Below are 144,179 nucleotides of genomic sequence, written 5' to 3'. Positions count from 1 at the left end.
TGTGTGTGTGTGTGTGTGTGTGTGTGTAAAAACAACAATTAAAGAAAAATAATCCAGAGGCCATGAATTTGAAAGCAGGCAAAGATGGATACATGGGAGGATTTGGAGGGAGGGAGGGAAAGGAGAAAATGATGTAATTATATTTTAATTTCAAAAAATTTTATAAGCAGAAAGGAGACCAAATGGGAAGAGGAATGGGATCAGATGGGGCACACAGGAAGGTGAATATGATCAAAAGATATTATATAGGCTTATGAAATGCATAATGAAATCATTATTATATATGATCAATAGATGCCAATAAAAAACTTTAAAAGTACAGAAGGAGAGGGAGGGAGGGAGGACAACTTAATACTAAAGATGTTTGCCACTTGAGATGATAACAGTCCCCACAAAAACAACAGCATATTTAACAAAAATTCAGTACCAGTCATGAGAAATCTCTGTTTGAGTTGTTGGTCAGGACTGTCCAATACCAAATACAGGGTATTATTACTGTTGCTCTTGGTTGCCTCTCAGAAGTTGAAGTTGCTGGAGACACTGCACACTTCAGATACAGAAACATTCGACCGGATCTAAACTTAAAGCCTCCTTCCTGTGGTCTAGCTTTCATGGCATCAGAAAATATTACATAAGCTTTCAAGGGAGGGAAATACTCAATAGTCCATCCAGCTATAATATCTATGAACTACAACAATGACCAGCACAGCAAGATATCCCCAAGGGGGAAATAATAGTATGTATTTCTTGGCGTAACCAACAGCTGTCTAGTTGGACTTAAGGCCAACTGAATAGGAGGAAAGTCATGCCAATTTTCTCTCTGGTGTTGTGACAAAAACACTGGCCAAGACAACCTGAGAGGAAAAAAGGTGGAGGTTATGTGACCTACATTTCCATATCATCATTATTTGACCTTCATTTCCATATCATACTTCATCACTGAGGAAACTTAGGACAGGATCCTAGAGGCAGGAACTAAAGCAGAGCCCATGGAAGAGTGCTGTTTACTGACTTACTCCCACTCTTGCTCAGCTACTTTTCTTATACATGCCAGACCCATCTGCCTAGTGATAGCACCCCTCAGAATCCATGTGTGCCCCCTCCATCAGTCAGCAATCAAGAAAAGGCTCCACACAGACTGGCACACAGGCCGATCTCTTGGGGGCTTTTCTTCACTTCAGATTTCATCTTCCTGGGTGTGTAATTTGTGTCACATTGACAAAACTTAACCAACATAACATCTTTCATTAAGGAGCACACATATAAATATGCTCTGACTCCCACACATGTACACAACTACTATATTCGTGATAGTTTCTCCACTGTCATCACTTCAAATATCATCAGAAAGAGGAAGATGTCATCTCCTTTAAAGACCATGATAATTAGTTAAGATCAAGTCCCTTCAGCCCACTATGTAGATTACAAGTTCTCAAGTTAGCTCCTTTCTGAGGTGTATGAAGTTGCATGCCCTCCCCAAAAGAGAAAGCACTCTGAAACAACTGGTATGATATAAAGAGACTGACACCAAGCATCGCAGCTTGATTTCGAAGCATACCACATGGAGTTTTTTCTAAAAATGAAGAGAATTTAGCATTTCCTTGATATTTGGGGCTATAACGCCATAACCATTCCACCTATCCTGTGTGACTTTGAAAAGAGCAGACTGGCTGGGAAACAAGAGATAATTTGCATGTGAAGATAAACAAACAGAAGTCTGCAGTATGCCACCTCCAAAAAAAAAATAGTTAATGTCTTTGCTTAAAAAGGAGGAGGAGGAACCAAAATTTTAAGAGAGGTGCTAATGGGCTAATAATGCAATTATCTTTTTCATCCTTTACTTTCCTAATAAATTTAAATAAACCTGACTTGACCTCAATTTATCACCAATACTTTCTGTGAGACCTCATTGGTTTAAGGTTTTTTCCTGACCCAACTATATCATGGCAACAGCATCAGAGTTTGTCGTTAATTCACATTACAGTCTATAACTCAAAATGCATTCTTCTACCAATATCTATTGCCCTCCACAACCTTTTCCACATCCTTATTCCTTAATTTTGAATCTACTTCCAGCCACACCACACCTTACAGTCATCTCTAGATGCATCTGAAATATACACATTCACACACTCTACTATGGTCATTATCCTCAGGAGCTCCTGATACAGTTGTCTGCATCTATATTTTTGTTATTCAAGTCATCCAAAACAAATAAGTGTAGATGTAACCAACCTTCTTATTAAATAAGAAACACACAGCAATTCAGAGAAGAAAGCCAAGAGGTCAGAGCTAAGAGCCTCACCCTTCCTGCTTCAGCGATCCTCTTCAGCCAAGAGAGCTCTCCGAAAAGGACCTACTTCCTGTGTATATGTCTTTATATAGTCTAGCTGTTCTGCCTTCTCATTGGTTGTAAACCCAAACACGTGACTGCCTCGTCACTGCCTGTATGTACAGCCCTCCAGGTCCTCTATGGTATTGAGATTAAAGGCGTGTCTCCAATGTTGGTTGTATCCTTGAACACACAGAAATCTACCTAGCTCTGTCTACCAAGTGCTAGGATTAAAGGTGTGTGCCACCACCGCCACACTCTTGCTATGGCTCTAATAGCTCTGACCCCCAGGCAACTTTATTTATTAACATACAATTAAAATCACATTTCAGCTGGGCAGTGGTGGCGCACGCCTTTAATCCCAGCACTCGGGAGGCAGAGCCAGGCAGATCTCTGTGAGTTCCAGGCCAGCCTGGGCTACAGAGTGAGTTCCAGGAAAAGGTGCAAAGCTACACAGAGAAACCCTGTCTCGAAAAAAAAAAATCACATTTCAGTACAAGTAAAATACCACCACAAATAAGAATCTGTGCTTAAGATTTATCCTTAATGATATCACCAAATTCTGCAGGAAGAAGAAGAAAAAATATTCATAATATTCAAGGTAACTGATCTTTAATAGAGGTGACAAAACAGTCATTCACATACACAGATGTGTGTGTACATGAACAAACACAAATATGCATATATGTACATATAAATGTGAATACATAATATATATTTCAAAATAGACTTCTTATATAATCAAAATTGGATTTCTTGAACATATATCTCCAAGTATTTTTTCAAAAATATGTGCCCATGAGAGCAAGAAAGACAGTTCAATGGTTAAGAGTACTGGCTACTCTTCAAGAAGACCTAGGTTTAATTCCAAGAACCCATGTGGCTCCTCACAATCATCTATGCCTCCAATTTCAGAGGATCTTGCGCTCTTTTCTGGCTTCCATGAGCACCAAGGATGCAAGCGGTACACGGTCATTCATGCAAAGTATGGATACACATAAAAAATAAATAAATGTGTGTGTATGGGTGTCACCATGGTTATTATTTATAGTCAAGAGATGGGAGATGGAAACAATGATTCTCTATTTCAGACCTTGTTCATATAAAGAATAATTATCTATATTCTTTTTCTTTCCTTGTTTGCAAACAGCTGCAGAAAATTAGAAAGTTCTGGAAAAAACATATTTTAATAGAAATGCTACCTATGAAATTCTCCGTTTTCTAATAAGCCACATACAAATTTGAAAGTCAAATAATTTCAGTAATGTCTTTCATTTCAACTAATATATTATAAATTGTAATTTCTACATGTAGTTGATTGTAAAAAATTCTTAAGCAATATATAATATTGATTTCATATGGAATTTTCAAAATGGCTGTTTCACAGTCCTAGTACATCTCATATAGAACAACTATGGTTCAGATGGTCACCAGTCATATTCAGACTGGTGATGACCATAACAGCATAGTTATAATCAAAGATGGAGGTACGCCATCATGGAAAGAACCTGGGCCTCTGAGTAAACTTGTGAGAGGCCATGGTCATGATGCTTCACTTCACCTATCATATGAGCAAGATCTCATCTTCTAATTTGCAGATCTACTGAGATTTTAAAGCATTTTACTCCAAGTTAGCACAATCTTAAGTAATAAATTTCTATTATATTAATATGAATGTGTGATGGTTTGTTTATCATCATATCAATGGAATCCACCCAAAAGTCTACATGACAGAGAGGGCTATCTAGGATAGAGTATACCTGTGTCTTCCGAGGCATGCCATAGTAACTACAGTTCTAGGCTATCTGACACCCTTTTCTGGCCTCTGAAGGCACCTGCACACACATGGTACATGTAGGCATACACACTTACACATAAATACAAATTACTTTTTTTATAAAGTACCATAGGGTAATGTTTTATCTTATGGAAAGTAGGCTTATGGGAGAGAATGAGCACACATAGACTTTCACAGAACTTAGTTGTAGAACCTAGTCTTGTTTCATGTCCTCTCCATTTTCAGACACCCTGTCATTATGTATTAATAATGAGACTGGAGGTACAGGTGATTGTGAACAGCTGTGTGGGTTCTGGGAATTCATCCTAAGTCCTCTAGAAGAGCATCCAGTGCTCTTAACCATTTTCCTGTCTCTCTTGCCCTCATGGTCATATATTTTAAAAAAAAGATTTTGATCACATAAGCAGTCTATTTTGAAATGTATATTATGCACTCATTGACATTGGAAGTGTCCATGGCTGAGTATAGAAGAACAGTGGTATGATTAAAAAAAAATTTAAAAAAAAAAACCAGCCAGGGGTGGTGGTGGTGCACACCTTTAATCCCAGCACTCAGGAGGCAGAGCTAGGTGGATCTCTGTGAGTTTGAGGTCAGCCTGGGCTACAGAGTGAGTTCCAGGAAAGGTGAAAAGCTATACAGAGAAACCCTGTCTCAAAAAACAAAACAAAACAACAACAACAAAAAAAAACATAACAAGAAAAAAAGCCAGCACTATGAAGGAACTAGGGGAAAAATGTGTTACATGAATACTGGATCCAAAGGAACAAAGAATGCATAAAAGAAGGTGTTAGCTAATAGAAGACAAAGACTGTTTTTGGAATAGAGAACAAATGTGTGCTTGATTTCTAGACTGATGAACTCAAGCAGGGATAGGCACTGGTGGTGTTACGTGGAAGGGATGGAGGTTGTCAAGTAGAACCTCCTGTGCCTGGTTTCTTTAAAATTTATTGTATTTATTTGTATGTAGGTGTGTGCACATAAATGTGCATGAAAGTTCCTGTGGAAGCCTGAAGAGGGTTTCAGATCCTCTGTAGCTGGAATTACAGGCAGCTGTGATCTGTCTTACCTAGGCACTGGGGACAGAACTCAAATCTACTGGAAGGACACAAGTGCTTTCAACCACTGAGCCTTACCTACAACCCCTCCTGGTCCAGTGTTTTTGTTCTGTCTCTTCTGAAAACACACACACACACACACACACACACACACACACACACACACACACACAAACACACACATAGCTGAAGAGTTTTCTCTCCGGGTCCCACCAAACCCCAGGAGTCCGACAGCCCACTTATAAAATAAACACACAGACACTTATATTATTTAAACTGTTTGGCCTAATGGCTCAGGCTTCTCATTATCTAGCTCTTACTCTTATATTTAGCGCATTTCTATTAATCTATACCTTGCCATGTGGCTCATGGCTTACCGGCATCTTCACATGCTGCTTGTCATGGCGGCAGCTGGCAGTGTCTCCTTCCGCCTTCCTGTTCTCTCAATTTTCCTCTCTGTTAGTCACACCTATACTTCCTGCCTGGCCACTGGCCAATCAGTGTTTTATTTATTGACCAATCAGAGCACATACATACCATCCCACAGCACTTCCCCTTTTCTTTTTTTCTTTCTTTTTTTTTTTTTTAAAGGAAGGTTTTAACTTTTACACATCTCCAAAGTCAGCTTGGTATATTTGGGAATTTGGGTGTAGCTTCTCTTACTACTTCCTACTGGAGGGGGGTGCTGTATCTTATGGGGACACAAAGAAAATTTTAGGATTATGGAATAGTCCATGAGGGTGTACCGTCTGAGCCAGTTGCCTTGAATCCGATCTGGATGTTGGATTATCTGGGCCATGGTGTCATTGGAGATCTTTCAGGGGGTCTTGGCTGGTCAAACCTGATGTATCTTAATCTTGAACAAATCCATAGCCTCTGGCTTTCTGTAGAAACAAAAGCAGAGCCTCTTTTCCAAAGCAACATATCCTTATATCCAAATTTTGAAGTCAAGGTACCTTTAAAATATACATTTTGGCATAACTCAACAGCTTTTACAATCAAATGTTTTTCTTCAGTTATGAATATCAAAGAGAACATAATCCAGATTCTCTTTGTGGTAGCCATCTTTACGTGGCTTATTTTTTTTTAATTTTTATTTTGCAATACAATTCAGTTCTACATATCAGCCACAGATTCCCTTGTTCTCCCCCCTCCCCCCCTCACCTTCCCCCCAGCCCGCCCCCCATTCTTATCTCCTCCAGGGCAAAGCCTTCCCCACAGACTGAGATCAACCTGGTGGACTCAGTCCAGGTAGGTCCAGTCCCCTCCTCCCAGGCCAAGCCAAGGGACCCTGCATAGGCCCCAGGTTTCAAACAGCCAACTCATGCAGTGAGCACAGGACCCGGTGCCACTGCCTGGATGCCTCCCAAACAGATCAGGCCAATCAACTGTCTCACCCACTCAGAGGGCCTGATCCAGTTGGTGACCCCTCAGCCATTGGTTCATATTTCATGTGTTTCTGTTTGTTTGGCTATTTGTCTCTGTGCTTTATCCGACCTTGGTCTCAACAATTCTCGCTCATATAAACCCTCCTCATTCTCGTTAATTGGACTCCCAGAGATCCACCTGGGGCCTAGTCATGGATCTCTGCATCCAGATCCCTCAGTAGTTGGATGAGGTTTCTAGCACGACAATTAGGGTGTTTGGCCATCCCATCACCAGAGTAGGTCAGTTCGGACTGTCTCTCGACCATTGCCAGCAGTCTGTTGTGGGGGTATCTTTGTGGATTTCTGTGGGCCTCTCTAGCACTTTGCTTCTTCCTATTCTCATGTGGTCTTCATTTACCATGGTCTCCTATTCCTTGTTCTCCCTCTCTGTTTTTGATCCAGCTGGGATCTCCCACTCACCCAAGCTCTCTTTCCCTCGACCCTCGCCCTTCACTACCCCCACTCATGTCCAGGCTGTTCATGTAGATCTCATTCCATTTCTCTGTCATTGGGCGATCCCTGTGTCTTTCTTGGGGTCCTGTTTTCCAAGTATCCTGCCTGGTGATGTGAGTAGCAGTCCAGTCATCTTTGTTCCACATCTAGTATCCTGTTATGAGTGAGTACATACCATGTTTGTCTTTCTGAGTCTGGGATACCTCACTCAGGATGATTTTTTCTAGATCCATCCATTTGTCTGCAAACCTCATGATGTCATTGTTTTTCTCTGCTGAGTAGTATTCCATTGTGTATATGTACCTTATTTTTTATATTACCTTGAACCTATTGTTTTAAACTGCAGCATTCCAAGACTGAAGAGGCACTGTGGCTGCTGGCTCTGCCCACTTCAGCTTCCCAACATGGCGGTGGTAGGTTTTCCGACAGCTCTGGGAGCCATCAACTCTCAGAAATAGTGGGTCTATGCTTCTATCAAAGCAGCATGTAGCCCAGAAACCTCTTTGTTTTGTACTAGCAAAGGCTAAATCCACCACACAGCTTAATGTGCCACTTGCAGAGGCCTCATTCCTGCCATACTGCAGGTCGAGCACGCACTCCAGGAACCTGCCATAGTAGCTCAAACAGGCAGGCTGCCACTAACTTGAAAGAGACAACTAGGAACTGTTTTTAGCTCCATTTTAGAACCTTTTTACTCAAGTTTTAGGTGGAAATTCTTGCCAACACATAGGAACTGTTTTTAGCTCCATTTTAGAACCTTTTTACTCAAGTTTTAGGTGGAAATTCTTGCCAACACGTTGGGCGCCAAATGTAGATGTAACTAACCATCTTATTAAATAAGAAACACAGAGCCAATGCAAAGATGAAAGCCAAGAGGTCAGAGCTAAGAGCCTTACCCACCTGCTGCAGCTATCGTCTTCAGCCAAGAGACCTCTCCAAAAGAGACCTACTTCCTGTGTCTTTGTCTTTATATAGACTTTCTGTTCTGCTTTCTCATTGGTTGTAAAACCAACCACATGACTGCCTCATCACTGTCTGTTGGCTGTATCCTTGAACACACAGAGATCTACCTAGCTCTGCCTACCAAGTGCTGGGATTAAAGGCGTGCACCACCACTGCCCAGCTTTTGCTATGGCTCTAATAGCTCTGACCCCTGGGCAACTTTATTTATTAACATACAATTAAAATCACATTTCAGTACAAATAAAATACCACCATACACACACACACACACACACACACACACACACACACACACACACACTCAGAGTTCATTCCATAAATTGAATCAGTTTGAAGAACACAGCAGGAAGGTGTATACATATATATGACTGGAATCTCTCTTTAATCTCTTCAGTAGCCAAGTGAGTTGGTAAAGTTAGTAAATTGTGACCTTCTACTAGACTCGTAAGAAACGTTACATCTTCCTCTTTGGGTGAAAGAAGATATCAGTTCCTGGATCACTAGTCACATGATTCATTATAGCCACTGAAATGTAAAGGAATAAGAGACTTAGGAGCCTGTGCCTGATTCACATTTCCTGCTCCTGAAGCAGAGTTCCTAGAAATGAGTGCTAAAGCAAAGTTCAGGCTAAATTTGGCTCTTGAATGGCAATGTTTAAAAGTTCCTTCTTGCTATCTACATTGAATCCTAAGCAGGAGCAATGAAGAAATCTTTACTACTTGAAGCTACTGAGATCTGGGTTTATTTATTATTGCAGGATAAGGAAACACATGCTGATTGATGTAATTACCATTCATTTGTTTCTTATAAAAGGAAGTTGGTGTAGTGATTTTATTTTATTTTGTTATTATTAGAAACAGTTTTTATACAATATTTTCTGACTACAGTTTTTCCTCTCCCCAAACCCTCCCACCACCTCTCCACCCACCCAAATCCATATTCCCTCTTTTTCTGATTAGAAAACAAGTAGGCATCTAACAAAATAAAAATAAAATAAAATGGTTTTATAAAAAACAGAATAAGAAAAAAGAATCCAAAGAAAAATCACAAGAAACACATATAAACACACATTCATTTGCACACACAGAAATCTCATAAAAACACAAACTGGAAACCATAATATAGAAGGAAAAGACTTGTAAGGATTTTTTTTTAATGGTCAGAAAAAGCATTATGACACACACATTAAAAAAAAACAAAAACAAAACAAAAAACAAGAAACCTCCAAAAATATCACTGACTTCATTTTGTATACATGGTTATCTGCTGCTGGTCCTGGAGCCTGTCATTAAGTGTGGTTTGTATTCCCCATGAGATTCCATTGGAGAAAACTTCTCCACAATAATGCGCTATAACCTGGAATTGTGAACCCAATAAACTCAATTGTGAACCCAATAAATTTACCCCCTCTGTTGGTCAGAGTGTTTTCTCACAACAAAAATGAATTGAGGACAATTGGATAAGTTCAGTTTTGTCCTATAAATATAAACTTATATACATTTAGGTATTAAAATACACACTTAAAACAACCTATGACAAGTATTAATAAGTAAAATCTTTTTTTTTCCAAGTCTTTTCCAGTATCGAACAGCTTGAGCCAAAAAGATCTGGTTCGTGTGCTCTGTGTATTTTCCCATGCTGTGTTGGCTTCAGTTTGAGTGCCACTGTGCTGAAGGGCAAGGAGCTCAGTTTCATGAGCTCCATGCCTCAAAGCTAGGCAGTTGTTGGCCATGTGCCCCTTTAGTTTTGCCCTGTCTGGTCATCTTCAGAGCTCAGACTCCAGCACAACCTTTCCACTTTTCATAACAAGCTGGAGCCTAGAATCAGTCAAAACTCTAAGCCAATTTCCTGCCTAAGTTGTAGGACAGCATCTAACCTAGAGCAGCACCAACATGGCTGGGAAGGGAAGCCAGGGTTGGGTCTTGTTTGTTTTATTTTTAAGGCCAAAAGATTCTTAAAATGAAATATTATTCCACACAAGTGATGTATACTGATCAGAGCAGACCAACTATGGAGAAACAAATACCCCAAAATCAGAACCATCATGTCTCTAGCAGACACAATTTCAAAGCCACATTACTAAATAATTCCTAAAGTCTCATCAAAATCAGACAGTGTAATTGACAGTGGGAAGAATTATGTCAGGCATTGTTGTGGCTGCAAAAACTGTTAAGGTACATTATCTACTTCCAATAGCATCTAATAAAAGGCCAAAAAGTGCACATATTTCTGTAGATTGAAGGCACAACAGTTTCACTAACTATAAACTTTCCAAACATATTTTGACCACAAAACAAATTTCATTATTATGTTGATCTGATCACAACACACACTTAAGCTAATACCTGCTTGGATTCTAGTGCCAAGCAAAATGACTACATAGATGCGTTTATTACTATAAAAGCTGTATGTGTCCTCTGTCTGTTTAAATAAGCTTCTAATTATAACAAATAACACACCAGAGATATTTTCCAATTTATTGACATTGTGTGAACCAAAATTATCAAAGAAGATGTGTAATTCAGACCATTAGCTATAGAGTAAGCAAGATTTATCATGGCACTGGGTGACTGGCAGTTGTTCCAATGCACAGAGAGGAAGCTAAAAAGTCCCTTAGGAAAGTTTCAGGAACTGGTGGGTTCAGTCAAAAGCCCTTGATTATGAAACATTTAATAAGTATATTCTGGCTTTCCCTCTCTCTTTAAAATATGTATATACCTTGGAAGTAAAACACATTTGAGTGACACTCATCTGTTTATTAAGATCAATCCACGTGAATCTATTAAATGGGTAACAGAATTTGTTAAGATATAAATTGAGGAAATGCACTCACAATTACAAAACAGAGTAGACAACAGAAGTCGTCCTCTGATCTGACCAGGAGCAAAACCAGCTCTCAGCCAGCTTCTTCTCAGCTCCTTCTCCAGCTCCTTATCAGAGGTCACTACAGCCACAGCAACCATAGCCTCCTTTGGGCTGTATAGCCCAGGGTCATGGGCGGAGCAAATACTACTATATCTGTTGCTCGGGTTTAGGACACACTGTTACATATCTGCTGTATCTCACTCAAATCAGGTAGAGGGGAATACAGAAAAAAGTGTCAGGTCTGAGGGTTATTTTTGGGAAAGTGGCATCAGAGGGTCTGGGGATAGAGGAAGTTGGTAGAAGGGCACCCGGAAACTAAGCATGGTGGTGCGTGCCTGCAATCCCAGTGCTCAGTGAGTGAAGAAAGGAGAGGCAAGAGTTCAAAGTCATCAATGACCTCATTGTAAGTTTGTATCCAGCCTGGGATGAATAAGAACTTGTCTAAAAAAGAATGAAAGGGGGAGTCTGCACTTGCACTCCAAGATGCAAACCTGACAACCTCAGAACCCATGTAAAGGTGGAAGGAGAGAACAAATCCCCAGAGTTACCGTGACTAACACACACACACACACACACACACACACACACACACACACACACACACACCGTGGCACTTCTGTGCATGGGTACACACAATAAATAAGTAAATATTTTTAATTCAAGAGTATTTCAAATGTGACCCCTACTGAGAAATGTTCTCATTTACATTTTTAGTTAAATGACTTAGAAAACACTCCAGATTGAGGAAAAAATGAAAATATATCAAGTTGCCGTGTAAAGTAGAAAGTCAACTAGAAATGGTGACACACTTGTAATACTAGATAGCTCTGTGTAGCTTTGCTCTTTTCCTGGATCTCGCTCTGTAGACCAAGCTGGCCTCGAACTCACAAAGATCTGCCTGCCTCTGCCTCCCAAGTCCTGGAATTAATAGCGTACACCACCATCACCCGGTATAATACCAGATCTTTAAAGAGATGAAGTAGAACTGTGAGTTCCAAGCCAGCCTGTCTGCAGTGAGCTCAGCATTAGCTCACACAGTTTAGTGAGACACAGATTTAAAATAAAATACATTTTAAAAAGCCTTGGCTACAGGCTTTGTTGACTCCCCATGGAGGTCTTACTCTCGCTGAGGAATGGATTGGGTGAGGGTGCCGGAGAAGGGGAAGGAGGGGGAACTGTGGTTGGTATTTAAAATGAAAAGAAAATTAAATTAAAAAAAAAAAAAACCTTTGGGTACAGCATTTTCTTATCATACAAGGCCCTACATCCAAACTTTAACACCAAAATCAAAGCAAAACAACAAAAAACAAACCATAAAAGCCCAATGCTCATACTAGACAATCAATCTAAAGACTAATGAATGTAGTAGATCTTTTGGGAAAAAGAACAAAACAATTTTTAACCAGTGTCTAAGAGCTGGTAAAGACCAAATATGTGCAAAATAATACTATTTTAAAACACATGAAAAAGGGGATTTTTTTTGCAACCAAAACAACAAACTCTTGTTTTTGAAGAAGGGTCTTATTATACAGTCCAGGCTGACCTGGAAGTCCTTGTGTAGACCAGGCTGGCCTCAAACTCACAGAGATCTGCCCACCTCTGCCCCCCAAGCACTGGGATTAAAGGTGTGTGCCAACATATCAGCCCCCTGCAAAAATCTTAAGAGCCTTTTAGGTTAAAGTTCTCCAATGCCATGTTTAAGAGAAAATGAAAGCTGACATATATGTGGAAGTCCTGACCCGAGGGAAGAAGTGTTCAGTTTTTCACAATCATGAAGTGAGCTTCAGAATTTACTATTTTCTTAGAAATAGTATGCCTACTATGCCAACAGCTTTAACATACACTGGACTTCATTAATGTTTTATATTTGTTATTATTATTGTGATTACACAGATTTTTCCCTTCATTGATTAATATGTTGGGAGGTGTTACTTTTGTATATTATTAAATTCAATTTTTAAAAATCTGTTTATAATTTTAATAGATATATTCAAAAAGAATATTAGCCTTTAATTCTCTTTCTTTCTGATGTCTTCATGTAGGACTAGTCTGGATATATGTTTGCCTCTTCAGTTTTATATAAGATTTTGTGTAAAATTGGTATTCAATGTTTTATTTAGTAATAGATTATATTGAAATAGGAGTGTTTTATAATTCTTCTTCAGCAAGCTTTGGTGAACTCATACCAAAGGATTTATCAAGTTTACCAAAAACATCAAATTTGGTAGTGAAGCGTTGGTGGTATTCCTATACTTTTCTTTCAATTGTCTTATGAAGTGAGCAAGGTTACTCTTTTAGAGTCAGCATTGGTAACAAGTATCTTTTGAATTTTTTAGTAACATTTATTTATCACGTGTGTGCACGTGTGTCACAGTGTGCATGCGACAGGCAGAGAGCACTAATTGCAGCAGTCTTTCTTTCCACTGTGCAGAGTCTGGGACTGAACTCAAGTCATAATTTTTTTTTTATTTTGCAATACAATTCAGTTCTACATATCAGCCACGGATTCCCTTGTTCTCCCCCCTCCCATCCCCCTCACCTTCCCCCCAGCCCGCCCCCCATTCCCATCTCCTCCAGGGCAAAGCCTCCCCCGCAGACTGAGATCAACCTGGTAGACTCAGTCCAGGCAGGTCCAGTCCCCTCCTCCCAGGCTGAGCCAAGTGTCCCTGCACAGGCCCCAGGTTTCAAACAGCTGACTCATGCAGTGAGCACAGGACCCGGTGCCACTGCCTGGATGCCTCCCAAACAGATCAGGCCAATCAACTGTCTCACCCATTCAGAGGGCCTGATCCAGTTGGGGACCCCTCAACCATTGGTTCATAGTTCATGTGTTTCCGTTCGTTTGGCTATTTGTCCCTGTGCTTTATCCAACCTTGGTCTCAACAATTCTCGCTCATATAAACCCTCCTCATTCTCGCTAATTGGACTCCCAGTGATCCACCTGGGGCCTAGTCATGGATCTCTGCATCCAGATCCCTCAGTAGTCGGATGAGGTTTCTAGCACGACAATTAGGGTGTTTGGCCATCCCATCACCAGAGTAGGTCAGTTCGGGCTGTCTCTCGACCATTGCCAGCAGTCTGTTGTGGGGGTATCTTTGTGGATTTCTGTGGGCCTCTGTAGCACTTTGCTTCTTCCTATTCTCATGTGGTCTTCATTTACCATGGTCTCCTATTCCTTGTTCTCCCTCTCTGTTGTTGATCCAGCTGGGATCTCTCGCACACCAAGCTCTCTTTCCCTCCACCCTTGCCCTTCATTACCCCCACTCATGTCCAGACTGTTCATGTAGATCTCATTCCATTTCTCTGTCATTGGGTGATCCCCGTGTCTTTCTTGGGGTCCTGTTTTCCAGGTAGCCTCCCTGGTGATGTGAGTAGCAGTCCAGTCATCCTTGTTCCACATCTAGTATCCTGCTCTGAGTGAGTACATACCATGTTTGTCTTTCTGAGTCCGGGTTACCTCACTCAGGATGATTTTTTCTAGATCCATCCATTTGTCTGCAAACCTCATGATGTCACTGTTTTTCTCTGCTGAGTAGTATTCCATTGTGTATATGTACCACATTTTGTTTAGCCATTCTTCAGTTGAAGGGAATCTAGGTTGTTTCCAGGTTCTGGCTATTACAAACAATGCTGATATGAACATAGCTGAACAAGTGCTCTTGTGGTGTGGTTGAGCATTCCTTGGGTATATGCCCAAGAGTGGTATAGCTGGATCTTGGGGGAGATGGACTCCCAATTTTCTAAGAAAGCACCATATTGATTTCCAAAGTGGTTGTACAAGCTTGCATTCCCACCAGCAGTGGAGGAGAGTTCCCCTAGCTCCACATCCTCTCAGCATAAGCTGTCTTCAGTGTTTTTGATCTTAGCCATTCTGACAGGCGTAAGGTGGTATCTCAGAGTTGTTTTGATTTGCATTTCCCTGATGATTAGGGATGTTGAGCAATTCCTTAAATGTCTTTCAGCCATTTGAGTTTCCTCTGTTGAGAATTCTCTGTTTAGTTCTATAGCCCATTTCTTAATTGGACTGTTGGGCATTTTGATGTCTAATTTCTTGAATTCCTTATATATTCTGGATATCAGTCCTCTGTCAGATGTGGGGTTGGTGAAGATCTTTTCCCATTCTGTAGGCTGTCGCTTTGCCTTGTTGACCGTATCCTTTGCTCTACAAAAGCTTCTCGGTTTCAAGAGGTCCCATTGATTGACTGTTTCTCTCAGTGTCTGTGCTACTGGTGTTATATTTAGGAAGTGGTCTCCTATGCCAATGCGTTCAAGACTACTTCCTACTTTCTCTTCTAGCAGGTTCAGAGTAGCTGGATTTATGTTGAGGTCCTTGATCCACTTGGACTTAAGTTTTGTGCACTGTGATAGATATGGATCTATTTGCAGCCTTCTACATGTTGATACCCAGTTTTGGCAGCCCCATTTGTTGAAGATGCTTTCTTTTTTCCATTGTGCACTTTTGGCTCAAGTCATAAATTTTTAGGAACAAGTGACTTTGCTGGCTGAGCCCTCTTGCCAGGCTCATTTTTATTTCTCTATGATCGTTCTAACTACTCTTTTCAATTTTATTGATATTTTTAAAAGCTTTCAGTTTTAATAGTTCATTTCTGTGTTGTATTCCATTAATTTCCAAACAGTTTCTTAGTATTTTCCTTTCTTTGAAATTCCTGTCTTTATGTACTCCTGTTTTTAGTATTCTTGTATTTACTTCTAGTATTTAAAACAATTTTTAACATTAAATATATTTTGATCATACTCTTGCCCTCCTCCAAGTTCTTCCAAATCCTCTCCCCCTCCCTACCCACCCAAGTTTCAGTTTTTTCTCAACAAACAAACAAAAACCCAATACAACAGCAAAACCCCCAAAACCAGGAAAACAAAACACCACCCAAAAAGAAGGCAAAAACAAAACACCAAACTTTATCCAAATAAAAGCCTGCATGCACCACACACACACACACACACACACACACACACACACACACACACACACAAAACTGTGGAGTCCATTGTCTATTGGTCAACTACTCCTGACATGAGACCTGGCCTGAAGTGGTTAATATACCCAGTGTCACTCTGCTGAAGAAAACTGATTTTCCCTCTCCCAGCAGGTGTAAGTGACAGTTCAGTTATTAACCTTTACCCTAGTGGCTAGGTTTTCATTCATTCGTTCGTTTTTAAATAAAATATAATAAGATAAAACAAAAACTATCACATCAATGTTGGACAAGACAAACCAACAGAAGGAAAAGAGCCCAAGTGGAAGCACAAGAATCAGAGACCCACTCATTTGCATACTCAGGCATACCCATAAAAACACTAAACTGGTAGCCATAACGTAAGTGCAGAGGACCTGGTACAGATGCATACAGGCCCTGTGCATGGTTCCTCAGTCTCTGTGAGTTCATGAGCTTTGCTCATGCTGATTTAGAGGACCTTGTTTTCTTGGTGTCCTCCATCCCTTCTGGCTCTTACATGCTTTCTGCCGCCTCTTTCACACGTTTCTCTGAGTTCTGAGGGGGAGGAATTTGAGTAAGAAACCTTGTGTTTCGGTTAAAGTTTCTATTGCTGGGAAAAGACACCATGACCAAGACAATTTTTATAAAGGAAAACACTCAATTGAGGTCGGCTTAGTTTCAGAGGTTAAGTCTATTGTCATCATGGCGAGAAGCATGGCAGCATGCAGGCAGACATGGTGCTGAAGAAGGAGCCGAGAGTTCGACATCAGGATCTGCAGGCAATAGGAAGTGAACTGTCTATCACACTGGGCATAGCTTGAGTATATATGAGACCCCAAAGCCCACCCCCACAGTGATACACTTCTCCCAACAAAGCCACATATACTTCAACAAGACCACTCCTATTCCAGCAAGACCACACCTCCTCATAGTGCCATACTTTCTTTAAGGCCAAGCATTCAAACACTTGATTTCATGGGGGTCATACCTATTCAAACCACCACACCTTGGAATACTGAGCCCTAAATGGGATGTTTTCAGTTTTTTCTTTTTAACATACAATCTAAGGTCACCAATTTAAGCTGCCTACTACTGCCTTTGCTTGCACACTTTCTGGGATGTTGAAATGTCTTCCAAACCCCTGCCAGCAGGAATAGGCTGTATTCTTAAGAAATGCTACATCACCAAAAACTTTGATATTGAAGAAAATAGTTTTGTTTTTTTTTCACGCAGACACTCCTTTTAAAAAATGATCCAGAATAAATTGTGACTTTTTTACTGCCAGATCTAGGGACACACATTCATAATCCCAGAACCTGGGGAATGGAGGCAGAAGGATCTCATGTGGAATCTATCCTGGAGGACATAATGATATCTTGACACAAAGAAGAAATACATCTTATGTAATTGTCGTTACATGTGTTATTTATATGTTTTCTTCATGTGCATCCCCAAGTATAATCAGTTATGCAACTTTTGTCTAGATGGATCTCAAAAACTGGCAATACCTGTAAAATGAACTTTAATAAGAAAGCATCCTGTTGTACATGATTGACACCATTTTCTTCCTTGGTGATTAATGAGATGAGGAACCTTATTATGAAAGGCCTTGTAGATGCCAAGAAATGTAAATCACTGGACCACACTTGCCTTTTGAGTTCTTTTCTCAAAATATTATTAGAAGCATTGACATCTATGAACTTGACGGCCCCTGAACACAATGAATAGGGGAGTGTTTTCTCAAGGTAAAGAATCTAAATGAGGAGTGGGTTGTGTGCCGCAGCTAAAAGGTACAGAAAGGTTAGTGGCTGAGTTAGGGCCTCCCCAAATGTCCTCATTGCTAGAACATTAGTCAGTGGTAAAAATAATTGTTTCACACATATAAAGCTAGTCTACCAAGTTTATTGTTTTTATTCTGTTCTTTCTTGGTGACCTTTAATGCAAGATAAACAGTGTAAACCAGGATACTTAAATATTTGATGAATATTCCTTTGAATTACCATTCACGGTCCTTAATCATAAAATTAAAAAGGAAAGAATGAGAGATTAGAAAACTGTAAACAAACTACCTAACATAGACTGGGGTTGACATGGAGCTGTCTTTTTCCCCATCAAAATAGTCTTCATTTTATTACTGAATAAGCGCCCCCCCCAGTATCTCTTAAGATATTAACTCTGGCATTGAATCAAGAGTTTATCAAAGCAGTGAGAGTAACGAGACCTGAATGCCAGCAGTAAGAAATCATGTCATCCACTGAAAATCTTAAAACAATTATAGTCCTAAAAATTGGGCTGCTTTTTCTTTCATTTAGGTATCAACAACTCTAAGCAATGACTGATGAAACACTCCACACACCACTAGGATGAGCTACCACCACACATCCCTTTCACTTGGTTCTGAACAGCTCATAAAATGAAAGAAAAAGATTAGTGTAAGAAAAGTGGGTTTGCAAAGAATGCTGATAAAGCTTGCCTGTTATTACAGGCGCCCTCTACAGGGCATTAAGTGAGTCCCAGCATGTAAAACTTCAAATATTCACCGAGCTCAGCTTCCTACAGGAGCTTTCCTTAAGATTCCCAGTCCACGCCCAATGCACTGAATAAGAAAAGTAAATATCAAGCATTTGTACAGTCAATAAATAAAATTAAAATTGACGTTCATGCTTTCTTCTTGTTGTTTTCTGTCATGAGCCAAATCCTGAAGTAAAAGCAGATATCACAGAATGACTTGTGCTGCAGGATCGAGGTTTGCCTGAAAACCTGCATGATGAAGCAGAAACAGGTTTTTGAAGCTATATAAATAAAAACAATAACAAAATCATGTCAGGAGTGCTGAAGAATGGAAAGGGAGCCATCTTAGTAGACTTGGTGTGTTCTTTTCTTGTCATTGGGATTGTGTGTACATGCAGTAAGCAGCCAGCACTGGCTTACTGTATTTTGTAGATTCTGAGGGCTAATGGCATAGGGATGTGTGTGGTCCTTATTGTTCTTCAATGTATTTTTTTAATCCACCCCTGTGGAACCATGTGGGTAGACAGGTGTCGGGGTTAAAAATTCATATGGTATGTGATAGGATTTGGGTGAGGAAATGGAGCAGAAGGGATGGACATTTTAACAGCTTGTGGGGTTTTATAAGTGGAAAAGGAAGGGGGGACACCTTTCTCCATTGGAAAAATCCATTGAAATATATAATTTTGCACACTGAGAAACACTGAGAAGTCTATTTACAAAGTGCCATGAGAAATTTTAGAAAAAAGAAATAATACACTGTAGGATTACTAGACTATGCAAAACTAGGAGTTTTCTCCACAGAACTTCCTAGCTAGTGTGAGAACAGGTTGATTGTGTTATTATTCAGTAAACCAATATGGAGCCGTTAAGAGAAAGAAGGGAATAGACTCCTGTTGTAATCCATTTTTAAACAGGCACTGCATCGACACATTTATTCAACAAATAATTATTGTGATTGGGGATGCATGTAAAAAAAAAAATCTAACTATGGACAGCGGAGAATGAAAACCACAGTTTATCAAAATCAGTTCTACTCTCATGTAAGTTGTAAGTGAGAAACACTACAAGGATAAACGGCAATACAGGCTGTATTGGGGTAGGTGTTTCACATGGGGAATCTGTAATCAGAACAGTCATGACAGACAAAGTAGATGCTTTATCCCACTGTACAGAACGAGGAGGCTCGGAGGGGGCTCAAACACTGCAAAGCTGTTCTATAATAAAGTTAATCACTTGAACAATGATTCATTTGAATGTTAGTATATGAATAACTGCCAAGTACGTGTGGGGAAACTGTGGCATCATAATACAAAATAACTAGAAGTTTGAGGTAGATGGGCATGTCATAGATAACAGATGGTAGATGACAGAGGAAAGCTGTTGAATAAAAAGATAGATAGGGAGAGAGAGAGAGAAATGTTAATAGCTATGTAGATATTAGATGGACATTACTTTTTAATGCACATGTCAATTATTTCCAATATTTTGCTATTATAAGCAGTATTGCAATGAATAGCCTCAAATATTATAATTGCTAATTAGTTTGTTTGTTTGGGTGTTGGAGTGCCTCTACAGAATACATCTTCAGAAGCAGTTTCTCTATCACAGGGTTAAGGCAAATTGTATTTTACTTTCCCTGCAGTCATATAGAAGAGTTCCTGTTTACTCACCTCCCTGCTAACAGAATGTGTTCACAAATTTCAGGAATAATGTCTTATTGTAATTTCTTTTTTAGATCATTTGTCTTTTGTGTATAGAGGACTACTAACTTTTGTGAGTTAATTTTGTACCCAGCTACTTTGCTAAAAGTGTTTATCAGCTGTAGGAGTTTTCTAGTGGAATTTTGAGGTCACTTATGTATACTATCATATCATCTGCAAATAAAGAATGTTTGGTTTCTTCCTTTCCGATTTGTATCCTTTTGATCTCCTTCTGTTGTCTTATTGCTCTTGAAGTCTTATTGAAGACTTCAAGTACTGTATTGAATAGATATGGAGAGAGAAGACAACCTTGTCTTGTTCCTGCTTTTAGTGGAATTGATCAGAGTTTCTCTTCATTTAATTTAATGTTGGCTATGAGCTTACTATAAACTGCCTTTATTATGTTTCGGTATGTCCTTTGTATTCCTAATCTCTAAAGGACTTTCATCATGAAGGGGTGTGGATTTTGTCAAAGGCCATTTTTGCATCTAATGAGATGATCACATGGTTTTGTCTTTCAGATTATTTATATAGTAGACTACATTTATTGATTTACATATATTGAACCATCCCTGAATCTCTGGGATGAAGCCTACTTGATCATGGTGGATAATCTTTTTGATGTGTTCTTGGATTTGGGTTTCAAGCACTGTATTGAATATTTTTGTATCTATGCTCTTAAGGGAAATTTATCTGTAATTCTCCTTCTTTGGTGGGTCTTCATGTGGTTTGAGTACCAGGTAACTGTGGCTTCATAAAATTCTCAACTTCATCCTTTATAGTCTGTTGGTAAGACTTACCTCTGAAATTTCTGTTCAAGTTCCTACATTTTTAATTTTCTGATTTCCTTCAGTTTTATTTTTATTTAATTCTATTTCCATTTTCAAATCTTGAACTGTTTTATTCATTTCCTTCCACTGTTTGTGTTTTCATAGATTTCTTTAAGGGATTTATTCATTTCCTCTTTAAGGACCTCTATCATATTCACAAAGGCCATTTTAAGGGCTTTTCCTCATACTTCAGCTATGTTGGAATACTCAGGGCCTGCTGTGGTAGGATTGCTGGGCTCTAGTGGAGACATATTGTCCTGACTGTTATTGATTGTTTTTACACTGGTATCTAGGCATCTGGTTTGGGGAAAATTATAATTATAGGTGCTAGTATCTGGTCTTGTCTTCATTAACTGTGTGTTTTGTTTCTTGGTTTCTGTTGTCCCTTTTGGTTCTTAAGAGAGTATGGTGGCTGTATGTTGCCTGATAGGAAACTTCTGAGATCTTGATAAGTGTTATCACTGAGGGTTCCAGGTAGAATATATGTAATGTCTATTCTTGGTTGTCAACTTGACTATATCTGGAAAGAACTACAGTCCAGAAATGAAAGGCACACCTGTGAGAGATTTTCTGCTTGGTTTGAAGTAGGTGAATCCACTTCTAGTCCAGACCTTTGAGATGGGAAGACATACACCTTTGATCTAGATCTTAAGGCTGGAAGACACAGTCCTTTGATTTGGGAAGACACACCTTTAATCTGAGCCTCACCTTCTGCTAGAAGCCTATATAAGGACATGGAAGAAAGAAGTACTCTGTTTTTGCCTGCTTGTCCTTGCCTTGCTAACACATCCATTCCTTCACTGGCATGGGAACATGCTTCTTCAAGATTCTAGCACATATAGAAGACTAGTTGAGAAATCCGGCCTGTGGAACTAAGCAACTACTAGATTATTGGACATTCCATTCACAGCTAGCCATTGTTTGATTAGCTGGACTGAAGCCTGTAAATCATTCTTATAAATCCCCTTACATAAATGTGTGTATGTGTGTATACATACACATACACACACACACACATATATATATACATATATATGTATATATATATAGAGAGAGAGAGAGAGACAGACAGACAGACAGACAGACAGATTCATTCACAATTTCTGTGACTCTAGAGAACCCTGACTAATGTAATGTATTTCTAGGATTTGGGGGCTGACACCTGGGAATGTGATAGACTAGAAGTGGGTATTGAAGGGGTCCACAGGATAGAGGAAAGCAGGGTGTTCTACCAAGACCTGTTTAGTCCCCTAGGAATGGGAGCAGAGAGTGAGGAGAGGTTGCAGAGGCAGTCTGCTACAGAGCTGGAGATGAGACTGGTGGATTGAACTTGGAGAAATGGGGGGTGAGGCAAGGGTCTGCTGTTAGCCAGCTTGTTTTGCTGACCGAACTGGTCTGTGGGTTTTTAGGGAATGCCTGTTGGAGTTAGGGGCTGGGATAAAGCAATTAGTAGGGGAAGGAAGTTTGGAGAGGTAGATCTGTGTGATTCAGTGGAAATGGGTGTAGGAGAGGCTGCACCATGTGGTCTGCAACAGAGCAGGAAGAAAAAAAAGACTAGGGGATTGGATTTGGAAGAGAAGAGGGAGGGTTAAAGATCTGCAATTAGCCCACTTGCTCCTCTGGCTGGAGTCTCCTTGTTAATTTGAAGTATTTGGTGTAATGTTAACTATCATTACCCTCTGGTATAGTACACCACCAGAATTTTGTGTCCACTAACCAATCTCTTCTCACCCACTCTTCCTACCCTCACTAGAATCTTCTTAGCTGTGTTCTACCTCCTCTATTCACCCAGGCTACCTAGCATAAACTAGATCACCCTGCTTCTCTCACTTAAAATGTGTTTAGTTATAACTACACTGGACATGGAAATGAAGCCCTACACCAAGGTATCCCTTGGCAACCATATGCCATCCTCATCCAAAAATCAGTCCCAAACTTTTAACATGTATTAAATTGCAACGAACATTTCAATTTTTCCACAGACCAAAATGTAAGCTGCATTTCCTGATCAAAATGCAACAAAACCATGAATTAACAACCAAAAACCCTTTTATTTCTTCTCTGTATATAATATCTTCACTTAATTCAAAATCATACCTTGGGCAAAGAGGATATAACAAAAACAATGATTAAAAACAAAGACCTTTTTGCCTAGAGCAAGAAATACAGGACTTCTAGGGGTCAAACTACTGGTGTGTTTTTCAGAAGTTTCATAATCCTGATATACAGCTTCAAGCCAAATAAAACATAAAAAATTAGATATGGGAAGAGAAAACCAGTTTGGGTTAGTAGAAGAGCCTAAGAAATGGGGATATTCCAAAGCACATTGGAATGTGGTAGTTATATTAAAAGAGAATGATGTTCAGCAAAGCCAGGTCAAGGCACCAAGTTCAAATTAGCAAGATTAATCTTTTTGTTTTCTGTTCATGTCCACTTTTTAGACACTGATCGGTGATATTTGTCCATTTTACCCACCAATGCTGGTCATGAAACAGAAGCCTGTGGTATGTGCTGTGTAGAGGATGCACAAGAATATAGAAGGTATGGTAGGGTTTGGGTCACGTTTGTGTTGTGTTTTGCTTTGCTCTCTCCCTCATTTAAAAACTCTCATCTAGAAGCCAGACATTATAGCAGTATACCTGTAATCCCAGAATTTGTGAGCCTGAGACAAGAATTATGAGTTAGATACCAGCCTGGACTACATTATAAACAGAAAGTTTCTTTGTAAAAGACGATTTAAATGAAATTTTTAAATCCAACAATCTGTCAATTTAGTAGACAATAGAGCCCTCTTAACAGAATATTCAGCCTAAGAACAACATGAACATGGGACTAGGAATTCACACAGAGTCTTCACCTTTATATTTATTATTAAGCCTCTTTTAAAGAAATACTGTTCCTGTCTTAGTTAGGGTTTTATTGGTCTGAAGAGACAATAAGACCACAGCAACTCTTATAAAGGAAAACATTTAATTGGGGCTGGCTTAGAGTTCAGAAGTTTAGACCTTTATCATCATGGTGGGAAGCATGATGGTGTACAGGCAGACATGGTGCTGGAGAGGTAGCTGGCAGATCTACATCTGGGATCCACAGGCAGCAGGAAGAGACTGAAACACTGGGCATGGTCTGAACATCTGAGACCTCAATGTCCACCCTGACACACTTCCTCCAACAAGGCCACATCTACTCAAAGCAAAATGACACCTCCAAGTAGTGTTATTCCCTGTGAGCCTATAAGGGTCATTTCCTTTCAAACCACCACAGTTCCTGAACCAGTACTGTAACCTGAGTATAACACTATTTTAGAGTTTGAAGCTAATGGTGCAAATGTTTACAGAATGTACTACATTTGGTTACTAGGGCTGGGAAGATAGTACAGAAGGTGAAGAGGCAACCATGAGATCCCCAGAACACACACAACATGCTAGGCACAGTGGCACATGACCATACTCCTAGTACAGTGAAGTGAACGCAGGAGGAACCCTGGGGCTTACTTAGCCAGTAAAGCCAAATAGGTGAGCTCCAGGCCTATAGCTCACAGGGCATGGATGGCATTTCTGAGGATGACACCTGAGGTTGTCCTCTGCCCTTCTCATACCCGCACATGCTCATATACCCACATGAATATAGGCTTTAAATAGAAGCCTAGGAAGGTGACTCAGTGTCTCACAGAGCTTGCTGTGAAAGCAAGAGAACCCGAGTTTAAATTCCCAGCATCTACATGGAACCTGGATATGGCCGCCCATGACTAGGACCAAAGTGTTGGGGAAGTAGAATCAGACAGATTTGGGAAGTTCACCAAGCAACCTGCCCAAACAAAATAGCCAGCATCAAGTTTAGTGGTAGAACTTGTCTCAGAAATAAATAAGCTGTGGTGGTCCACATCTTTAATCCCAGCACTTGAGAGGCAGAGGTAGGTAGATCTCTGTGAGACTGAGGCCAGCCTCAACTCTATAGACATTAGGCCAGCCAGACTACATAATTAGACTTTGTTTCAAACAAAACAAAATACACAAAAAAAAAGAAAGAAGGTGATAGAAAAAGACACTTAACCTATTCTGGCCTCTGCATTCAAGTATGTATGCACACACACACACACACACAGACACACACACACAGAGACACACACACACATACAGACACACATACACACACACACACACACACACACACACACACACACACACACACACACACTGTATGCCTGAAAGTATTTGTACACACTTGTGTATATATTGTGTTTGTGCATGAATGTGTTTGCATGCGCGCACACACACACACACACACCACTAAAAATTAAAATAAAATGTTTGAAACACAAAGAAACAACCCCTCCAATCACCTCTGAGTAACTTTTGGGAATTCATTTCCTTCCTTTTGATGAAAATCCATCAAAATGTCCCCATGTCTAAAGCTCTAGTGTAATGCTGGTGGTATTTGGAAGCTGACTTGATAGAACACCACAATGTGCCTTTTGTTTTCATTGTAAGATTCTGAAGAGATCTGCAAATGTTCTAACTCTCACCTTTCTTTGTGTGGAGCTGTCAAGGCAGAATCAGCGACTTTAAGTGTCTTAAATTCAGCTCTGCGGACGATTTCTACATTTGCAGACACATACCAGCCACTTGTAGTCATTTGGCTTCAAAGTATGTGCAGACTAACAATGGGAGGAAAGGTTTGCCATGTAATCATTTTTAAGAATATTATTTTAAGCCATATCCACAGAAATGCACGAAGCTTTAAGAAGGAAAAAGAAGAGTGTGTGTCATCAGCTTAGCCATACCAAATAAGACAACTCATACATTAAACATCTCAAAATAGAAAAGAAGACTAATACAGCTTTAGTTCAATCTGTAATTTGTGAGCTATCACAGAGTTTCTGGCTTGGCACCACTCAGGAATGTTCACAGAATGTCATTGTAAAGGTTTGAGAGGACTCTCCAAGGACCAATTAAAGGAAAGGAGAACTGGGAAAGATTATTCGCCACAAAGAAAAAGAAAGAAGAATGACTCAGGGTGGATGTGGTTTCCCAATTTTCTTATTTTGTCTGTGAATAGGAAAACATAAGCCAAATACAAATAAGAGTTATCACCATCTTGTCCAGTTATTTGTTTGTGGTCATTAAAAGAGGTTTTGTGCTCTCCGTCTGGCCACATATTCTCTAAATCGTAGTTGCCTTCCAATCTCAAACACTGAACAGTGTCATCGATTCCATTGCTCTACATCCTGGTGTGTGTGTGTGTGTGTGTGTGTGTGTGTGTGTGTGTGTGTGTGCATCCATATTTACAACTGGTGCTCATTTCATTAACAAGTACTATGTGACTAAAAAAAAAGTAGAAATCAGATTACTCTTTAAATATACAAACAGAAAAAACATACTGGTTCTGTTCAGTATTTCTCATTTAGTTTTACTATCATATATTAATTATATACAATAGTGGGTTTCATTATGACATTTTCATATCTATATATAATATAATTTTGATCACATGAGTGACCACCCTTTATTTCCTCTCTTGTCTCCTTCCCACTCACACTGATCCTTTTCCTTTTCCCAAATAATCCTTCTTCCACTTTCACATTCCCTTCATTTTCATGGGGTGGGGGTGATGGGTGTAACACAATGAGTTTAGTTAGAGTCATTTACAAGCGCATGGATGAGAGGTTATTTACAGGAGCATAGACAAACTTCTCAGTGACTACATCACTGCAGAAAATATCTCATTGCTCCCCTCCCAGCAACCATTAAGTACCTATAAACTCTTGAGTGGGTGGGGGACGCATGAGTCCCTCCCCCTACAGAAACAGAACTTTTCAATGTTTACTATGGAGAGTGTTGTACAATACGGGGGGGGGGGTGCATGTCATGTAGAGGTCAGAGACCAACTTTGTGGACTCAGTTGTCTTCTTCCAACTTGCCATGGATTCCAGGGACCAAGTCAGGGTGTTAGGCTTTCATTCAAATGCTTTAACTTGCTAAGCCACTATTCTTCATCAGCTTAAACTTATTGCCAATCACCAATCTTGGGTTTTATATATTATGTATTTTTAGCTTCTAAACCAATGTATAGAATATATAACAGGCTCTCAAAGGCTGATTCACTAATTAACTGTCGAATTGGGGTAGTTGAATTATGCATTTCTATTGCATCCTTTAAACAAACCCTTCCCCTGCTCCCATATGTATTCTTTCCTCAAACTTAATTAAGATTAGTGGCTTCTGACATTCAAAGAGAAAGCCACTGAATCTGTACATTATCTATAGGGCTTGTTGTCACTCAGTAATTTTATAAGTCTGGACTGTGAATGGAGGAGACTACCAAAGAGGCAACAATATTGGCAGGTGAGTAGGCTCCTTCCCTTCGCTTACATATTTTAATGTTCTCAAAGTTCAGGAGCTCCTCTTTCAGCATTATCCTGTATTTTGCATCATGCTTGGTGATGAAGAACAAAGCTTCGCTAGCCACTCTGAAGCAGGAGTCCAGCGACATTCCAGTGACAAGGGACAGTCAAGATACAACCACCAGGGGGGTTAGTTGGTGGTGTCATCAGAGAATATTGACTAGTGGCATTTGTCAGAATTGAAACGAAGTCATACTTGGCATGATGGCTCTTTCCTGTAATTTCAGGGAAGGCAGAAAGAGGAAGTTGTGAGTCTGAGGCCAGTCTAGGCTTCCTAGAGAAACCCTGACTTGAAGCCAACAACAAAAATGGGGGGAAAATGAAATTACTTTCATTGACCCAAAAGTGACCAGAGCTGAGAGAGCGTGAAGAAGTGGTTCTTATGTTTACTTACTGAACGTCATCTTCTCATCTTGGTTTTTATCGTATTGCTTATAACATTTGCTTCCCACACAGGCATATTTCACCTAAATATGAAGGTATAACCACAAAGAGTGGGGATTTGGCATTGTCCTGGCAGGAAGGAAAATAGTCTAAAGAAACATTGGTATGCATCTCTTTCAGTATCAGACTCTTGAAACAATGGATCCCAAATAGCTGGAATTTTCCAAAAGAATCTTGTGTTAGGAGATGGAAAAGGCTGACATGTGAGACTAGCCAGAAGAGGAGCATGTGTGTGGAAGAAAATGTCACACAGCCCCAACAACTTTTTGGACCACCTTGCAGGAAAGTCTAGAGCCAAAACAAAGATTAGCCAATGCTAAATCAAATAACACCTTGGCCAGGATTCAGCTTTACTAAGGGCTCTTGCCCTCTATTTAAACCCCAATCTCATTTTAGGTCCCTGAGCTTTGACTTGCTGGTTCACTGGACCTCCTCCTTGTTCCCTTTCTTACAGTGGCTACACTGAATGAATATCCTTTGTCTGTTTTAATTTAAGACTAAGATTTTATTCAATGGAAGATCATAGGCAAACTGTGTCACTGCTGTAGAAATCACCAGAATTTTAAAACTGATTTACAGATTTGTATTCAATAAGTCATAACTTGCTCCATGGTAATTACTGTATCTTAATCAATTTTATGGCCACAGGACATAGAATAATCTTAATAATTTAGTAATTAACCTAAATAGCTTATCCAAGCTGGGGAAACACACAAGGAAGAATGCTGGAGGATGCAAGAATATGAAGTAGGAATTCAATTGGCTACAACAAAGCTATAACTGGAAAAAGCCAAGGACATTTCCAGAGGGTAAAGCCAAGGCTTAAGGAGTCTTAGTGATACTGGCTTTTGAATATTAGCCATTTCCTGCTATGAAAATCTCATGTGCTATTGTAGCTTTTCCATTCCTAAGAACAGTATGTTTGATCATTCACTGGGCACAATTTCCCCTATACAATTAAAGTATTTGTATAACTTTCTCCAACTGTGCTAACAACAGACACAGTCAAGATCCCTAATTTCAGGCCTTTCTGTAATTATTTTCATTAGCAACATCTGGCCAGGACCTCCTCCAGATGAAAGTATCTTATCTGAGATACTCCCCAGACTTTCTAAGAACAGACTTAAGCATCTAGACTATCTGTTTGAGAAGTCTTGGTGGATGTGCTAATGAAGCTTAACCTTGCCCTTTCCAAAGTCTTATCTCTAGTTTTAGATCTACCTTTAACAATTAACTCAGAACTAAAGGGATTTTACTTACCAGGTATATCAAGCTGTGACTCAATTTGCCTAGCCACTGAGTGCACTCCCCCGCCCTGCCAGAAAACAGTGGCAGCCAAGATAGCTTGGACAGATAAAGGGCCAAAGGAAAATAAGGAAGCTTTATTTTCACTCGTCACTGATAGACTCCTAACATTTTAACAACTTCTAAGAATACAGTTTGAGACAGAAAATTCCCTTTTTGATCTATTAACCAACGTTAGCCCTCAGTTGATTCATTCCCCATTAGTCACTTCCTTTTTGGGTTGCTAATGATAGCTGACAATTACTGCTCTTTTGTGTAGATCTTATTGCCCCTCCTTTTGACCTTGAGGGAATTCAAGCCTGGTGATCTTGCCTGAGCCAGAGCATTGCTATTGCATGGGTATATAACTGTAAACCTCAGAGACTTAAGAAGAACTGGATTGGAGGACTAGAAGAGAGAACTAGAAGAACAAGATGGAAGATGAGGGAGAGCCGGGTAGGGAAAAACAAGTTGAAGAAGAACAAGAAGAGAAAGAAGGAGATGGGAGAGGAGCTGAGATGGGAAAGAACTAGATGGATGAGAACCTAGATGGGGCAGAACTAGATGAAGGAATTAAGATAGCACTTAGAGGGAACAGCAGAAAATGTAGAGAGAAATCAGGCGAGAGAGGAGCTAAATGAAAGAGCAGAATAGAAGCTGTGTAGAGAGAACTGACTCAGAAAAATAAAGTGAATGAACTATAGAGTTTCGTGTACATAGATGTATATGAGCATCCCTCAGAGTAATTAATCGGCTGCTGTTAGTGTCTCTTCTGGAACTCTTCTGGGAGAAGGCTATCTAGGGGCTGGACCCCAATAGTCTTCGTTGGAAGAAAAATATGTTGACTGTGTAATCATGAACCTGGAGGGGATGCTCAGTACTGCCAGGCAATCATGTTCTATCTCCCTGTTTGCTATTTTTTTTCTACTCAGTGTTCAATCCTAGTTGTGTGTTTCAGATTTTCTCATCAATCCTCAATCCTCCATCAGTTCCTCCTTCATGCTTTCTCATCCAGCTTCTACATGCTTTCCCAGCAGGATGTGATACATCATTCTTGTATTCTGTATGAACTGGCTATGCTCCTGGGGAAGTCAACCCATCCACTTTCACAGTTGATCCCACCCTCTCATGCCAGCACAAGAACAATTTTTCCTGTAGTAATTCCTCTCGATACCTCCTGAATCCTGATGTTCTTCCTCTCTGTCATTTTCATGACTGGGCCAACATCAGACTCTGTCCTTCCTCTTAAAAAGAAAAGTGAGATCTTGATCCTGCACCTCCCTATAACTGCACCTCTGTACTACTCATAATCCAGGACCTTCAGACTTTCTGCCTTCCTACCACATCTGCTCTTGTAAAAGTCACCAATGATCTCCATGACAAAGATGCTGTTTTCATTTTATCCAGTCTTCATACTCAAGGTTATATCAGCGTCATGTGACTTTGTTACTTACTCCTTCCACTCTAACATACCTCCTTCTCTTGTCTTCCATGGTGCCACACCCTGCTGAACCTAGTAACCAATCATACATTCGGTTCTGTATGCAACACCCCCACTTGTAAGTTCGTTTGGCTTCTCAAGTTCTTATCATCCACAACAACAACCGTACATGCCTTTCTCAACCTCTTTTCTAAGCTTTTCCAACATGAATAATTTTAACACCGGAAGTTTAGTTGCTCAAGCCAAGAACTCAGGAGTAATTCTTGATCTTTCTCTGTTTCACATCCCGTGCTACAAAGAAAGAGATGGACCAAGTAGATCTTTAAATTGTATCCAGTTTCCAATCAGTTTTTGCTACTTTCATCCTGACTATTCTGGCCCACATTATCATCAACTGTTGTACACTTATTGCAAAGGCCACCTAACTTCCTTTGTCTCTCCTTGCCTTCTGAAAATTTTCAGAACAGCCAAGATATCTTATTATATCAAATTAGATCAAATTTTTGCAATCTTTTTCATCTTGCTCAGATAAAATACAAGCAAGCAAGCACACACACACACACACACACACACACACACACACACACACACAACCTCAGTTGTCCCAGACCTCTTACATCATCTCTGATCTACTTCATTCTGCTTTAGCATTTCCGTTCCAATCACCATAGCACCTCTGCTGCTCCATGAACATCCCAGGTTTGGTCTTTTCCAGGACTTGGTACTTACTACTCTTCTGCATTCAATCTTCCTCTCCAGGGAGCTTACTCCTTCCTTTAGGTCAGCGGTTCTCAACCTGTGTGTCAAGACCTTTGGGGGTTGCATATCAGACATCCCACATATTAGATGTTTACATTACAATTCATAAGAGTAGCAAAATTACAGTTATGAAGTAGCAACAAAACAATCTTATGGTTGGGGTTCACCACAACATGAGAAATTGTATTAAAGGGTCACAGCATTATGAAAGTTGAGAATCCCTACTTTAGATATTTATTCAGTTTACTCAATTGTCAACCCAACAAGAGCTCTATTCTGCCTACAGGAGGTTTCATTGTCTCCCTCACTAATCTCGCACAGTCTGTATCCCCTTTCTGCTGTATTCTAGAACATATTGAGATTTCAGCTGGCATTTCTTTAAAGAATAAGCTGTTAAAAAAAGAGTGATGGGCTGGAGATGGGACTCAATTAATACATTGCTTGCCTAGACTGCTGGGTTTGATCCCCAGTACCACACAAAATGGACACATTCATAATACCAGCACTCAAGAGGTAAAGGCAGGAGAATCAAAACTATGTATGTTTTATGGAAATGCCATAAAGGTGGAAAGGGCTCAGGAGATGTCTCAGCTTTGGCTTCTAAGAGCATTAGCTGCTCTTCCAGAGGACCTTAATTCAATTCTCAACACCCACATGGTGGCTCAAAGCTGTCTGTAACTGTTGTTTTATGGGTTCTTACACCCTCTTCTGGCTTCTGTGAGAACCAGGGACCCAAATGATGCACAGACATATGCGCAATCAATATGCCTATACACATAAAATAACAAGCTGTTTTATTTGAAAAGAAGATACAAAGTGTCATAAAGGAATCTACTAATTTTGCACTAATCAAAATTTTAATTAAATTAAAGAGGTTTGAGTTTATCCTTGATAACATGAAAGGTGGAGACCAGACCAGGCTACATGAGGTGCTGTGTAAAAGAAAACAAAACATAGGAATGACACTAGAACACTTAAGGATATATCTCAAAGACACAATTTGTTTTCAAAATTTCTAAGTTCCATGAAACAGTTGTCTGAAAGAGTACTCCAAATATTTTCTTCAATTAATATACACAATGTTTATACTTAACATATAGTTATTTCAGAAGCAAATGAAAATCTCTAGCATACTTAAAATTGCTTGAGAACAAAAAATATTACCAGATACAAAATGCCATAAAATTTATGGCCCTTTGTTATTTTGTTGCCTACTCAAACTGGAACTAACTTGCTTTTTCATCCCTAAGACCTAGGAAAGCAAGTCGGTTTTGATCTAATTTGAGTTTGATCCTAAAATGAAGGGATTAAAAAAAACTTGGACAGTATATCAGCACATCTGACAATTACCTAGTAAGCAGAAATTCCATCCTAGCTTATTATTGTATTTTGTGTTTTATATATACACATATGTGTGCATATGTTTGTGAGAGCCCATCAATTAGTGTACATGTAAAGGCCAGAGGTCAAAATGAGCTATCCACCTCTGAAGATCCCCACCTTACTTCTTCGTGTGTGTGTGTGTGTGTGTGTGTGTGTGTGTGTGTGTGTGTGTATTATATGTGGGTGTTTATGAGAACACATCTGTGCACATACTTGTAGAGGCCAGAGATCAACATCAGCTCACTTTCTCGGTAACTCCTCATCGTAGTCTTTGAGACAGATCTCTTACTGAATATGGAGCTCTGATTGGCTAGATTAGATGGCCGTGGTCCCCAGCCTCCAAGAATCCTCCTGTCTCTGCTTCCCAGTCCTGGAATCATAGGCACATGCTACCGCATCTGGATTTTTATGTGGTTCCTGGAGAGCTGAACTCTTGCTTGCACAAGAAACACTTTATCTGGTAAGCCATATGTCTAGCTCCTTTGTATTATTGTTTTATGGAGTAGTTTTCCCTTTTCATTTAATTAAAATACAAAGACATTGTTTCTCTGCTCCCTCTTTTCTCTCCTGCCCTACACATGTCTGACCCCCTCCCAAACTTACGGCCTTCTCTTCTTTAATCATGGTTGTTACATATACATATAAGCAAGTCAACATATAAGTACAACTTGCTGAGTATATTCAGTGTTGCCTGCATGTATGTGTTTCTAGGGCTGACCACTGGGTACTGGATAAGCAGAGGGCTCATCCCTGAAGAAGACTAATTCCTCCTCTCACAACAGTTGTTAATTGACTATAGCTCTTTGTCTCAGAATGAGACCTGATAGATTTCCCCAATGTACAATGGGAGGTCATCTGTTGTTGGAATTGCTTGGGTTTTGTTTAGGCAGCTATGCTGTCGAGATTTTATAGTTGTAGCTTCCCTGTTACAGCTAGAAGGCACCATCTCACAGCAGACTTCTTGGTACTCTAGCTCTTAAAATCTTTCTGTCCCTTCTTCCCTGATGTCCCTTGAGCCTTGAGTTCAGGAATTGTGTTGTGGGTGTATCCACTGAGGCTGGGTACAATTTTCTCTGCGTTTTGACTGGTTGTGGCAGTCTGTAGTAGTAAATGTGAACGTCTCCTTCAACTGTGAAAAAAGCTGCTTTGATGAGGGATACGAATCTACACTTACCTGTGGGTGTAAAGATAAGTATTTAGAATGTTGTTAATATTGGTTTAGGAAAGTGACAGTAGTAGGTCTTCCTCTAAGATCTATGACCTCACTTCCCCATGTGAAACTGTCTAGATTTTTAATGCCTGCCATGATTTTCCTCTTGTTAAATGGTCCTGGAATCTAATTAGAGAGTGGTTGGTTACCACCAAGATGTAAGTGCCACCATTTCACTTTTAGGGACATCTTTGTATTCTAGTCATTGTTGTGGTTCATAAACATCACAGCTGGGTGGGACTGTTGACTGCTCTCCTCCATTGGCAGCTTTGTATATCACCTTCTGGGACAATGAAAGTTATTCATCATGGAGAAGGCTTTTGGGTCAGACTCAGTCCAAATCCTCCAAATCCTGTACTCAAAGTATGTGGTCTCTTCAGCAACAGGGACTTACATTCAACTTCTGGGAGGACACCAAGGGCAATAATAATGGGCTATATTTTGGGGAAGTGTCCTGCCCTTCCCTGACCAACAACTAGAAAAGATTCCTTTTTCCATACATGGTGCTAGGGTTTTTTTGGCAGATAGTCTATGGCTCTCAGAGGGAGCATTGTCACCCCAAGTGGCATGATTCCATTTGTAAAACATTGTTTTATAATTTACCATCTAAACAACTTGCCACACCATAGCCACAGTATTTTTCTAAGTAATTTATAGATGTCTTCCTAATTAGATGTCTTTCTCCCTCAGAAGGATTCAAGTTACTAAGTAAATTAAAACAATCTTTTAAATTAAATTATTGTGTCTTAAGGAAGAATTGCTAACTGGTGCTTTCACACATTGTCTTATCTAATTACTATTGTACATGCCTAATATTTAAAATATGACAAGTCTTAAAAGTGACAGTAATAACCTAAATAAGCACTGAATTTAATTTTTTACAGCTGGGGGAGAGACATAGGTTAGTAGCATCTCGCATGATATTTTGAAAAGGGATTCCCATCATTATTTGTATTGAGGAAAGACATAGCACCACCTTCTGATGGTACCTCAGCCAGGAGGGAAGCATCTGAACATGTGCTGTGGGAATGACAGTGGAGAACTAAAGTTCATCACTGTCTGCACAGATTTAAGAAAGCAAGACTTTTTGTTAAATCTCTGAAATTAGTTCCTAATCCAGAGGGTCCAGATTCTCCTAGTTTTAAGTGAGCTCTTCAAACTGCTCAAAATGGGTACTACTGGTTGAACCTTGGGTGAAACAGAAAGTAATTTGCCAGCTCTGTTTATTTTAATAATTTGCTATTCTCTGGGCATTACGTTATATTACATTACATTCCTTCACAGATGCTGTAAAATCTCTTATTTAGAAGCCCATTTTTAATTTATTCATCAAACACCTACCAGGGATATCTACAGGTAGATGAGTGTCAACTACCGGTAGATGGGTATCATCTACCGGTAGATGGGTATCTACCGGTAGATGATGTGTATCTACAGGTAGATGGGTATCATCTACAGGTAGATGGGTACAGAAGAAAGAAAGAATGTAACACTGATAGTCACAGGTATTATAGAATGTGCCTATAGTCCTTGCACTAAAGAAGATAAATTTGGAGTCCCCTTGGCCCCAGGAGTTTAAATCAAGCCTGGAAAACATAAAGAATTCATATATATATATATATATATATATATATATATATATGAAAATGATAAATTAAAACAAACAAGCCACATAGAACAAAACAAACAAACAGAAATAAAGAGCCAAAGTAAAAGCACAAGAAACACATATAGACTCAAAGACACGCACACACAGAAAACACATAAAAACAAATCATAATATAAGCAAAAGGCCTACAAGGAAAATAAAATGTCCAGATAAAGCATTATGAGACAAAAAAAAAAAAGAAAGAAAAACTTTCAAAATTACCATGGAGTTCATTTTTTGTTGGCCTGTGCTAGCATGGAGCCTGCCAGTAAGACTCCATTGAAGAAAACTAATTTTTCCTTTGCAAGTGGTTATCAGTTAGAGATAGCCGAGCAGAATTTTCAAAGACAGAAAGGATAAGGGATGAGTCTGAGTGAAAAGAAGATGGAAAGAAACCTTAATCAAGATTCAAATTTGCCAACTATGGTATCACAGTCTGTAATTCTATTAGTTTAGAAGCTGAAGTTGGAGAATCATGAGTTTTAAGTCAATCTGAGCTATAAATCAAGTTTCCGTCTCTAAACCCCATGCTTTTAACTTTGAAGTCAACAGTCAACTTTGGCAAATACAAGGGTAGAATCAGAGGGCAGCATCAGACTGTTTATAAGGAGATACAACACAGGCCACCACACAGAGATCAGGAGTGCACACTGTGATGTCAGAGCAAGAGTGTTCTGATCTTCTTCATGCAATCTGTATGAATGTATGGAATTCGGGATCCCCACAATAAGTGAGACCTGTCAGATTTATGACATATCTGGGCTGTTCTCCATGTATTACAATGTTGGTTTAAATGGAATTTTAAAATGCCTATTTTCTCTCAGATTTGGAATCTGGATTTTAGAAAAGATACAAAAGTAGAGGGGAGACTACTTGTAAAGAGGAGAAAAAAGAAATAAATGAAGAAGGGACAAGATGAGATATTGGGATTAAACATGATCCAATTATTTAATATGTATTTATAAAAATGTCACAATGAAACCAATTGATTTCTCTCTCTCTCTCTCTCTCTCTCTCTCTCTCTCTCTCTCTCTCTCTCTCTCTCTCTCTCTCTCTGTGTGTGTGTGTGTGTGTGTGTGTGTGTGTGTGTGTGTGTGTGTGTATGGTGTGTATTAAAAAAAGGTCCTACACAGCTCAGGCTGACTCAAGCTCACTGTGTAACTGAGAATGACCTTGAATTTCTGGTAAACTTCCTCCACCTGCTGAGTGCTGGAATTATAGGCATGCATCATTATGTGTTTTTCTTATTGGTCCTGTTATTACTTATTCAATGAGCATCTTCATTCAGCACTGGTTATATCCTTAAACTAAACTAGCATTCATTAAAGCAAGGGTCTGTGCTATTCAATAAATGTAATCTGCCCTCCAGGACCTTGCCCAAACCTAATGTTTTGCTTCAGCATACCAATGTAGAGTTCATGTACCAACAAGCTGAACAGCAACACATTCTTAGTACCTTCTCATTGAAACATGTCAGGAAGAAAAGCCATGCCTTGATGCAGATAAAAGCACACAAGGATCTTATGTCCAGAGTCAAATGCATTGTGAGGCCCCTTACCAATGATTTTGGTTGCTTTGTAAATGAATTGAAAGTCCTAATTCTGCTTCAGTTTACAAATCTGATAATCCTAGGGCTTGTAAGAAATCAGCTTTAATCCTCTTTTAAATGTTATTCAACAGGTTCTCTCCCATCATGGGAAGCAAATGAATTTTTCTTATCACATCTTCTACTAATTCACTTTCTTTCCACAGGAATTTTCTCAGAAATAATTTAAGACTAGATTCTGAGCATAATTCTAACCTTGAATAACACATGTTTGAAGCACTCTGTCTCTTCAGCCAGCAAATCGCTTCTGAATCATGACTCAAAGGCAGAATTTCTTGTTACTCTACATGAAAATTAAACATGAAAAATATCTGACATGTGGTGTCCATATCTGGGCTGTTCTCCATGTATTACAATGTTGGTTTAAATGGAATTTTAAAATTTAAGCCTTGTCTACCCTGATAAAAACAAAGCCTCTTCTCTGATTATCCAATCACAGTCTATAATTCAAGGAGCTGAAGAATGTAACTAAAGTTTCACACTTGTTTTAAAAGCCAGAGAAGATAGAGGACATTGGGAGAACAAGGCCCTCCAAAGCAACAGAGCAAAGCTCATATGAACTCATAGAGACTGAAGTAGCAGGCACAGGGCCTGCACTAGTCTGCACCAGATCCTCTGCGTGTATACTATGACTTTGAGTTTAGTAATTTTATGAGACTCCTGGCGGGGAAGGAGGAATGGGTCTCTGATTCTTGTGCCTTCTTGCCACGCCAACTCCAGTGTCGTCCGTGTGACATGAACAATTATGTCTATAATAGCGGATGGGAGATACGTGTCCCACGGGACTGAGCTCCCTGGAGGTCCCTGGCAGAGTGCCCGCGTTATGCTTCCTTCTCAAAGAAGATGTACTTCACAGATCATGAGCTCCCTGGGCTATGGGTTCTGTATAACTGCTTTTCTGATAATGTTCTAATTAATCTATGAAGCACAGCCAAAATTAATGAATGCTTGGGTTGTGAACTATGGAGGAAAGGGAAAGCTGGACATGGATCTTAATCAGATATAGCAGAATGAGCTATTTCTTAAAGACCCCAAGCCACTAGATGAACAAAGTACAAAGGTTCAGGCACTTCTAGGGAATGAACACTCACCCACTAGGAATCCTTTAGGAATCTCAACTAAAGTAATTTATGGTAGAAAACGTTATCTCATAGGAGGCAGATGGTGGGCCCCTCTGTTGAGGAAGTTCAGCAAGGGAAACTTAAGGACTACAGCAGAATCCCTTCCCCTTACAGGCAAAAAAGTATAAGAGTCCATATCCCAACAGATAAAAAGGTTTTGTATTAAAAGAGATATATGATAAAAAATAAAAATAAAAAAGACTTAGAGAGGGTCTGCAGCATCCAAATTGGATAAGTGGGCCATGAGAACCAAAAAAGTAAAAATATATAATAAATTAAAAAACTGCTGAGGGCCGGGCGGTGGTGGCACGCCTTTAATCCCAGCACTCGGGAGGCAGAGCCAGGCGGATCTCTGTGAGTTCGAGGCCAGCCTGGACTACCAAGTGAGTTCCAGGAAAGACGCAAAGCTACACAGAGAAACCCTGTCTCGGAAAAAAAAAAAAAACTGCTGAGATAAGATAAAGGACACAGCTACAACCACAAGAAGTCTACACAAGTCTAGGGACTGTACTAAGTTTAAAAAACACAGACTGCTCTTTGGGTCATAAAGCTCTTGTGGGTGAAGGGATATGTCTACTACCAATTAATAATTATGTGCTTGCTGTTTTTTAAAGATGATGTAATTGAATTATTGCCAAGCTCTTGTTGCTCCTTGTATGACTTAATAGTTTTCTTTTCTGTATATAAACTACTGATTTACAGAAGTAAAATTGCAGCAGATTCAAACCACTTCTGAGTGTGTTGCCTGTCTGTCATTCGTCAAATCCTTGCCTTCTTGACTACCCAAGCCCTGGTTCTCCTATGGTCGTGGTACCCCCGATGGGCCAGTCTGTGGTACCTTCTCTTGGACTTTTTCCCTTCTGTTGGTTTGCCTTGTCCAACTTTGTTGTGATGGTCGTTGTTTTGTCTTACTATATTTTACTTTGTTATTTTTTGTTGTTTTATCTCGGAAGCCTGTTCTTTCTTGGTGAGAGACTGAAAGGGAGTGGATCCAGATGGGAGGGGGAGTGGGGAGGAACTGGGAGGAGTAGAGGGAAGGGAAATTATAACCAGGATATGTTATGTGAGAAAAGAACCTATTTTCAATAAAAGCAGGGGGAAATTTTCACACTCATAATAGGAAATTCATAGAATTGTTAGTGCCCCTTTAAGCAAACCAAATATTAATCTTGAATCAAAGTCATGGGCTACTCCAGAATTTGTGGGATAATATGGGGAAAACTATACCTTAATATATTCAAGTTGAAAAATAAATGAAATTTTGCTTGTATATTGATAATTGGGGTCCCTGAGGGGTGAAATTCACAGTGAAATTGATATAAAATTTTGTCTCTCAACAGAATGAAAAATATAATGTGTATGATCTAAAACTCAATGCATATGTTGTTGTTTGAATCCATGATGTAGAGATCTGAAATAAAATTTGGAGGTTCTCTTTAAGTAATTGTGGGCCTTGGGCTCTAATTGTGGTTCCTGCTTTTTCCTTCACCTCACAGAAGTATTAAATTAGTGCATTTGCCCCTTGCACACATTACCTTTCTGGTTTTGAATACATTATCTGACCATTGACAGATCAATATTACATTTAGAGGTGGAGGAACTCATTAGCTGTCACTGAGTTTAAACTCAAGAGCTGTTCTTCTAATCACCACACTTTATAGGCATAAATATAGCTGAGATATTAATGCAAATGGGAGATTAATATGCAATTCCCTGAATTTTAATCTGAGTAATATATTTGGGGAGTTCCACACTTTGAGGAGGGGGCTCGGTGGTTAAGAGCGCATACTGCTCTCTCAGAAGGCCCAAGTTCGATTCCTGGAACCCACGTCAGTTGGTTCACATTCTGTAACTGCAGCTCCAGGGCATTTGACACCCTTGTCTGGTTTCCCCAAACATGTGCATGTACCTATGAACAAACACAGAAACACATAATTAAAAATTAAATGAGTCATTTTTAAGAACAAAAAAGGAATTTCTCACTTTTTTGTAGGTCTCAATAGGAAGAAGAACCTATCTTCCACTGTGGAGAAAAATAAAACACTAGCTTCTGGACTTCACTTCGTGGCAAATTCCTGGGATGGAATTTAAGCATTAAGTCCAAAGATTTCATTTCAGGCGCTGCTAGAACAAAAGCAAAAGTGTTGGGGGACCTGAACAGGACCCTGAATGCTCAGGGTAGCAGCCAGGACAGACGCAATGAAAATTTTTTGTCTGAGTTAATCAAACGTTACTGCACTGGACATTGTTAATCTATATAATGGAGTTTTTTGTGAATTTCTGAATCTGTCAAATGTTAATGGACTAGACATTTTTAGGAAAGAAACTCACTAAAAAGGTGTAAGTATATAAATTTGAAAGACATTGTGAGATAGTTCTGTTAGTAATATAAGTTAGGATAGAAAGTGAATCAGGTACACTTTGGACTTATGAAAATAGGATAGAAAATGGAATTATATTCGCTGAGTTTGTCAAATGCAAATGGACTAGACATTCTTTAAGTATTTATTGCTTGTATATATTGTATATAGTTATTGTACTTATTGGATATAGTTTTTCTTGTATTAGCTTTAAGATTTTTAAATTTTAGACAAAAAAAGGGGAAATGTGGTGCTATTGGGTTCCCCAAAATATTGTGCATCCTGATAACCTTATCTGGGGTCAGAGAACAGAACAGCCACTAGATACAGAGGCTAGAAAATGGTGGCACTCACGTCTTTAATCCTAGCATTCCAGAGGCAGAGATCTACCTGGAAATCTGTGTGTTCAAGGATACAGCCAAGCATGGTGACTCATGCCTTTAATCCCAGAAATCAAGCCTTTAATCCCAGGGAGTCTGAGGAAACAGAATCAGCTGAGGAACTGGCGAGGTGAGGAAGCTGTGGCTTGTTCTGCTTCTCTGATCTTCCAGCGTTTACCCCAATACCTGGCTCCCAGATTTGTTTTTATTAATAAGACTCTTTAAGATTCATGCTACATCATAGCAGCCAGGACAGACATATAGAGATAGGCTTGTGCTCAGCAGAACTTTTCTGAAGAATGATTCAATGTCTGATGTGGCCTTTATGATTTTGGGCCTTTTTAGCAGATTAATCATCCAAGAGAGTGTTTCATATTGTGACTATTCAATAAAACACTCAAAATCTTTTACCAACTCTACTGTCTGCATAATGAGTCCAAATCAGCCTGGGATGCATGTAATAGAGAACTTTGACTAAGCACATCATTGTGAATAACGGAAAATTAGGGATTTGCCAAATATCTGTGTGGCATATACTAGATATGAGATGTGGCCATCTTTGGTGCAACCATATGTATTTCCTCCTAGTCAGAATTACTCTGGTATAACATTGATAATTGGTCACCTAAAGGTAAAATATGTAGCAAATTTCTTCCTGGGTGGCTGATAATTAGCTGGTAGCCCTAACTTCTCATCCACTTCAGTAGTAAGTTTATATTTTATATAAAACTGACACATTTAAAATGTATTTTCTGGAGCTAGAAGTAATATGCGTCTATTTACACATGTAATTTCTTTATCACTCCCATCCCCAGGTGTGCTCTATATACCTTGTTAGTGATGGGCTATAAGCTATAAATACCTAAACTTTATCATCAGTTTCCCATGGGAAAAGAAGCCATGTTTCACCTTTTTGTGCTTTGCTGTCTCAGAAAGATTACCTACAGATTCCATCATTTGGACTCCCTGCCCATTTGCACCTTGACTCACCCATGGATGTCAACGCTGACACAATGTCTTTGATGGCCTTGCCTTGACCACAGCTCCTAATGAGTATGGGTAGTCCTGAAGGGTATGGAAGAGCAAAGTGATGGCAACAACCTTGCATGCTGATTATGCTGTGGTTGTTCTTCCCATCTTCTCTGTCAAAGCTAGTTACTGACCACCATAAGAATGAGAAAGGATATTATCCAAAAGCACATGGTCGCCTTTAAATGAAGAACATAGAAATTCCCACACCAATTCCATTTATCCTCCCTTGGAAAGACATTCCACGACCACAACTAGCTGCCAGTGAGGCTGGAATGAGAGCTCCAGCTGGATAGCCATATGCAGCATCAATATGTAACTATAGGATGAGAGATGATGCACGTAAAGGAGCATCATAAAAGATGTCCTGAGGGTGTTTAAGAGACAATACATAAACAGTGACTTGTCCTAAGTAGCACATAAATATTGGTTTCCTGCCTCTCCATGTCTGTTTTTCTCATAATGCTAGAAAATCCCTGGCATCAAAAGTTATTACACACAGTTCTCCCTACATGACAGAAAACTCCTATATTACTTCCTGAGTCCAATATATGCCACTCAATCACAGAGAACCATCTGTTCCTCTTGCCTTTCACAATTGCTCACTGCCATGTGCAAGGATCAAGACCTAGACCTGTGTGCTATGGTTTATTTCATATGTTCATTGTGTTTAGAACTACTAGAAACAGAGCTTTACATTGACATTACAAGACACATTCTACTAACCTGGCCCTATCTTGACATTGATAATAAAAACAAGTATTTTAGAATAGATTTTATGTTCTGGGTCAAATTTAAGCTTACGAAAAACTGGTGATCAACTATAGAGTTAACACATACCCCTTCCCACACATCCTCTAAACTCATTTTCTCCTGTTACTCTGTTTTTTATAGTATATGGGTATATTTGTTACAATGCATGTATTATCGATAACAGGTTCCTCTGTGTTAGATAGTACTGTAGGTTTTGGTAAACACAAAGACTCTTCAATGTATCAGATAAAATAGTTTCCTTATCCTAAGAATGACCTGACTTCTTCTTATTCATCACACCTTCTTCTCCCAGAATAATACCTAACAACCACTGACATTTTTATATCCCTCAAAAACCTTACACCAAACTCATATAGTTTTGGATATTTTCTTTTGGAATGTCACATCATTAGACTGTTACAGCATATAGCCTTTCAATGCTTGTTTCTCTTAGCAATATGCATTTTTATAGCCAAACATTTCAATTTTCTGTTTATTTGATGCTGTGTTTTCCCATCTTTGAAGCAGGGTCTCATGCATCCTAGACTAGCTTCAGATGAAGACAGCCTTGAGCTTCCAATCTTTTTGTCTCTACCTCCTGAGTGCTGAGATGGAAGGTGTGTGCCACAATTTCAGGTTTCTTGTGGTGCTGATAATTGAACTCAGGGAATTATGCATGCTAGGAAAGTGTGATGTCAGCTGAGCTATATCCTTAGCCCCTATTGTTTATTGATTGATTAATACAAATGACATGTAGTTATGCTGCCCAACATGGTAAAATAGGTATATATTTTAACCTTTATAATGTTTTATTTATTCTTGTGTGTGTGTGTGTGTGTGTGTGTGTGTGTGTGTGTGTGTGTGTGTGAATGCATGGGCTCTTGTCTCTGTGTGTGTGTCTGTATGTATGTCTGTGTTCATGAGTGCTCATGTGTGTCTGCCCATGCTTGGTGCTCAAGTGGAGGTCATGTGGCATCATGCTGAAGTCAGCTCTTTCCCTCTACCACATGGGCTCCAGTGGTCAATCCAGTTGTCAGGTTTGGCAGCAAGCTCCTTTACCTGTTGAGCCACCTGATGGCCCCAATAATCTTTTCATGAACTTTTTGGCCATTTGCATATCTTCTTATGCTAAAAGTGTATCCAAGTCTTTTGCCATTTTTAATTGAGTTATTTATTTTCTTGTTATTATGTTCTGTGAGGGTTTTGTTGTAAAACTGTTATTATGTGAGTGTACAAACAAGTTCTTGAGTGTATTCATGTGTCGGTGTATTGTTTTCAAAGGATAGTCCCTTTTGTGAATGTAAACTTCATGTGGCTGGGCACAGTGACTCATGTTTATTATCCCAGCACTTGATAATTGGAGGCCCATAGGGCTAAAAGTGAAAACCTATTTCATCAAGACATAGACAGATAGAGATAGATATATATATATATATATATATATATATATATATATATAGAGAGAGAGAGAGAGAGAGAGAGAGAGAGAGAGAGAGAGAGAGAGATCATATATATGGATATTGCAAAATTTCTGGTTGCAAGAACATTACAGGTTGCAGGCCAGGTGGGTAACTGGTTAAGATTCTGTGTCAAAATAAAAAGTCAAAGCAGGTCTAGGGAATATAGCTTGTTGTTAGAGAACCTGAGTAGCATATGCAAGGCCCAGTCCTACAGAAAATAAAAAAAATATTTCATTTCTATAGGACTGTAAATATTTAAATGTTAATATTCACACCTAAACATTTTAACTATTTTTGCCTTCTCAGAAATAGCCCCCCTTTTGCTTTCTTGTCATATATGTGTGTTTGAACCTAGATTCTTCAAATGAGAGAAAACATGCCGCATTTTATCTTTATTACTACTCCAGTTGCCCAGTATTTCTTATTACACCTCTCTTTTATACCCCTCTCTGCCCCTCATACTCCCCTTTCTACTCTGATGTGTGTGTGTGTGTGTGTGTGTGTGTGTGTGTGTGTGTGTGTACCGATTCCACGTGTAAGAGACAGCATGTAATATTTCACTTCCTGAATTTGACTTATTTCATGTAACAAAATGATTTCCTATATGTGTAGAAATCACTTAAGCTCTGTAAAACTCCAGTTTCTCACATTTGGGAAGCCAAGGCGGGTGACCTTCTGTGAGTTTGAGTCCAACCTGCTCTACATAGTGAATTCCAGGCTAACCAAAGCTACATAATGAGATTCTACCATTTATTTATTATTATTTTGAAAATTATGGATATTTTATTTATGCATATTGTAAATGCTTCATTTTAAAACATCCATTTCAACAAACTAACAGTAATCAGAAAAAAAAGAGTTGAATAGCAACTTGTAGAACAAGGGTACCATAAACAAGAGAAAAATGAAATTTCCTGCATATGTTTCAAATCCACTATTTTTTGGAAGGGTACTGAGGGAAGTGGCTGGTTACATTTGTTTTCTTGATTTTTTTTTAATAAAATATATTCTGATCCCACTATTTCCCCTCCCCTAACTCCTTCCAGGTCCCTCTTCAGCTGCCCACCCACCCAACTCCACACCTTTTCCTCTCTCTGGAAACTAAAATATACAAATAAAGACGAAATAAGACAAAAATGCTCAAACAACGCAAAATGAGACAAAAAAAAAACCCTATAAATATAGCATTGAGTTCATTTTGTGTCCCTGGGCACGGGGACTACCCTGAAGTGTGTGGTTAATATAACCAGAGTCTTAGTTAGGGTTACCATTGCTGTAATGAAACAAAACACCATGGCCAAAGTGCAAGTTGGGGAGGAAAGGGTTTATTTGGCTTACACTTCCATATTGCTGTTCATCATCTAAGGGAATCAAGACAGGAACTCAAGCAAGGCAGGAACCTGGAGGCAAGAGCTGATGCAGAGGCCATGGGCGGGGGATGGGGGGGAGGCGTGTTGGGCGTGTTCTGCTTACTGGCTTGTTTCCCATGGCTTGCTTGACCTGCTTTCTTATGGAACTCAGAAGCAGCAGCCCAGGAGTGGAACAAAACCCAATGGGCTGGGCCCTCCTCCATCAATAACTAATTAAGAAAATGGCTTAGAGCCATTTCTCAGCTAAGGTTCCCTCCTTTCAGATAACTCTGGCTTGTGTGTTGACTTGACATAATGTTAGTGGGCACACCAAGTGAGACTCCACTGGAGAAAACTAATTTTTCCTTTGTTAGGGAATATCATTGCTGATAACTTCTTGATTAAAAGCAAGAGCCCATGTTGTGCTGGGACCCTGTCTGGCTTGAACCTGTGCAGATCTTGTGCATGGTACCACAGTCTCTGTGAGTTCGTATGTTCTTTAGTCCTGTTCTCTCTGGAGTCACCCTGTTTCCTTGGAGTCATCTATCACCTCTCGTTCTTACAATCATTCCAGATCCTCTTCCAGATAGTTTCCTGAACCCTGGGGAGAGGGTTTTGATGAGGACATATCAATTAGGAAGTATCTACCTCCAAAAAAAAAAAACCTGCTAATGTTACCATCACCCATAAAAAAGAAGTTTTTAAATTCTTAGAAGTCATTCAATATCCTTTTTATAGCATTGTATACTTAAAAAGAATCAAGGTCACTCTCAATTTATGACTAATGAGTACTCTCACACACTCTTGGAATTGACTGAAGTGTTTTGAACACAGGCTTCATCTGATGTATCATTTTATTTTTAGGCAGAAAGATGAGAGGAGAGAGAGAGAGAGAGAGAGAGAGAGAGAGAGAGAGAAAGAGAGAGAGAGAGAGAGAGAGAGAAAACCACATATTTTAATAGCTAATATTAAGATTTAAACATTATTAAGCAAGGCTATATATAAAATATAGTATATAGTATTATGTGTGTGTTATATTCTTTAATGTAAATTCCTCTTTTAAAGTTTACAAATGTGTTTAAAATGTAACAGTCAGAATATATTAGCAAAAATGTGTTTCGTAGCAGTAGCTTTCTCAAAATAATTGTTAAAAATACAAATTAGATGTAAATGCCATGTAATTTTCCTAGAGTATAGATTGTACTAAATAGACTTGTAGATTTATTTGCCCTAAACCTCCCTGCTTACAACCACTAGTGCATTAGAAATGACACTTGTGAACAAGCTGTATCCTCACTTGAGTGTCTGAGCTTCATGGATCACATATTTGATTACAATTATTCAAGAGATATCCACTCAACTTCTTCCTGATCGTGTCTAATTTCTCATGTCTGTAGTATGCTAGACAATTACCCTAAAATGTACTCAATTTATTGTTCACTGGCAAGAATATTATCTTCATATTGGGAAGCCTTTAAATTGTAGATAGAGTTGGCCTTAAATGATCTGATACAAACAATATCCCCCAACTTGACTCCAGCCTCACGCTTTCAGTTTGATATGCTTTGACCCATACTTCTGGCCTAATGTAACTCTCTTATCTGGTTCCATCCAAGCCATCCCGTGGGAGGCTCAGGTTTATGCTTTGAATGTATCATTTCTTTCTTTAGTACAGAGAAAACATGAGAAGTTTCAGGGGGTAAAAGGGGGTGTATATATATATATATATATATATATATATATATATATATATATATATATATATATATATATATGACAAAGTGATTGACATGTTCTGGTAGAAAAGTAGGAGAAAAAAGTTATCTGTGGCAAACCAGTTAGATGTCGAAAATGTGAATAAATTATTATGATTCATAACTTTGATTTTTAATGTCACAGATCAGTCCCTAGGCTATGACCACAGTTTTAGTATGTCCCTTTTAACTATGTCCCAGAAAAATACAACCTATGCCATTGTGCACTTCACTCCAGGAAGTCATATTTTGTTACCATAGTTTGCCTTTCTTTATACTTTGATTTTACATTTTTAACTGGTATCTTACATGTGAACTCTGTCTCCTCAGTTAAAATGCTCAGTTCCCTTCAAATATTGCCAATAACGCTCCAATATTTTTAACATTTACTTTTATTTGCGAGTGCTTGTGTGTGTGTGTGTGTGTGTGTGTGTGTGTGTGTGTGTGTGTGTGTGTGTAACCTGTATGTAGGTGCCAGTGGGAGCCACAAGAGGCTTTCAATCACCTAGAGCTGAAGATCCAGGTAGCTGTGAGTCACTGGACATGGAAGTTAGGAACGAAATTCAGGTCCTCTAGAAGATTGACAAATGCTGACCACTGAGCCATCTCTCTAGCCCCTATACACTAGCACTTTATCTGCTACATAATATCTTTCTCAGTCTCTAAAGCAGTATTTGATACAAGTTCAGTGATCACTTAGTTGTTTTAATCTCATTTAACTTAAATTATAGAGAACCAACATGCTTTGTTTATATCTAAAGAATAGTAAAATTCACTAGTATCGAGTACTGGGATAAATTTAATTTTGAATAAGCAGTATTTTGGGGGTAAAACAGCAGATCATTTGTAATAAATCAACTCATCACCTGATTGAATATTAAAAAATGTAATAATATTTATGTTTTGACAAATAACAATTTCACAATAACAAAGAGAAAAGAAGCTTGATAGGAATAAAAATAGCAGATATATTCTGTATTTTTTAGATAAATTGAGTAATTCCTGAAGTAATTCTCATGATTTCAGCTGTTTCTTGTCTAAAAATTTCACACTACTCATCTCTGCAAAGAAGTAAACTAAAATCAATGACTTGAGGAATACAGTATTTAACTTAGATAAAGTTCACTAAACAGAGAACGAAACCTTCAGGCATGGACAATGCCATGTTAGAATCATAGGAAGTCCGAGCAGGACAAAATTTAGAAATACCCAGTGTAGCAATCCAATGTGGCACTAGATGTCGGAGACAAGGAGCATTTCTGAGAGTTGCAATGGATATAAAATTAGCGACTAAACCAGCAATGGACTTAAAATTACAAGGGCGTTTCCCATTGCCCCTTTCCTCACAGTGTGAAAATACCCACCCACCCGCCAGAAGTAATGGTATGGACTTGCTCATTTGTAAACATTGTTATCTTAAATTCTCACAACCCTTTTCTGTTTCAAAGGACTTTGAAGAGCTGTGAAGATGCTAGTGGGTAAGAGCACTGCCTACTCAACCATGAGAACCATGAAGACCTAAGTTCAAAGCCCTAACACCCATAAAAAGGTTGGGTGTGGCCAGACACACCTAGAAGTCCAGCACTGGGTGATGCTGGGGGAGCAGTATGGAGACTTGCTGGCTACCACTCTAGCTCCCAACTCAGTGAGATATCTCATGTTAAGGAAATAAGGCAAACTGATAGATAAAGACACCCAATATTCTCCTCTGATTTCCACATGTAAGTGCATGCACCAACCTACATACCTCTTACACATAAGCCAAACACATGCAACGCACACACACACACACACACACACACACACACACACACACATACTCACAGACATACACATACATAACACTACAATGAGTGCTTGAAATAGTCTCTTTATTAGTTTTTCCACCATCTGAACAATGAGTCAGTGTGGTAGTGGTTGTTAGCCAGCCTGGTTGATGGAGGAAATCTAAGTGCACATGTTACACCATGAGTCATGCAAAGGAGAAGCCTAGAGAGGAAGGAACTCCGTATTTGTACAAGCTACTCCTCATCGTAGGATAAAGTGTAGGCAATTGAGTTTCTATTTCCTAAAAATACCAACCTACTAGAAATGGCATGACCTTTTATTATAAAAAAATATATTCGTAATATATTTGCTGACTGCAATTTCATGATGTTCTGGCCAAAGGAGGTAAGAATTGATGCCAGAATCCTTCATTGATCTATGATGTATCCAAAGTATGTAATCAATAAATGAGTTGAGAAAATCCAGCAGACTCCTTTCACAAGATAAATACTCTTGAAGCATATTTTAATGAACACACCCACTTTTTAAAGATAATGTTGAGAACCCGATCACTCTTTGCAAAAGACTGTCCACCGAATTCTAAACATCATACACAAAACTAATACTAACCAAAAAGTGAACTAAATAGTGAACGAAAAAGTAAATTCTCAAGGCCAGATGCAGATTGATAATACAAATATCATGCTCTAGTAATTCACTAGAGAGAGAAATGCTTGCACTGGGAGCTGGGGTGTGCAGGGTGTGGCTCCTAACTAGACTGAGCATCACTTTACAAAGGAACCTCTTCAGAAGAAAATAAGAATGAGTGTGCAATTAAGTCCTTTGAAGGATTCTCACTGTTGCTGTATCGACAGCGTTTGAATGTAATATGTAGGACACCATATCTATCTGAAGTGCAAAGCTCTCTTTTCAAAAAAAAGCATTTTCCTTATTACCTTAGGATCAAATAATAAATAATAATAATAAATGCAGTTTGAGGAGGAAAAAGCCACCCTTCCATTTATTCTCTTTTTGTGTTTCACCTTAAAAGAAGCTTTGATAGTTTGATACATCAGTCGGCATCCAGCTTATTTCAGTGCTGGTGTGCTGGCCTCCTCCCTCTGGACACTTGGGATATTAATATTATCCTCTGTAACAATCAGCAGACGAAATGAAGCATTTACACAAATACTGCAAATTAGATTAAACTGCAGTTCTGATGTAACCCTGTGACATACAGTTTCTGGCGCATTAAGCCAAATGTACAAGCATTTAATGACTAATCCTTTTAGGTATTTTAATGCCCACATGAAGATTTATTGAGGAGGAAGGGGAAGCATATGCGGTTTTCCGTTAGAGCCTGCCTGCGGGCGGAGGATTGAACAGATTGGCTTTTTTTTTTTTTTTTTAATTAATATTTCAGTTCTTTGTGTTTTGGCGGGCAGGTTGCACGTGGCACGTGCACGGACAGCTCCTTTCTCTTAGGCTGAGCGCAGAGGGGTAGCCAACTCTGAGGGCACTAGCAGACCCTGGAGACAAGAGGGGAGAGGTGGAGGGGGTGGGAGAGTGAGATCAGGTGTTGCACCTCCCCCTCTTTCTTTTACCGCACACAGCCATAGGCTTACGTCCTCTAGAAATTAACCTACTGATCGATATTGGTAGAATTAGTCATACTAGCAGCCTCCTCAGTTCAGCCACAAAAGGGGAGGAGAAAGCTTGTCAGGCCCTCCTCCCTCCCTTGGGCTTACTACAAACAACTTTTCTGAGGCTCGGAGGAGACCTTTGAAGATGAGAGAGGCAAGTTCGCCTGCATTTTAGGAATCTTCCTGCAGATGGGAAGGTTTTAACTAGTGAAATCTCCGGGATCACACTTTGTTTTTAGCATCATGAAACCTTGGTGAATACAGTAATACCATCACTACCACCACCTGTGTGTGAGTGTGTGTGTGTGTGTGTGTGTGTATGTGTAAGAGAGATGGAGACTGAAAAAGACAGAGGGAAATATATATTATAATTATACATATTGTATAATATATAATAATATGATTATATAGTATATATAATCACATGTAAAATTTGTGGTCTCATTACGCAATCTAAAATATCAGACATTCTTGAAAGCTTTCCTGATATACTGCTTCCAATGAATGTCTGAACTTTATTTTAAAGTTGCTCTTTATAGTATTGGAGAAGAGTTTAAGGAGTTACGGGTAACGATACATCACCTTTAATTAGCTGGACATGTTGAGTTGTCATCCTAGAGGCCTGGAGAGACAGATGGCTTTGCTGTTAAAAGCCCATGCTGCTCTTGAAGAGGGTCCTCGTTTAGTTCCCCTCATCTCAGCACTCAGGTAGCTCACAACCACCTGTAACCCCAGCTCCAGGGCAGCTAGTGCTTTCTTTTAGCCAGAGCAAACACCTGCACTCACATAGCATGGGCGTGTCTGTGCTCATGCACACACACGCACACACACACACACACACACACACACACACACACACACACACACACAAATTTAGAAAACAAGGAATCAACGTTTTAGTGCTGTCATACAAATACTGATTAAAATATATGGATCATTTTAATGAAGCAAAAGTACTTTTGTCCTCTGAGTTCAGACCTCTTCAATAAAATGCCTTTCACATATATCAAATGTGTCCCCACATTTGTGTTTAATTAGACCTAACCAGGATCTTCTCGTTTATTATTTTTAAGTTTCTCATTTCAAGGGTTTGAGTGTTTCACCTGCATGTATGTCTATGTGCCACTAGTGTGTCTGGTGCTTGTGGAGGCCAAAGAGGGCATCAGACCCCCTGGGACTATATTGCAGGTGGTAGTGAGCTGACATGTAAGTGTTGGAGATTGAAACTGGATTCTCTGTAAAAGCAGCCAGAGGTCTTAAGTGCTGAGCCATCTCTCCAGCCTCAGAATTTTATTAGTTTTAACTGTGTGTGAGCACATATATGCATGCATATGTGTGTGGAAAGGAGGTGGGGTATGTGCATGTGAATGCAAGTATCCTTGGGGGCCAGAAGCACCAGCTCTCCTAAAGCTAAAGTTACAAGTGATTGTGAGCTGCCATGTAGGTGCTGGGAATTGCATCCTGGTCCTCTGAAGAAGAGCCAGTTCTCTGAACTGCTGAGCCATCTCTCCAGGCCCATGATGCATTTCCATCTTACTGTCAGATGTCCCTCCTGTTATTTCTTTTCAGATGCCCTCTTCTAGGAAGAGGAGTGGACTGTCCAGTTAAGCAGAGCCATGTGATTACAGAAGGCCCTCCCACCACCTCCATCTTGAAGTAAGACAGCATGAAGATTTCTCTAACACTCTACCTTAACAAGTAGAGGATCGCTATCTTCCAAGGTCTGAACACACAATGGTTCAAGTGCTACAGATAAACTTTCATTCTGAGAAGCCATGGAGATTTGGGATTTGTTTGTAATCCATAATGTGTGGCCTCTAATATGGTTTTAAAAGATCTCTTAATAGAAAAATCAATGAAATGTGAATGGTCAGAACTATCAGGGATTGGTTGTCAGGGGAGCTTTATAAAGCAATGCCATTCAGTAGAAATGAAATGCAAAGGACAAGCAGAATTTAAATTATCTACTGTTCATACCTAAAAAGGAAGAATATGAAAGCAAGATAATTTCTCATTGTATATTCTATTATCGACACCTCCAAATATTATCAGCATAATCACGATAGAAATTTTGAAGTATTTTTCATATTCTTTTGTACTAAAATCTGGAAATCAAGTATGTATTGCAGAAGGCCCTCCCACTTATAATACATCCTGGTTTCAAGTAATTTTATTTCAAACGCCAACACTTTCCAGCCAAAAACAAAACAAAAAACAAACACATGCCTAGAGTTGAAATTTTGGGATTTGTATCTTGTTGTATTAAGAGATGTTATACCTTCTTGGAAATCAAGATCCACCTCAGTGAGAGTATTAGTAAGAACTGTTCCAGCTGGGCATGGTGGTGAATGCCTTTAATCCTAGCACTTGGGAAGTAGGGGCAAGTAGTTCTCTGTGAGTTCAAGGCCAGTCTGGTCTACCTAGATAGTTCCAGGCTAGCCAGGGATATATAGTGAGACTTTGTCTTAAAAGGGTATAAGCCGGGTAGTGGTGGTGCATGCCTTTAGTCCCAGTACTTAGGAGGCAGAGGCAGGTATATCTCTGTGAGTTCAAGGCCAGCCTGGTCTACTAAGTGAGTTCCAGTACAGGCAAAGCTACACAGAGAAATCCTAACTCCAAAAAATAAGCAAACAAACAACAAAAACCACCCCCCCAAAAAAAAAAAACAACAGGGTGTTTCTATGATTTGGGGTTTCATTGAGTGATCTGGGGAAAGACACTAGGCAGGAAGGATTCACACTGTGCTGAGTGGTCACAGAGAATTGGAGAGGTGTGGTTGGAGATCTCAAGAACCTTTAAAGAGATAGACTGGGGTGAGACTAAAGCTGTAATATCAACTTCTCCTATTAGCAGGGGAGGAATATGGCAGATTTTGTGGCTCACCAACATTCATATCTTGTCTATGTTCAGATGTAATTAGAGTAAATTGTTTACACACTGAGTGGGCTGGCCTAATACCGAGATTCTGTAACCATGTTCAACAGGAGAACACTACAGTATGAGTGTGAGTACCAGACAAGAGTGTAGCCATACAGAGGCCTTGTTGACATTACCTGGCTAACCCTTTGACATCAGGGTCTAGTCTTGTTATTGTTTTTCTCAAGGAGAAAAGAGTTTGCTGGGATTGTCGTAACAGAATACCACCGATGAGATGAGTTGACAGAAACTGGCTGTAATTCCAAGATCAGGATACCAGCAGTTTGGTTTCTCCGGGTACTTCTCTCCTTGGCTTGTCAGTAGCCATCCTGTCATGGTGGCCTAACATGTGCTTTTCTCTAGTACCACTTCCACGTTGTATGAGTAGAGGAGAACCCACTCCGACCACCTCAAATTACCTTAACTGCCCCTTTCAAGGCCCTATCTCTAAGCAGGTTCACATTGGAAATTAGAGCTTCAGTGCATGAATGTACAGCAATTGGCATCAATGCACTGTTGTATATAATCTAATATTGTTCCTCTATTTACACAGTATGGAGAAACTCTTCAGTAGAATCAAGTTTGTATAGGTTTCAATACCAGTGAACAAGCTCTGAGTGTCTTCAGTTTTTAATGTTGCAATCTTCTTTCTCCATAGTATACTGCCTTCATGGGGGAAAAAATGCTGGTATTAGGTATGAAACAGTTCTTCATTAGGTTGAGACATTCCTTATATCTAGGCAATTGTTCAGAATAGACTTTTGTGGGCTGGAGAGTTGGCTCAGTTGGGTACATACTTGTCATCCCAGTGTGAGGGCCTGAGTACGGATCTCATGTAAAGCTAGACAGAGTCGCTCATGTTTGTAACCTCACTACTTCTACTACAGGATAGGAGGTGGAAAAGAAAAACCCCTGAAAGCTCATGGACCCGTAGTCTGGTGTATGCAGTGGGGAACAAAAAAAGAGACCTTGTCTCAAAGAGAAGGTTAGAGAGGTAAGGATCTGTTCTCTGACTGCCACATTCCCACCATGGTGCACCTGTGCACAAACTCACATATACATACACATAAATTATACACACACACGGAGGGCAAGAGAGGGAGGGGGAGGGAGGGAGAGAGAGAGAGAAATTATTAAAGTAAGAATAGGGGCTTACCAGAGAAGCTAAGTAGCAAGGAAGATCCTAAGAGGGACACACGGATCTCCCTGAGAAGAGGAAATAGATGAGATATCCTGGGTAAACTGGAGGTGGCAAGGGGTGGGGAATGAGGAGTAGAGAGGAGGGGAGGGAGTGTGGAAACATGAGGGAACAGGATGATGGTCCAGTTGGAGGTGGGGTGTAAGGGGGGGTAATAAAAGAGATACCTTGATAGACCTGTTACCCGCGAAACTCCCAGGAAACCACAAGGATGACCCCAGCTAAGACTCCTAGCAATAGTGGAGAGGATGCCTGAACTGGTCTTCCCCTGTAATCAGATTGGTGACTACCCTAATTCTCATTATAGAGCCTTTATCCAGTACCTGATGGAAACAGATGCAGAGATCCACAGTCAAGCACTGGGCCAAGCTCTGGGAATCCAACCGAAGAGAGGGAAGAGGAATTATATGGGCAAGGGGACCTCAAGATCATAATGGGGAAACCCACAGAGACAGGTGACCTGAGCTTGTGGGAGCTCATGGACTCTGGATGGACAGCTAGGAAGCCAGCATGGGACCAACCTAGGATCTGCATCTGGGTGACAGTTGTGTAACTTGGTCTTTTGTGAGGCCCCTAGCAGTGGGAACAGGATCTGTCCCTGGTTCATAAGCTGGCTCTTTGAAACCTATTCCCTATGGTGGGGTGCCTTGTTCAGCCTTGATGCAGGGAGGAGGAGCTTAGTCCTACCACAACTTGATATGCCATGTTTTGTTGATTCCCAAGTGAGACCTTACCCCATCTGAATGGAGACTGAGGAGGAGGCTGAGCCAGGGGGGGAGTAGAAGGAAGGTGGGGGGAGGGAACAGGAGAAGAGGAGGGAGGAGAAACTGTGGTTGGTATGTAAAATAAAATAAAGATAAAAAGACAAAAAAAGAATAGGAGCTTAAGAGACTGCTCAGCAATTAAGATCACTAGCTGCTCTTCAAGAGGACCTGGGTTCAATTCCCAACAACCACACAGAAGCTCATAACAACTCCAATCCCAGGACATCTGAGAACCTCATCTGACCTCCACATATACCAGACATACACATGAAGCACAGATACACATGCAGGCGAAACACCTATACACAAAATAATAATAGAATCAGTCATTTTTTAAAAAGTAAAAAGAATAGATTTTTTGTTGTTATGTTTTTAAAACATTGTCTCATGTAACCCTGGCTAGTCTTGAACTTCTGATCCTCCTGCCTCCATGTTCCAAGTACAGAGATTATACCACACCCACCTAAGAATAGATATTGTAGTGGTGTAAGACACTTAACTGTCACTCAAAACCTTCAAATTGCACCATCCCACCCTAACAGCCTCTCCTCTGTGTTAAACATTCCATAGTTGGAGAAATAACATAAGCTTTCTGTGCTGATATCAGAATAAGGCAGTAGACTTATAGATCTGTAGAACTGTGAGTGGGTGTAATGTCTTCCAGAAAATGTTTTAAGGTCATCTTTCCTCTTCTGATTTTTGAAAAGCAGAGAATGACTGGTCCAACTTGAGGCCCAGGAGCACACACGTGACACTGCCTCGATGGCCAGGAACCCGAAGCAAGACAGTCCAGAGATGCAGGATAGAACCAAACATGACGGGCAAAAAAAAAAAAAAAGTCAATGATTTTCTACTATACTCATAAATTGGCACCTAGCCCAGCTGTCATTAGAGGGGCATCATCCAGCAACCAATGGGAGCAGATGCAGAGACCCACAGCCAAACAGTAGGAGGAGCCAGTGGAACCCCCAGGAGAGGGAGTAGAAGGATTGTAGGAGCCAAAGAGTTCCAGGACACCATGAGAACACAGCAGCCCACAGGAACAGAGTCAACTGCACAGGGCTCATAGCATCTCACAGAAACTGAAACCACAAAGGTGGACCCTGTGTGGGTCTGAACCAGGTCCTCTGCAGATACCTTATGATTGTGTAGCTTGGTGTTCTTGTGAGACTCCCAACAATGGGAGGGAGGGTGTCTCTGATTCTTTTGCCTGCACTTGGGAACCTTTTTCTTCTACTGGGATGCCACATCCAGCCATGATATGAAGGTTTGTGCCCAGTCTTACTGTATATTCTTAGACCGTGTTCAATGGATATGCCTGGGAGGCCTGATTTTTTTTTTTTAAAGGAAACAGAGGAGGAACTGATCTGGGGACAAGAGAGGTGGGGGAAGGGACAGGGAAGAGTGGGGGAGGGGAAATTGCTGTTGGGATGCAATGTATGAGAGAAGAATAAAAGTAAATATATAAGAAAGAAAGAAAAGCATGGAGAATTGGAGTGAACACCTCATTTCTGAGACTGAGTCATTTCAGGCTATCTTTTTTTCACTCAGGAGACCAAGGAGCATATCCCAAGGTAGATAATGTCTACATCTCAATGTTTTTAAATTTGCTGCTAACGGGACCTGAGTTTCATTCAACCTTGCCATCTCAAAGGACAGGACAGTAATGCAGCTCTAGCATTGCACAAGGCCTCCCCTGCTGATATTACCAGAGTCCAGGAAGTCATAACAGAGCTTTCTCCTCTACTCCACATTTACATGTGTCAGGGATGAGCAGGTGTGTTTGCTTAGCTTTGTCACCACAGAAGTCTTAGCATGCAGATTGGAGCACACCCAGAGAGACTGTTTCCCACCTATTTAACTAGGGAAAGGACCTGCTCTCTCTAACTGCTTGCATATGAATATATGTGAAGTAGGTAGTGTTCAATCATACAAAGAGCCTTCCACTGTATTATTTATCAGAATGTCAGTGTTCATTATAGGTATTTCTAATATATTGTACATATTTAATTCATCACAGTCTATACGTGTTGCCAGTATCTTGCAGTAGGGAAAAGTTCCAAAGATAGATTTAGTTTCTAATTTCTCAGAAAAGGAGGTCTCAAGAGGTGATTTTTTTTTAACATGTGAAGGCAAAAAAGCTCATCTGTACAGTCCGTTTGCTGGGCTTCCTAAAGTAGGCTTTCCACGGATGGTCCACCTGAGCCAGGCAAGTGTCTAGGATGTGCTGGATGGATGCATATATTACAGGAATCTCCAGAGTATATTCTCCTCTGCTTTTCTCCTCCAGTAATTTCTCTAGGGCTCTATATCCAAAGACAAGGAGAGAATGATGTGTGGGTGGTTAATAGTGAAAAAGAAAACACATCCAGAGAGGTCAGCACAAGGGGAGAAGTAGCAATAGATTATTTCCGGGTTTGTAATTCCAATCACTGTAGAGAACATTAACAGACAAGGCATGTGGAGGAGCACTGTTGGTCCCTTCAAGCCATATATAATAAAAGAATGTAGAAAGGTGAGGCTGGAGAGATGGCTCAGTGGTTAAGAACACTGACTGCTCTTTCGAAGGACCCGGGTTCAATTCCCAGCACCCACATGACATCTCACACCTGTTTGTAACTCCAGTTCTAGGATCTCATACCCCCACACAGACATACATGCAGGCAATACCATACATTCAGGCAAACTACCAATGCACATTTAAAAAATTGAAAATATAGGAAGGTGCTGCTATAAAGGCATTACCTTCTGAGTTTAGACTCTTCCTACGAAATCCTCTTATGTGAAATATCTACTATAGAGGCAGACATATCACAACTAAGTGTTGTAGAAGGTGGATTATGACTAAAAAGTGACCCAACCCAATGATGTCAACCACTAGAGAGACTATCTACCAGAATGATAATGAGTTACAGCAACAAAACATACCAAGTGATTATAATGGATGTGGATCTGATGCTAGTCCTTGCCCATTCTAAGCAAGGGTTCTGTCGTTAAGCTACACCCCTAACCTCCAGCTCCCAAATAATGTTAAGGCACTATACAAATGGAAAAAAAAATGTTTCATATAGAATGTTGTCCCCATCCCCACTTAATATAGCCTGGCTATTAGGCAAGAACAGAGTGATTAAATGGTGTGTCTAAAGTCACAAAGCTCATCTGTGTCAAAGTCAGAGAGCACTTCACCCTCTTTCATTTGCACAAACAGAATTTCTCAAGAGAGAGAAATCCATCCCCAGACTGTTTAATTATCATAGAAACGACAACCAGAACTGACTTCAGGGAAAGAGACATGGTCAGATATGCCTATTAGAATAGGAAATACTTTTAAATAAAATGTCCTACTTGACAAGATATGTAAGAAAGTAAAATCTGTGCAGATTTCTAGACAGTATATATGAGTATTAAAGGTAGGAAAAAGATAGCAAGAAACAAAGAAATAAGGTAAACATGGATGGGCCAGGAGTTTCAAAACAAAACTATTCAAGGGTAAGTAAAAGACAAACGTGAGGTCTAAACAGCATGCACAGAGCACAGAGATCCGGCAAGATTATATAATGAAGTCAAGAGAGTGTAAAGGCAGGCACTAACACAGCCAAGTTGAAGTATAAAAGGGCGATTGCACCAGAGATTAAGATAAATAAAATAATAAGGCATTGTTCCAGTACATAAGGAAGAAAAGGTCAATGGAAAAATAAACAGGGCCTCTGAGAGGCTACTGGAGTAATTGACAGAAGAAGCAGGCAAAGCTCTTTAAGGAAAAAAGGAGTAACTGGAGGCCTTGGCTGCCTCAAAGCTCCCCAAGGCTACTAGAAGGGAGAAGAGGCAAGGACTTGCAATCCGCAACTAGACAGATCCACAGGGGTTTGTTGCAAGGTAGGAAAGGATCTGTGTGGTAGGATGACCAGAACATGAAGTACTGGAGACAGAGAAGTGCCTCTCTCCCCACCCCATTGTCTCTGAGACAGTGCCCAGGACATCAAGGCAGAAGCAAAAGGGGAATCTTCAGAGATTAGCAGAGGGGCTGTCAGAAGCAGAGGTGAATCTCAGGGGGACAGAACAGTGCCCTGCAGGGTATGTGTGGATGTGGACGCTGGAAGTGAAAGAGAAGCCCAGGGTAAGTGTGAAATAAGAACAGGAAGAGGAGAGAAAGAGAGAGACAGAGACAAAGAGACAGAGACAGGGGAAGGAAGGAGGGAGAGAGGGAGGGAAGGAGATAGAGGGGGAGGGAGGGGAATGTGAATAGGGAACCGAGGAGAGGGTGTTTTAAAATATTAGGACAAGAATGTTAAATAAGGTGGGGGGAGAGGGAAAATAGTAATTTGCCATAAAAGAAGTCATGCCAAGGGTAAGGAGGACTGAGCTCTCCACTCTGTAAATCCTGCTTAAGGCTGAGCAGCTGCAGATGGCACAGTTCTAACTCGGAATCGAACTTGACTGTGTGACCTTCTATCTGGATAAAGTGTGAAATTCATCTGAGATCCTGCACAGTGCTCTCTAGTGATACAAAGTTCCTACAACTAGGATGTCTCTTCAATAGCTTCCTTAGCAATCTCCCTTCCCTCCCCCTAAAAAAACAACATTCATTCAAGTCCGAAGTCATTCTCATATTCCACATTGATCTAATGCCCATACAGGCAACACACACACACACACACACACACACACACACACACGCACAGGCACACACATACACAGACAGGCACCACACACACACACAGAGAGACACACAGAGATCACACACACACACACACATAGGCACGCACAGACACACACATACACACACATAGAGACTATACACACATAGGTACACACAGGCACACACACATACACACACACACACATAGGCACACACAGACACACAGAGACCACACACACACATAGGCACACACAGACACACAGAAGTACACACAAAAACACACATACACACAGGCACACACAGACACACAGAGACCACACACACACACACACACACACACACACACACACACACACACACACAGGCATGGTTTCCCCCACACAATGACATTGAGGATGTTGAGCCTTCCTTCTACTACTAAGAATATTCTCAAGTTTCCCAACAACTGGAAGAGAATTGCTTACAGTTATTTTTGTTTGTTTGTTCTGTTTTGTTTTGTTTTCCTTCCATCTTGGAAGTAAAAAAGTTATTTCACATAGACTCAAACTTGGCAACTGGACCCTGGCCTCTGTGGGTCTAGGATCTCCTCCTGCAGCCTTTCTAACTGAAACCCCAATTACTAGGCTCTCCCAGAACCCACCCTTGGCACCATGAAAAGAAGGTACTAGAGACCCTCCCAGACACTGCTGACCACGGGAGACTCAGGCCAGAAGCCCTGGAAGACCTATGGAAGCCTCTGACTCCTGCTAGTGAACCATCCAGGGTGAGGGACCACACTGGAAGCCCTATACCCAAAAGCTAAAGGTCGGAGCCAGTCGGAAAGCTGAGGGCTGGCTTTGCCTCAGAATCCACAGGACTTCCAGCCCAAGGCTTCACAATGGCTTGTCCCTTGCTGCAAAGGAAACATAAATAGCACTTGGAGAGTTTTCTTATAAACTCTTGGAATGGAATGGAGAAAAAAAAAGTACGAAAGAAAAAATTTTAACTTTGGAAAAGTTTAGGTACAGGGAGGGGGTCAGTCTCTGGAGATGAAACTACATTTAAGTTCAAAGTCCTGAGTAGCCTGAACGGTTATGCGAATCTTTTTAGCTCTTACTTTGGGGGGCTTGCCTAGCTGAAGGGGTGGAAGGTAGAGGCATGGTTTTGTTAGCAACCTCTTGTCCTTTCTACCTACCTAGGCTTGTTGTGGGGACAAAACAAGATAATGCTTGTAAAATGCTGGCAGCTGGTCTTGCCACGAGATAAGCTCTCAATAAAATTTAGCAGTACTGTCAGTTTTTTGTTATTCCTTCGTCTACACAAAGGTGATTTCAAAAAAATTACAGCAACTTATCTATTTGCGTGGTGAAGACACTTGTCCTTGGGATCAAATGAGAAAATACATGGTTTGTTTTTTGTTTTTGTTTTTGTTTTCAGGCTAGCATAAACTTTTTAAAGCACTTGGTAAACGAAGGTGATATCGTCAACCATAAGGCTGTCAAACGGACTTTCAAACTCTCTTAAAAGAACAGGGTAGAGGGCAACCTCTTTTGGAAGGCAGGCGTTTCTTGGCCCAAAGGAGTAAATTTCTCTGGGACAAAAAAAAAAAGCATTGAGCGGAAAGAAGCGGTTGCCAGCCTAAATGAGGACAGCCAGGCGGGAGGCCTGCGGGGCATCGCGCCCTGGGGGACCGCACCCTGCTGCCTGCAGTGCGCGCTCAGGACTAGCTGGGCAGGCCAGACAGCTCCGGAGAGGCACTGGGAGGGATGCCGACTCCGCGCCCAGTCTGAGCTCCAGCCCTGGCTAGGCAGCTGTTCCCGAAGAGCCAGAAGTCACTCAGACGAGGGCCTTAGCTCGGAGTTTCACTGTTATCAAAGAGAAGACTTCAGATGAAAGAGTCCTCCTGTTTCATTTTCGACTAATACGTTCGAAAGGCTTTTTTAATTGCTTGCAAATGCATTTTCTCTGTACGATTATGGAATCCGTGTTGCCTGTCGGCTGTAAGGCTGAGGCAGAATACAGATCCATGCTAAGCTTTTGACTAACAGCTCGCAGAGCGGGGGTAGGGTCGGACAGGAGGGAGGAAAAAAAAGAGAGAGAGAGAGAGAAGGAAAGGGAAATTTTAAAAATCAGTGACAGCCCTTAAACCGAAATGACTCGAGAGTCTGACAGAAATGTCAATTTCCCCTACGTATTCTGCAGTCATCTCTTCAAAAATGGCCTGCCTTTTCTCCTTTGCAACTGGGAAACATTTTTATGTAAAGTGGCCACTGGGTTGCTGAAGGTGAAGTGGTGAGGTACAGGAGAGGAAAGAGGAGCTAGGGACTTACAAAAAAGACCCAGAAAAAGAAGCATGCAACTCATTGGAAAAGGGAGGGGGAATGGGGAGGGGCCCGAAGAGATAGGGGTCCATGTAAATGAGTCAAGAGATGGGGTCCCTGTAAAAGAGTCAAGAGATGGGGTCCCTGTAAATGAGTCAAGAGATGGGGGTCCATGTAAAAGAGTCAAGAGAAAGAGAGGTCCATCTAAACGAGTCATTTTAAAGCACTTTCAGAACTGTCTGGAGCACTTCTCTCTCCACCGATCCTGTGGAGGAAAAGTGAATCCACCAGGGGTTTCAAACACTGGATGGGAAAGTCCACCAGACTTGTCTGTTCAGCCCCTGAAGGAATGCTCTGCTCACCAGCCCCCTGCAGCTGTGGTGAGGGAAGGGGGGGGGGAGGCTCCATTACAAGCCCATGGACCAAGAGAGGTTCCAGGTCGTTAAAACCCTGAGTGATTGAAAGGGCCCCTGACAGGGAGAGTAATGATAAGAATGTCTTACAGAGCCAAAGCTCCAGTTAGAAACCTATTCAGGAAGAGTTCCTCAAAGGGCTGGGAATCCTAGAAGAGGTAGAGGGGTCCGTATGGGCAGGCACAGTAAGAGCAAGCCCAAGGTAGGACATTGAGGTCTTTCAGCAGCTCTGTTCTCTAAAAGTATCATTGTATATTCCTCGTAAATAAGGCTTCACAGAGGTGAAGGGTAACGGGAGAATCTACAGATTTCAGACAAATATTTCTTGGTAGTAGTTGTGTAATGGACATCTTCACTCTGCTGTTTTCTGTGAAAAGCAGCATTGACCCTATGGGGTGGTCAGTGTTCTACTGTTGTTCTGAACAAGAATAATTTAAGAGCCGGGGGCTTTATGACAATGGAAAATGTCTCTTATTTGCAAGTTCATGCTTGGGTTGTGGAGCTGCACGCACCAGTGCAGCAGAGCACACTAAATTCCATTCTTAGAAAATGTGCACAGATACTTGCTTAAGGCATAACATTAATGGATCAATCTTCTCTCTACTTTCCTCAAAAAAAAAATAAAAAAAAATGAAGGAAGAGAGAAAGGGAAGAAGAAAGAGGGAGAGAGGGCAGGCACATGGAGAATGGAAGATACATTTGTTAATTCGTGTTGGTAAATGTATCTGTGGGGCGGGGGGAGTGGCTAGAAATTGCCCAACTAGAAGCAAATGCTGTAGCTCAATGCTAGACAATATACCTAGTATAAAGCTTGACTTTGATTTCAAGAAACAAACACACACACAGGATAAATTATATTAAATAGTTGCAATCATTACTTTATTTAATACAACACAAGCAAATTGGTAAGCAGAAGCCCCAAGTAGAAGGAAAAATAAAGGAGAAAAAGGAGGAGGAGAAAAAGGAGGAGGAAGAGGAAGACGAGGAAGAAAACTGAAGAAATACTTATTAAAGTTAGGGATAAGGGCTGAGACGGCTGTCTGCTAATTGTTTGCCAATCTCAAACTTACAGTACATACAGATCCTTTCAGTGAAAATGCTTCAGAATGGATCCAAACTAAAGCAAACTGCATGGTAGTCACCTAGAAACTCAGGAAGAGGAACTTCAACTTTCTAAACCATTCTTCCAGCTCTGAATCCTAATCAAGGCAATGGTGATATGCAAAGGGCTTTCTTAGAGAATTACTAGAAGAATTTTTGTAGGATAGTCCCTTCTGTGATTTAGAAATAGAAGGAGGAAGAAAGGCATGACTATTAAAGAGAACTCTTCTGCCACAGAGGTGCCAGGTAGCAAGGCTGCCTCATGCTCATGTGGGCACTGGCCTGGCCTCTGGCTGAGATTGGGATGCACACCACCAGTTTTCCCTTAGAAGGGGCCCCAGGCAGCCTGTCACCATGAATCCAGCATGCTGTGGCCAGTTAATTCAATTACAACACCCCCTAGAGAATGTGTAGCCAATCACTCTTCAAGAAAGGAGGAAAACCGAAAAAGAGGAATTAACTTTGCTGAAAAGCCCAGTCTTTGGGTCAAGCAAGATGTCACTTATTAATTGCTCAAGACTATTAATTGGATGACAGGGGGACAGGAGGGGGAGATGTCTAACAGAAACAAATCCAGAGGCTGCACCTCACACACACAAGGCATCAAACACACCTGCCTCGATGAATTTATTTATAAAAGGGGCACACTGAGCAACCCCAGAGCAGATGGGAGGGAATACTGACCAATTTGTGCATATGGCACAGATGATTTCCCCAACTATCCTTGGAGAGTGAAAGAGCTTTTTTGTGTATTTAAAAGTTGATATAGGTGGGAGGGAGCAGTTGACCAACAGAAGTTTCCCTTTGTCTAAGATGCTGATGTAAGGAATGGGATGTGGGGGAAGGATGAAGATGTTCCAATCGAGCCTGACAAGGTAGATCCTGTAACAAAAAGGTGTAGACTTTATCCTTCCTGCTCCATCACCCTTAAGTCTACTTAAGTGCTTCTCTCACTCTGTGATCTTCAGTTTCCTCCAAGCCTATGAGTGTTCTGCAACTAACTTAAGGAAACCCTCCATACCCTTTGTCTGGGTGCTTAAAAGTCATTAGGGAAAGTGGGGTAGGAATTGAGAAAGCAATGGAGAGATACCTCAGTCAACACCTCAGTCAAGCACTCAGACAGAAGAGGCAGCTGGAAGGCACCCTACGGTAGAGTCTAAGCTTCATTACCAATAGCATCCTAAGACTCCTTTTTAAGGGAGGTGCTGTTTATGGCTGTGTTTGGAAGCAGGAATGAATATGTGGGCCCCAGGGGCTCCACAGCAAAGCTGAGTAGGTAGCCATACTGTCCTGAGTCTCATGGTTGTCCTGGAAGAGAAAGTTGTGCATCCTCTCTCCTTGGACCTAAGCTAAAAGGGAAAGTCCCTTCACCTTAACTGAAGACATTCCTGATACTGAGGAGGGTCAGGGAAAGATGAATTTTGCTTTTCTAAGAGGTTCTATCCTTTCCTATTTGAGTGCAGACTACTTATGAAGCTAACATTGGGTACCAGAAAACGTGTCTCACCATTCACAAGAGAGCTAGCAGGTCCCCTATATTCTTCTGGTGGGGATGGGGTTGAACTTTCTCAGGGACAAGATTTCTGAGAAGAGATTATAGAATCAGTCCTCAGGTCCCATGGACTACCACGTATGATCATATTATTTAGATCCACTTTGGGTGAGCTGTGAGTGCTGGGCTCAGACATAGAGAACAAAGACTCTAGTGCAAGCATTTGGGGGTGCAGTCTCTAAGGACCAACAGTGCTCTTCTCTCCCCTCCTACTTAAAGATCATGTCCTATATTCTTCCTTTTCATCTTCATTGACCTCACTTGAAAAGCCTTCTGACTTTGTTAGACAGCAATGTGGAATTGGGCGGGGGGGGGGGGGGGGGGGGGTGTAAGTCCACCTTGACATGGAGAGCAAATATTGGCTGCTGATCCTGTGAGGAAGTAAGGCATCTCCGATCTCTATTTCCGACAATGCATTTCAATTCTTGTCATGTGCCTTTGTCCATTTGTATAGAGCCAAAAGCTCTGAGTGACAGCCCCAGTTACCCTGCATGAGCATATCCTAATAAACCCTCCCAAACCCCCAACCAAAAAAAAAAAAAAAAGCCACATGTCTGCTTGCCTGCGGCTTGTTATTAAGACACCTTCTCAGTTTAAACACTTAAAAGCTAACCAAATGAAATAGCAATTAAGACTGAATTACCCTGTCTATCTCTGAGATGAACCAGTGGGGCCAGCCAGCCAGCCAGGTTTTTTTTTTCCTCTTGCATAGGCAAGTTTGCTGATAAGACCTTGCAAAGCCTCCATATTTTGAGTTTGTAGCCATCACACACACACACACACACACACACACACACACACACACACACACTTCAAAATACTAGATAATTCAGTGGAGCAGTCTAAATTTTGAATGAAGTAAAACTCCAAAACTGTTTGAAAGTTGAGAAATCCACCAAGAAAAGAAAAGATGTGTATATTGTCTCCTTCCAGCCCTCTCTTGGTAAAATGTAACTTCTAAGTATCCGGGAGTTATTTGGAGGTAATGGTGTTCAAGTACCTGTTTCCACTATTAAATGGTTCATACTCCACATCTTCAAAAAACAGAAAGAAAAAAAAAACAAAAAGCAAAAAGCATTGTTTACAAGAGGAAGGAGGAAAACACAAAAAAGGAAGGAAAATAGGCTGGATTGGGAGTGAAAGACGTTCACTTAAGTGTGCAATCTCCTCACACGTCTTTATTCTCTTGGATTTTTCCAGCTGTCCCACTTCCTTGCGACAGAAACTTAGGACTGTCCATCATGGTTATTTATCTTAAAAACTGCTGAAAAAATGTTAGCCACCACCTGGTGTTGCCTTTCAAAAGGGAGAAAGAACCCAAATTCAATGTAAACATGAGAAAAACAGTATTGGTTTTACTTGGAAGAAGGCAGACACCCCAAATGGGCAAGACTGAGTCTAATGTCTGTAGGAAAAAATCAGCTTTCAGCATCCAGGGAGTAGAACCAATAGGAACAAGTGCTCAGTCATGTAAAAGAAAGGTTTAATTAATATATATTTCTGTCTGTAACATGCACATATTGGGGGTAGATTTCCATCTTCACAATAAAAATGTGTAAATGCTCTCAGCAGAGATGAGTCCCCACCTCAGTCTGTATAGAAAAGCACGATAAAGGTTGGGGAAAATGGATAAAAATGTTGAAAAAAGCTCCAGTTCCTTATTAGGCGAAGATACAATATTTATTCCTTGTCTCATGGGATAATCTCCTCTGCCTATTGTCCTCCCCGTTCTCAGTGCTGATGCTTAATTTTCAAAACTTCTATATTACCAAGGGACCTACGACATCAGCCAAAGAAATTCTCAGCAAGTACAAAATCTGTTCCAGGGAGCTGCTTTTGTGCAGAGGGAAAATTTTGTTCCTACAGGTTTTTAAGTGGGTACGAGGCAAGGAGCCATCCGATCCGGGCAAAACCATTACAATTTAGATCTGTATCTACAGAGCATTTTTTTTCCTTTAAAAAAAATTGGAAAATACAAGAAGTTTTGGATTTTTTTCCTGATTCTTTTTTTGGAGGGGGAAATTGCACCGTAAGCTTTTGGAGAAACCCAACATGTCAACTACCTTTCCCGGACTAGTCCACGATGCGGAGGTATTATTACTTTTTTTTGTGAGCGCGCGCGCGTGTGTGTGAGTGTGTGTGAGTGTGTGGCGGCGGTGGTGGCGGGCGGTGGTGGCAGCTTCCCCTGCCTCTAATCTATATTGGACCGTTACGTTTAATTATAATCTGGCTTTCGGGAGAAGTTAAGGAAGGGAAGGGGAGAAAAGTTCGTTATGACATCTGTCGCCAGGGAGGGCAACTCTCCACGTTAAGCACCATTTGCGGTAATGAGGGAGAAGCATAATCCTAACAATAAGGGGGGGATGAGGAGAAAGCTAGAGGCACAGAAAAGATCCTCCGAAAAGCAAAGAAAAGGGACTGATGGGGGGTGGTAGGTGGACATGGGGGATGGGGAAGAACGTACCCCTTTTTCAAGGGGCTTATTGGAGGAACGGGATACAGGCGGCTACAGAAGTGAGCAAGTTGAACAATTTGCACAGACTGGGATTTTTAATATATATATATAACAATTATATATGTGGACGACGATATTTTTGAGTAGCCCCGGCTGAGCATCTCGGCTTGGCCAGGCGGCGTTGCGGTGCGAGGGTTTGCTGGAGCGGCGAAGTGCATCGTCGCTTCTCTGCCTGTGGACGCTCCCGCTCCCCGCAGCCCCCGGTCACCTGCAAACCTGACTCGGACGCCTAGCTCCGAGCACAAGTTGGGAAGGGAAGGGCGTGTGAGTGTGAGTGTGTGTGCGTGTGTGTGTGTGTGTGTGTGTGTGTGTGTGTGTGTCCGTCTGTCTGCCTGACTGTTTGTCTGTGTGTGACTGGGTATGCGTGTGTGATATCGCCCCCACCTATATAGGGTGGGGGATTCCCCCCACCCCACTCTCTCCACTGTGAAGACGAGGCCGCCCACCCCCAGTTCAACTGTTCTGGAAGTCTGCTTGGCGAAGGCGCTCACTGAGCCCGGGCTGCTCTCCCGAGCCCAGCGTGCTTGCTCTCTTTCTCCTAGGAGAGAGGCAGGGAAAGCTCCCGACTCTGGGAGAGTGGATCCTTGGTTGCAAAATGACAAACCTCAAGTTTTTCTGCTCTCCCCTTTCCCCCTCTTCCTTCCAGATACGTCACGACGGATCAAACAGCTACCGTTTGATGCAGCTTGGCTGTCTGGAGTCTGTAGCCAATTCCACGGTTGCCTATTCCTCCTCCTCTCCTCTAACTTACTCCACCACCGGCACCGAGTTTGCGTCCCCCTACTTCTCCACTAACCACCAGTACACCCCGCTTCACCACCAGTCGTTCCATTACGAGTTCCAGCACAGCCACCCGGCGGTCACTCCCGACGCCTACTCTCTGAACTCGCTCCACCACTCACAACAGTACTACCAGCAGATTCACCACGGGGAGCCCACCGACTTTATTAACCTGCACAATGCGCGGGCGCTCAAGTCCTCCTGCCTGGACGAGCAGAGGCGGGAGCTGGGCTGCCTCGATGCCTACCGCCGCCACGACCTGTCCCTCATGAGCCATGGCTCTCAGTATGGAATGCACCCAGATCAAAGACTCCTGCCAGGGCCCAGCCTGGGGCTGGCCGCCGCGGGAGCCGACGACTTGCAGGTAAATAAGCATGCAGCGGATTTGTCCGCGCCCTCCCCTCGCCCTCCCCCTCCCGCTCTCCGTTAATGCTCTGGCTGTAAGGCGCTCTCTCTCTCTCTCTCTCTCTCTCTCTCTCTCTCTCTCTCTCTCTCTCTCTCTCTCTCTCTCTCTCTCTCTCACACACACACACACACACACACACACACACACACACACACACGACTTAGGGGAAGTCATCAAATTACAGGAAGACGGTGCCCACTCCGTTCCTCTCATTGGATCAATAGCTGCAGCCGCTACCTGGGGCCAGTCATCAGAAGTCTTTTTTGAATCTACATTTCTGACCCTGAGAGAAAACGTGCGTGAGGTCGGTGGAGCTAGGTTTGAATCTAGCGGTCTCAGAGCAAGACGCGCTAAAAGCTGACGACCAGTTCATTCTATCCTCAGTTTCCATAATGTACAGGCTCTACTCTCATATTTCTAGCTTTGGCCTAAACAGAGCCTGTAGGGGAATCTCGGGATGAGTGGAGAGAGAGAGGTTGTTCTCAGGAAATTGTTGGAACGAGCTTGAGCAAAAGTTTCACAAACGTATCAGATTGCTGTGTTAAGTAAGGAACCACAAATGAAAGCCTCAGAACTCAGCCCCAATAAAATAATCTTCGCCAGGGTATAGCTGTATGATACGCTCTGCCTGAGCATACCCAAGCTGGCAGCCCGGCAGGAAGCTTTCGTCTTTATTCTTTCTCCTCAGGTCACTCCATATTACGTAAGATGCAATTCGTTATCCTGTCAGAAATGAGGGCATAAAGGAAGTAAGACAAATAGAGGGGGGGGGGGAAAAACGGGAAGGGAAAAGGAAGGAATGGGGAAGGGAGGAAGAAAGGGAAAGAGAAAGGAAATGTATTCAGACACTGCAGAAGCCACCACTTAATCAAGTCTCCTACTTTCTTAACACGTTTTCCACATTCACTGCCAACAAAAGAATTAATGAAGTGATGCCATTGTCTTAGATTTCAAATCGATAAAATCCACCAAGGTCTAGAGTAGGCACCCGGAAGAGTCCCACTTGAACTTTCTTTAAGTGGAAAGCACATCTTCCTTTTTTAGTCTGCACAAAGCTTGCCATCCCCGCACTCTCCTGAAGACTGGGAAGATATTTCCAGGAGCACAACTTGGAGACAGAAGAGATCTCTTGTTGCGCACAGAATATCTTTCCCCCTCTTCAACCCCTGAGCACGAGATTAATTTTAAAGTAAAGTGAAAGCCCTTACAGTTCCCACAAAGAGTCATAACCACATGATTCATGCACAAGAAAAAAGGTTTCACTCCTTAAAGCTTGACTTGCTACACTTACATTCACAAAATAATTTTATACGCTTAGGGCATTTTTTTACATTTTTCACAAGGATCCCCTTATGTCTCAGGAGGGGGAAAAATCTGCCATTCAATGCTTAGCTCAACTAAAACCTATTTACTCCTTTTAATAGCCACGTCTGCTGCTGATTTTTTTGTATCTGTACAAATTTTTTTTCTGTGCTAGGCACAAAGCTGGGCATTTTTCAAAAGAGAGGATTAGAACATTTGCAAGCACCAGACAAAGACAGAATCCTGTGCAAAAGGACACCGTAGTTTATCCAATTTTCGACTTAGTGCCATTCAACTGGTCATTTATGCAATGTCATCTGACCAAACAGCATGTTTTACTTATGGGGGGGGGAGTATGTTAAGTGAAGAGACCAAGATCTGTTTCTTCTAAGAAAATAAACATCCTAACAGTGCGCCAGAGAGTGAGAGGGGAAATTGTTCTGCTTCCTTGGAGAGCTTGGGTGTCCTTTACCTTTTACACTTCAGATATCTTCAAATCTTTATTTCAGCCTATCTCTTATACAGTTATTCTTCATTTTCTTTTTGTTATTTGTGTTGAAATAATATTAATCATACTGAGGAAGGAAACACTTGAAGATACTAGATGAAAGAGTATGGTGTGCGATACATACATGCATGTACGGTCATGAAGACTTCTGTATGTAAGTGCATGTATTATAATGTGTATGAAGACTAGGACAAGTTTATAAATATATAAAGCTATTCTACTCTTCTGGATGTACTTAGTAGAATGAAAAAAAAAAAAAGAAAGAACCATAGCTACATTTAAAACAAGAAATGAAGAAGTATGTGGGGAAAACCCGTCTCTCTCCTTTTATTTCTTCCTTTTTAAAACAGTCATCAGCATATGCCTCATTTCAAATGCAACAAATGTAAATATACTTTTCCCTGCACAGAATTTTAAGTGAAAGTCCAATGGTTTAGAGGGCGGTCTAAGTCTGCCTAACAGATGCAAACGGTCTTGTGGCTTCAGTTCCATCTTTGAGTCCCCTAAAAAGATTTGCTATGGCCAACAAAGGAAACTGTCACACCTTTTCCCATCACCGCTTTAATTTATGCTCAGTCTCCAAGTTTTTTTTTTCATATTGATTTGATAATCACTTTAAGGCAGAACATTTAAAATAAGAAAGAGCTGGTGAGTAGGTTGAAAAGGGGGGTCTTACAGGCCTGCCTCAATATGGTGAAAATGGTGAGGCAAAAGGGAGCCTGGGCTGTAAAGGTTGTTTTGTAAAGTGGGTTTTTATTATGCACCGACTCTCTCCGCATTTACTTAACTCTTCACGGGCTGTTGGGTAGGTTAACACCCTTCAAGGCCTCTTTCATGTCCAATACCTCGTTTGTTTGTGAAGGAAAATGAGCTTTTAACACGTTTTGATTCAGAAGGGGGGGATAAGACAGACACAGAGAGAAATTTTTATTTTTTTTAATAACAAATCAGCAAATCCTTTCTAGTTTTCCAGTTCAAACAATCACTCAGCACCTTAGGAGCTTGAAGATCTGTAGAGAGTGAACCTGAAGGTGTCTCCTCCATAGGGCCCATTTTGGATAGAATTATTTGGTGCTCCTGCTTTGGGGGAAACCAAATCCTTAGAAGATATTCTGATTCCTCCATGTGAAATATTTCCTCTGAACCTCCAAAGAAACTCACAATTCCAGACTTGACACTCAAGCTATAATTTTCTTCACCCAGAAAGTGGTGAACATGCGCTGCCTGTGTGCATCCTATGTTCCTTGTCGGGACTCAAAGGACTTCTCATTCTTTTGGGCCCAAATGAAAAATCTCTTAAGACCTCTGAAGTGTAATATTGGGGAGTGATGTAAAATGGGTACCTTGAGATGGATAGAAATTTTATATTGTAGTTTCTCTTAAAATAGTTTCCTTAAAATTTTGTTTGGTCCATGATGCCTTCAGTGGTTGCCTGAGCCGGAGGTCAGAGATAGGTTAGTCTGAAATATTTCACCCACATGGTCATGCCTATCATATTTGAATGCTTCTCTTTCCTTTTCTTTTACGAAGGGTTCCGTGGAAGCCCAGTGTGGGATTGTTCTCAACGGCCAAGGGGGAGTGATAAGAAGAGGTGAGTAGGAACACCTTGACCTCAGACATTCCTCTCTAATCTCTTTCTTTGTTTTGAAGTCCTGGGAAGGGCTTGTAAACATCAGGTTCTTTGTCTGCTGATTAAGAAACAAACAAACAAAGAAGGGTTATGTGAGTCAGTTATTCCAGATCCATAACAGGCATATCTACATTTAAAAGACTCCTTTCTTTCACTGACTCAGCTTCAGGGCTGAGTGAGCCTCAAGACTTACGCTAGGAGCTACCTATTGCTCCTCACAGAATGGCGACAGACTCGAACTTAGGGAGAAAATTACCAGGATTTAAAACAAAAGTTTTCACACTTCTTTCCCTTCACCAATTCCACATCCTGGAGCAATTGTGGTTTCTTTTAGACCTAATGTGCCAGCCACAGCCTGGGTGTTTGGGGTGATGGTGTTAGCCATGGGCCTTGAGGGATTCTGTGAAAGGCTACATCACTGAGGCTTTCCAGGAGGCTAATGAGTCACCAATATTGTAGCTGCCTTATTTTTTTTTTGAAGCGTCCAGAAGATTTCTTTCTTTAAGAGAGGGTGGGAGGAGGAGGTAGTGTTAAGTGTACTGGATAAAGCTTTCTTGTTCCCATCTGTTGAGGAAAACATCTGAATCCAGAGTTACCCATGGCATTGGAAAGGGGGGTGAGAAGAGAGCCCTTGCATTCAGCCAAGGCACTGAAGGGGGCTGTATCTCAGATGTTCCATTTTGACAAAAGGTTTTGAACTATGACATTCACAGGGCCTCAAGGCAGTGCAGATTTTGCTGGCTCCCCTGCTTAACTGTACCCCGAGCCTCTGAAGTTTATTTTCCTAGCATGCCCAGTAACCCGAGGAGCACATGAGGCAAGAGAGACCAGCTGTTATCCCAACTTCATACGAATTAATAAGATGGGGCCTATTCACCAAGACTAATTCCTGCTTCAGGGCCACAGTTGTCTCTAGTAACCAAACCACTAAACCGATATTACCAGATAGCTGTCCCTTAGTCCCTCTCCATGTCTCTCAAAGTTAGTTGCTTGTTTTATAAGAATAGTGTACTCTTCTAAAGCAATGGAATATTTTGTGTTTAAGTGCAGATCTCATGACCCAGCATCCACTATAAACATCAGAAGAGGAAACAAAGAATGCTTATCTTTGGGACCTTGGCTGTTCCAAAAAAACCGTGTGCTTGGAATTTATGTAGAATTTTAAAGAATTCCTCAAGTGCGTTGTTGCACACTTTTGAGACTTCAAAAAAAATTTTTAAGAGTATGGATATCACTCTTCATAGTTATTTAAAAGGAACAATATTAAGCTTTCCAGCCAGGCCTGTATTCAGCCATATTGGAATAACATAAAACAGAGACAAGTTTCTGAATATTAAATTTATCTGTTCATAACTGTTGGACAATTAAAATATACACAGTGAAAGGGAGGCTCAGTAAGTTCTGCTGATTGGTGTCTGTTGGGAAAGAAACACACTAAAGGTGAGGCCGAGCGCTCAGGGCGCACAGACACCGTGGTGCTGAAGGACAGCGCCACTAATTAGGGAAGGGCGAGCAGAGCTTTGCGCTGCTGCGGTTCGCGCATTCTGCTTCGTACTTGTTAAAGTACCTCCCCCAACGCTTGACTATCACATCCAAATGATTGTAGCATAACTGACAAGATGAATTCCAGGCTGAGCGCTGGGACTGTAGATGCCGTGGAATCAATAAAGTTTCCTGGGAGAGTTAGTAACACCTCCCTTTTTTCTGGCCATCCAAGAGGAGCTAAGCTTTGAGGTGTCTAAAGGAGCGAAGTGCGCTCTTAGCTTATCACAACTACAGAAGCGAAGCTCCATGGGTGATGTTTTCTTGTTTTTGTACAACTCAGTACCTATTTGTTTCACCTTCTAAAATCCTCCTCTTAGTCTGTTATTTTAAACCAAACATTGATTGTGGAGGAGAAAAGTGCAATTCCCACGGGAAGGAACCTGGGCAACAACAAAATCTGAAGTCCCCACCTCTGAGTAATTCAGACCCCAGCATCTGACCACTTTTTCCCATTCCCACATGTCTTACAGGAGAGGAACAATCTCGGCTCCGGAGAGGAGGGTGTGTGTGTGTGTGTGTGTGTGTGTGTGTGTGTGTGTGTGTGTGTTGGTTGGTTGGATGGATGACTCTGTAGCTCTATCAGTATTCACAATTTCCAAGTGGATAGTAAGAACTTTACTGTTTTGTCAGCCCTGTCAAGGCCCCTTATGTCAAAATACCTAGGACACCCCTTCTCTTCATTGGCATTGTGCGTTGTGCACACCTCAGAACTCCTAATATCGGATAACACAGGTCATCAAAAATAGAACATCTAATCCTTAAGTCATCTACTCCCTTCCCATCCTTCCTGTGGTGACAATGTCTATGCTCCACAGGCTGATCTCCCCTAAAGTCTTTATGCTTCCCCGTTTTCTCTCACAAATCTCTGTGGCCGGAAGGCAGATCTGCACTGCCCCTGCGGCCCTGTGAATGCCATAGTTCTTGAGTATATTTACATTCCTGATATTATCAAGCATTTACAATACTAGAAAAAAAATACGTTTCACTTTGCCAGACACTCTCTCCCAAGGTCTGCCTTGAGGAAAGATGCCTGCCTGGTTGTGGTACCTGAGGTGGATAGAGAGAAACTGGCCTGGTTTGCAGAGGGTGGACGGATAGGAGGTCATCATTCACTAAATATGTAATAAAGACCAAAATGTCTTTTCTCAGACTCACTTTGTTAAGTGTCAGTTACATTTTTTCTCTTGTAAACGAAAGTCTGATAGCCAAAAGATAACGTGGACAGACCAGGGAGGTAGCAGCGAGGTAATTACCACCTAGATAAAATATTTGCGGCCGCCTCGGAGGCCCAGCTCCCTGCGCGCTCACTCCCGGTTAATGGTGTGCGCGATTTCGCCCGCAGCTCCGCCGCTCCGACCATCAGAACCAATAATCTTTACTTTACCCTGCTCTCGCGTATCGATAGCTTCTTTCGCCCCGGGCGTTGGCTTTGATATGTTAATATTTCTGAGTAACAAATTCTGCAGAGATCATATTAATGTTGTTCGTACAGAGTGGAGCTTTGCCTTCGTTGAATATTCAGACAGTGGGGTTTCAAAAGGCATCTCTTGAAGGAATGGGGCTTCTATTTACAGGAGTCGCCTATGTTTTCAATCATTAAAAAAAAAAGAAAAAGAAAGAAAGAAAAAGAAAAGAAAGCCCACTCTTTTTTTTTCCTGGTGACTCTTCTGAGGCACCCTCATGGCCCCTCCCTTTTGTTAGACACCCAAGCCTTTCATTTCTCTCTGAGTATTTAATAATAAAATGTTGATGAGGACCACGACGGTGACGAAGCTAATCATGAATGGACTCAGAATGGAATCACGATATGGGGTTCACTTGGATAAAGGGGCTCTGGCCTTCACACACGCGTTGAAGATGAGAAGACTCCGATTTCCTGTATGTGGGTGGAAAGGGACTCTTTGGCCCTGATCTCTTTTGTGAAATCGGGATGGCAAACTAAAAAAAAAAAAAAAAAAAAAAAAAAAAAAAAGGAGGTGGGGGGGGGATGAAAAAAGTGTAGAGGGGCAGCGCCCTTGTTTCGCTTTGTGATCATCTTGCCTTGCAGCCCCAGGCTAATTTCCGAAGCTTAAATACCGCTGTAGCCTCTGGGCCACGCGGAGAGGGAACCCACCGGCCACTTGCAGGCAGGAGCACTTTCCCGATTGCCCTTGGCTACACAAAATACAAACTACTTTGAATCAAAACATTTGGGGGGAATTAATATGACTTGAACTCTGCACGTTTTAAGGGAGCTGGAGTGTGTCGGATCGCTGAGGTGACTGGCTCGCCAAGGCTGAGGCGTTTATACCTCCGTGCAAACATTGTCCGATCTGATTTAATTCTTCTTCAAAATACGTCTTTCTGCAAAGGCAGCCTTAGCTTCAACTGCCCTGTCTACCAATAATGGGTAGGATAGAACTGACACTTTTTGTTTTCTGTCGCCTTCACAGCGACTGGCCTGCTCCTCCTCGGGAGGACAGGCGCCTTGCTTTGGTTTTTTTCAGGCCTCTCCTGGGCCTTGATTGGACCTTGGAATCTCAGCCTTAGCTCCTAGCAGCTTCTAAAAGGGGCAAAACAGATATGCCGGTAGCTTAATCTCTCTTCCTTTGTCAGAATCTCATCGGTGAGCGGCTACCCTGAATCTCTTGTAGTTAAGCTGGCTCGAACTCATCTCTTTGGTTCTTCAGCCTTTGTGAATGAAAATAGAGCAGGTGACCCACTGGAAACTTCGCCCGTGTTCTCTTAATGCTAAAATGAACGTACTTGAGATTTGAAATTCTATCTCTTTTCCCTGACCTCTGAAACGCACACACCAAAGCATAGTTTGTTGGACAGTTATTTTTCACGAGGAAGGAAGTGCTTTGCTTCTTTTTTTTTCCCCCGCCCTCCCTTGCTCTGGAAAATCACCCGGTCCAAAGTATGTTTTGCTTTGGGAACTCACAATTAATCCTTGAGCACACACTGGGACACACAACCAGGCAGCGGCTGTCTATCCGGTACCCAGTTCCTTTTCTTTTGTTCTGCTGGGACGAGGTGCGGGCTACGGGAGGAAGCAGCCGCTTGCAACCTGATGTAGCGACGACACCTGTAATAGCGCATCCCTCCATCTGAACAGCACAATCCGCTGCTGACGCACCATCAAAGGCCTACGCGATGGCAACTACATCCCCACCTCTTTGCTGTTTGATTACAATTAATATCTGCTGCCATAGGGGGAGGGGGGAATCCCACGGGCGAGGATAGAGAGTTGATAAAGGGAGAAAGGCTAGAGGGGGAAACAGCCCAGAAGATCCTACCCCACCTGTCGGACAAGAGCACCTCGCGGAAATGAAGCTGCAAAACAAACAGGGATAGGAAACTCTTGTCACCGCTTACACATTTTTAATGTATCAAAAAAAAAAAGCGATCACTGGAGATGAAGAAGGGGAGGAAAAAAATCCCTACCGTTTGTATTTCTTTCATTTGAATTGTAAACATCTGTTTGGCTGTAAGGCGAACAGAACATTTATTTCGCTCCTAAGATTTGGTCTAATTATGTCAACACCAACGTTCGGGAGAGTGGGGCGGTGCTGAGGTGGGGCGGCTTGTTGGGCTGTGCACTGGGGCCTATTGAGCAGAAGCAGGCTAGGAAGTATGGATCGCACCTGCAGAGGCGCCAGGGGGCCTCTTGGCACAACTGGGTGTGCTCTTAGGGGTGGGTGGGGCGCGGAGACTCAGCACTGTTGCTCAGATGCTGCTCCTTGGAGACAACCACTTCTGTTTGCTCTGGGGTGAGAGGAGACTTTTAGCGCTTGGCTTCCCATTAGGTTGAAGTGCAAACAATGGGTAAATGAGTATCCAGCTTCACAGAGCTTATCCTGTGATGTGGTAGCCTCTCAGCACAGTTAGTGTTGGGTACCATTCATTACTCAGGCTGCTGAGTATGCATCTGTCCACTTCCTGGAACACGTCCTCAGCTATAGGGGGAATAGGTATGAACACCTTCAGTTTTCAAGTAGATTGATTAAGAAAGAATTGTTCTCCAAGCTAGTGTGCAAGTTCCAACTCATCACCAGTGTTTTTTTCCACCACTCATGGTCTGAAGGCAGAAGGACAGATTCCCCAGGCTAACCAAGAGAAGTGCAGATCCCTCTTCAGGCCCTTCAGGATCTATCAGGGTATGAAGGGCAGTCTAAACTTGTGTTATTCTGTGCCAGGTATAGTGATAACTACAGAATTTGGCTAACTTCTTCCTGTTATTTTGGCAGAATTAGGACTTTTTTTTTAAGGCATGTCCTAGACAAGTGATCTGGAGTAGACAATTCTTAACTTCTTACATAGCTACTCATTAGAATTTATAGATTCTTCGCAAAATTTGCAAGCACTGACTTCTGTAGAAATATTGCTTCTCCGTGTACCATGAATGGAGGAGGGGCGAACACCCCAGAAGTTCTGCATAACCTATTTGACTCTGGCATCCCCAACTGGCATGTTGAGCAGAAAATGAGAACCACCCAACATCTGCAAGGGCTGAGGGGCCTCAGAGGCACCGTGAGGACCTTGAGTGGGGAACACAGAATGACTACTGTTAATAGCTTGGTGAGGTCTGATTCTGATTGTCTTCTGGGTTTTCATCATCACTGTTGATAGTCTCCATTCCCTTACCTAGGTTCTACCATGTCACTACCTTCATTACAAATGCAAAACCCTGGCTATCATGTCTTTGTTTTGTTTTTGGTTTTTTCTCTGCCCTCCTGAAAAGTAACCCACTGGGAAGCAAGCTATCAGGTTCCCCAAGTTGATGTAAACTCTACAAGTTGCCCAATCTTTAGCCAGAATAAGAGAGTTCCCCCAAGGCTGCAACGATGCCACGTATCAAAGCAACAGAAATTCCCTTTAAAGATTCCGTGACATAAAAAATAAAAGAGTCTAGAGTTGATGGATAATCCTGAATACAAAATAAATCCTTGAGGCAATTTGTGTGTGCATAAAGCATATTCTTAATATGCAGCCTGTGTAACTTACCTAACACATGCCTACTTTAGCATAAGCCAGAAGCCAACATGGATGGAGGAGCAGAAACACTCAGGGCCTCCAGAGTTCACAGATGGCTAGGTAGCCTACCCAGAGGATGCCCAGAGAGCAGCCAGCCTACTTTCAACTAAGCCAAAAAGTGACAGATTTTTGAATGTAGGAAAACTAGACTTAACTTCTTTTTCAAAGACTGTAACCAACATTTTCTTGCTAAATTGAGTTTCTAACCCACAGATTACTAAGGACAGGAGAAGTCTAAAATTCCTAGCAGACAGAAGAAAGGGGAAAAAAACTCACGTAAAATGCTCAGACACTTAAGAGTAATTCTTTTTCTTTAGTAAAATACTGACTGGTATACGAGGAGAGATGTTAAATGTTAAGATATATGTCTGCTTCTGGTTCATAGTGACTGTAGGTAGAGACCTCCTTTCAGGAGAAGAGTGGATAGATATTGTATACACACATGTTTTTTTTATTGATTTTTGATATTTTCCTCACACTGACCGAAATCCCCAAGCAATCGGGTCATGACTCTGACTGTCTGACCATAAAATCTAGATTCACTGAAGCAATCTTGACTTTCAGTTCATTTCAACTTTTGAGAAGTCAATTTCCTTTATTTTCAAGTGCACTCTGTACCTATAGGTACACAGTGTAAGAATGAATGAAAGTGAGTGAGTGGATAGCCACGGCCCTAAGAATCTGTGAAATTTTCCTAACGTTGTTGCTATTACTATTACTTTTGAAATTCTGTAGAAACTCAAAGTGGGGAAGAATTAGTAAATTTGTGTGTTTCCAGCTGCTGAAGAAGATAGTTTACAGTTTTTACACATTTGACTCCAAGAAAAGGATTTTAGTTTAACAGTTGACAGACCTACTGACTTCTCAGACTTTAAAACCTTGGTCTTGTTTCCAGAAAATGGCATGAGGAATTTTTTTTGGAATACACAACAGATTTTGCCATGATGCCTTAACATTCTCTCCTCCCTCCCTTTTGTATGGTGGAAACATTGGGCCATATAAACTAGCTCAGAATTATTAAGGGATCATTAGCAATTTTAAAGCTAACTTGGGAAGGAGGTTACTTACAGGAGCATAGGCAACTTCTCAGTGGGTACACCACTGAAGGAATGATACTGTGTCCCTCAGCAACCAAGAGAAATAGGGGTAATTGTAAAACAGCTAGGAAAAATTCCAAGCATCATAGGGTTGGAAATCATTTTAATATTCTTACTTCCAGGTAGGGGTTATTTTACATATGTTCATGTCCTCCCAGGTTCTTTAGGTGACATGCCCAGGGAACACCCCTGAGTCTAAAGAACAGAGGTTCCTTGCTGTAACTGTTCTGATGATAGGGGCTACTTGGGGGCAAGGGATAAATTCTAGTCCAGTACTTCTCAAACTTTAATGAGTATGAGCAGCATGTGACTTCCTTCAAAACGTAGATTCTGAAGGAGGACCGAATGGGGTCTAAGATCCCACACTCCCGACTAGCTTCTCCCTGGAAAGCCAAAGCAGATGACCCTCTTAGTAAATGGATTTGGGGCGACAATCTTCCGCATTTTTCATTTTCTAATCTCTTTCCCTCCCTTCCTTTCCCTCATAATTCCCTTTTCTGGAAAAGTGACTTAAGCTTACCTACAACTAAAGCAAGAAAATGAATGCTCAGAAAAAAACAGCTGTGAAGGACAAAAGAGAGGGGTCGGTCGCTCAACTGTCAAGAGCACTTGCTGCTCTTGCAGAGGATCTGGGTTCATTTCCCAGCACCCACATCAGGCAGCTCACTACTACCTGTGACTCCAGTTCCAGGGCATCTGACACCCTAGCCTGCCCACCCACCGACTCACACTTTGTATGAAATAAAAAAAAAGAAGGGAAGAAAGAAAGAAAGAAAGAAAGAAAGAAAGAAAGAAAGAAAGAAAGAAAGAAAGAAAGAGAAAACAGAGTTTTGAACTCAAATTTGGCAATGGTCTTGGGGCATATAAAGGTAGCCTTACATCCCAGCTTCATATGCCTATCATTTTAGCAGGGTGGGCTTTGTCTGGAGATTTTTGAAGCAAGTTAGCAATTGAGTACCAAGGAACTATGACCAGTGATGCTCACACTTGAGTATCCAAGTTGATTTTAGCCAGAGAGAGCTGTTTGAGGTTAGAGAATTGAGTGGGCTGCTTCTGCAGGAGTCTGAGGCTCAAGAGGCTCTGTAGAACTTGAAGACAACCCATCACCAAAAAACTCCACCATGGTTAAATTGTTTGGTGATGTTCTGAATGGTTACCATTGCCCTACACCCTAACGGTAATGGTGAAGCAACCATCATAATGATAATAGTAGTCATATTGAATGCAGGTAACTAGCTAACACTGGGTCTTACACTGTGTGTGCCTACATGTGCTGACAGTACAGACTGAAGATTTGACTGTATTGTCACCGGCATAGAGATTTCTGGTGATGGGCAGGTGATTTTTAGTGTCTATGGGGATTGGTGCCTTTAGCTGATGGATGGATGAGGGAAGGAAGACGGTAACTTTGCGAACATTCTAGAAAAGAAAAGCATGCATCAAAAGTTTCCATCCATTCTGTACATGTGTACAGTCACATGTAACTGTGAAACAATAACAACTGCTTTTCTGAGGTTAACTGTTGGATGTGGGGGCATTAATGTACTGCTGTGTTTCTTGATGCAATAATGTCAAAATGAACACTGTAGAGGCAGACTATGTTGTAGAAGGTGCTAATTTTGCCTAGGATTACAATGGTACACACAGATTCATTTTCTATGTGATATGCAAAATCCTAATTAGTTCTTGGAAGTCTATCTTTTGAGTAGTCTGACATAATGTAAATGGAAGGGAGACACAGCTGTTGCCATGTATCTCTTGATACTACCTGTCTCTCACAGAGCTCTATTCTTTCACTATTACTAACTTGTACATTTTTCACTTCCAAGGTGGCACCTGTGTGGTCAACCCCACAGACTTGTTTTGCTCAGTTCCTGGTCGTTTGTCCCTTCTCAGTTCTACTTCCAAATACAAGGTGACCATTGCTGAGGTAAAGAGGCGTCTCTCGCCACCTGAGTGCCTCAATGCTTCGCTCCTGGGAGGCATTCTGAGGAGGTAAGATGAAGCTGTTTAAACACCTTGCTTCGGGTAACTGAACTGATACCACTCTCTCACTCTCGAGCCTTCTGTATTTTTATCCTCCATCCACTGTGGCATCATCCCCATGAGATCAAGTTGTCTCACAATTTCTTCCAAGTGTTAACTAATCAAACTGAATTGTCATTTGCTTCTGCACAGAGCAAAATCCAAGAATGGTGGCCGCTGCCTAAGAGAGAAACTGGATAGGCTTGGCCTAAACCTGCCAGCTGGAAGACGGAAAGCAGCCAATGTTACCCTCCTCACTTCCTTAGTCGAAGGTATGACTTTCATGTTCTCGGAGAAATAACGAAACATTAAACATATGGTCTCAGTGGTACTCCAAGCCTTGGTTAATTGTACTGCCTTACTGCAGTTTTGTTAAGGGTGATCACTAACAATGATAGGAAAACTTCCTAATTAATTTTGACAAGGATTAACTTTGCCTTAACAGAAAGTATAGCTAATGTGTGGGTTGTCAATTGACTTACTATGCTTGGCAATCATAGGGAAGGTGGAAGAAGGCAATGGAAGATGTGTGATACTTCATCAAGTATTCCTCATATAACAGCAGCAAGGCCATGGTCTTCTCACTGCCATATTAGCTTAGAGTTTGAATGAATCTAGTTTAATCCATTGTAACTCAGTAGGATAAACAACCTTGTGAGTTTCATAACTTACTGGGCCCAAAAGCACATTGCATTAAACATTGTGGACATTTTGACAGGGTCTCACTATGTAACTCTAACAGGCCTATGACTTACAGAGATCTGTCTGCCTCTTTTCTCAAATGCTGGGATTAAAGGTGTAGGCCACCATACCCACAAGCTTGTAGACATTCTTTTTTTTTTAATTGTAAATGATTGGCCAATAGCTCAGGCTTGTTACTAGCTAACTCTTACACTTAAACTAACCCCCAATTCCTATCTATGTTTAGCCATGTGGCTTGGTACCTTTTCTCAGTATGGCATTCTTATCTTGCTTCCTGTGCATCTGCCAGCAACTCTGACTCTGCCCTTCCTCTTCCCAGAATTCTCCTGGACTTGTAGACATTTTTAAAACATATTTAAGTTCATGCTTCTGTGAAGGGGTAAACTGAGTCAGGGAGAAATTGATGTTAAGAAGTAGTATATAGAGAGAGGTGGAAATGTACTGCCAAGTACTTTTTCTCACTCATATTTTTCCTTTGTTTCTTCTGAAAGGACTAAACTGCACGTTTTCATACAATCCTTTTCTAAGGAGCAGCTTCACTGAGTAACAGGTTTTATGGGATTTTGAATGCCAGAGGAAAGCTCTTTAAAAATCCATAATACCATTTTAAATATAAATGGTGGATGGCTTTCCTTCTTTGCCAAGTGCTTTAAGAACACACTTGTGAGACTTGTGTTGCATCAGTTAGCTTGTGTATATGATGCTATGGAGAGTGAGAAGCATAAGTTATCACATTGACCTTTCTCATATTATAAATGTGTGGCATGTATTTGAATAACATTAAGAATTTCTATGATCTTAGCCAGACACAGGTCACATGATAGTAACCTAGCTTGGGAGAGTGGCAGAAGGCTAGCCTGGGCTACATAGTAAATTCCAGAATGCCTTCGGCTACTGAAAGAAATGCAGTTAACAACAACAAGCCAAACAAAGTGAAACAAAACCGTGAAGGACCAATTCCTACCTTTTTCCTCAGGGTACTCTTAAGGAGTGAGGGATAAGAGATTTAGATAGAAGGATAGAGGGGAGACAAACAGAAACACAGGATAGCCTCGGGAGGGCCTGGATCCTTATCCACCAGCCCCTTCTGTCTCTTCTAAAGGGCTTTTTAAAGGAATGCCAGGGGGCAGGGCAGAAGACCTCCTTTGCTAGATCAAAGCATACCGCACATCCAAGTGCAGACCCTTCCCAACACCTGGTAACCATGCATGCAAGTGGTCAAGCAATCATCTTATGCAGCTCTGCTGCATGAAGCAAGCTCAGATCTCACTGGGAAACCTTTGAAGGCCTTCACAACAAACAAACAAACAAACAAACAAACAAACAAAAAACCTGAGAGGAAAATATTTTGACCGTATTCTCAACGTTTGTCTTGAGAAAAAAAAAAAAGCTTTGTTAATTCTGCTATCAATAGTTGTCTGCTTTTGTTTGATTTGTTGGTTTTGGTTTTGGTTTGGCTTGGTATTTTAAGACAAGGTCTCACTGTATTGGAAAGATTAGTCCAAAACTCACATCAATCTTCCTGCCTCAACCTCCTGAGCAATAGGATTATAGGCAACTATCAGTAAGCCCAGCTTCATAACAGTTATCTTTGCTTCCTGCCCCAACAGAAGCAACAACAACAACCACAACAATAAGACCTTTGGCAGCAAACACTTAAATTTAATCAAAGTTACTCTTAGAGGTTGGTCATTGCCAACCATAAGTCTGAACTCCAAAGTGACCAAATTCCAGACTTTTTGAATTCTAACATGATACTAAAAAGTTTGGCATTTTGAATTATTTTGTGTTTAGAATTTCATGTTGGAGATATTCAAGTAGTAGTTTTGTGCAAGTATTTTAAAATCTGAAAAGGAACTTCTGAAATACAAAACACTGTGAACCTGAGCATTATGGGTAAAGGATAATTGGCCTGTACTATGTTCTGAATCTTACTTTGTCTTTGTTGCTGCTGGGAACTGATCTGTGATAGAGACATCTTATTTATTATCCACATATATGTACTGGTGAGGGCAGAGCAAGGTTACAAGAATGTGACTAATTATTGACTAAAAAGGAGATAGCTCCCTGCTCATTTTAAGTAAAAACATTTTTTTAGTTATTGTATTTTTAAAGAGGAAAACAAGTAGCTGTAATACCAGAGATTTGAGATGCACATAAATGGTAGACTATGAGTAATTCATGCACCTCCCAGAAATTCTAAAGCTATTTTATAACTATCTAAAAACTGCCTACTAGCTTTCTTTTTTAATTTTAAGATTTTTTTTAATTACTGTGTACAACTGTCTTTCCTGAGTGTATATTTATGTACCATGTGTGTGCTTGGTACCTGGTGAGATTTTAAAAGGGCATTGGATCCTCTGGGACTGGAGTTACAGACAGTTGTGAGTCACCGTTGTGAGTCCTAAGAATCAAGCCTGAGTTCTCTGGAAGAACAGCCAATTCTCTTAACTGTTGATCCATCTCTTCAGCACCACCCCACCCACCCCCCTTCGTCAGCTTTCTTTTCAACCTACAATCTTGTGGAAAAGATTATGCTGTTTCTTCACTATTGCTTATTCACTTCTTTCCTTTATCTCCTGGATTTTCTACAATATCTGTGCACAAATCTTAATGACCAGGAACTAACCACTTGGGTTCTTTAAATATCTCTTAAGACAATGTTTGAGGCCAGGCGGTGGTGGTGCATGCCTTTAATCCCAGCATTCTGGAGTCAGAGGCAGGTGGATCTCTGTGAGTTCAAGACCAGCCTGCTCTACAAAATGAGTTCCAGGAAAGGCACAAAGCTACACAGAGAAACCCTGTCTTGAAAAACCAAACAAACAAACAAACAAACAAAGATAACGCTTGAAACTCTCATAACCAACAACCAAGATGAAATTAGTAGTTCTTCAAACACCTATGTGACCTAGTACATGAGTGTGGGTCAGTCATCCTTCATAGTTTGATATAACATTTGACCACAAAAGAGACAAGATCTTGTTCCCATTTCACCCATCCGTTTCTATCTATGTAGATTTAAATACACAACTAAGGATTAAGCACATCTTCTAACATCCCTTGAGCTTGTTGTCTTCATTTCTCCTTCTTATTCATACTGCTATAAATTTTCTCTTGTCCATCTCAGTATCTAGAGCAAAAGAGAGATGTCAGCCTCTAGATTATATAATGGTCTAAAGTTACTTAATCTAGTGGCTTTAGCTTCCTGAAGAGACACTGAAAATAATTTCAGTCTTCTTTCTCTAGAAAACCTTCAAAGCACTCAGCCATGGTACTTCTGTTGTCATTTTGGCATTTTCGCTCTGTGTTTATTAGTTATGGGCTGTTGACTTCAGAAGCTTTGCCCCCTGCAGCTCACCCTAGAACAGCAGAGTTAGTTGTTCAAGACTGTAGACGGTGTCAGTGATTTAGTTGCTGCTGTCCGTCACCTTTTTTCTTACCTGCTGTTTCCTGCAGTCATTTGCGTTTAGAGTGGGAGGGAAGTTCTGTTCACCAGAGCGGAATGCTTTATGCATCAGTCTTGCTGCTTTTGGGAACCTTGGGTAGCACTGTCAGGCGACCTCCAGGGTCCCAAAATACCACTCGTTGTTTGGTATAAACGCCTAGACTAGCAGTTTTGAGAGAGGCCAAGTTCTCATATTTACCTTTCCCTCTCCTTCCTTCTCCTCATCTTTCTAATCTGCCACTTAGCTACTTATCTCAACAGTGTGGAGCAACAGCAAAGGAAATGTTTAATTTCCAAAGACTGTATACAACTTCCCTTCAGTCTCTGTTAGTTGGAATCACCTATTACAGTTGCCGTCTTCTTCAGCTTCAAATATGTAAATTTCCAGACCAGTCTGTGTTTCCTACCTCATGGGAACTAGTGTACCACCTGCCAAATCTGTTAATCCTTAGGGCTCTCTCCTTGACCTTCTAAGAATAATATCATTTTTAAAACTGGTATTGAACTTGGAATGGTTGGTTAGCCTGTCTCTGCTCCATTTTCCTCGTTTATAAACAAAGATCATAGTATCAACGATAACTAGGGGAAGGCTAGTTGTTACTCCTGATATTCCCCTCTCCTTTCTTCTGTAACAACACAATGGCAGCTTGCTTTTTCCTGGCCACAGTCAGACACATTCCTCAGTAGTAGTCTTTCTTCCTATTACAGTCTTCCCAGGGACCAAGAACCCAGAGTTCTTTTTTGTCTGTAATTGCACATGTCTGTAGGTCCCAGGAATCTTGTTCATACAGTCCGAAGAAAGTAAGGGACTGGAGCCCATCATCACACCCCTTCTGCTATTATCTACATGAAAATCCATCACTTGGTCGAACGTGAGTGTAGGGTGAGCTCAAGCTGTGCTACAAAATGTTGTCTCTCTCACTCTGAGCAGAGACTTGTCTGCAGTAACTTAACGATATATGAAGAAAAGAGCAGAGTGACCAAGGGTTGGGAACATGGCTCAGCAGGTAGAGATGCCCGCCACCAAGACTCATGACCTGACTTGCAGAGGTATACTGTGGCACATGCAATCACCCTCCCTCAGAAAGTAAAAAAATTTAAATGTAATAATTTTTTTTTACTAAAAACATATTCTCAAAAGGATAATGTTTTGATAATCTAACACCCTATATACACAACACCACATTATATGGCTTTTGCATAATTAATGACATTAACATCAATTAAATATTTGGTGGCACAGAAGCACCTTAAAGTTGATTGATTATTACACTCTAGTTTTCTTTCATCTAAGCCTCAAAAAGAGTTAAGAATGTAGCTTCTGGGGACGAATAGTCTCTTTGAACTCATGTCTACCTATCGCTTACTACAGGGAGGCACATCAGTTACTGTGAGTGTCCTTATCTATGAAACAACATCTTATTCCTGAGGTTGGGATGAAAATTCAGCACAATACGGGCAAACCCCTGAGCATGATAAGCAGCCCAAAGGCAGTGCTCAGTATGTCTTAGTAATCACTATTCTCAAACAAGAAAACTAAATCGAGAAGATTAATGGTTCTGTATAGGATTATACAGTTGGAGACCACAGGGAGAAGAGTCCGGTTCTTCAGCTTCGCAAACTCTAAGTCTGTTTTCCATTTTGATTTGTTTTTGTTTCATGGTGAGCAGCCACAAACTTGATTCTCAACTTGAATGAAAGAATCGAGGCTGCAGGCTGTTCCTACCTTGCTGAGTGCCCCTGCCATCCCTGTGAACTCTAAGCAGGCATTTCCACCTCTCTTATACCCATGACCAACTATAAGGTTGTAAAATCTGTCTGTATAAGCCTTCTGCCACTTAATTCCCCAAAGTTGTTTCAATCTGTAGTAATCAATAGCATTATTAAAAAGTTACTGACAAAGTTTACAAAGCCCTTCCACTCAAAACACAATAGGCTCTCATCTTTAAAATAAGTGAAAAAGTGTGTGTGTGTGTGTGTGTGTGTGTGTGTGTGTGTGTGTGTATGCAGAGTTCAGAGAACAACCCCATGTTGGTCCTCACTTTCCATCTTGTTTGTGTTCTGGTTGAGGAACTCCCAGATATTCTCCTGTCCCCACTTCCCACCTTGCTGTAGGAGGGCAGGGATAGCAGCAAAGTGCTGCACTATCTGCCTTTATTTTCATGCTGGATAGCCAAAGTCAGGCCTTTCCTCTTGGACAGCAATCCTTGTACCAGCTAAGGCATTGCACCAACCTAGTAGAAGTAATCTTGTCATTGATATTTAGTCTACTGTGTCTCTGATCCTGAGCCTATCCGACTGCATTTCCGATAATACAGGAAACGTAACTGACACATCAGAAAATGCTTTCCCCTAGGGAAGAGAGCTCACAAGTGGAGTTTCTAAGTGTTGTAGTCTATGATTTATTTTTTTTTTTTTACCTTAGAAAGAACTATTGTCCACTCCTTGTGACTTTAGGAAAGGAAACCAAACCAAAGACCCTTAGAATCTTTATTCCTGTGTATTAACGATACCATTTGTTCAATCCACGCTCCATCCTGATCATGTATCTAGGGAGTTCAGGAGTTGCCTTCACACAGGCATGAGTGACAGGGGCTTATTTTGATAAACAAGACTAAAAGGCTAACCTGGAATGATCATGGCATGTGCGTACGTCTAAATGGGTCATCGCCCTTCAAACAGCTCCTTCACAGGCCTTTCAGACAGCACATCCTCATTAGTCATATCCTGTGATGAAGGTGGTCACCCGCATTCTAAAACCGCGCATGATGTGAAAAGCAAGGCTGTGATAGCTGTGACTGGCGTTCCCTTTGGTTATACAACCACCAGGAAGAACAGCAAGTGGGGGACCCGAGTTTTCCCTTTTGCACATAGAGAGTCTGAAACTGCCATGTCTTTGGGGGCATAGTTTTGCATTTCAAAGCTAATGGTGGAATTGACCTCAATATATCTAATTATAACAGAACTTATGGTAGTCACTCATTCTAAGGCCTCTTCTGGCTTTTTTTTTTTCACGCCAATGAGAATTACAGATAAATTTCCTCCTAGCAAAAAAAGAGTTCCTAAGAAGGAGATTCTGCTTTGATAACTGGTAATTAAGTAACAATTAAATATCATTATGTAATATCTCAGGACTTTTTTTTTTTTTCAGAAGTCAGTAATTGGTCTCAGCGAACCTGTCTGTCTTGTAGGATACCATGGACACAGGGGTACCACTTAGAGATAGATTATCATCTTAAACTGTCTTCTTCTTCTAATTTCTCTTTCTTACTCCTCTTCTTTTTACCACTTTATCCATTTTGTAGGGAGGGAAGGTACTTGTTTATAAAGGCAGAAAAAACGGGATGCTACACAATTTCATCTCTGCTTCAAAACATGCTCCAGGGGTCCGTGTACTCCTCTTCCTACTCAAAGAGAATGCCAGTGTATGTGTGAGGCTGTTGGCCTTAGTCTTTGGCCCATTGGCCATTGCTCTCTCTTGTAAATAGCCAGGTTGACTGAAGAATACACATCTTTACACTGATTTCTAGTTTCTTTCTTTACTCTTTTTAAAATTTTGCTTTTCAGAGACTGTGGCTCAGCTGATGTGCTGTTCGAAGATTTAATTTCAGATTTTTTTTTCTATTTTTTAACATTTCTTGGAATTCATAGGCCTTTAATCAAATCATAAATTATATAAAAATAACAAAGTCTTGTTTAATACACAAAAAATTCTTGAGTTCAGAATGAAATCTTTCTAAGAACAGGGTAGAAAATGATTTTGCTCCTTTATGAATATATTTTTAAAAAGACAACACATGAAAATGATATAAGGTCCAAATGTTATGAAGGGATATACACTCTGTTTCCAAGATAGCTGGTTACTTTCCCAGAAGAAAGGCAACACAGCTTGTCCCTCTGCTTCATCCCCAGGATATATGTATGTATGTGTTTAATTTCATTTTTGAAGAAATTATAGTATTCTATGAGATGATTTTGTACATGATGATTTTGTAGTTTGTCTTAAAGCTCATTCTTTTTATAATATGTATGAGTTGTTGGTTCTTTTTTTTTTTTTTTTTTCTTTTGAGACAAGGTTTCTCTGTGTGGCTTTAGTGCCTGTCCTGGATCTCACTCTGTAGACCAGGCTGGCCTCGAACTCACAGAGATCCCCCTGGCTCTGCCTCCCGAGTGCTGGGATTAAAGGCGTGCACCACCACCACCCGGCCAGAGATGTTGGTTCTTTTAAACACTGATGACATTACATTGAGCAAACATATTATAATTTATTTTTAGTTATTTCTTTTATTTTTTTGAGTTTATAATATATTTGCATCATTTCATCCTCCCCTTCAATCCCTCCAAACCCACCCATATACTCCTTCTTGCTCCCTTTCAAATCCATGGCATCTTTTTTCATTAATTGTTTTAACATGCAAGTGACAGTATACAGATTAAGCCAGTTGTACTTACGTATTATTGAGGAATACACACACACACACACACACACACACACACACACACACACACATTGCAATTGAATGAGTCTTCTACTTAATATCTCTAAAGAATTTTCAGCTTTTGGCCATTTAAATAGTGCTACAATGAACAGCCTCCTATTTATAGATATATTTACACAGACAACCAAGAACATCTCTGGTAAATTCTTAGGAACAGTGTTTCAGACTCAAAGGATAGTGTATTTGCAATTTTGATAGACTATAGGCAGATTATTCTCAGTCACTGTTATAAATGTATAGTTTTATCACAATTTGAGAAAGACATTTGCATGGTAGAGCTTAACTGCACTTTTACATAATTGATTTGCTCTAGGGTTTTTAATGTTTGCTAATTTGATGGATTGCAGAAAATCTCTCTTAAAATCTAGATTCAACCCGGGCGGTGGTGGCGCACCCCTTTAATCCCAGCACTCGGGAGGCAGAGCCAGGCGGATCTCTGTGAGTTCGAGGCCAGCCTGGGCTACCAAGTGAGTTCCAGGAAAAGGCGCAAAGCTACACAGAGAAACCCTGTCTCGAAAAAAAAAAATCTAGATTCAACACATACTTAGACATTTATTGGCTTTACTTTCTGTACACTGACTTTGTGTTTATAGAGTAACACTTTGGCATTTTTTTTTTTAAGATTTATTTATTATATATAGAGTGTTCTGCTTGCATGTATGCCTGCATGCCAGAAGAGGGCACCAGATCTCATTATAGATGGTTGTGAGCCACCATGTGGTTGCTGGGAATTGAACTCTGGACCTCTGGAAGAGCAGCCTGTGCTCTTAACCTCTGAGCCATCTCTCCAGCCCCACTTTGGCATTTTTAAATTATAGCAAAGCTGATCATTGCAAACCTCCTTACCCCCCAGATTTCATTTGTTTACTGTTACAGGGATTTTTTGCTTGTTTAGATTTTTCATTAAAATTTATTGTCTCATAATTTCAGACATATATGTTTATAATGTTCTTTAATCATAACTCCTATCTCATTATTCTCTCTTATTCCTTTCTTCTTCTCAACATTTTCAGGCATTTGGCTTGCCTGTTGATGGATATCATATTTCTCATGGAGTTTTTGAAATTTCAGTTTTGATTTTAGTACCTTAAAAGGGGCTCTTCAGTTTCAAAATCACAAAAGAATCACACAAGTTTTTCAATTACTGTGTGGTTTAACAATTTGTACTTCAATCTTTGATCCATCTGGAATTTGTTTTATTGTTGGATATATGGTATAGATCCAACTTTCTTCCTTTCCAGATGGCAACCCAGTTGTCCTAACACCTTTTATTGATAATCCATCATTTCCCTACTAACTTGAAAAACAAGCTACATCTCACTACATTCCTCAATTTGAGTGTACTTTTTGAGTAGAATAATGTCTTTGTTTCCTTAATCATGCTATTTTTGTTCTTATTACCACATTTCCTTTCTTGTTTCTAGAACTTAAATCAGCGAAATATGTCAGTCTTGTAAGAACATACAGCTAGACAGAACTCACACAACTTACCAGTAACTCAGTGGCTCCTGCCTTCCCTGATGTAACTCATGGAATCCTTCTAGGGGGGGATTATGTGTAGTCCATGTGCATAATGCTTTCTCCTCCTCTTAGGGGAGAGATTTTCAACCACAGCTGAATAGAACGACTTTAGGAGCTTTTGAAAAAAGCTCATGCCCTAATACCAGAGATTAACTGATATTGGTAAAATCCAGTGGATTTTTTTTTAAGCAAAAACATGAACTAGAAGTATAACAAGGGTTCAGAAATTATGTCTTTAAGTGTAGCTTGTTTTCTTAAACAGTTCCACTGACATAATGATAGGCTCCTGTGTACATGAGTTTCAGTATAAAGTTAGTCTTTCTTGCAAGTTTCTTTTGTTTGGTTTTTGTGCTATATTTGTTGGAGTGCCTCACAAGACTGTTAAGATTAACCAATAAAATATTTGAGTGACTGGTTGTCACAGATCAGGTATTCTGATGATTGTAGGGCATTGAAGGAAGTACAGAACTATTGCTTTGGGAAATACAATGTGGATATTTTAAAATAATCATTTACCTAGGGAAACTGGCAGATTATGAGACATGTAGCTAGGTCAAAGATGCAATGAGCTGGTGCTGTAGACTGCATCCCTAAGCTTGAACACATAGCAGAAATGTTAACTTTGTGCTTCAGCTCTAGGATTTAATTATAATTTCATATTATAAGAAAATTTATCTCCAGCCCTTGCAGTGCAAACCCATGATCACAGCTACTCAAGAGACTGAGGCAGGAGTATTACAAATTTAGGACTTGTCTTGGCTACAAAATGAATTCAAGGATAGCTTGAGCAAATTAGTGAGACCCTATCTCAAAAAAGGAAAAGCAGAAAGGGCTAGGGACAGAAAAGATAGATGGCTCAGTGTTAGAATACTTTCCTAGAGTGTCCAAGGTCTTAGGTTGAATCTCCAATACTGCAGAAGAGAGAGGGGGGAGGGAAAGAGAGAGGAGTTTATTAATGTAATATCTATGTTTAAAACTTGTCAGTGCTAATAAGTACTCTTTGAAATAGCCTCCTCTTTCCCCATACATAAAAATAAGATTGAAATCATAGCTATGTGAGCAGTATTTAAAATATATGAGTCATTGTCTTTATTAGATGCTGCAATAGTAGATTAATTCTAATTTTGTGATAATATTTTTACAGTGAAATGGGTAAGGGTTGTTTAAGGAATTACATAGTTAAATAGTCATTTTCCGCAGACTGGTGTTGAAAATTTAGTTATAGAAAGTACATTTTTCCTAAAATACAATTATTTTAAAGAAAAATCCCTAACAGCAATACACAAGTTGGAAAACTCAGGTGTATTTATTTCTAGTGTAAAAGTAAATCCGGGCTCTGGAGAGATGGATGTACAATTAAGAGAACATACTCCTTTTCTAGAAGACAAGAGCTCAGTTCCCAGCACCCACATCAAACATCTCAAAGCTGCCTGTAACTCCTAGCTGCAGGAAATCGCATGCCTCCTGGCCTCCTGTCACTCATAAACACACGGCATACATTCACAAAGACACACACACACATACAAATGAATGAAAAAAATCTTTAAAAATAATAAATCCCGATCTCTTCCTTTTGAAACCCCAATCTCAATACAACAGTCAACTGGCTTTTCATCAGAAAACACTTTGCCATTAACTTTCCACTTAAATTTTTTTTTTTTAATATTTTCTCCCAGAATTTTACTTTTGCTTTGGTGTAGGCAAAACTGAATCCCCAGATATCTGGCAAGCAAGTTGCATGCTGGAGTTCATCCCATGTTTTGGGATCCATTTGTCCCCGCTTTTTAAGAGCATCATTTGCTAAGCCGTCACCTAAAACACTAAATCATCTCTCTGTGGTCTCCCATTTTACAGATGGGGACGGGTTATCAATTGGCACATACACCCTAAAGCCTTTGCAGGCATTGAGCTCACCAGTGTGGATATCTCAATGGAGACATTCTTAATATGAAACAAAATGAATCTAGTTTTCAAAGCTAGGATGTTGATGCTTATGCTTAAAGGGTAGATGCCCAAGTGGCACAATAAATTGAAATAAACAGAATGTTTAAACCTGCTCAGAACTACAACATCTTACCTCATCCTTTAGAGAAGGAAGGTGTCAGTGACCATGTATGAGACAGGGAGGGAAAATGTTCTTGATCCTTCCTAGGAGGCTCTTTCCACCACAGGTAACTGTATTGCTCAGAGTCAGAGAAACTCACATATCTTTTTTTGCACAAACCAATCAAAACTAACAGAGGCCTATCCATACATTTTTATGACCCTAGAATTTGCTTTTCTTAAGCCTGTTGACACTAAAGCATCTGCTCTAAAGAACTCCACTTTGTATGTTTCATTGTTTTAAAATACTGTGTGTTTTCATTGACGGATCCATCATCCATTCATTTTTAGACTTTCACACACAGAGCTCTTGGGCTGTGATACCCACTTTTTAACTACATATCAGAATGTCTTCACGTGCCACTTCTTTGATGTAGCATCACTGTACATCCTGTAGCAATGTTACACTGCAAGCCGCAGAAAGCAGTAAACAGAACCGAGAGAAGGAAGGATCTGGCTGTCAGCGCAAATGTAAATAGCAGCTGTTCTCCTCAAACTGTTTTTAAAGCTACCCCACGGTGAGAGCTTTGATTAAAAGAGGACAAACCATCAAGAACCAGGCTTTAGCACAAACTCAAGGGGCCTGATGCATTCTCCTGTTTGTACTGTTTATCTATGTTAGTGATTCTCAACTTGTGGGTCACGACCCTTTGGGGGCGAGCAACCTTTTCGCACGAGTTGCCTGAGACCATCAGAAAACACAGATATTTATATTATGATTCATAACAGTAGTGAAATTATAGTTATGAGGCAACAATGAAAATTATTCTATGGTTGTGAGGTCACCACAACATGAGGAACTGTACTGGAGGGTTTCTGCTTAGGAAGATTGAGAACCACTGATCTATGTAATAGTCTCTGCTAAAATGTTACTTAAATAGCTAGATGAGTGTGAATGATGGATTGTGCAGCTACACTGATATATGCAGCTTGGCTTGCTATATAAAGCTGGAAGGTAGCATGGTCCACCCTGTCATTGTGCCGGTTTGAAATGACCTTTACCTCTTTCTTAAGAACTGCACGTTTATCCTCTGGTCAGGTGCAATAACATTCATTATTTGATGGGTCCAACTTTTTATCAAGTGTGAAATTTCACAATATTCATTTTTGTCATTTCTCTAGTAAAAGTGAGCACTCTGCATGACATGCTATGTCCTTTAAAAGAATCTTTATTTCATTTCTTCAAAATATGCATGTATCTTCTTCCTGAATCAGTTAAGGTGATAAACTGTTAATAATAAACTTTTTTTTTTCCGAGTCAGAGTTTTCCTATGTAGTTTTGGTGCCTGTCCTGGATCTTGCTCTGTAGACCAGGCTGGCCTTGAACTCACAGAGATCCTCCTGGCTCTGCCTTCTGAGTGCTGGGGTTAAAGGCATGTGCCACCACTGCCCGGCAATAATCAGTACTTTTTAAATGCTGCTTGTTCATTATAGCATTACTCAAAACAAGGGCCCCCATCAAATCGTGAGTATATAGAGATGCTTTTTTTTTTTTTTTTTTTTTTGGTTTTTCAAGACAGGGTTTCTCTGTGTAGCTTTGCGCCTTTCCTGGGACTCGCTTGGTCGCCCAGGCTGGCCTCGAACTCACAGAGATCCGCCTGGCTCTGCCTCCCGAGTGCTGGGATTAAAGGCGTGCGCCACCACCGCCTGGCACATGCCTGTTTTAAATGGAGAGAAACTTGATCTTTCCATTGATTGGTGGTGGTGTGGGGGGCATGCCTTAGTCAGCGAATTCACAAAGTGCTGTCTGTGCTAATAGGCTTGTTTCATTGAGACCTTTTCCCCCACTGAGTTAGGCTCTCTGTAAATCTGAGAATAGGTAATCTCATATTGTGAGAAGGAGAAAAATGTTTGCAATATGCATGATTAGACGAGAAAATCACTGGTAATATTAGCATCTATCAATAATAAACAAAATGTAAATATACTTGCTTCAACGAAGCTCCCTTTTTTTACATTGATTGATAATTACTCACTTTGAAAATTCCAAGTAGGTTCCCAACTACATTTTCCAGATACAGCAGGTTGTTCTTTTCTGAATGTTCTTTTTCTGAAATAGACTAAAAGGAACCCTCCAAAGAACAACAACAACAAAAAGTCTTTCTTTTTATTATTTTAGTTTTAATTGTGTGTAGCTATGTGTAGGGATGGGCATATGAGTACAGGTGTCTAAGGAGACAAAAAGAAGGTCTAGAATCTCCTAGAGCTGGGATTACAGGCAGTTGTGAACCACCCCATGTGAGCACTGGGAAGCACACTTGCATCCTCTGTGAGAGCAGTGTGCACACTCAACTGCTCAGCTGCTTCGCGAGTGCTTCCCCAGTTCATATTTAGCCAGTAGACACAAAGCAAATAAATGAGGGTAAAGGTGTATCCTACTAGTGCACATGCTTGCCTAGCATGTGCACAACCCCAACTTGGTGATACTCTTCCTGCCTCTCCCTCTCACCCAACATATAGGCACATCACACCAACATATCATGATTAAAGTGTCCCGAGTCTTGTTTCTTTTATTTAGCACACTTTAGGGGAAAAGTTTGAAAAGCCTAAATATAAAACCTCAGGTAGTGATACACAAACTGATATTTTGGAGAGATGCATGAAATGTATTATTTCCTCTGAAAATAACATGGATAAAGGTGTAGTATAATGAATAGCCAAGTGATAGAGCACACTTAATATATGAAGAATGGGCATGTGGGTTTTTATTGTAAAATTCTTTCAGCTTTAATCTGTGTTTTCAAAAAGTATGTCTGAGAAAAAAATTAGAATTTTTTAGTTATAAGAAAGGTTAAGAACAATTTTTTTTATGGGAACCTCTTCCTAAATATTAGTTTCTCAGTGTTCTGTGATTCTCAACTGCCTTTCCATTTTTTTAGAGCTGTTAACTTTGTGAATATAAATTTCCCAAACTGAGAGGCTTATTTTTAATAGAAAAACCACATTTTACTAATTGATGTCACCTAGCCTGTATATATATTCTTATCTATAAATGCCTCTCCCTCATAATCTACCATGTGAACTGTCTTTATGCACTCGTGGAGTTCACTCATCAACTAGTCTGTTGTCCTGTGAGCACACAGCAAGTTCAAGTCTGTAACTGCTTAGAGTGTTACAATGGACAGGTATTAAACAAGGGTCACATGGTATTGTCATCAAGCCTGATATTTTTTTCACTTCTCCGTGGAAAAGTTTGATTAACTACATGGGTATTGGGTCACCCCCGCCCCACGATTATCACCTTCTCTGAACCTCTGTAAAACACTTTAATAATCATTTGATATTTGTAATATCACATCTCCTATCCTTATAACACCAATGCACATGGATAGGCTATATATAGTGCTTATAATGATGCAATGAAAATCATAAACTGCTATTGTAGTGTTCAATTCCTTCTTATTGCTATGGTTGCTAGTGTTGCCATGACTGTCTCAATGTGTGTGTGTGTGTGTGTGTGTGTGTGTGTGTGTGTGTGTGCGCGCGCGCGCGCGCGCGCGCGCGTATGTGTGTATGCACGTGTGCACACACGTGTGAATAAATGCTAGATAGAGGTCAGAGGACAATCTTGTAAAATCTGTTCCTCCCTCGACCTTTATGACCTTTATGTTGGCTCCAGGGATTGATCTCAGGGTTTATGTGGCAAGAATTTTATCCACTGCGTCATCTTGCCACCCTCCCCATCCCTGGTTTTTAGCCCTGCTGGCCCCAAACTTTCTGTGTAGCTGTTTGGTTTTGTGCTGAGCTGGCAATCAAACCCAGGGCCACATACCCACTAGGGATGAATTCTATCAAATGAACTACATCCCCAGCCCAGAGACAGCAGTATTTTGAGCCTCACTTTGTCTCCCCTATTACACCTGATTAAGACTACCTTGAACATGGGCTGGAAAAATGGCTCAGTGGTTAAGAGCACTGGTTATTCTTCCAGAGGATCCAGGCTCAATTCTCAGCACCCACATGGCAGTTCACAACTGTCTCTTAACTCCAGTCCTAGGGAATTTGATACATCACACAGACATACATGCAGGCCAAACACTAATGCACATTAAAAAACAAAAAAGATTGCCTTGAATAAAGTTGGCCCTTAGTCCATATGTTGTAAAGTTTGATTTTATGTTTGTGTGTGGGCATGCACTTGCTCACATGGGCAGGAGTGTTGCTGGGGATCAAACCTCGTGCCTTGTGCATGGTAGGCAAGCAGTTTACAGTTTACCACTAAACAATTCTCACTCTGAGAGTTGGATTTTTAAATAAAGCTTACCTGTCAGGTAAGATTTTTGCTTAACTGATTTTTAAAAACACTGGCCATTACACCCCAGACTGTTCTCCTCCAGTAATTACTACTTTCTTGGTAAGATACTCTTACCCCACTTCTTAAAGTTTTACTTGCACTCAAGATTTTGTGGACAGACAGAACCTGTTTATGATTTTGCTATGTTTTACACTGTCTAAAACACTATAATGTTTCAGAGCTTTCCGGAAGGCCTGACATTGATAGTACTATACACAAAATAAACTGTCTCTAACATTGTAGTGGGCAACTGATATAACTATTTCATTTTGTCAAGTGTATCAATTTTTTAGGTCTTTTGAGCCCATTGCTGGATACTGTCATCGGTGTCATGGAAAAGCCATCAGAATGGCTCCCCTATAGATTATAGACATTGTGCTGAGCAGCAACAAAAAGTTATATCCAAGAAGCTTTTCCCTTGGTGCTTGTCGAGAAGAATCTTGGAAGTCATTCTTCTGTAATGTCAAGAGACATTCAAAGGAAAGAGTCAAAACTCCCGAGTCACCGGGTTTATTCTCTTTCTTCTCAGTTTTCCACGGTTTTGCCTAGAAAGTTCTCTGTTCCTTTGTTTCCATCAGTTTCCTTACAGATGACATTCCCTCCCATTTTTTTTTTCGTGCGTTGCTCAAATTGGATAGAAACAAAATGATGCATCTGAACACAGCCTTGTGTGAGAGTTGGGGAAAATCCACAGCATTGCTGGTCTAAGGTAGGATATCGGTGAGACACTGACCTGTGCTTTCTGCCAACAGGTGAGGCTTTGCACTTGGCTCGGGATTTTGGCTACACATGTGAAACAGAGTTTCCAGCCAAGGCAGTAGGAGAACATCTCGCCAGACAACATATGGAACAGAAAGAACAGACAGCGCGAAAAAAGATGATCTTAGCGACCAAGTAAGTGCGGTGGAGACACCTCTCTGGACCTTCATCCCCAGTTTTCCTGTTTTCCTTGATTGAAGACAGTTTAGAAGTCTCTAAAAACAGGGGCTCACACTCCAGCATCTAAATAGATTGATCAGGACTCTCTACCATTTGTACCAAGGCATCAAGGGTCACGTGATTAGACATGGGACTATCAAGGAAATTCTCACTAGAATATGCAGAAATTAGGCCAACTATATGGCTCAACAGCTAAAGGTACTCACCACCCAGGCTGATAAACCTGAGTTCAATCCCAAGGTCTCCCATTATGGAAAGAAAGAAAGAACAGACTCCTACAAGTTACCATCTGACTTCCACTTGTGTGTCATGGCATGTGTGTGCACAAATACACACACAGAGAGGGAGAAAGTGTGTGTGTGTGCGCGCGTGTAAGATATAATAAAAGTTTTAAATATACGTGAACTACAATATTCTCTTGGTGAGATATCCAATCACTGGTTTTCATGTGCAGATTGATCTATATGATTCTTTGCTACTTTGATAAATAATAGATTGCATTGTATTTAAGTATATTTTATAAAATACACAGTTGCAGAAAAATAATATTGGTTAAGTACAGGTAACCTCCTAAACCCTCTGTGTTTTTAGTGTTTGATAATTAACCAGATATTTTGGCATAATTTAGATAATTGTTTAGGCAGAAAGATAGAAACTAGACACATTTTGAACCAAACATGATTCTTGTTTATCTGGTTGATAGAAAACACAGGAAAGTCTCATCACTAACTTACAAATAAATATGCTTCACATTTGATGTATGTTAAGCAAAGTCAGAACAGCTAGTGATCTTAACTGAATGCAGTTACTTTAATAGCAGTCATCAGTAGAAATACCAAACTTTAAATCGAGAAATCAGCTAAAATTTTTTACTTCCTTAAGGACAATGACGTAAGTGATAAAGTTAGAATGTTGTGAGTCACTGAAGATCATCTTTGTTACATAATTCATAATTTGACATTTTGTTTTGAGACAAAGGAGTCTTTCATATCTAAGCTTCAGAAACAAAAATTTAAATAAGAATCAAAGTAGTCAGAATAATAATTCTGTAACTGTCCTATGGAGAGGGTGGTAATAATTACCACTGAATCCTGCAGGATTGTCATCTGTATTTAAGTACGTAAGCTGTCCTAGGTCAGCAAGTTAAGGGACAAGACTAAAAAATCCACCCGGGAGCCCTGATGCTGCTTCTGCTAGAGCGTGGTGTCCTGTGCTGAATCACCTGCCAAGAGCTCAAGCTCTCCAAGCTTTCGTTTTCCTTATTTACTCACCAATTGATTATAACTTGCAGTGTTGCTTGGATAAGAATGAGGTTGACTTGTAAAACTGTAAATTGGCTTATTCAATGATCCAAATAATCATCAGTGTTTAGCTGCTTAAAATTTATTTTAATCTGAGAGAAAACTAAGACTTGATATGAAGTCAGTCTAATCTCTGTGAGAAAAAAAAAAAAGACTGTAATGATGGACTACCGCACAAGAATTCATATCATTTATCAAAAAAATTCAGGTATGAGGCTATATTTATGTTTTTAGCCAGAAATCTAAAACAAATGTAACAATGCTTCCCTCTTATGTAACATAGAACCTTGGAGATGGTAGCACCACAAAATAGCATCAGATAAATAAGTAAAGTTGCAATCAACTATTAAAACCCAACTACCCAGTTTCACTTCAGAGAGAGGGGTTTCATAATACTGCAAAAAGCAAATTCTCAACAATACACTTGGCAAAAATTTACAGTCTCACTCTCCATAGAAAAAGGTCACAAGTGACTCCTTGCCAACATCAATAAAATTTAGCCATCAAAAGAAGCAAATTGTACTTTACAATATTCTACCACTTTAAATTTTTGTTGTCTTTACTTTAGTGTGCGTGTGTGCGTGCGTGCGTGCGTGCGTGCGTGTGTGTGTGTGTGTGTGTGTGTGTGTGTGTGTGTGCATGCTAGGGCATGCAAGTGGACGTGGGAAGACACCTGCAGGGAGCTGGTTCTCATCCTCCTCCGTGTGGATCCAGAAAATAAAACTGAATTCTCGGTCTCAGTGGCAAGCAACTTTACCTGCTGGAACACCTAGCCTGCCCTCTTATCACTGTTTTTTATAAATATTTGTTGGTGGAACAAATTGTTTCAGAGCAGAGCTCTTACTGCCTTCACATTCATTTGAGGTGATTTGACCTTTCTGTGCTTGCTCAGGACGACAATCAAGGCCAAACCCCTGTGAAAACAGACAGACATGCAAAACAACTGTACCATCCCTTGAATATCAGGTGTTCTTACCATACATGAAGAATGCTTTCCAAGAAATACCTTCATACTTATTGACTTCATTCTATAGCTGCTATGTTAATTCACTGTATTAGATATTTTTAAAAACCTATTTTCTGGCCTGGGATGATGGCTCAGTGGATAAAAATCGCTTGTCCCACAAGCATCAGGACTTGAATTTAAATTCCCAGAAGTCACATAAAGCCAGAATATGATAGCATGGGCCTGTAGTCCCAGGCTCCTATAGTGAGACAGGAGACAGAGACAGGATAATCCCAGGAGGATCATGGGCCAGCTGGTCTGCTGTGTGCAGGGCAAAACAACAGAGGTACTTTTGTAAAAAGTAAAAGGTGAAATTTGACATTGGGGGTTGTTTCTGACCTCAACCCATGTACCATGGCATGTGCACACCCTTACTCACATGCTAAAATGCACGCACACACAACACAGAAAAAAAAGATTTTAAAATAGTATTTTCTTAAATGTTACATTTCTTTACAACTATGCCATTTGGATTTATGCATTGCAAGGGCTTAACTGTTAGTCATGATACACAGAAACATTTCTGATTAAACAAAGGCTAAAATTCCTAGTCATATAACACAAGAAGAGCAGTAAAAAATTCTCTGCAAAATGCCAGCTGAAACTGGTGGGCTTATTTTGGAGCAAGAGATCATCTACTTCAAACATCGAGACAGGAAAGTGATCAAAAAGTACATTTTATTGCAATATTGAGGAAAAGAATTTTTCAGAGGTTGACTTGAATTATAGCTTTGAATAATGTAAGCCTATAACTTTGGTTAAATTTGTTTATAGATGTGATGTACTAAAAAACAAATTGTACTATTTTAAAAGATGATAACTAATTATAGTTCTCTTGTATGCATTTTTTTCTATCCTGAGATTAACGTGTAAGGATTCACTTTAAGAATGAACGTGGATTCAGTGGCTGGGAGCAGCTGTTCGCTGGAACTGTTTTTATGGTCATCCTGTGGTCCTCAGAAACTGCTGACTGAAACATCCTTCTGGTCTCCTTTAAAGGGGGGACACAGTTTGATAGATAATGTCACACAAAACTAAATGTCCGTTTCAGGAGTTCCATCTCAGTCTTGCGCTTTTTGTTGTAGACAAATTTGTAAAGAATTCCAAGACCTCCTGAGCCAAGACAGATCACCCCTGGGCTCCTCCAGACCCACACCCATTCTAGACCTGGACATCCAGAGGCACTTAACCCATTTCAGGTAAGACGGGCTCTCCCATGTGTTCAGATTCTAAGTGGCTAAGCCACACCCACGGGCTTCTGTACTGCCATTGCAGTTCCGGTTAGAGATACACGCATTTGTTAAAACAGAGACTGCTTCACTGTTAGGAATGCTGTAGCAAGACACTTTAGACTGGATGATATACGGATTATATAAATGTATAGTTTAGATTCTGGGGCTTGGAAGGCTGAGAGCGAGGTGTTGGCAGATTCAGTATGTCTCTCTCTCTTCAGACCCTTTAACAGCTGTACTGTGGGATGAAACGGGCCAACAATCATCCAGGAGACTCTTCTTAAGGGCGGGAATCCAATCTTCCATGACTTAATTATCTGCCAGGGCTGCTCATCTTAGTATGGTAATGGGGTTTAGTTTCAGTGTATGAATTTGAGGAGAGAGAGAGACACACACAGATATTCAGGCCACAGCAGTAACACCCTGAATTAGAAAAAAAAAAGGTAATTGAAGCATTTTAGAACAGAATGTTTAATATCTTTTTGTATTTATCAAGAAACTATGGCTTCATGAAAGTGAATATTAGTAGATCAAGGCATCCTAAGAAGTTTTGGACCAGGATTCTGCAATCTTTTAAACAGTTACTTAATGTTGTTAGGGTAAATTGTGTTAAATGAACTTAACTGTGTTAAATGTGACTGAACTTAACTAAATATCATTGACTGAATTTTTAGGAGTATATTAATAATTTGTATACTCTTCCAAAGTATAGATGGTTCTTAAACATGGGATCCTTAAATGCATTATTAAAGTCATATTTTAAGTTTCAATTTCTGAGATACTTTGGAAATAAATAGAATAATTTTCCGGTAAATTTACTCTCTAGATGTAGTAAGAGAAAGAAAATGGTCACTGCAGGTTTTTTTCCATTTCAAAACTTTAGAATTATAATGCTATACAATATTTCTCATTCATACAAAGTATTTCATCTTTGAGTTATCATTTGATGAAAAATATAAGCAATGTTAATGAAAGATTAATTTACAAGCTGGGATGGTGGGCATGTAATCCCAGTACTTGGGAGGCTGAGGCAGCAAGTATTAAGAGTTCAAATTCATGGGCTACTAAAGAGACACTGTTTCAAAAATGAACAAACAAAAAGTAATAATCATTAGGATTAAAAATGTTTTTAATACCTGCTTAAGTTATTTTCTGAAGGCTGAGAACAATTTATTAGACTTTAAAAAGAAAACCCCAGGGCAGTCAACCTGTGAATCCTTAAAAAATATTTTTTATTCCTTTTACCTTTTTTATTGAAAATAGATTTTTCTTATAATATATCCTGAATATGGTTTTCTCTCCCCAAACTCCTTACAGATCCTCCCCACTTCTCTACCTATTCAAATGCACATCCTTTCTCTCTGATTAGAGCACAAACAGGCATATAATAATAGTAACAATAAATAAATAAATAAAAATGGAATAGGACAAAACAAAGAAACAATAAAACTTCTTAAGATTATAAGGCTTTGAAGATGATACACAAATATCTATATAATAGGGGCTTAAATAATTTTGCCTGCAAAAACGGAGCATTTTTTAAATATAGTATTTTATCTTAATATGTCACAAGTCTACTCAAGATTCAACCAACATATTTTTCTAGATTCTACTTAGGATTTATTTTTCAAACTTGCACCTGACATAGAATACATTTCTCAGAATTTCATCTGCCTCTCAGTGGACATAGTATGGACAAGTGTAATAAAACTAGGAGAAAATAAAATGTCTAGATATTTCAGAGCACAAGTTTTTCGAATCAAGAGTCATTTTCAAACCCACGTCTCTGTAGGTGTGAACTGAGTTGCATGGGGTAACTTTCAAACCTTTGTTTGGGTCCTTACAGAACCTCTGCACTATCTGCAGTAATGAGACAAGGAATACAAATTTACCACTTAGTAAACGGCTTATTGCTTGCTTCCACCAACGATGCCAGTTTAAAAGGAATTGATACCCTCAGAATTATCTTCATCATTTTGTTTATGCACACATGAAAGGGATTTGGAACTTTTACAGCTAGCTGTTAGATTCAGAAGTTAATAGTTTTTTTTATGTAAATTCAAATCGGAGTCTGAAGAAGTTTGCAAAGTTACAAATTTACAAGGATTTTACTGTTAAGAAACAGAGAGTCGAGACCTTACACCGTAAAGATGAGGAGCTTATTTCCCATTAGGCATGCTGATGTCTTCATCGACAGCAAACTCACTCTTCTGGCCCAGAGCATCATGGGCTTTAACTTGAATATCAGCTTCTGCAAGGAACAAATAGGCAGGAGAGGTGCATATTCAGCACAGGCATGACCTGCTTGCTAACTTGTTGATGCTTTTGCAAGCTATAAACTTAAATGCCACTGAATTGTGTGTGTGTGTGTGTACGCGCATGTGTGCACATGTTATATGTGCAAGGAGGCATCAGAGGAGGCTGTCTAGACTCCTGCTTTATCACACTGTGCATCATTCTCTTGAGACTGGGTCTCATACTGAACCTAAAGCCTACTCCTTTGGGGCTAGACTGTCTGCCTAGCAAGCCAAAGCAAAGCTCCTGTCTCTGTTCCCCACAGTGCTGGTGAGTATAGGCCCTGGCCCAGATGCTCTTTCTTCTACAGTAATCAAGTAGTCGTTGCCTGTGAGCCATCTCCCCAGACCACAAAATTCTTTCGCAAAAACTCTCATTTATGAAAGAACAAATGAGCAGCTCTCCTCTGGGCTTTACATGCTCTTATTTACCTTCCTACTTCTACTATGGTAACAGGGTAGTGTTTGCCAGGGAACTAAAGAACTAAATATCCAGGCAGTAATTGCAGCCCACTCCTTTAATCCCAACTCTTCAGAGGCAGAGGCAGGCAGATCTCTGAGTTTGAGGCCAGTCTGGTCTGCAGAGCTAGTTCTAGGACAGTCAATGCTACACAGAAAAGCCTGTCTCAAAAAAAACTAAATAGGGTAACTGGCTGTTTCTACTCTCTGCAAAAATAAAGTTATAGCTGAACTACAAAACTCACAAAATATGTGGCCATAGATTCTCAATCACAATTTGAAACATAGAACTATATATTTAGTCCAGGCGGCTGTGGCGCCGTGCCTTTGATCTCGGCACTTGGGAGGCAGAGACAGGTGGATCTCTGTGAGTTCGAGGCCAGCCTGGTCTGCAGAGTGAGTTCCAGGACAGACAGAGATACACAGAGAAACCCTGTCTCAAAAAAAATAAAATAAACCAAAACTAACAAACCAAAAAAATCAACTATGTGTTTGAATGTTCTAACTCCATACTTAATTACAATAAATGTGCACCAAAAGTTTTAAGAATAATTAATAAATATAGCAAGTAATAGTGATTTTACAATAGTAGCATCTCTGAAATTTTGATATATTGAGAAATTTATATATTGAGGATTTTGAATATCTCAGTTGTGATTTCTTGTTGATTTTGCTTTTTAAACACTTACCAGTATTTTCGTTTTTTTTTTTTTTCTCAAATTCCAGATTGTTAATTTGTATAAAGCTCACTGGCTTCTTAGGATTCTGAAAGTCACTGGGATTAAACGTTATTTTATACCAAATTTCCTAAACTCTATCTCTTCTAAGTTGTACTAAAAACATAAAATTTACCATCCTCTCCTTTTTCAGTCAATTCCGGCTCTAGAGTTAAAGGTATTTACATTGTTGTGTGAACAAGCTTCTAGAATTTGTGTGTCACAGAACTGATACATTATATCCATTTAACAACTCCGCATTTGCCTGGATTTCTGGCCCCTGGGATGCACTCTTCTTTCCGTGGCTCTGATCGCACCTAAACAGATTGTACCAAGAGGTGTCTTTTGTAACTAGTTATTTAATCAGGCACAACTCACCTCAGGTACATCAGTGCTGCTAAATATGCCATCACTGCCTTCCCTTTAAGACCATGAAATACTGCAGTGTTGAGTGTAAAGCCCGTATCTGTTATATGCTTACCTACTGAGGGAAATGTGGGGAACAATGTTTCACAAAGTTTTGCATTTCTCAACATCCTCCCTAATGCATCCTGTTGACTTAAAAAAAAAATAGTAACCACCAGCTTTCACTGCACATTTGATTTGCATCTTCTTAATGACCAATGAGTTCAATCATCTTCTCGTAAGTTTGTTAGCTATTTGTCACAGACTTGTATTCCATAGTCTCGGGTTCCTCATTGGATTATTAGATTCTGTGCTGAGCTGTAGTACTTCATTGTTTATTTTTACATTAACCTTTTCAATGATATATTAGACACACAACGTGCAAATTCTTATCTTCCTAAGGTCGCTTTTTCACTGGGTTGAATGTGGGTCTTTGAAGCAAATTTTTTTTAATTTTGGTGTAGATTGATTTGTGTATTATTACAATGGTTTCTGTGCTTCTGTGGTACATCAGAGAATACTCGCTAAAGCCAGTGTCTTGAAACTTCCTCCTATGCGCTCCTCTAAGAGTTTTATAGTTTTAGCTCTTGTATTTAGGTCTTTGATCTATTTTGTGTTAATTTCTATAAATAACTTAGAGTGTGCAGCTTCATTCTTTCCCATGTCAAAGTTACATCATTTTAAACACGGCTGTCATTTTCCGCTAAAATCCAGATTGAAGGCTCCTGATAAAGCTTCAGTGGAATTTAAATGTACTCACTGTTTCATTTTGCATGTGTTTTTAAAGGCAACAATAATATATTTTAACAAGAGGTTAGTAAATGTAGGCTCATTGATCAGTCTTGAAAAGACTACATGGTCTATAAACATGGTCCTTAAACTTGGCCTCATAGCAAAATTACCACTGAATCTCCTTTAAAAACCTCAAGGATTAGAATCAGTATGTCAAAAAATGGGACTCTTGGATTTATGTTATTTTCAAATTCTGACAGTAAGGTTTGAGAAACATAGTCCTCAGATGTTCCTAGGCTTTCAGCAATTTTTTCATACTTTGAAAGAAATATGATTGTGATGCATTTTTAAATTTTTTTTGGCTGGGCAGTGGTGGCACACACCTTTAATCCCAGCACTCAGGAGGCAGAGCCAGGCAGGTCTCTGTAAGTTCGAGGCCAGCCTGGTCTACAGAGCGAGATCGAGGACAGGCACCAAAACTACACAGAGAAACCGTGTCTCAAGGAACAAACAAACAAACAAAAGTTTTGTGTGTTGTATTTTATTTATTATGCATGTGTGTGCACATGCTACAGCGTGCAGAGAGGTCAGAGGACAGGTTGCAGCAGTCAGTTCTTTCCTTCTACCATTGACTCCTCAGAATGGAAATCAGGCTTAGCAGCAGACGCTTTACCTGCTTAACCATCTTTCTGGCCCATGAATTCACTTTTCAAAAGAGACAGTAAAAATGGCGGTGTGGATGTGTGTCTTGGAGAACAGTATCTTTAAACAGTTCTTCATATATGATTCTGCTAACAGTCTGGGTAAAACTGCATTAGACAAGTGTGTCTCTTTCGTTGCTTTTTGCTGAGAGCGGTAACTGTGACGGAAACAGGCTCAAGAGGAAAACACTGCAGCCTGCACTGCAGTGAACGCAGGCAATCTGCCGAGTCTGATTTTCTGCTAGTTTTGCTGAGTACTGGCTAGGAAAGGAGCGAAGAGAGAGCATGATTGGATAGGCATAGAGGATTCTGTGATTAGGAACATTCACCTGCGTTACCATTTTGTGTAATCAAAGTCTTCGTAGAGCAGGGCATTGATACCTTATTGGATTATCGACTCGGTATCTCGAGAGCTCTGGCTTGCTCTCGGCAGACTGAATGTATCTAGACAAAGATGGGGAGTGATCTGGCCCTGTTAAGTACAGAAACTATCTCTAGTTTTCACGGCAGATGACATATTGTGCTCTGGAAAACTGTGACAATAACAGTGACCGCTCTTAGGACTCACAGCCTTTGGAGACACTTGTTTCCATCAAAATGACAGGAGGCAGATTTATTTTTTATTTATCACTTCCTAAGTACCACCAGCAGTGAGAATTGTCATAGAGAACACAGCAGACACCACAACATCTTCCGGAAAGGGAAGCGATTTGATTGAAATCTGCGGACTACTCCCATGGACTACCTGTCTCCAGACCTGGTGATGTCAATTAGTGTAAGATGGGATAAGGCTTCCAGGAGAGGGCACACCCTCAAGTCAAAACCACAGCCCTAATTTTCTGAACTCGTGGCCAAAGAAATTGTAACACTGTCTCCATTCTTTGTGTCTCATATTCTTATAACCTCCTTGAATAAGAGGTCACAGGAGCACATGTGTTCATATAAATAAGAAGTTAGAACACCATTAATGATCAACTCAGAGAGGACAGCCTGTCAGAAAAATGAGGAAGATTCTTCCTCAGCAACGACCTTGGAAAACCTAAATGTTAGTTGTCTCTTTTGTTTCACTGTGCCAATGGATAATAGTGTGAGGATGAAGGATCAGCACATTCTTCAGGAACTTCTAAATTAATGGAAAACAATATTATTTCATACAAAGCTGGATGTGGTGGCTCTAGTCTATAACCCCAGCACTTGAGAGGCAGAAACAGAAGGGCTGGTATGTGTTCAAGGTCAGCCTAGGCTATATAGTGAGTACCAGGGCTATATAGCAAGACACTGTCTCAAAAAGGAAATCAATCAAAAAAACAACAACAACAAAAAAAAAAAAACATATAAAGAAAAGAATGGACACAGTATTGATAATTACATGAGGCAAAAAAAGGCTTTTATCATTCTATGTGTTGTATCTAACCCATATCAAATGTTATGATGATTATATTTCACTTGGGTCTTGGCTATGTCTTGCAAGAGTTCACCCCCCCAGGGTCACAGGCCACGGAAGGAAGTGATAGGCCTACTTAATTCTCCAGTATAAGTCAAAACGTCTGCTGACAGCTTCCTGTCTTCAGAAATGGACTTTCGCAACACTGTGGTTACTCTTCAGAACTAAGAAACATATAGACGTGCTTGCTGGTGATCATGTTTCTCGGTTGGGTCTCTGTGTTGGGAGGCCCCTTGCATTTCTTTCTGACTCTTCACCATTCAGATCTTTTCCCCGGCTTTGCTGTCAAGCTGTCACCCATGGCAGGTTTGAAAACTCTAACGACAGCCTGCTCTTGTATGTCTAACAAGTCTATTAGAAACGTCTTCCTCCCATTGATAGCATTCTCTCTCTAACAGCTGTCTCCTGGAGGGCTTCACACAGTCAGTTTCCAGTTTCCTGTTTCCAGTTTGCAGAGGCAGCCAGCTCTCATGTCCCCAGCTTCCCCTCCTCCTGGTATTCACTCTCCATTTCCTTTGGTGTTCCGTGTAAGACAGGCATCCCAGGCAACAGCACTGGGATGTTCTAAGGGCTCTGTCCTGGTCAATATATCCAGAGAACAGTTCCATGCTACTGTAAGCATATTTACTCCCGTCCTGGGAGCCTTAACTGTGCACATTTTATTGTTGCTGTTTTCCTGCTTTCTTGGGATTGGACAGTGACTGGGAACAAATAGTTTACTCCCTCTTGCAAAAGAATTATTCATCTTTAGTAAGAGAAATGGAGATGTTGATTAAATTTTCAATCTAAGACCAAAACATCATAAAGTATACAGCTAATTTTAGCAGACAAGAGACAAAATTCTCAAGTCTTCTTCAAAGAGTTTTTGGGCCTTCGTGGGGGCTCAGTGAGGAAGAGGACTTGCCCCCAAGCCTAAAGAACTGAGTTCCATTGTCAGAACCACATGGTGGAGGGGAATTGACTTCACAAAGTTGTCTTCTGATGTCCACATATGTGCTGTGGCACGTGCACTCAAGCACATATGTGCAGAAAAAAGAAATATTTACTTAGTTGTGTGGGGAAAATGTTCTTCTAGCCCATGCAATTATTTTTTAAAGAGTACAAGGAATCATCAGTCTGAATTGTGAAGAAAAAAAAATCCTGTTTCCCAAATAAACTTCTATATAAGATTGACATTTAATCTTAACTTAAACTCCTAAAATGAGGGCCACATCCAAATGCAAAGAGAAACAGGCCTGTAAGGACAGAGGTCTGCACTTGTGTTACAATTAAAAGGAATTTTACTAGCAAAAATGTAAGTTTAAAGATAAACCAGGCAAAGCGTCCGTTTATTAATCACATAAGAATTGTCATGATGTCCTTTTTAAATTAACATACGTTAAATAAATTATTTACATTTTCTTAAAATGCAGTAGGAAATTAAGAGGCTGAGATGGTCACAGAAGTGTGGCCTAACAGTGGCAGAGGGACATTCATCTCCTAACCTGATAGACTACCAGGAAAGTTATAGACATACTTGTCCAAACTGGGTTTTTAGAGTGCCTGTCTTATAGGAAGGCCCTTGAAAGTGTTTCTTGACTGTTTTGACTGAAGAGCATTGGACTGTTGTACCTGTATTTAGTTATTGCAATACACAATGACCTATCATTGGCTCCCTGACTTTTCCGGAGCTGAAGTGTTGCTTAGCTCCATGTTTATAAAACTCGATCACATAAAGGTTTTACAGCTCACTCTACCTACCAACTTCCCCTGGAACTCGAGTTCTGCAGTTGTTCTTGGGTAAATGCTGGAGACATTGATGCAGATATAGCATAGAGTGTACTTTAGCCCTGGGGAGATATGCTTAATTCCCCAGCTGCATTTACGTTGCTTGGGAATAGTTCTTTAAATACTGATCCTTTGGATCTCATCCCAAACCAATTAAGTTGGGATCTCTAGGGTAAGATCCACAAAATGAAATAAGCTGGCTAGGTAATTTTTTTTATGTGTGCTTGTGGTTGAAGTGGGGCGGGAAGAAATCATGGAATTATTGTGAGTGTTGCCAAAGCCACTGTAATGAGCAGCTTTGGGTGGTTCTCTACCACCAGCCACCTGGGACCCAAATACCTTCATTATGCACCTGAATGAAATTCTATTTAAAAAGCACTCGACGCTGTAAGATAAGATACTGTATGGAGAGAATAAGTATGATCAGCTGGTTTCCCCCTTTCTTTTATTTCCTTGTTTAGACTATAAAAAATAGATATATCTCTAATTATAGCAAAAGTAAGCCCCTAACTCTTTCCCCAGGGCAAGTGTTTCTCTCCCTAGCCTGTGTTTAAATGTTAATTTTGGGAGATAAACAATACCTCTCCTACATTGTTCTAAATAAACGTATGTTTGGCAGAGAAGACCCAGAACCCTTTGCAGGTGTCTTCTGGGGTCTATTCCCAAGAGACTGCCCTTGTTGTTCCCATGATTGTAAGAATGTACTTTTCTAGCAGATATCACCTGATACCGTAATGGGAAGGGCACGCACAGAGCCTCAGACTATATTTCAGTCTTGGTCTTCAGTGAGTAAGTAGGGGGAGGATGCAATGAGAAGCTGGTCTTCCCTTGGGGTCTTAGGGCTTTGCTTTTCCCAGAAGCAAAAGTGTAGGAATGAGGTCAACACAAGGAGCCCCTGCATGCAGCACTAAGAATCAAAAGATCCATGAGAAGCAAACACTCAAGAATGATGCAAGATGAAGTAACAGCACGGTAGTAGTAACAACCCACACTTTACTTCAACCTTCTCATACACCCAAAGAAGTGGGGGGGAGGGGGGACAGAAATGTGCATTCAAACAGTTTCTACCTAGAAATTCGGAGGTGAGGGTAGAGCTCACAGTAAACTATTTTCTTGGCATTTGCAATGTCTTGGGTTCAAAGCCCAAAGTAGCCAAAAAAAAAAAAAAAGTTAAAATTTTACAAATGAAATTATTTTCATTCTATCTAAATGATGATTGCTTTTTTTTCTCCTCTTGGTTCATACTTCTGGTGTGTAGCCTAACAGACTTGATTGTTTTCAGCAATTTTTTTTAACAATTTATTTATTTATTACATACACAGTGTTCTGCCTGCATGTACGTCTGCACACCAGAAGAGGGCACCAGATCTCATTATAGATGGTTGTGAGCCATCATGTGGTTGCTGGGAATTGAACTCAGGACTTCTGGAAGAACAGCCAGTGCTCTTAACCACTGAGCCATCTTTCCAGCCCGTTTTCAGCAATTTTTTATAGCCTGAAAAAAAAAAAAACTATAAAAACCCATTTGTGGTTGGTAGCCACAACTTTGTGGCCCAGTCTCCAGAAGAAAATAGTAAAGTAACTTTTGCTTTATTTTTAGTAAATACTAAATCAGTGTTTGCTTGGTGCATGTGAATTTCTAGGTACCAGACACAATTCTTTTCAAGATAGAAAGGGACTCAGAAGAGATCCCAGGGATGCTTAGACAAATCCAGGCACAGATAAAGCATTTCCAGAGGGCAGTCTGGCCAATGTAGAAACAGCATGGTAACATTTATCTAGCACAGACTGGCAGAATGCAAACCATGCTTTGGTTTTTCTGATAGATGTCCACTCTAGATTTGTGCTAAACACTGATGATTCCAATATTTCTTAAATAAGCATGGGTAACGCTTTGAGCATAAGTTAAATATAAGTGCTTAACCAAGAATTACACAATGTCTTAGTCATTTTTCTGTTGCTGTGATAACATACCAAGACCAAAATCAGTTTAGGGTTTATTTGGCTTACAGTTTACAGTCCACCATGAGGGAAAGCCAAGGCAAGAACTCAAGGCAGGGACCCAAAGGCAGGAACTATCAGGGACCATGGAGGAATGCTGTTTGTAACTCACTGTCCATGGCTTGCTCAGCCTGCTTTCTTACAGCACCCAGGACCTCCTGTCAAGTAGCACCACCCACAGTAGGCTATTTCCTCCCACATCAACAATCAATCAAGAAAATGCCCTGAAGACTTGCCTACAGGCAATCTGGTGGAGGCATTTTCTCAATTGAAGTTCTTCCCAGATAACTCCAATTTGTGCCAAGTTCACAAAAAAAAAAAAACCTAATCAATACACAAAGTTTGCAGAAAATCTGAACAAACTGTTATTATATAGCAGTTTCTTGCTAGATCTTCAGAATTGATGCTGAATACTTTATAAATGTAGACAGGGTCTGCCATAAAATGGGTTGTAACCACTGTTAGCAAAGCCATAACATTGTCTCGAATTCTTCTGTTCCACACAAAGGTCTACCTTTTCTTTTGTTTCTGAGTCTCAATTCTTCACTATTAGAAACTGCTGAGCTTCTGTTCTGACTCTTTTACCTGCTCTTGAGATCCTTTTCTGCCTACTGGGTTGCCTCATCCAGCATTAATAAGAGGGTTTGGGCTTAGACTTATTGTAACTTGTTATGCCCTTTTCAGTTTATATCTGGGAGGCCTGCTCTTTTTTTTTTTTTTTAAGAGAAAAGGAGGAGTAGATCTGAGGGGAGAGGAGAGGTGGAAGGTAGGACTGGAAAGGGTGGAGGGAAGGAGGGGAAACTGCAGGTGTGATATAATGTACGAGATGATAAAAGAAATGCCAGAGGTGATAGACTACACCTTTTCATCCCAGCAATCAGGAGACAGACAGAGGCAGGTGGATCTCTGAACTAGTGGCCAGCCTGGTCTACAGAGTGAGTTCCAGGACAGCCAGAACTACACAGTGAGACCCTGTCTCTAATTAATTAATTAATTAATTAATTAAAAAAAGAAAAATAAATGAATAAATAAATAAGAAAAAGAAACTGTTGAGCCTAGCATGGTGACACATGCCTGAATTCCAGAATTTAGTAGGTGGGGACAGGAAAATCCAGAGTTCAAGGTCAGCTTTGGTTATATAGTGAACCTGAAGCCACTCTGGGCTATTTAAGACTCAGTATCAAAAACTTAACACAACAACGGATGATTACAATGTTTCAGTATACTTACCCTCAAAATGTTAAGGTCCCTGCTGGTGCTGGCTTTGAATCTCTACACTTGGGAGGCAGAGGCAGGAAGAGCTTTGTGAGTTCAAGGCCAGCCAGGGATAAGTAGTAAAACCTGTCTGAAAAAATAAATAACTAAATAAAAAATTTTACGGGTTATATCATTAGAACTTATCCGGGTTGCTGCGCGGTGGTGGTGCATGCCTTTAATCCCAGCACTTCGGAGGCAGAGGCAGGCGGATCTCTCTGAGTTCAAGGCTAGCCTGGTCTACAAAGTGAGTTCCAGGATAGGCAGGACTGTTACACAGAGAAACCCTGTTTCAAAAAAAAAACTTAACTGGGTCAATCCCAGTCATCAAGAAGATGATGGCATGTAAGTAACTGTTTGATTGATGATCAAATTGTTGGTTGGTTAGTTGATTGATTGATTGATTACTGTGCTGGACAGCAAACCCAGGGCCACCCACAAAAATTCTACCACTAATCTACACCCTCTACACCCCCAACTCCAAGTGCAAATTTGTATATAAAATACAAAATGTCACATATCCATGACACACATGTGCAATCCTACCCATACTCACACACAGAATCACACTATCTCTAGAAAACATCACTTTACTCTTTAGTGTCCTTCTAATCTCTGAAATGTGGAAACCTGGGTAGGGCTTAATTAACCATTAAGGGAAAGTGGAAAATGGAGCTTTACCTGTGAATCCGGCAACATCCCCACTTTCTTTAGTTGAGTCAATAGGAAGTCAGTGGTTAGGCTGTAGAATGATGCTCTAGAGAGTGTTAGTTGGAAAATCTAGCAAAAAAAGTTTTTAAAACCATGACTAAAATTAAGAGGATGACTGTTAAATATGTTACCTTTTCCCTAAAGTCAGGTGCCATAAACTACAACTGTTTGTGTTTCTCACCAGGGGAATACATCCTTCTGAGCTGGTTGGCAGAGCTTTCCTCCTAAGCATTGGGAAATTAGTAAATAGGAAAATGAAACCAAATGACCTGGATCCCATTAGACAGGAAATGAATTAGAATGTGGTTCCAGGTAGAGGTTGCTTCCCATCCCACCAAACAAACAAACAAAAATCTTATTGCTTTTTTTTTTGGTCATGCTGGGATTGACCCAGAGCCTTGTATATACTAGCAAGTGCTCTATGGCTGTTTAAACCTCAACTTTGAATTCTTGATTTTGGGTTTAAATTTCCTGATATTTTAAGACTTTCCTTGTATGAACTGCTCTTGAGTCAAACCTCTCCCTTCCTCCTTCATCTCTCCTAAATTTCATAAAATTGACTTTTGCCTACCAGTTAGACCGTCTACCACATTAAGACATTTCAAGACTTTAATTCTGTTATCCCATATAGGAACTCTCTTCTCTATTTTAATACCAGCTGCTAAGTTAAAACTCCAGCATTCTTTTTGATCTCCTTACTAATTAATAGGTCAGGCAGAGTAGGGCCTGAGGAATCTCACTGCACTTCACTAAGGCTTGGTCAAGGCTGCCAAGGACACTCAAATCCATTCTTGAGGTGTCACCACACAACTAGCTATCAATGTACTCCATTTTGCTGTCATTCTGATTACTTTTCTACCCAATTTTGGACTGGGCATTTTGAGAGAGTTTTGTCCCAGGCGTTGTGAAAATCACCCCGTAAATTGCATCAACACTGCTCTTGTTACAGTTTTTAAAAGCAATACAGCACGTTGCAATCCCACCACCATCACTGAACCCAGGACAGACACACTTCAGCTGCCATGTCTCCATCGGAAGCCCTCAGGTTCCTGGCAGTGCTGATAAGAAACTAGGTCTCTCAAATGTTGACTTTTGGATATTTTTGAATGTATTTTTACAATAAAGTGGCAGTCTTACAGAAAAGTAAGTTGAGTAGAATGCAATGGGGAAAAGTGGCAAACGCACACAATAGAATGGTTTGCAATCATGAAAAATAACCAACTGGGAAATCTTAACAGCATAGATGAGTCTCAGAGTGGTTAGGCTGGTGAACACAGTCACAGGGGCCCATGGATGATTTGGTTTACATGGAATTCAGAGGAAAAGCAAAAACTATAGCTAGAAAAATTAGAGCACGACTTTGTCAGAACTGAATGATGAGAAGTGAGAAAATGGATCTGAGAAATCCTTGTTAGTAGTGGGAGTAGTTACACAAATGTTTGTCAAACACACCCAACCACAAAAAGCAAGTACTACTATATAAAATCAAACTAGATAAGCTCATCCACTTAAAGAAATAATTATTATAATAATTAATGAAGACTTTTAAGGGCCTGCCTTAAAGCCTTCTTTTCAGGGTTCTAAAAAAGATGCTACAGCAAGTGAGGAAAAACTAAGTATCTGAGGGTGAAGGAATGAATTTGCTTATATCATACTTCATTGCATGTCTCTTTATTCTCCTGCTTCTCTAAATCTACAGCTTCTTTTCAGCTCTCATTCTTAGCCCCTCTCTTGCCTAACTATCCATATATTTCTAACAGGAGACTCCTTGCAATCTTGAGAAAAGTTTCAAAACCCTCAAGGTCATAGCACATTCCTAGAACGGACGGTAAGGAGCAGAGCCATTACCGTGGTAACACAAGGTTCCAAGGTCTCAGGACCAGAAGGGTGAAGTGAGACGTAGCTTTTTATCAGCAGACTTGGCAAGCAAAGAATTAGCAGGCTTTTCTTAGGGTATTTTGTGTTAGTAACCTTGGTAAGACACCTTCGACTCTGACCTTATGCATAACTGTAAAGTTTTAAACTTATGATCCATTTACAAAGGCCTTTAGTCTAGCTTGAGTTTGCTCTGAAGTAAAAATGAGCTAAATGCATGCAGTTTGTGTCAGACTGAGGAGTGACTGTTATTTTTGTTAGTCTGAGTAAAAGGAACAAAGCAGGCTTTAAGTGTTTACGGTCTCGTGAGACAATAGATGTAGCTATGAAGCATCTCCTAGTATGTTTTCTATATATCAAAATTATACAGCTAAATGAAAGGTCATCTTCCTGACCACCCACAGATATATGACTGAGATATAATCATGAGATTACATATACACATTTTATGAAAATGTATGGTGATGGCGAGATATCATAGCTGTTATTGCACAAGAAATTACAGATGAAAGCAACAGTATTCAGAGTCAGTGGCCTGCAAGCTTTGCTCGACAGGTTAGCCCATCAGAGAACATTCCATTGGTGGGTTCACATTTGAATTATGAGTTGCTATAAACTGTAATTGCATTCTGGCCCCGCAATAGCTGGTGACAATGACCTCTGACAAATGAGGCTAGAGAAGACGGCTTAGTGGTTAAGAGCCCTAGCTGCTTTTCCAGAGGACATAGATTAGATTCCCATCACCCACATGGCACTTCACAACCATCTGTGACTCCACTTCCAGGGGATCTAACACTCTGTCCTGGTCTCTGTTAGCACCAACCCTGAAAGTGATGCACAGGCATACATACACTCATGCACATAAAAACAAAATTAAAACTTAAAATACATTATTATAGGAATGTCTGCTGGGCATGGTGGCACGTGCCTTTAATCCCAGGACTTGGGCAGCAAAAAGCAGGCAAATCTCTGTGAGTTCAAGACCAGCCTGGTCTACAGAGTGAGTTCCAGGACAACCATTGCTACACAGAGAAACCCTGCCTCAAAAGAACAAGAACAAAAACAAAACAAAAGAAAGGAAGGAAGGAAGGGAGGGGAGAGGGAGGGAAGGAGGGAGGGAGGGAGGGAGGGAAGAAGGAAGGAAGGAAGGAAGAACGTACATTCCAGGACAGGTAGGGCTGTTACACAGAGAAACACTGTCTGGAAAAACAAACGAACAAAAACCAAGAGAGAGAGACAGACAGAGAGAGACAGAGACAGAGGGAGAGAGATATACATAACATGTTTCAGAAAATGTAGGTTATTAAGTTACATGTAATAAGTTCTACAACAAATTCCTATAATAATAATTTTCATCTTGTTTTTTGAGACAAAGTCTCACTGTGTAGCACTAGCTGGACTGAAACTCTCTATATAGACCAGGCTGGCCTTGAATTCACAGAGATCCACCCGCCTCTGCCTACTGAGTACTAGGATTAAAGATGTGTGCCACCACCACCTGGCTACCTGCAATTCTTTGTCCAGATAAGACCTTACTAGCTTAACACTAAGCTTCCTCCCATTAATTGTGCTATCGCCACTTTTAAAGATTAAGCTCTTTGAAAAGAAATTAAAGTATCTTAATGACTATTTAGTCTGTCAACTGCTTACATTACCTGCCCCACCCCACCCCAGCACTGTATCTGCTTCTGTACTGTTTTTCATCCTTGTTCTCAGAACATAGTTTTAAACCGGCTCTTATTACTCTAGAGACCAGAGACTCCCAAATGAAGCCAGGGAGCATTTAACCTTCTGTTAATTAAAGTGTTCATACCCAAGGGCCAAAGAGATGGCTCCGCAGTTAAGAGCTCACACTGCTTTTGCTGAAGGCTGGAGTTCAGCTCCCAGCACCCATGTTGGGTGGCTTACAACCTCCTGAAACATCAGGTCTAGGGGGAGCCGGTACCTGTGGCTTCTGCAGGATAATGGAGGTGCAGTCACATCTCCTTGAGGTTTTAGTCTGCTATCTTGATAATTAATTATAGTTTTTAAAATTTGTTAAAATCTTGTGTGTGTGTGTGTGTGTGTGTGTGTGTGTGTGTGTGTGTGTATGTACATGTGGCTATGTGCACATGTGTGCAGGTACACATAGAAGCCAGAAAAATACATTGGATTCCCCGGAGATGATATCACTGGAGGTTACATGCTACTTGATGTGGATGCTAGGATCCCCTCTCACATCCTCCAAAGAGCAACAAGGGCTGTTAACCATCGAGGCTATGCCTACATCCACATTAAAGGAGTTAGTCATCTTCTCACAAACCTGTTGGCCATTGTCCTGTTATCTTTGGGGAAATGTCTGTTTAGATCCTTTGCCTATTGTAATAAGATTTCTTGAATGTCATGACTGAGGTGTAGGGATTCCTTACATAGGGGTATTAACATCATATTGCATCCATGATTTGGTAATAGTTTCTACCATGATATGAGCTACATTTTCATTTGCTGTTTCCTTGGCTGTGCCAAAGGCTTTTAGTTTGCTGTAGCTCCACCTGTTTTCTTTTGCTTTGGTTGTCTGTGCTTCTGGTGTCATAGTCAAAAAAATCATCACCACGATCTTAGTCTATCTAGAACTGAAATTCAGCCTAAAGCATTTCTTTGTCTTTTACTTTTTCTGTATAGTTTACACTGTGTGTCATTGTGAAGGAGATTGGACTCATTTTATTCTGAAGTGAGTAGAATCAACAGGATAATATGATGGTGTCAGTATCCCTTTCAATTTTTTAAAAATTATATATATATATATAATTTATATTTTATATATATAATTTCATGAGAAATTTTAAAGTGATATTGTATCACTTTAATTTTCTAGATATATAAATGTTGTTGGAAACCTCTAGGAAAGTGACTGTACCTTGCAGCTGGTGTTGTCTCACGCAGTGGGTATGCATTTTTTTGATGCACAGATAATGTTGATTAAGGTAGCAATAAAATTTACACACTGGTTTCTATGTTGTAAAGTGACAGTTAAGTATATTGCTTCTGTTGAAGAGTGTGCAGTTGACCTTGGATATTTCCATGAAGTGGAGTGTTTCAGCTTGCATCAACTTCTTCAACTTCATGATTGTGAAAAAGAAACCCCTACTGTGAATACTCTTAAAGTGAAGCTTAAAGTTGGGAAAAACAAAGGTGTTCTAATCAGACCACTGTTCTCTTGTTCAAATAATTTCCTCAACCATTAAGAGTCTAAGACTAGAGTCAATGTGAAGTGGTTTGTTGTTGTGTTTGTTTGTTTGTTTGAGACAGGGTTTCTCTGTGTAGCCTTGACTGTCCTGGAACTATTCTGTAGACCAGGCTGGCCTTGAACTCAGAGATCTGCCTCCCTCTGCATTCCAAGTGCTGGGATTGAAGGTGTGCACCACCTGGCTTTCAATATGAAGATTCTGAAAATGTGATTCTCAATGGAGGGAAAAGATGACATCACGAACTATTAATGCCAGCTGCATGCTCTGGACACAGAAAGCTGATCCCACAAGAAAGCCTCCTGGGCTAAGAGATATCTTTTAACCTGGTGACAGTTCTTTTTAGAACACAAGCTATATATTATAGCATGCATTCATATCTATGTAGTCTGTATTTGATTTGTGTCTGTGGGAAACAGTAATTTACTGTGTAACTCTGGCTTCCTTATACATTTAATCCTCCTGCTTCAGTCTCTCAAGTCCTTGGATTACAAGCATATGAAGACTAATAGCACAATGCACAGAGCAACATTATTTCAGAAAAAAAAAATGAGCTACAGTCACTGCCAGGAAAGGGGTTTGAGCCTGGAGAGATGTCTTAGATATCCAGAGCACTTATTGCTCTTGCAGAGTACCGGGGTTCAGTTCCCAGGACTCACATGGTTGCTGGGGGACTGTCTGGAACTCCAGTTCCAAGAGATCCAATGCCCTCTTCTGGCCTCTGTGGGTACTGCAAGCACATGGTGCACAGACATAGATGCATATGTACAATGAAAACATTATAAATAAATTTCTCAAAGGAAAGGAGTCAAAAATGCCTTCAGGCTGAGAAGAACAAAATACAGAATGCCCGGTTTCTCAGGCAAATCATTTAGTTACATCCTCTAGGACTTGGTTCACCTATAAACTAAAAATAATTGTGCCTACTCACTGATGTTACAGGTAGGATATGCGAGGAGACACAGACAGCGAGCTAAGAATGGGGCCACTATCATGTTAAAGGTTCAAGTACTGGCTGTTAAGTTTACCATTTACCTGTAGTGAAGCCAAACATTATAACCCAGCTCTAATAAATGAAGTGTGGTTATATTTTATTATCTAAAGGATCTCTTTGCTGAGTGCCACCATAATAGATTCACGTATAACTTCACACAACTCCATTTAGCATCCATACTTCCTGTCCTGTTCTATCTCATATCACACGACTTTCCTGCAGCTGTCTCATTGTAGAAATTGAATTAAATAAGCTTGCCTGGTTTTCAACCTAAGAGAATGTTGCAAAAACATACATACTTGATTGACATATAGTGGTATGTTATAATACGAATTTTGTTGCAAACAATAGCTTGAAGTCTTTAGTATTCTTATTTACTAAATTATCAGTGACCAAAGTATCGCTTTTCTTTTCAACATATATTAATGTTAGCTAAAGTCAGGGTAAATTTTGTAAGTTATCCCAAAGACATTGGAAATCTCTAGAACAGCATGAAGGACATGCAAAAATTTTACTCTTATCAATGAGTATATCACAGTTGTTAACCTCTATAAAGGGCACTATGGCACTGTAACGGGGACACTATATCCAGAGCATCACCCTCACCATTTTCATGGATTGATGTCATGCACATACAATATGACCAGTCCTATTAGCATTTTCACTATGGTGTGTCAGTAGGCTAACTTAGAGTCCTTGTTTGCATTGTTTAACAACTGATTTTTTTTAAATCTTTTTTTTTAAAAGATTTATTTATTACATATACAGTGTTCTGCCTGCATGTATCCCTGCAGGCCAGATGAGGGCACCAGACGTCATTACAGATGGTTGTGAGCCACCATGTGGTTGCTGGGAATTGAACTTGGGACCTCTGGAAGAGCAGTCAGTGCTCTTAACCCCTGAGCCATCTCTCCAGCCCCAACAACTCATTTTTTGATGATAAAGATTATATATCTTAAGAGTGGTAATTAGCAGCAGGTAACATACTAAGATGAGAGCATCTAATAAAAAACTATTGTCATTGTAACTTTAACAACCTATATTTGTACACTGTTAGTAGCTTTACTTATTGGATATAGAATACATATACATATATACACAATACTGTATTATATGTTATAGTATATGCCTAACATGTGCCCAGTATGCATCCTTTATTATTATAAGATGCAAGCTTTGGAAAGAAAACTTACAGTATCACGTTAGGACAATTTGACACAAATGAACAATATGGATGGTTTTCTTCACAAGAGGGCTAATGTACAGCTATGTATTTGTTCAATGAGAGATACCTTTTATAATTGGAAGTGATATTTATGCCGAGCTTGAAACAACATTTCCCACATGAACTTACTAGTTTCTCTTAGTTATCTTCCAAGACAAAAAGAGCAGCCTATATACGATAGAACTTTATTTCTCGATATCTCGGAGTCTAGATATAAATAGAGTCTTTCTACCTCCTTCTGTCTCTGTCACCAACGTGGTATCCTTACCTGTATAATGTACAGATCCTTTGCAAAGAAATGGAGGCTACTCAGTTCTATATAAGCAATGAGAAGTACCTCTGTCTAATTGATATTCTGCTGTGGACAGATTGGTCTTTTCTCCAAAGCAGGGAAGAAGAAGCTACAATACAATCCACAGGTGGATGGTTATGTGCCTAGAAAGGCGCTATTGCCATGAAAGGAAGGAATGAAGTCAGAGGAACCAGCTATCAGGTGCACTCAGTCAACTCTGATTGTTTTACGAGTCATTTTAGTTATACAAAACGGCACATAGTTTACTGTAACAATGTTATAGATGCATATGACATGTGTTAATTGCATCCACTCCTTACTACCTGACCTTCCAATCCTCTTCCTTGTCTCTAAGAGTTACTCTCAATATTCTGAATTATCTTCCTCAAGTGTGACCTATGCCTACACATGCATGCATGACATTCTCTGGGAAGCAAGCTGATCCTTGCTTATAGAGAGACACATGTTCTACCTACTTCCTAATAAGATAAAGAAACAAGTTATATGTTACTCAGACTTGCTGATAATTTGTACACATAAAGTTTGTCAACAATGAGCCTTTGTCTCAATAGATCATAAGCTTCTTATTGATCTTATTGGCCAAAAGGGATTAACTGAATTGTATTGTTTTCCATAATAAGCAGAAACATCACAGAATGCAGTAAGTGTTCAATGGAATGTTTTGAATTAAATAAAGGAATTTTTGTATTCCAAGTTATTCACCTTTTTTTCCTACTTCTTCTCATTTCCAGTTTGATCACTCACGGTTTTGGGACACCAGCAATATGTGCAGCTCTAAGCACTTTCCAAACGGTCCTCAGTGAGATGCTTAACTACTTGGAAAAACACACTACTCACAAAAATGGTGGTACGGCAGACTCCGGCCAAGGACATGCCAACTCGGAGAAAGCCCCGCTGCGGAAAGCTTCAGAAGCTGCTGTGAAAGAGGGCAAAACAGAAAAGACAGACTAGCTACATCGAACAGAATCTATTTCCAGAGAGTCCTGCTGCTCATATTTTTTTCTAATATATATATCCTTGAGGGTAACTAATTTTCAGTGGACCAAATCTTTACCCTCCCCGAGGCTTCCATAAAATAAAATCAAAATGGAAATGAAAAAAAAAATGAAACAAAAAGGACAAATCTAGAAAATGGAAAAAAAAAGGAAAACAGCAGTGTAACTGTGTGATGAAATTGTTACTTTTTAATTTTATGTTATGATAAAACTCCTTTTGTGCACGTAGTATATTGTTCTGAATTATATACACCACAGTTTTCCAGCACGTCTGGACTTTGGAGGGGAAGCACATGCTTTTTCACATGTAACTGATGCACTTTCTTAGCCAGCTACGTAGTTAGGGCTCAGAGAGCATGACCAGACTGGAGTCTGCTACCAATGACTGCAGCCCCAGTCATCCTTGACTTAACCCCCTGTCACTCAAGAGTGCCTCTTCCCATTAAATAGGCCAATCTGAAATTCATCCACTAGTACATGTTTGGGGAACTGACAAGGGCAGTCACGAACTTTTGTTCTGTGAACTGGCAACGGTTCTAAATATTGGTCACCCCAGATAACTGAATTATCCGTGCCTTGGTGGTGTTTAAAAATTCCAGAAACTGTCTCCCTTCTATCTACCATTCCCTTTCTCTTAGGCCCCCTCCCCCATTTCTAAGAAGATATTCACAAGACTTATATGACACTGGAAGGATGAGAGATGAACTCTTCCATGCCAACCTCACAGTTCAAAGAAACACTGAGTTTAGTACATGGGATATAAGGATACAGGAGAGGGAAGCTTTGCCACTATTGTGAACTCCGTGGAATGCAACATTGTTTTGCCTGAAAATTATGAGAATAGGAACAGGAGTATTTCTGAGAAGTCCTGCCTGTAAGACATGGGGCCCCTTCAAAGGACTGCTGGTAATGACTGTGTGGTTGAAGCGAGAGCCATGTTTTTTCTGCTTCTGTGCTACATCTACCTGTTCCATATGTTCTAAACCTTTAGAGGCACAAAAGCATCCAGGCTATGTTCAATAAAGAAAACAGAATAATCAGAGAGAAGACTTTTACGTTTAAACCTTTATGTTTACTTGTTTTCATAGCTTGTTCTTATAGCTTCCTTGTCTTTTAGTTAAGACACTACAAACAAGAAGTTCCTGACTGCAAAGACCAGGGCTAATTGAAAGAATGTTTGGTCCACATAAACCTGTATATGTCAAGAAAGTCGATTGCCACCATGTTGTACTAGCCTTTCTACTGTTAACAATTAAACTTCTATATAGGCAAATAAAAACATAGATCATATGTAATAAAGGAATTATTTTCATGTGTGGATACTCAACACTTAGTTTAGCATGAAAATATTACCCTCATTAACATATTTCAATTATTTTAAAAAAATCTCTGCCATATTGTAACTTCATGGAGAATATTAACTAGCATTATTGCTAATGAGAGGAAATATCTGGAATTTTCATGTATCAATCAAAGAAACTATTTTTAGCTGACAATAATTCTTAAAACAATTATCTTGAATCTTGTACAGGAAAAAACCATAACCATTGAAAACATGAAGTTTTTTTATTAAATTTATTCGACAGGAGACATGCTGAGGAATTCCATAACACTGGGATTTTATAGTAATACAGTAGAAGAACTTAAAATAAAAAATTGTAAAAGTAAAAAATTATGATTTCACGTGTTCAGTTCCATTTTTCAAATTTTACCACTACTCATGGCTTTAATTCCTATATCAAATAAGAATAAAACAAAGCCAACACTCTTCCACAGTTCCAAATTTCATGAGAAAATGAATGATATCATGTTACAGGTTTCCCATATTGTAAAATACACACACAAAACCAAGATGATAAATATTTGAGTTTAGTAAGTGGTAGGAAAGTTACATCTAGATAATGTGGACTACTATTTCCTCAATGAAATTTCCACATTAATTGTTCTTTATTCCATTTATTATTAAAAATACACTTGTATTTAACATGGCATTTTGAGATGCATACTACTAGGTACTTGATGTAGTTATACACTATGTCAAATGCTAACCAATAATCAGATGGAACACTAGATCTGGCTTATGTTACCAGTCTACTTCTTCACCCTTAGTTGTAACTAGTTTGGGTTCTAAACACCTCAGTGGGGGGTGTTATTACTTATTAGCCTTGAAACAAAATGTAACTATAACTACAGTGCTTATTACTTACCAGGATTGTGGGTGTTCTAAGAGCCTTAATGGACAGCACCCCTCATTTCGCTTAACCAGCCATTAGAACATAAATGAGTTGATGGACTGGTCCTGTTTAGAATCATCATTTATTATCATATTCTAATATACATTGTTAATACCAGCTTTTGCCTTGTATATAATAGGTATTCAACACTTTTTAAATAAATGAATAAATGAATGTGTGTTTGTTCTTTGTCCAAAATGGGCCAAAGGACCTTCTAATTTTTGATGTTTCCTTTCTATGCTCAATGTTTCAGTTGAGCTTGTTTCCTTCCCTCATGGTAATTTGTGGCTAAATTTTATTTGGATAAGGAAAACTTTTCATGATATCCCATTAGTTGCAGAGAGATACGTCTAATATGGAACTCTATGGAAACCTAGTTAGATATCAAAATTTCAATAAAAATCAAGTTAGAATATTTTCATAGTTTATAATGAAGACAGCTAACAAAAATATGGTTTTCCATGTTATAAGTAATATATAAGCCTATCCAGATTAACCATTACTCAGACAAAAACAATTGTACAAATCTATTACACTTACTAAAATAGTAAGAATTTAACATTTAAACTTGTTGGGGTAAGTTAAGTTTCTATAGAAAGACATGCTTGCTTTACAAAATGCCACAGCCATAGCTCTTCCATTAGATTTACCATTGGACTTAGTTTGGTGGCTCTGAAAAAGAAATAAACAAAAACTCTGAGTTACTCTCTTCTTTCTCTGCCATGTAAAGATGCTGATCTGTCCACTCCCTGCCTTCTTTGTAGATTTCTTATCACTGGGAGTAATTTCTCCTTGATCTTGCAGGTTCTCTGCTCACTGTTTCTTGTGGGATGTGTAACAGGTAAGGCTGAGTTTGACAGTGGGACACTGTAAGCATCCTCATCTATCGGTGACAGTGATAAGAATTTCACCCTTGGCCACCTGGCGCTTCTAAGATAAATATGTCAATAAATTATTCTAACTAATAATGAGTGGAAAAATAGAATCCATGTTCTCATATTCTCTTTCCTTTGTGCTTCTTTGTAAGCCTGTTAGATGAGTGAAATTTTGTAAACTGGGTCATATAATGAGTGTGCTATCTTCTTACCAAAGGCAAGCCAACACATGAGAGGCACCAAGGCCAAATGGCTGACAGTACCATTCTGGGGCCAAGCTACCTGGAATCAAACAATGATTCTTTGCTTCATATTGTGTGATCTTGGACAAACTGTTGGACCTTTCTGTGCCTTCAAATCTTCCCCTCTGTGAAATGAAGATAATAACAGTCATCTACTCCCAGAATTACTATCATAACTGCTTATCTCCAAACAAGAAAAGATTAGTGCCATATGAGTCTTCAATACTTAAAATTCGGACAATGGATTTTTACCTAGAGATTAGTTTCTTGTCAATCTACAAAGCCTCTTCTATGCCAAATTATTTCCTAAAGACTGGAGATACAGAGAGAAATAGAACTTTATATCAATGTGTATGACTGATACCAGTCTTTGAAATGTGGGAACTGCCATAGCACAAACAAATACAGAATACCATAGTACAAAGCTGACTAACATCTAGAAAAAAGAAACCGGAGCCATGGAGCAAAATCAAAGAAGAGGGTGGTGATCAGGAAAGGGGAAAGGTGAAAATAAGGACAATGCTGGTTGTGGGAGAGCTTAAACACTAAAACACTTACAGGAAGGATGCTGTGCAAATGCCAGCAGATTCACTTTCTATTTCTGGTTATCCCTACCTGCTTCCTCTGTTTGGCAGTGATAAAGATGTTGGCCACACTATCTCAGGAAAGAAGTGTGACTCAAACACAAAGAATGCCAGCAACAAGAGGTAAATTTCTATACGGGTTTTTAGTTTCAAACCTAAAGCACCTTCCCACCTTAGAGGGCTGAGATACGGTTCAATGTTAGGGCACTTGCCTACCATCTCAGAAGCACCAAGTTAAATCCCTAGAACCCCAAACAATAATACAATCTTAGGCTCTTAGGAACTTATAGTTAAAAGATTTATCCAAATGAACAGTTATACTGTGCAGACACAGAAACACACACAAACACACACACACACACACACACACACACACACACACACACACACACGACCAGAAAACAGCCTAGTATTTTGGGAAAGAGGGGAGCGGAAATTTTAAACAGCTTAGATATTATTGAATCTCTGATATGGTGCCACATACTAGAAGTGAGTTTGGATTTTGCAGCTCATGACAAAGGACACTTCTTACTAACAGAGGAAAGGTCAAGGTGCACAAAACAAAAACAAAATCCCTGCATGAAGTAGAGTGAAAGCACAGCCTCTAATGGTGTGATTCTAGATTAGTGGTTCTTACAGAGCTGCATAGATCCCTCCAAATATTCTCAAAATGATGCAGACAGACTAGGATGCCAGTGGGTTCAGGACAAAGCAGAGAAACTGCATCTGTTGTGTCAAGTTCAGCAGGAAGCAACCTAGACAGCTGGGAAAGATGCAGAGTCCACACAGATTGGACACAGAACACACAGGTATGAGTCCAACACATGATAGAAATGCAGAAAACCCTTTGGGAGATCAGAATGAGGGACATGAATAAAGGGGGATAAGCAGGTGTTACAAGGATGAAAGAAAAAATGAGATGCCAACATTAGCAATTATTTATTAGCTACTATACCCAATGATAGGAGAATAGGAGAGTATACATAATGTTAGTGAAATCTGGGGACTTCAAGAAAAGAGCCCTCTTACCTGTGGTCTTTGCATGAACCTCTGAAATCTATCTTAGGTCTTATGAAGAAGATATTTCTGAAGAAGTAGAGTATCCTACTATTGGGTATGTAAAAGGCTAGAGGCTCAAGACCTAAACTTTCTTTTCTGCTGGAGTGATGCTAGCTATAATTGGTGACCTGCTGGATCATATTTCCCCTTTCTTGTTCTTCCTAATTCTAAGCATTGTTTCCCATTGATAGAAGCCTACTGGAATCTTGATAATTTTCAGCTTCATATAGAAACTTAAAAAGACAAAAAAAAAAGTATAGCTAAAGCAATCAAGAATAATGAAAGAACTGCTAGAGGTATCACCAAGCCCACTTAAATTGTACTACAAAGCTATAATAACAAAAACAGCATGGTATTGGAATGAAAACAGACATACTGATCAATAGAATCAAGTTGAAGATCCATATATAAAATCACATGCCTATGGGCACTTGATTTTTTAGAAAGTAGCCAGAAATACATGCTGGAGAGTAGACACCATCTTTCACAGATGGTGCTGATCAAACTAGATGGCTGCATGCAGAAGAATCTAAATAGATCCATACTTACCACCCTGAACAAAATTCAACTCCAAATGGATCAAAGACCTCAACATAAAGCCAGATACACTGAACCTGATAGAAGAGGAAGTGGGGAATAGCATCGAACACATTGGCACAGAAGGCTTTCTGAACAGAACACCTTTAGCACAGGCACTAAGGTCAACAGTTAACAAACAGGACATCATGAAACATAAAAGCTTCTGCACAGCAAAGGACACTATTACTTAGACAAAGTGGCAATCCATAGAATGGGAAAAGATTTTTACTAACTACACAGCCAATAAGAGCTAATATCCAAAATATATAAAGAATTTTAAAAAAACTATATATCAAGAAAACAAATAACCCAGTTAAAAAAATGGAGTACAGACCTAAAGAGATACTTCTCAGAAGAGGAAACATTTAAAGAAATGTTCAAAATCCTTAGTCATCAGGGAAATGTGAATCAAAACTCCTTTGAGATTTCATCTTAAACCCGTCAGAATAGTCAAGATCAATAAAACAAATGATAGTTCATACTAGCAAAAATGTGCTGTAAGGGAAACACTCATCCATTATTGGAGTGTAGACTTAGACAGTCACTATGGAAATCAGTGTAATATTTCCTCAAGAAGATGGGAATCAATTTACCTCAAGGTCCAGCTCTACCACTCTTGGACATATACCCAAAAGATGCATAATCCTGCCACAGAGACACTTGTTTAGCCATATTCATTGCTGCTCTGCTCACATAGCCAGAAACTGGAAACAACCTAGATGTCTGTCAACAGATGAATGGATAAGAAAAGCATAGTACAGGGATGGAGAGATGGCTCAGCAGTTAAGACCACTGGCTGCTCTTCCAGAGGTCCTGAGTTCAATTCCCAGCAACCACATGGTGGCTCACAACCATCTATAGTGGGATCTGATGCTGTCTTCTAGCATAAAGTCATACATGCAGATAGAGCATTCATAGTTAAAAATAAATAAATCTTTAAGAAAAAAGTGGTAGGTACATTTACACAATGCAATATTACCAGTTGAAAATTTAGAAAAATTAAATCATAGGTAATTGATGCAACCAAAAAAACTTTCCTGAGTGAAGTAACACAGTCCCAGAAAGACACATATAGTATGTATTCATTTATATGTGGGTATTAACTATTAAGTCAATGATAACCAAGCTACAACCCTTAGAATCACAAACATTAGGTGTAGTGTAAGGGACTAGGTGATCAAGATCTATAAAATGGAAATAGAATATTTAGTTGTGAATGTATGGGTGGGGACTGGATGGGAAGATCAACTGGAAAAGGAGACAGAAGAGGGGGGCAAGTGAGGGAACATGGAGAGAGACAGCTAAACTGAAGGGCCATTTGAGGGATGGTATGGAAACCTAATACAGTAGAAGCTTTCTAAAGTATATACAGATATGAAGGCGATCTAAATGAAATTGCTAAATAATGGGTGAGAGAGAGTCCCAGCTGGACATTTCTTGTCACCAAATGAAGCTTCCAAGTGGGTTACATCTAATTGAATTGTTGACAAAAGGAGTCCATGGGTATCCCCACACAACCATGGCTGTTGCCAAAGATAACAGGTTGCTCTCCATGAACTGACAGCAAGGCCCCATTGCAGAAGGCAAAACTAACATAACTTATTGAACATGGAGAAGTAGAGCTGATGCCTACCCAGAGCTTATAATCCTACATGCTACTGTCTTTGGTATGGGAAGGTAACTCTGCAGCTACCAAAAGACTGTGGGAGTAACTGCCTAATATCTGATTTGACCTAAGGTCCATTCCAGGAGATGAAACCCATACCTGACACTGCTGGAGTGACCATGAACCTGAGACTAGATAGCCCAGAAACCTAGGGGGGAAACCTAATACTATGGTTCAAGCAATGAATTGACTCCTAACAGCATTCTGCCATACTTGTAGATCAGTGCCTTTGCTCAGCCATCATCAGAGAAGCTTCCTCCTGCAGCAGATGGGAACCAACACAGATACTCACAGCCTGACAATATGCAGAGAGTGAAAGATATCACAAAACTCAGCACTAAATAGGATATGTCCATCAAGTCCCTTCCCTCAGGGCTCAGAGAACCCTGTGGAAGAGAAGGTGAAAAGAGTGTAAGAGCCAGAGGCGGTGGAGGACATCAATTAAACAAAGCCCTCCCAGTCAGCATGATCAAAAATCACAGGAATTCACAGAGACTGAGGCAGCATGTCCAGGGCCTGCATGGGTTCTGCACCAGATGGTGTCCTAACCCAGAAGCTATCTCAAATTGATAACTATGAGCAAATGATAATTTAGTCTTCTCTAAGGGAGTCTCACTGGGGAAACAAACTACTCTCAAGTGTGAGTTGTATACCCAGCAACAGATGACCAACAGAAAATGAACTCAGTGGCATCCTTGGAGATTCTTTGTCTCATAACGTCTTGTTGGGGCTTTTTAAAAACTATTATTTATCTTAATTTTCATTTTAATTTTATTTATACATATAGTTCTCTCTTTTTACCCTACAGGTCCTCTGAATATATATTATGACTTTCACCTTAGTGCTTTTATGGGATTCCTGAATGTGCAAATGAGTGGGTCTCCGTATCTATATCTGCTTCTGTGACTTTCTTGGGGTCTTTTTCCTGTTTGTTTGTTTGTTTGTTTGTTTGTTTTACCTTATTCCAATGTCTCAGTTTTTGTTCTATCTTGTTTTGTTTTATTATTATCTCTTAGAAGCCTGTTTTATTCTAAGGAGAGTCAGAAAAAGGGTAGATCCAAATGAGAAGAGAAGTGGGGAGGACCTGGAAGGAGTAGAGAAAAGGGAACCATAATCAGGATATATTATGTGAGAAAAAATATGCTTTTTGTTTGTTCGTTTTGTTTTTGGTTTTTCAAGAGACAGGGTTTCTCTATATAATAGCTCTGGCTATCCTGGAGCTTGCTTTGTAGACTAGGCTGGCCCCAAATTCACAGAGATCTGTTTGTCTCTGCCTCCTGAGTGCTGGAATTAAAGGCCTGAGCTGCGATTTTCAATAAAAGGAAAACACTAAAAAAAAAAAACTTGAAAAAAGGAGCCCTTTGGAGAATTATTATGGCATAATACATGCTGATTTACAGCCTTAGCAACATAGGGTATAGAGGGATGGGTATCTCAAGAAGCTAGTAACAACAGAGAGAGACCCTGTCCAGGTGAGCCCACACGTCTGAAGGCTATATAAGCCCTTCCCACCCACCCCTGGAACATAAATGCCACCTGTGATGGATGCACTTGATTGTTAAGGTGATAGGATCTAGAACTAAGAAAGACATGTCTTGGTGGGTCTGTGTGGGTATTTGGCAGTATTAACTGACAGAAAGATACCCTTCCTCACAGTGGGTGGCGCCTTCTAACAGGTGGCCCAGATACCAAGCAATCCAAGAAATAAATCTCTGCTGCTTGCTGCTTGCCTGCCTTCACTTCTTGCTGATAAGTTTATCTATGTGGTTATCATTGCTGCTGCTGCTGCTGCTGCTGCTGCTGCTGCTGATGATGATGATGCTTCGGCTGCTGCTGCCACCGCCATCAGAATTCAGCTTCTTTGACCTTCCAGTGTGCACTAAAGTACAATGATTTTGCAGAAATATACCAAATATTTTACTTAGCATTCATTCACACATGCACATAATGTTTTTTGATCCGACAGTTCCTCTTCTCTCCTCTGCCCTGGCCCCATGTATTCTATTTTCCTTTAACACCCTTTGTGTCCATTGGGTGCTGTCTGTGTACGCAATGGTGTCAGATCATATACTGAGGCACGGTAAACCATGACCAAATTTCTGCCCATCTCAAAACACAGACAAAAATGGGGGGGGGGGCTGGAGAGATGGCAGGGAGGTTAAGAGAACTTGCTGCTCTTGCAAAAGACCTGGGTTCTATTCCCAGAACTTATGTTGGGCAGTTCTCAACCACCTGTATCTCTGCTTCAGAATTTCTGATGTCCTCTTCTGTCCTCCTTGGGAATGCATGGGAATGCATACACATGAGCTCATACATGTGCAAGAGCACAGGAGTGCACATGAGTACTCACACACAAGTAAATGAAAGTGAAATACCTCTCTCTCTCTCTCTCTCTCTCTCTCTCTCTCTCTCTCTCTCTCTCTCTCTCTCTCTCTCTCTGTTTTTTGGGTTTTTTTTGAGACAGAGTCTCACCATCATCTCTGGCTGTCCTGGAATTCACTATGTAGGCCAAGCTGGCCTCGAACCCACAGAGATCTGCCTCCCAAGTACTACAATTCAAGAAGTGTGCACCTGGAAAAATAAATCTTTTTTTAAAAAAGCAAAAAAATATAAATTAAATCATAGAAAATACGTTGACGTTTTTATATATCCAAACTGGCAGACAGCTACCCATACCGACCCTCGTTTGCACAACAGCAGGTCCAAAAATATTAGTTCACTTCGGGGAACTTGAAATAACTCAGTTTCTTCACTGAAAAGGCAGAACTAAACTTTTTAAATAAATATGCACACCTGAGCTATCGCCAGCTGGGTTCTGAGTTTTCAAATATACTCCTCTTTAATACTTTTTGTTGTTATTTTCTTCTTTGTGTTTCGAGACGGGGTTTCTCTGTGTAGCTCTGGCTGTCCTGGAACTCACTCTGTGGGCCACGCTGGCCTCAAACTCAAGAAATTCACCTGCCTCTGTCTCCCTGCTGGGATTAAAGTCGTGCACCATCACCGCCCGGCACTACTGCATAGCCTCAATTACATCTTTCTTATGAAGAGCCATTTGGAAAAGGGTACTGGGCATGACATAAACATATGTTTAATCTTTCAAGTTCAGTGTTATTGCTGAATCCTCAATTCTTTTTCATCTCACCACAGGCTCATCTCCCCTAAGCGATACTATCTATTACCATAATTCAATGATGTCATTTTATGTTAAAAAACTGATACGCTTCTACTATTATCTATTTTTGTCTTTGCACTGGGTATGTCCCATATCACAGTTTGAAAATTCTTTCTCCAGAGAATTCCACGAAAGTGTCACACAGGTCATGTGGTCTCTGTCTCACCTACTGCTGCACAACGTGAAAGAAGTTGTATGCAATGTGTGAACAAATGGCCACAAATAGGTTCTGCTGTATATATTCCTGGGGAGACCTGAGCAAGTGCCTGTGCACCCTACATAAGACACTGACTACAGTACACAGAGACAATTGCATCCCTGTTCAGCTTAGTGACCCAGTTAGTTGATGGGAGTGACTTACAGAAGCATGGGTGAGAGGTTACTTACAGCAACACGTATGACTCAAAGGTGGCTGCATCATGGAAAAGCTTCCCCTAGCATGGACGTTAACTGGTGAAATATACATCCCTGGGGTAGCCTGTATATGTATGTGCAGGCAACTTGGCTGAGTAGAAACTCACCCCTCCCAGACAATTGCTGCTGCTGCTGCTTCTATAACTTGAGGACAGGCCTTGCAGATTTTGGAAGCTGCAGCAGCTTTCGGCCCCTTGAGAGTCTCTCTCCTTGGTTCACAACAGAAAGTTTCAATTCTGATAAGATAGCTACTCAATAGGTTCTAAGGAATTGTCACCTACAAAATAAGCAGTGGGCTGGACTGATTCTGGGAGCTGTAATTTCACAACTCCTGACTTAGATGAAACCTCTGGCACTTGATATCAACAGGATTAAGTTCTCTTGATGGGGATGGCAAAAATGTTATTTGTCCCTTGTAGGCTGCACTAATAAAAAAATAGCCATGCATTTTTCTTCACGTTCTGTTCTGTTCATCATGAAGTGACTGCTACTCCAATCTCAGGACAAGGATTCTCAACCATGACACTACATAGTCTTCCTCACCTTCCAGCTTCTTATTTTCACCCAGTCAACTTGGAAATCAGGAATCCAGTACAGCTACCTTCATTGTGTATTACGTCATGCTGTGTTGCAATTTTGGTGACATATTTCAGCATCAAGTTAGTGCTACACTTGTTTTTTGTTTTTGTTTTGTTTGTTTGTTTGTTTGTTTTTGGCTTTTCAAGACAGGATTTCTCTGTATAGCCTTGATTGTCCTGGAACCTGATCTGCAGCCCAGACTGGCCTCGAACTCACAGAGACCTGCCTGCCTCTTCCACTCCAGTCCTGGGATTAAAGGGATGTGCCACCACTGCCTCGTAAGTATTACACATCTTTGTAGGTCACAAGTCCAGCCCAACGTTGATTGGAGGATCAGGTGAGGTGATGCACATCTTTAATCCCAGAACTCTGGAGGTAGAGGCAGGCAGAGCTCTGTGGGTTTGAGTCTAGCCTGGTCTACATAGCAAGTTCCAGGCTAGTCAGGGATACATGGTGAGGCCCTGTTGGGATGGGGAGAAAGATAGAAGGAAGGAAGGAAGGAAGGAAGGAAGGAAGGAAGGAAGGAAGGAAGGAAGGAAGGAAGGAAGGAAGAAGGAAGGAAGAAAGGAGGAGACAGAGGGAGAGAGAGAGAGAGAGAGAGAGAGAGAGAGAGAGAGAGAGAGAGAGAGAGAGAGCAGAAGAGAGAAGGAAAATGGACTGGATTCTCTGCTTATATGTTTGTAAGGCAACTAATTATCAGATAGTCTTACTGCTTTCTGGAAGTTCTCAGGAAAATCGGCTTCCAACTCATGGCAAAACTTACCTCCCTGGAGCTGTAAGACTTAGGGTGCCCATGTCCCTGCTGGCTGCCATTAGGCATCAGCAGAAGCTCCCAGATGCTAACTCAGGTCTTAGTTCACTTGGATAATTTCACCTTCAAGGTGAGAAGCAGTTCACTGAACGGAGACATAGCTCTGCTTTCAAAGGGATCATATTATTAGTCTGAACCCACCTTGATGATCTCCCTTCCAATCCACAGGAAATCAGCTCACTAGAAGCACTAACTGCATCTGTAAAATTCTCTTACTATGCAATGTAGCATAATTATGAGTGTAATACCATGTTACAGTCTCATTCCTAGGGAATCGGATGGGAAATCTTAATAATTCATCTTTAGAAGTATGCCTACAATAGACACCCTCTTTGTCTCCCTACACATGCTGATCTTCATCCTCTACCTTCTCATACTACCATTTAATCTCTGTCATGTCATTCAGCAAAGGGTTTTTTTTGTCATAATTAGGCTAACTATCTGTTCTTTCAGATAATTTCCAGTTCTACAGTAGCAAAATGAAAATATAATATTTATATTATTGTGTTTTTACATACATCAAATGAAATATTCTAAGTAAGATAATAGTATCATTTAATAGGTAGTAAGGGTCCCAGATGGTGCTAGCTCTTAACGTGTAGCAAAGTATTGGAACTGTTAATATTAAATAGGGTTTTTTTTTAGTGTGGGTGTTTGGGTTTTGTTTTGTTTGTTTGTTTTTCAGACAGGGTCTTTCTATGAATATCTTTAGTTTTTGAAGAGGAAATCTAATGTGACTTGCCCATCACTGCTTTCTCAGCATCTGCCCAGTGAGCATCAAATGCTTTTACCATCTGAGCCATCTCTCCAGCCCAATAATGACTTCATTGAATCTTGCCACTTTGAAAGAAAATCCTCTTGCCATTATCAAAATGGAGACAGATTAAATTTATTTATTTAATCAACAAATTTTTATTGACAACTCAGTGTACCCTGGTCATTATGCTACATATAGTGTTAATGTTCTGAACATATTTAGCACTAAAACATTGCATTTTCAATCTTTTATTTCATGTCTTGTTTCTTTAAAACTCAAGTGAATTTTATATTCTAAGCCTAAGGGTTCATGCTCACTAGCTATTGATACATCTGTTTTTCTTCTAGGTTTTGGACCTTGGACTCTTACTCCTCCCGACTCCATCTCTCAGACTAGAAATATTTTATTTTATGCATTTACTTATTTATTTGTACCCCCAGATGTTTAAAAATTCAGACAAATTTCAAGAACTTATAAAAGAACAAAATATCAACAGAATGGCTAAGATCAAAAACACAAGTGACAGCTAATGCTGGAGAGGATATGGAGCAAGGTGAACACTCCTCTATTGCTGGTGGGAGTGCATACTTGTACAGCCACTTTGGAGTCAGTGTGTTGGTTTCTCAAAAAACTGGGAATCGATCTACCTCAACACTCAGCTATACCAATCTTCAGCATATACCCAAAGGATGCTCAATCATACCACAAGGACACTTGCTCAGCTATGTTCAGGGCAGCCTTATTTGTAATAACCAGAACCTGGAAACAACCTAGATGTTGCTCAACTGAGGAATTAATTTAAAAAATGTGGTTCATTTACGCAATGGAGTATTATTCAGCTGTTAAAAACTATGACATCAGGAAATTTGTGGGCAAATGGATGGAACTAGAAGAAAAAATCATCCTAAGTGAGGTAACCCAGACTGAGAAAGACATTGTATGTACTCACTCACAAGTGGATATTAGCTGTAAAATAAAGGATAACTATGCTGCAATCCACAGACCCAAAGAGACTAGGTAACAAGGAGTGTTCACAGTGCAGGGAGGGGATGCTTGGATCTTCCTGGGAAGAGGAAATAAAAGAGATTTTGTGAGTGGACTGTGGGTGGGTGGGGATGGGAACATGAGTGATCAGGTTGTGGGAGGCAGGTACTGAAAGAGCCTGCTGGAAAGGGGGGATATTTGGGGGTCAGATAAAAACCTTGCACAAGGAAATCTCCCAGGAATCTACAAGAAAAACCTCAGCTAAGACTTCTAGCAATAGTGGATACATAGCCTGAACTGGTCATCTTCCATGATCAGACACGACTTCAAGTGGAGAGAGTAGAACATCACCCAGTCACTTACCCTTCTACCTACAGTCTGTTTTGTCTATGGGATATGCTGGAGTAGGGGTGGCCTAGAGATTGAGGGAGGGAAACTGTGGTCAGGATGTAAAACAAACAAACAAATAAAAAAGTAAATAGAACAAAATATCATAAACTAGAAATAGCTGAAAAAGACAAAGGCCAGTGGATGGTAAACCACAAAATGAAAGCATATACGAATAAACGAAGAATAGGAGGTGTGTTTGTTATAGGTGACCCTGCTACAAATATGACTCTGAATTTACTAACAGCCACTGCAAAATAGAAATTTTGAGAATTTAATTTGATTTGCTCTATTTGCGTCTAAGAATAATCCAAAACAATTGGCTCAAAAATGTAGCTATTTCTTACATATCTGCCCTTGGGCCTAACATCCTTTCATCAGATTAACATTTCTCAGCCACAATGACGCTGACACCTGGAAATGATAATTCTGCTATGTGGGGCTATGGAGTTCACGACACACCAGATGACCATAGCACTCCTCCAGCTATGGCAACCCAATGTGCAATTGCCCGTGTCCAGTGGAAAACAACCTATTGTCCCTGTAACTCTGTGCCTTGAAGTCCATCAACAAAGAGGCTGTCTCTTGGGGCTGGAGAGAGGGTTCAGCAGTTAAGACTACTGGCTTCTCTTCCTAGATTGCTCAGGTTCAATTCCCAGCAACTACATGGTAGTCCACACCAGTTCATATATCCACTTCCAGGGGGTCAATGAGCACTGAACACCCATGGCATACAGATATAGATGAAGATAAAACATCCGTAAACATAAAATTTAAAAAGAAGATATCTGAGACAAATGACATCATATCAAAGCAGTTTAGTTAAAAAACAAAACAAAACAAAACAAAACAAACAAACAAAAAAACCACTTTCTGTAAGAATAATATGGTTCTTCTCTGCTGGCCTGGCCCACTCCACAGTTAGAGCAAGTAACTGAAGCCCACCAGTCAGGACTTTAAGAACACTATTCTCCGCTCAGCTAAACATGGGATGAATATTGGGTTACAGGCAAGTTGCTATTTTATGTTGCTTTTTTTTTTTTTATTGCAGTGACTTTGCTGTGTGTTTTCTCATTAAAATGGACTTAGTCACAAGAACGACTTAAATCAAGACTGGCCTCAAACTGAACAGTCTTCCCTGCTTCTTCTAAATTCTGCTGCTCTGTTGACATCATCCATAGCAATGCTCACTCTTTTAAACTGTCTGCTTCGTTGTCCTGAAGCTAGTGTGAAAAGCAATAGATTTCACGGTGGCATTTTCAGATACTTCGTTCTTATTGGTCCTTCCCCAACCCCCTGCTGGTTCCCATCCTTGTGATACCATCTTCCCTTTAGCTCTCTCTGAAATTGTTGTTGTTGTTACGTTTTAGTGATTCTCTATTTCTTTTTTAAAAAAACTTTTTTATTGATTCTTTGTGGATTTCACATCATACATCCTAATCCCATTCATCTCCCCATCCTTTCTCATCTGCCCTCTGCTCTTGAAACCTCCCCACAACAAAATAAAATTTAAAAGAAAAACAAAAAACAAAAACATCTCAATATGGAAGCTGTGATGTGACACAGTGAATCACACAGTATACCCTTTAGTCCATACATTTTTACTTGTAAGTGTTCACTGGTTGGTTCGAGGCCTCTAGCTTCTGCTACACTCCTGATACTGGACTCTCACTGGGACTCCTCTTGAATACCCTGTCATTCTCTTGTGTCATGGAGATCCTGAATCTGCAGGTCCAGCCCCTTCACATGCTCCAGCGGTTCATAGATAATGTGGATGTTGGGGTGGGCCAATTCCTAGGCCTGGTTCTGAGCCTGGGTGGTAGCTGGGCTGGTCAGCTGGCGTCACCCCCAGGGCAAGCTCTCTAGTTCACCCAAGCAGCAGGCAGAAAGGAGAGGAGTCAGCTCTCCTGCTCTCGGCCCTCAGAGCTGGCTCACCTGCGTCCCTGCCAACATGGTCAGCTCTAGTGTGTTGCCCAGGCAAGGCGCGGGGCTCAGGGTCTGCTCTCCCATGTGCTGCAGCTGGTGAGGGACAGGACCAGCTCATCCACTATTGTGACCCCTGGGCCAGCTCTCCTGCCTGCTGCAGAAAGTGACTCTATCTATACGATGATGGAACATGGACTAGAATGTTAATAAATATTAACCAAGTAACAAAGTTGTTGGGCAGCATTGTAATTATTTTTCCTTTAATATTTGTTTGTTTTGTTGGTTTTGGTCTTTTTTCTTTGCTCGTTTTGATTTTTGTTTTTGTTGTTTTTTGTTTGTTTGTTTGTTTTTTGTTTGTTTGTTTGTTTGACACAAAGTCTCACTCACTATTCAGCCTTGGCTGACCTGGAACTCACTATGTATACCAAGCTAGCCTTGAACTCACGAAGATCTGCTTGCCTCTGCCTTTGAAGTGCTGAGATTAAAGGTGTGTGTCACCAGGCCCAGCAATGTAATTCTTTATAGTGGTTCTTCATTCACTTTTGAGTTCTAGCAGAATGAAAAGTGATACGAACAGGAACCTGTCTTTCCCAGTTTTACAGTTCATGGAACAGCCCATAGCTTCAGTGTGGTATATTGATGGCATTTGTTACAGTGCGATACTCAGCCAGATGCTCAAGCAACTGGAGTTCTTCCTAGATGGTGTGGTTAGAGAGACCCATAGATGCAATGCAAGCTCACCTTTTAGATGAAAATAGCAGTAGTGAGATCAGCTTGAAGTCTCACTCAGGAGAGCCACCCAAAGGGCTGTGTTCACACCTTTGCTCAGTAAACCTTTCCTACATTCCCTCTTTTGCCCTTTGTTCCTCCATTCACTACTTCCTCCGATTCCAGTTTCAGCCTCACCGTGGCTGAGAAGGAGCTGAGTCACAAGTAACGGGATATAAATGTCTGTCAGACTCCAACACTGGCATTCTCTCAGTTTGTGATCTAGAGGGACATAGCATTCACTGAATCCCAAATAACGAAATAGTAACTGTATGACGCAGGGTTGCGGGGCTGCTGCAGTTTTCAGTAACTATAAGGTACAAATTTACTGAATAAGCTGATAAATATAGGGGAAGATGTATATTCTCTGAAATCCATTCCACATATGGAGTGCAGCACATATAATATTTAACTGCAAATGGTAATTGAAAGTTACAGGGTGTGTCACACACAAAGTACCAATTTTCTGAAAAAGGAATAAAGGTGATGATTAGAAATAATTTCTGTCCTGGTTTATAACTACAATAAATATAACTTCCTTTTTCCCCTAAACTTTGCACTGCACAGAAAACTCTCGAGTTACTGGGTGTAAACATAATGGAAATAGTGATTTACTTCCAATCAGCTGTACCAGTAGTTCTTAGTGCCCGTATAAGCTACAAAGCATATTCTACTGCCCTCTGCTGGAAGATGTGGTGAACACTCACTTTCACACAGAAATGGCTGTGCTTTCTTATTATAATTCAACAGGTAGATATTACTACCTCCAGCCATGTACCACCTAAGATATATAGTGACTGGGAAGGAATAGAATGATTGGGGGATAGACAGACAAACAGACAGTGTCCAGGGTGCAGAAAATTTACCTAGAACATTCTCAGTACCACAGAAAATTAAATACATTTAAAAACAGTTTTAAATTAATGTGTGTGTGTGTGTGTGTGTGTGTGTGTGCGCGCACATGTGCGCATGTGTGACTATATGTGAGCCATGTGTGTGTAGGTGCCCACAGAAGCCAGAAGAGGATATCTGATCCCCTGAAACTGGAGTTGCAGGCGATTGTAAACAATCCAACATGGTGAGAACTGAACTTAGATCCTCTGCAAGAGCAGTAAGTGATCTTAACCAGCTAGACCAGTCTCTCCATCCCCAAAGTACACTTTAATTGCTGTACAATAGATAGATCGCACATAAAATAGAGAAAAGAAGAATGGGAAAGGAAGGTGAGGCAAGGGAGGGGGGGAGAAGAGAAGAGGGGATAGGAGGAGAGGGGAGGGAGGGGAGAAGAGAGAAAGAATGCTCAAACACTGGCTCAAGCAATGGCTCAGCCCTTCCAGACACAGGGCTAGAAATTAGTGTGCATTTCATATTTTTTAATAGGTTCACATCCATATCTCAGCTTTAATCCAACTGTCCTGTTGGAGCTTTCACGGTACGTATGGTGCACAGGGCTGTCTGGGAGAAGCATTCTAGTTCGTTACAGAACTCAGGAGAGGAAGGCAGAGAGAACAAGTAACATCAGCACACTGCAGAGGCAGTAAGTGAGTCCTGGAGTCCAGGCTAGAGCTAAAAGCTCTAGTTTGTTCTGCCTGAACCCTGTGTGCTGTCCCCCGTCTTCTCCAAATCCCATTTTGCTAATTATGAAATGATACTAAAGAAACATATCTGACTAGATCTGGATGAGAACTTCAGGAGTGTGAAGACAAGTTTTGGAACATGTCAGGAGCTGGAAAAAAAAATACCATTCACAGATGGGTGTGGTGGCACACACCTTTAATCCCAGCACTCGGGAGGCGGAGGCAGGGGGATCTCTTTGAGTTCGAGGTCAGCCTGGTCTACAAATCAAGTTCCAGGACAGCCAGGGCTACACAGGGAAACCCTGTCTCAAGGGAAAAACAACAAACAGCAACAATACCATTAGTATTCCGTTGCTAAACCGCTGGTGTTTGGAGAGTGTCTGACATTAATCGAGCTTCCCAAAGAAGGACTGGCTCCATAAAGCAACCAGAAAATCTTTGTGCACAAACCCTCTCCAGGGGAGAAACAAAGAGACCATCTTTCCCTTCCCTTTATGTTAGAGGTAAGACTGATGATGCCAGTCTGCATCAGAGGGTGGCCCAAGGACCCATGAAAGCTGGACCCCAGAACTCATCCTCAGATTCATGTCATTCTATCACTCTGTTTTCTAATGACACAGCTTGCTCTTTGACCATTATGTATGGAATACCCAGGGTCTAGGGATAACGCTATGTCCGGCATGGGATATCTGAAGGAAAAAAAAAATCTACATTCACTATGCTCTTATATCTGTTAACTTTATTCCTCTAAGACAAAATTCTATCAATACAGCTACAGCTCCGTCAGGCATTCAGGGCAAGAATAAATCTGGATACACCAAGCTCCTTATCTGTCTACTTTATTTCTCTGGGATGAAGTTCTGTCTCCACAACTTCAGTTCCATCCAGTTTCCTCTCATAGTCCTGCTAACGACTAAGCTTTTATGCTTCCTGCCTCATCTTCATCCTCTGTTTCTTCTCTACTCCTGGCTCAAGAGTTCTGCTTTACCATCTATGTTACCTCTGTGTTCTTCTCTTCTC

General features: G+C 40.4%; 1 protein-coding gene across 2 annotated transcripts; it reads left to right on the top strand.

The window, feature by feature from the left end:
* Positions 1-67,621: 67,621 nt before the first annotated feature.
* Tfap2d (transcription factor AP-2 delta) lies at positions 67,622-124,501 on the top strand. Of its 2 annotated transcripts, XM_059243949.1 has the most exons (8): positions 67,622-67,660; positions 68,731-69,228; positions 72,611-72,671; positions 82,198-82,363; positions 82,547-82,665; positions 99,710-99,851; positions 103,289-103,402; positions 124,282-124,501. In XM_059243949.1, the coding sequence occupies exons 1-8, from the start codon at positions 67,622-67,624 to the stop codon at positions 124,499-124,501; spliced, it is 1,359 nt and encodes a 452-aa protein (XP_059099932.1). The 2 variants fall into 2 exon arrangements, with proteins under 2 accessions (XP_059099932.1, XP_059099931.1); XM_059243948.1 differs by lacking the exon at positions 67,622-67,660 and having other exon boundaries at positions 68,680-69,228.
* The last annotated feature ends 19,678 nt before the right edge of the window (positions 124,502-144,179 follow it).

This window comes from Peromyscus eremicus, chromosome 16_21, assembly GCF_949786415.1.
Source record: "Peromyscus eremicus chromosome 16_21, PerEre_H2_v1, whole genome shotgun sequence".
NCBI lineage: Eukaryota > Metazoa > Chordata > Mammalia > Rodentia > Cricetidae > Peromyscus > Peromyscus eremicus.
Note: the sequence above shows the minus strand (reverse complement) of the source record. Positions and strands in the feature narration are given on the sequence as shown.

Excerpts from the sequence above, each read along its gene's own strand:
- Tfap2d (XM_059243948.1), top strand. The coding sequence starts at position 68,680 with ATGACAAACCTCAAGTTTTTCTGCTCTCCCCTTTCCCCCTCTTCCTTC. Across the intron at positions 72,672-82,197 it reads AGGGGGAGTGATAAGAAGAG|GTGGCACCTGTGTGGTCAAC; the intron begins GTGAGTAGGAAC and ends TTCACTTCCAAG. Across the intron at positions 99,852-103,288 it reads AAGATGATCTTAGCGACCAA|ACAAATTTGTAAAGAATTCC; the intron begins GTAAGTGCGGTG and ends TTTTTGTTGTAG.